At 36.7% G+C, this 112,584-nt stretch overlaps 1 protein-coding gene, 1 long non-coding RNA gene and 1 other non-coding gene across 5 annotated transcripts; 2 read left to right on the forward strand and 1 right to left on the reverse strand.

Annotated features, from left to right (window-relative positions):
- The first annotated feature begins 6,290 nt into the window (after positions 1-6,290).
- On the forward strand, positions 6,291-8,544 carry LOC125106461 (uncharacterized). The gene is made up of 2 exons (XR_007129326.1): positions 6,291-8,186; positions 8,321-8,544. It is a non-coding gene; the product is annotated as an uncharacterized LOC125106461 (long non-coding RNA).
- A 33,812-nt stretch (positions 8,545-42,356) lies between these two features.
- TBC1D15 (TBC1 domain family member 15) lies at positions 42,357-108,809 on the forward strand. 3 transcript variants are annotated; one of them, XM_047741060.1, is made up of 19 exons: positions 42,435-42,491; positions 42,927-43,118; positions 56,726-56,824; positions 57,419-57,493; positions 64,294-64,432; positions 70,064-70,274; positions 78,975-79,077; positions 80,220-80,270; positions 80,574-80,771; positions 81,988-82,116; positions 82,678-82,781; positions 83,991-84,085; positions 91,544-91,660; positions 97,286-97,386; positions 101,934-102,033; positions 102,426-102,523; positions 105,549-105,665; positions 106,184-106,270; positions 107,474-108,809. In XM_047741060.1, exons 1-19 carry the CDS (start codon positions 42,462-42,464, stop codon positions 107,690-107,692), a joined length of 2,265 nt encoding a protein of 754 aa, XP_047597016.1. In that variant the 5' UTR covers positions 42,435-42,461; the 3' UTR covers positions 107,693-108,809. The 3 variants fall into 3 exon arrangements, with proteins under 3 accessions (XP_047597018.1, XP_047597016.1, XP_047597017.1); XM_047741062.1 differs by lacking the exon at positions 42,927-43,118 and having other exon boundaries at positions 42,357-42,491; XM_047741061.1 differs by lacking the exon at positions 80,220-80,270 and having other exon boundaries at positions 42,470-42,491.
- LOC125108065 (U6 spliceosomal RNA) lies at positions 68,986-69,091 on the reverse strand. The gene has a single exon (XR_007129755.1). It is a non-coding gene; the product is annotated as a U6 spliceosomal RNA (small nuclear RNA).
- Positions 108,810-112,584: the final 3,775 nt, after the last annotated feature.

A 112,584-nucleotide genomic window follows, 5' to 3' on the forward strand; every position in this document is an offset into this window, starting at 1 on the left:
AATACATTATCAAGTCATTATTTAGTCATTTCTAAAGACAAGTTATGCATTGTGCCAAATATTTAGAACATATAAAAAATGAATTGTGATACTATGTCTTTTAATATAATTTGCAATTTTCTATATTATAAATGCTACAAGGAGTCTAGATCATTGATGTTATCTCCAGATAATAGAATTTACCCTTATAAATTACCACTTATATTATCTCCAGAAGTGGTTTGATCTGTGCCTTTAACTTTTGAAATTCACCTTTTTTTGACTTCTGTTTGCCATTGTAGTCTTCTTTATAGATGCAGTTTGGCAAAGAGGGAATGCATACTCTTGACGATTGAAGATGTTGAGCTCTTCTAGAAAAGTGTATGGATGGTTGCAATCATTAGGAGCCTTACAATAATGTCTGGAGATACAGAGACTAAGTAGATCTTTTTTCTAAATTACAAAATGTATTACCTAGATTTTAATAACTAAAAGCTGAATATATATATTTACTTGACTTCACGATAGGTATTGATTCTAGTATGTTGCTGTTCTGTAATTTTCAGTTAACAAAAACAATAATATATTTGGTGTTTGTGGACCAAAATTCATGTTACACATATGTTTGGCTTTGATGGCGTTTCCCTTTTCAAAGGAAACAAATTAGAATTCTGGGCAAATTTCCTAAATGAAAGTATTTTAGCATTAATCATACATAATGAAAAAAATCTAGAAATACTCTTAATAAGAGTTTCCAATTTCAAGTAACAATGCTTTTGCTTCTAAACAAATACCACTTTAATTTGATAGACTTTTAGCACTGCTTGTGCTCTTTGGGATTTATATATCATCTCTTTTCTGAGAAGTTGAGTGTGCTTTTTATGTTAACTTTGCTACCACAACTTTTTCTCTGTAGTAGATAAATGAACACAGCAAGTTGATGTTACACAGCACTCCCAGTAAGAAACTTACTCTTAAAGCATCTTGTCCTCTTCAGAGGCCTGCTCATACTTCCAAATATATCACATTAAAGCCAAAAAATGAAACTGCCTACCTTTATTCTCACTGTATCAGTTCTCAAATACTCAAGAAAAAGCTAAAATTGACTTCCTTAAATTTGAGCTTGTGTAGAGCAATGAGAGGAAAGGTGAGGGACCGCAGGGATAATGTATGGTAATACTGAAATGTAGACAACAATGGTATTTGCCAAACTGTATCTTCAGTAGCAAACTATTTTAAGGAGATCATCATATGTGGTACTTCTAGAAATATAAAAGTTCTTCACTTTGTGTTTAATTATCTGAGAATATACTCTAGGAAAAAGAATAAAAAGTACTCCCCTCCCAGATGGAAAATAATTGCTCTGTTGTATATACTCTTCAATTACCTTTTTGCTGTGCATTTATATAAATATATTTACCTAGAGAAATGCATAGTTTTATGGGTTTAAAATTTTTACATAAATGCTGTCTTACTATGCATATGTTTTGTAACTTGCTTTTTCTCTTACCAACATGTCTAGGAGCTGTTGTGTCAGTATATGCAGACTTTCTTTTTATCTTCTCCCACGCGTTTGGAGTGTTTGCCTTTCAGAATAACTTCTGACTCTCTATGAAACCTTCCCAAAAGGAATCTTGTCAATTAGATGGATTTCATGAGAATCAGAATTTAAGTGCAAGCCAGTGATTAAACAGAATCAGGGTCTCCCTTAAACATGTGAATCAGGATATTAGAAAGACATCTGCTTATAATTCATTTGAAGTACATTACTTTTGGCCTACTGGTGACTGATTAACATATAAAATTTAAGAATTTAGCAGGTTGTTTATTTAGAATAGGTTTTTATTTGAGGGAAGTAGAAAAAAGGGGAGGAATAGCTGATAGAGAAAGAGTACAGATAAACTAAAGTCTTCCTAGAACTCCCAAGTAGTTACATAACATAGGACTTTGTGTGGCCAAAAATTAAAACTTCTGTTTGGCTGGTGCCTTTAATGAAAAAATGAAAAGTCCCTTTTTAGATTTCCCTTCCCCCAACATCCCACATCCCTATCCTTCTTAAGAGATATGGTTAACAGTGTGTGTCTCTGTCTCTCATTTTTACTTATATTTGGCCTTTATGAATTTTTAGTGTTCCCTGATACCAACTTCTACCCTATGTCAAATTCCATCTTCAGTCAACTGATAAATTTACCAAGAGCAAACCAGAATCATACTTCTTTAAAGAAAGTTACATCAGTGGTGACAGTTCTTGAACTGGAAATTAACTACTTGATTCTTAATATGTTTTATGTTTATCATAAATTAAAGAGTAACCATCATTCTGTGAAAGTCAAATCATTGGTTTCTATACCCTGTGGAAATAGGGTAGGGAAAGAGAAGTGTGCTAGTACCTGTGTAATTCTGAGTTGGGCTCATTCTCGGCATATTCTCTTACTTGAGCGTTGCAGTTGTCCCCCAGTTACTTTACAGGTATTTCTCACTGTTCAGGCTATAGCTTAGCGTGAGAGTGCCTTGACACAGAGTTAGCTGTATATGCCCCAGAACAACAAATTTGTTCTTATCAGAGGCGGAAATTAAGCACAAGCGTGCATGATTTTGTTAATTGTTTCTGGATGGTCTTTTAAAAAATTTAAAACACATTCCGCTCATCATGACTGTTTATCAGTTTCCCTCATTTATTGAGTACCTGCTCTGTGCCCAGTGAACATATAGCAGGGGAATCAGCTTCCTTTGTAGTTAGAACTTGGAGATGGGGAACAGATGACCATTGCCTATAGTCAAGGGTGTAAGTAGTTTATCTGTATATATGAGGTTGACTGAGCACATGTGTTCACATTCTGTATTTGATCAGATACATACACGTCAGTTTTTGAGGTGAGGTAATTAGAATGATAGGAGTTGGAACTGATCGTGAATTTGAGGTAAAGATGGACAGTTTGATTTTTGAGTTTTGCAAATAATACATTTTTAGCCAAATTAAAATAGAATAACTTGTTTTCTAGCTTCGGAGGGACAATTAAATGATCCGTAAGTCCAAACTGCTTTTCCAGGTTTTGTAGTAGCAGTGAAGAAATATGTGCTTTTTGCTTATTTCGACAGCTGTTTTTTTTAAACCTAGAAAAAAAGTGCATTTTAAAAAGCAGTGGTATTATTTTCTTTGTTTTTGACAGCTGTTATCTTGTCACCAGATAATAACCCAGGACTCAATCCAATCCTAAGTCATAGGCCCATTTGGAGAGTGTATCATAGTATAATTTGTATATATGTATACATTTTCTTTTTTTTTTTTTTTAAGATTTTATTTATTTATTTGACAGAGATCACAAGTAGGCGGAGAGGCAGGCAGAGAGAGAGAGAGGAGGAAGCAGGCTCCCTGCTGAGCAGAGAGCTGGATGTGGGACTCAATCCCAGGACCCTGGGATCATGACCTGAGCTGAAGGCAGAGGCTTTAACCCACTGAGCCACCCAGGCGCCCTATACATTTTCTTTTTAAGTAGGCTCTACACGGGCTTGAACTCAACCCCAAGACCACGTGTCACATACTCTACTGACTGGGCCAGCCAGGGCCCCTAATTTATGTATTTCTAAAAACATTTTTCAAATGGGAAGTAAGTCCCTGTTTTTCTACATGAAGTTGAAGACATAGACCAGAAGGATTAAGCCAGAAAGCTTAATGAATATCTGAATTTTCTGATAATTTTCCCAGTGCCCTTTAAGAATATTTTTGATATTACAGTGTATTGTTAAAATTAACTCAAATTATCAGGTCCCTTCTTGGCCTTTTTGGGAAAAAACAGTGAAATCAGTTTTGTTTTGTTTTTTAAAGATTTTATTTATTTGACAGAGATCACAAGTAGGCAGAGAGAGGAGGAAGCAGGCCCCCAGCCAAGCAGAGAGCCCAATGCGGGGCTCGATCCCAGAACCCTGGGATCATGACCTAAGCCGAAGGCAGAGGCTTTAACCCACTGAGCCACCCAGGCGCCCCGTGAAATCAGTTTTTTTTTTTTTAAAGATTTTATTTATTTATTTGAGAGAGAGACAGTGAGAGAGAGCATGAGCAAGGAGAAGGTCAGAGAGAGAAGCAGACTCCCCATGGAGCTGGGAGCCCGATGTGGGACTCGATCCCGGGACTCCGGGATCATGACCTGAGCCGAAGGCAGTCGTCCAACCAACTGAGCCACCTAGGCGTCCCGTGAAATCAGTTTTTAAATAACTATTTCATAGGCCAGTTATCAAGAAGTAATTACATTCAGGGGGCACCTGCGTGGCTCAGTTGGCTAAGTGACTGCCTTTGGCTCAGGTCATGATCCCAGGGTCCCGGGATCGAGTTCTGCATCAGGCTCCCTGCTCAGCTGGGAACCTGCTTCTCCCTCAGACCCTCTCCTCTCTCATGGTCTCTCACACACTCTCTCAAATAAAGAAGTAACATTCATCTGTATTAATTCATCTGCACTGACTTGCAAAAGATGAATTATTTTTCCAAGTTTTTATTTATTCATTTGTCAGCACAAGCCGCAGAGGAGCGGCAGGCAGGTGTCCCAAAAGATGAACAATTTTAATGACCTAGTGACAGTTCTTCAAAATGTAAAGTCCCATGAAAGAAAAACTATATAGCAAGGACAAGATACTTTGAGGACTTTCTACAAAATTATTCATCTTGTCCAAAGCTATCTAATAGTAGCTCCCCCCACCCCAACTGAATCCTGTATTAGTATTTTTAAACCTGAAAAGTTTAAATGAAGAAGTGACATGGGTGGTTTCTCCCCTTCAAAGATTTTAAAGCCAACATTAGTGACACAGGGAATTTATTTAAGAAGGATGTAATTTTGGAGGAACCTTATTGAGGATGGTCAGGGTGCTATTAATTCACTGATTATTTATCTTTGGTGTGTCATTTTGGGGCTGACATTTGGCAGTCCTAATTCCCCCAAAATTTGTCTACTGCTTTGCCAGAACTAAGGCTGTCCTGCTGCCTCTAACAATCAAACATTTAAAAGATTATTATTTTTTTTTAAAAGATTTTATTTATTTATTTGACAGAGAGAGATCACAAGTAGAGAGAGAGGCAGGTGGAGAGAGAGGAGGGAGCAGGCTCCCTGCTGAGCAGAGAGCCCGATGCGGGACTCGATCCCAGGACCCTGAGATCATGACCTGAGCCGAAGGCAGCGGCTTAACCCACTGAGCCACCCAGGCGCCCCCATTTAAAAGATTATTAACTGGTTATGGAATGATCTGCCAAATAATCACCATGTATAAGAAACTTTCACCTGTGGAATGTTTGACAAAGATAGGATTCTAAAAAATGAGGAATTTCCTTAAATGCAGAATGAAGAGCTAAAGCTTAAGCGTGGTGTTGATTGAGAGCTTCATTAAATCTGGTAAGTGACTTATTTGTCCCTTTCTATTGACTGAATCATAGGGCTATGGGTGGCTTTAAGTAGAGAAAATTTGGCAAAATTTGTGATTCAGAATATTAAATGCCAAGAATCCAAAAACAGCCTTTTAAAAATATATTGTCAGGTCGGTGGGAGGCTCCTGGGTGGCTGAGTCAGTTAAGCATCTGCCTTCGGCTCAGGTCATGATCCCAGAGTCCTGGGATTGAGTCCCAAATGATCCCAGAGTCCTGGGATTGAGTCCCGGATTGGGCTTCTTGATCAGTGGGGAGCCTACTTCTCCCTCTGCCTGCCACTCCCCCTGCTTGTGCGCTTGCTCACTCTCGCTCGCTCTCTTGCAAGTGAATGGATAAAATCTTAAAAAATTATATATATATATACATATGTATATATGTATATATATATATATATCCATATATGTAGAGAGAGAGAATGAGAGTGTCAGGGTGTCTGGGTGGCTCAGTCAGTTGAGCATCTGACTTTTTAAAGATTTTATTTATTTATTTGACAGAGAGAAATCACAAGTAGGCAGAGAGGCAGGCAGAGAGAGAGGAGGAAGCAGGCTCCCTGCTGAGCAGAAAGCCCGATGTGGGGCTCGAACCCAGGACCTGGGATCATGACCTGAGCCAAAGGCAGCGGCTTAACCCACTGAGCCACCCAGGCGCCCCTAGCATCTGACTTTTTAAAAAAAGATTTTATTTATTTGACAGAGATCACAAGTAGGAAGAGAGGCAGGCAGAGAAAGAGGGGGAAGCAGGTCCCCCGCCGAGTAGGGAGCCCCATGTGGGTCTCAATGCAGGGCTCAATCCTAGGACCCTGGGATCATGACCGGAGCCAAAGGCAGAAGTTTTAACCCACTGAGCTACCCAAGCGCCTTGAGCATCTGACTCTTGATTTTGGCTCAGGTTATGATCTCAGGTTATGGGATCAAGGACGTGTCAGGCTCTGCACTCAGCATGGAGTCTGCTTGAGATTCTCTCCCTCTCCCTCTGCCTCTACCATCTCTCAAATAAATAAATCTTTCCAAAAGACACTCTAGAAAATATATATTGCCAAAGGATCACAGTATTTTTAGTGGTGTTTAAAAAGAAGAAGGAAAGGAAGTGAGGAAGGAAGGAGGAACAGAAGGAAAAAGAAAACAAAAGAAGCTTTAAGCTAAGCACTGCTTTAAAAAAATGTATTTAATGATTATAAAGAAATTTGGGGATATCCCTAGCCTAATAATGACTTATGCTGATGTTTTAAGTGAAGGTTTTTAAATTTTATTTATTTTTAATTGAATGTATTTAACATATGTCATTAGTATCTAAGGTCAGTTTTAACATCACTAGGGAAGATTGAGATAGGTTCTACAACTTTTATTCACTAAGGTTAACTAATAGCTTGTAGACCTCACCCTAAATTCTGCCTTTCTTTGTGATTAGTAAATTACACAGAATCTCCCAGATACTTGACATTTGTATGACGAATTCTAAATTTTTCATATGCCACAATTTTTGCTAAAGCTGTTCTTGAATTCCCTTACCATCTTTGCTCTTTATTTTCAATCTGACTCGGGCACTGCCTGTTATCTTCTAAAACTTGAACCAGAAAGCTTGAGCTGTTCACCATTTTGGGCTTAGTGTTGAAAACAATTTAAGTTACTGTCCCCAAATTCTTAATCTCTAATAGAAATTTTTAAAATATATAAAGATTTTAGCTTCAGTTTTTCCAAGATGATTTTGGCTGTTTTGTTTTCTGGCTATTTTGCAATGAAAAATTACATGTGCCAGTTATTTATTAATTCACTATATTGAATGGGATATTCAAAGTAAATCATTACACTTACCGTATTAAGTCACGTGAATTTTTATGCCATCTTTAGTTACATGCTCACTAAGAAATGCTAAAAGGAGCCTCTGCATGTCCTTAATGGGGCACCCCAGGTGAGAACTAAGCAGTGAATGGACAGGAAAAAAGAAAAAATGTAAAATAACCTTGAGTCATGATCTCAGGTTATCACACTGATTAGCCTTGTAGGTAGACATTTATTTATCTGAATAAGAAATAATTGAAACTAATTGCACTTATTTAAGTATTGTGGTCAGGATTCACGTGCTGGTGTTACAAAGTCATTGGTTAGATCTTTAATCTCTGCCTTTGATGGTCTTTGATGGTAGTCTTAAAAACTAGCACAATTTATGCCTCGGTTTTTGAAAATTGGGGTGCGGCAAATACAGTCAACAAAAGATTCAGGAGATATGAGGTCCAATATAAGGTATGAGGAAGATTTAGTTACTAGAGAAAGAACCTCATCATGATGTTTGAGAAAAGCTTTAGAGTTAGGCTGAGGGAGAGTGTCTGATAGCCCTGTGAGGAAAATCTACAAATATTTATCCATTTTGCTAGGTAGTTTTAAGAGCTACTATTTACCTGTACTTTCCTGAATTTTCATCTTAATTCACTGTATCACACAGTTGTTTTCTGTACCTTATAAAAATTTAATTTAGAACTTTGAATTTTTACCACACTTGAAAATGGCCTAGGGAAAACATTTGTTTTATCAAGTGAAAGTTCTGGTTCTTTTTCTTTTCATTTTTTAAGATTTTATTTGTTTATTAGAGAGCAGTGTGAGGAGCAAAGAGAGAGGGACAAGCAGACTCCATGCTGAGGTCAGAGCCCAGAACAGGGCTCAATCTCACGACCCTGAGGTCATAACCTAAACCAAAATCAAAAGTCAGATGTTTAACCAACTGAGCCACCCAGGAGCCTCAGGAACTTCTATTCTGATGTAGTATTTTTAAGATGCACACATGAATGATTTACCCTTTCTATGTAAGTAACTAGTATAGTTTGGAAATATTTTAACATAAGATTCCTAGCTATAAAATAAGAAGACTAATTTTCTTTCTTTCTTTCCCTTTCTTTCTCTTCCTTCCTTCCTACCTTCCTTTCTTTCTTTTTTTTAGATTATTCAAGAGAGAGACAGACCGAGACCACGGGGAGGAGCAGAGGGAGATGGATAAACAGACTCTGTGCTGAGTGCAAAGCCTAACGCAGGGCTTGATTCCAGGACCCCAAGGTGATGACCTGACCCTAAGCCAAGAGCCAGCTGCTTTACTGACTGAGCCACCCAGGCACCGGAAGACTGATTTTCTTGTGTAGTGTATAGAATAAAATCTTCTGTTCCATGCGTTTGCTTTTAAGCCTTAATGTCCATGCTACCCCTCCTCACATTTCACCTAATATGTGTAGTTTTTTTTTAAAGAAGATTTTATTTATTTATTAATTTGAGTCAGAGAGAGTAGGAGTAGGGGGAAGGGCCAGGAAGGAGGGAGAGGAAGAGGGAGAGAATCTCAAGCAAACTCCCACAGAGCATGGAGCCCATGCAGGGCTCAATCCCACCACCCTGAGACGATCTGAGTGGAAACCAAGAGTGGGATGCTTAACCAACTGAGCCGCCCAAGGGCCCCTAATATATGTAGTTTTTAAGTGAAATTATGCATGGCTTTAGGAAAACTGCTATAGACAATGTATAAATTCTTAATGTTTAATGTTTAAGCAAAACTGAGACTAAACATTTTAGATTTTGCCTGCAATTTCATACCTAAATCCAATTTAAAAAAAAAAAGACTTGTAGCTAAAAGGCCTACTTTGTTGCAAAACACTTCAAAAGGTTTTCAGTTTTGGGTTCATTTGGGAGTGGGACCTGACAAAAGGATATGAATAAATAAACAGTCAGAATTTAGCAGGCACTATGTGTTTCTGTTTTCCTACTGGTCTCTGAAAGATAAAATGTACTACTATAACTCATGTCCTCAAGGAACTTAAAAACCTGGGGGAGAATTAACTAACAAATGGGAGAGAATTTAAGAGACATTAAAGATGGAGGAAGTAAAATTAGTACTTGTAGAAGATAGTGCAAAGCTTAAGAGTCAACCGAAAATATCTTAAAATTAATAAAGTCACAGGGTATAAAATTAGTCATACAAATCAAAAGCTTTTATTTATATAAACAATAGCCAATTAGAAGATACAATGGAAGACAAAGCTCCTTTTAAAGCAAGAACAAAGGGGATGCCTGGGTGACTGAGTTGATTAAGAGTCTGCTTTTGGCTCAGGTCATGATCCCAGAATTCTGGGATTGAGTCCCATACGGAGCTCCTTGCTCAGCGGGGATTCTGCTTCTCCCTCTGTTGCTCTCCCTGCTTGTGCTCTCTCTCTCTCTCTGACAAATAAATAAAATCCTTTTTTTTTTTTAAGTACAAGAAGAACAAAGCAGGGGCACCTGGGTGGCTCAGGTGGTTAAGTGGTTTCACCTCAGGTTGATGATCTCAGGGTCATGGGATCAAGTCCAGCGTGGGGCTCCATGCTCTGTACAGAGTCTTTTGAGATTCTCTTTCCCTCTGCCCCTCCCCCTGCTTGCTCTCCTTTCTCTCTCTCAAATTAAATAAATAAGATCTTTTAAAAAAATGAAAAGCAAAGGAGAAAAGAATACCTAGGAATAGGCAGTATGCAAGATCACCAAAAAAAAGCTTTGTTTCTCCTGAAAAGAAAGCACAAACACATAGAGAGGCACATCATATTCTTGGATAGGAAGACTTACCAATATCTACATGCCAGTTCTTTTTAAGTTAATCTATGAATTTAATGCAATCTCAATAAAAATACCAGGATTTTCTAAGACTAGAAAGCTGATTGCAAAGTTCCTATGGAAAAAAGACTAGCTAGGAAAGTTCTGAAAAAAGCAGTGAGGACAGACTAGTCTTATAAAATACTAAAAATAGAAAACCACAGTAATTAAAACAGTTTGTACTGGCATATGACTAGAGATACCATTGGAATAAAGTAGGTCTAAAACTGACTCAGATATGGGAATCTAGCACAAGACAAAGAGGACATTTAATTCAGTGAGGAAAATATGGCTTGTTCATTAAAAGGTGTTAGGACACCTGGGTAGCTATTTGCAGGAAAAAAAAAGTTGGATTCATACCTCATACCAAAATAAAATCCAGTTTTGTTTTTTTTTTAAGATTTTTATTTATTTATTTATTTGTCAGAGAGAGAGAGAGGGAGAGAGAGCGAGCGAGCACAGGCAGAGTGGCAGGCAGAGGCAGAGGGAGAAGCAAGCTCCCCGCCAAGTAAGGAGCCTGATGTGGGACCCGAGCCGAAGACAGCCGCCCAACCAACTGAGCCACCCAGGCATCCCTAAAATCCAGTTTTAAATGTGAAAACTGAAATGTTTAAAGTACTTGAAGAAATCATAAGAGAATCTTAAAAGATTTTAATGTGGTGAAGACTTTTCTAAATTTGTTATAAAATCCAGAAACAATAAAAAAGTTATTCAGTATAAATTTATAATAATGTATGATATATATAACGATGATAATATAATTATATATGTGTGTATATATGTGTATATATAATAAATTCTTCATCTCAAAAACCACCATAAGCAAAGAGAAATTACAGATTTGGAAAAAAATTTGCAAATCATATCATGCATTGCTTAATGTATAAAGAAGTCCTAGAATTTAATAAGAAAAAAAATTCAACAATCCAAAAGGAAAAGGATCCTAAACTATAAGAGTTTTCACAGAAAAGGATATAAATGACACAAATTGAAAATAAAATTCAATTTCACTATTAAGTACAAAATAAAAACTATCCTGAGATACAAGTTTTTAACCTATTTGATCAGGAAGGATTTTTTTAAAAATTTTATAAAACATTGTGTTACATCCTAGATATTTTTGATAAGAATTGGAGAACAGGTATTTTTGCTTGTAGAGGGGTAAATTAGAACAACCACTGAAAATGGTGTGCTATCTATTCTAGATTTACTCTTGCACTTACCAGTTTTCCTTCCTAGTCAGGTTGGAAAATACATACATTTCCCAGATTTGTTTGTACAGCTACTGTTATGGAAGCTAATTAGATTTTCCCAATTATTTGTTCCCTGCATGATCTGAAAACAGACATGAGGCAGAGGCCATCTTTTTGGGATTCTTGAATGTTGCAAGATTTTGAGAAACATGTTCCCATGCAGCAGTGATCAAAGGTCTATCCTCCAACTTCCTGGATATGGAGAAGCAATGATGGTGGCAGCAGCTCCTTAAAATGATATTTTAATCCCTGGATTGTGGTATCAGATCTTCTTTCTCTAGTTTCCCAGGAGTGGGGAGAAAGCGATGGTAGTCCTGGCTTCCAGCATGGCTTTGCAATGACTCCAGAGGTAGTAGACCCCAGTTCGTGATAAGTCAGTTCTGTATCACGTTGGGATTCATTCTGGGAGGTTCAGCCCTATGACAAGTGCCTTCCTGTTCAAAATCTCTAGAATGGCTTCTGTTTCCTGCATTGAAAACTGACTGTTCCATTCGGCAATGGCAATCAGAACTGTAAATGTATTTCCTTTTGACCTCACAATTTTACTTATAAGAATATATTCTACAGGGGCACCTGGTTGGCTCAGTGGGTTGAGCCTCTGCCTTCGGCTCGGGTCATGATCTCAGGGTCCTGGGATCAAATCCCGCATTGGGCTCTCTGCTCAGCGGAGAGCCTGCTTCCTCCTCTATCTCTCTCTCTGCCTGCCTCTCTGCCTACTTGTGATCTCTCTCTGAAAAAAAAAAAAAAAAAAAAAAAGACTATATTCTACAGATATGCTTGTATCTGAAAGTAAAGAAGGTTTTTCAATGGATTGTAAACTGACATCAGTAGGGGACTCATAAAATGGATTATAGTACATGTATATAATAGAATCCTAAGTAGGTAAAAAAAGAATGAGAAAGCTTTGTATATTTAAAAGAAACAAAAAGGGGCGCCTGGGTGGCTCAGTGGGTTAAGCCGCTGCCTTCGGCTCAGGTTGTGATCTCAGAGTCCTGGGAACGAGCCCCGCATCGGGCTCTCTGCTCAGCGGGGAGCCTGCTTCCTCCTCTCTCTCTGCCTGCCTCTCTGCCTGCTTGTGATCTCTCTGTCAAATAAATAAATAAAATCTTAAAAAAAATAATAAAATAAAATAAAAATAAAAGAAACAAAAAACAAGGCATATCAAGTTAAAAAAAAGAAAAGAAAAGAAAAGAAAAAGGCCAGGGAGCAGAACTGTGTATACGCTTTAAAAGAAATTAATTAGGGGCACCTGGGTGGCTCAGTGGGTTAAAGCCTCTGCCTTCAGCTCAGGTCATGATTCCAGGGTCCTGGGATTGAGTCCCGTATCAGGCTGTCTGCTCAGTGGGGAGCCTGCTTCCTCCTCTCTCTCTCTCTGCCTGCCTCTCCACCTACTTGTGATCTCTCTCTCTCTGTCAATAAATAAATAAAATCTTTTAAAAAAATTAGCTTTGTTGAAGTATAATAGACATAAAATAAAACACATATTTAAAGTGTGCAGTTTGACAAATTTGACCCACAAAACTATCATCACAGTCAAAATAGTGAATATATTCTTCACCCCCAAAAGTCTTCTATTGCTTCTTTGTAATCCCTTCCTCCCATTCCCTCTCTCCTTTACAGTAGTAGTTTGAATTATCTAGAATTTTACATAAATGGACTCAGACAGTGTATATACTTTTGAGTCTGGCTTCTTTCATTCTACCTAATTATATTAAGATTCTTCCAATGTTGTGTTTATTAATAGTTCACTCCTTCTTATTCTATCCCTTTGTATGGATATACTTTTTTGTTTATTCATTCACTTGTTGGTGGACATTTGAGTTGTTTTCCATTTGTGGCTATTACAAATAAAGCTTCTGTAGATGTGGCTGGCTGACTCAGTAGGTGGAGAGTGCAACTCTTGATCTTGGGGTTGTGAGTTTGAGCCTCACGTTGGGTGTGGAGATTACTTAAAAATAATATCTTTAAAAACAAAAAACAAAGCTTTTGTGAACATTTGTATACAACTTTTTGTAAAGACAGATGCTTTTATTTCTCTTCCATTGGGTAGCTACCTAGGAGTAAAATGGTTGAACTATTTGGTAGGTGTATGTTTAACTTTTCAAGAAACTGCCAAGATGTTTTCCAAACTAGTTGTACCACTTTATATTTCCACCAGTATCAGTTCTTCCACATTCTGGCCAACACTTGATATGGGCATTTTTTAAAGTTATAGCCATCCTAATAGATGTATATACCATTGTGTGTTTTTTTAATCATTGTGGTTTTAATTTGTATTTCCCTAAAAACAAATGATATTGAGCATTTTTTCATGTCTTATTTGACTTCTGTATATCTTCTTAGTGATATGTCCGTTCAAATCATTTGTCCATATTTGTTGACTTTTTTGTTATTTAGTTTTGAGACTTTTTATATATTTTGGATACAGGCTCTTTATCAGATATGTAATTTGGAAATATTTCCTCCTGATTTGACTTCTCTTTCCATTCTCTAATATCTTTAAAAGAGAAATTTTAAATTCTGATGAAATCTGAGAGCTTTTCCTTTATGGATTGTGTTTTGGTGTTGTTTCTAAGAACTCTTTGCTTAGCTCATGGTCACAACAATTTTCTTCTATGTATTCTACCAAAAATTTTACAGTTTTAGGTCCATGACTCATTTGGAGTTACTTTTTTATATGATACAAGGTAAATATTGAAGTTAATTTTTTTCTTTTTGTTGTAGCACCATTTGTTTAAAAGACTATTTTCTCTTTATTGCTTTGTGTTTGCTTCTTTGTTGAAAATCAGTTGTCTACAGATGAGTGGTTCTACTTTTTTTAAAAAAAGATTTTACTTATTTATTAGAGAGCGAGTGAGAGAGCAGGAGCAGGGGAGCAGAGGAAGAGGGAGAAGCAAGCTCCCCACTGAGCAGGGAGCACAGCTCGGGTCTTGATCCCAGGACCCTGAGATCTTGACTGAGCCAAAGGCAGACGCTTAACCGACTAAGGCACCCAGGTGCCCCAGAAAAGTGCTTCTATTTCTAAACACCATTCTATTCCATTGATTTGTCTACCTTGATACAATACCATACTTTACTGATTAGTGCAGTTGTATAGTTGGTGTTGATGTGTTGGTCCTTCACCTCTGTTTTTTTCCAAAATTGTTTTTGGCTATTTTAGACTCATTTGTATATGAATTTTAGAATCAGCTTGTTATGTCCATAAAAATAATTTTTAAAAACTTTTCTAGAATGCTGATTGCAATTTCATTGAATCTATAGGTCAATTTGGGAAGAGTTGACTAAACTATTGAATCTTTCAACCAATAAAGATAATATAGCTGTCCATTTACTTAGGTCTTCTTTATTTCTTTCAGCAGTGTTTTACAGTGTTTAGTGTACAGGTCTTTTGCCAGATGTTTTTCTAATTATTTCATGTGTTTGATGTTATTTTAAATGATGTTTTTAATTTAAGTTTCTAATTATTTATTGCTAGCATATAGAAACAAATTATTTCTCTATAACTTTGCTGAACTCACTTATCAGTTCTAATACCTTCTTTGTAGATTATGTAAATTTTTTTTACATTATTACATCATCAGTCAGTAAAGACAGATTTCTTTCTTTCTAATTTGGATGTGTTTTTCTTTTTCTTGCCTTCTTGCACTGGCTATAACTCCCAGTACGATGTTGAATAGAAGTGGTTAGAATTGACATCTTTGCCTTCTTCCTGATCTTTTTTGTTGTTGAAAAAGAAAAAAAAAAAAAAAAGAGGGCACCTGGTTGGCTCAGTTGGTTAGGCATCTGCCTTTGGCTCAGGTCATGATCCCCCCGGGCATCCTGGGATTAAGCCCCACATTGGGCTCCCTGTTCAGTGGGGAGTCTGCTTCTGCTGCTCCCCCTGCTTCTGCTTTCTTTCTCTCTCTCTGTCATATAAATAAAGATAAAAAGAGTAACCATACACATATTTGTCTCCATAGGCCTTGAATATCTCAAAAAAGATACGTATTGGTTGCCTTTGGAGAGAGAAATAGGGTTGGATTGGAAAAGGGACAAGAAGCATACTTTTTGTTGTTGTTGTTAAGAACAGGGAGCAGGGACACCGATGCATAGCTCCATTCCCGGACCCTGGGATCATGACCTCGCCATTCTGAGGTACTTACCTGACTGAGCCACCCAGGCACCCCTGAGAAGCATACTTCTTACTGGATACCTTTTGGTATATATTTTTTTAAAGTAGTAGTCATGTAAATATATTGCCTATTCCAGAAAATAAATAAAGCTTAAGAAAGAAAAATTAAGTGTATAAACAGAGAATTTGCTAAAAAAAAAAAAATGACTTTTTTGCAAAGAAACATCTTAAGAATGTGACACAAGGGATCATAAAGTTAAAAATTAACAAATGTAGATTTAATAATTTACGAATACTTGAGAGTAGATAAGTAATTTTTGCAGCAGACTTTGAAAGAGAGACATGAACAGAGGGTGAAGTAGACATTTTAAGAGGAAGATATATGCAATGGCATGAAAATGGGAAGTGGCAAGTTTTAGCAAACAAATTGACTTGGCTGGGGGTGGGGAGGGCATGGGGCCTGGTACAAGAAATAGGAAGGAAAAGGTAAGTGCTTTGCAGAAGAATTAAGACTAATATAAATGGTAATTTTGTAACATTCAACCCAATACCAACCTAACCAAGGCACATATTTAACGTCATTATCTTAATTCAGCTAACAGAAATTTTAATAAGTTATTATTCACTGGGTCCAGAGCTAGGTGTTGCATAGACATGATCCCTGTTCTAATAGAGCTTAGTCTAGTGGGCACCTCTGGGCTTCAACAGAGTAAGCAACCTCCATGGTCCCCAAAATTCTGGCTATGTATTTAGTCTAACATTCTCTGAACACCCCTAACCCTTTGTCCATCCTTAGACATCTCCATCTCTGTAACAATTTAAGTCATTACTCCAATTGCTTGACCCTCCCTCCTCCTTTCCACACTTATCAGTATAGGATAAGGATTGAGACTGAAGACTGAGGCCAGATGCCTAGATTTGAAATTTTATGTTGCATTTCCTGGTGAGACTTGGGCAATTTACTTAACTTTCTTTGCCCAGCTTCTTCATTTACAAAATAGAGGTGATAATAATAGTATGTACCTCATACGGATGCTGAGAATGTTAAATGAGTCATTACATATAAAGTGCTTAGAACACCCCCATGATGGTAAATTATTAATAAATATTAGCAGTTATTACTATTAGCAAAAGGTTTTGCTTGTGTCATTTCACCCAAGTGTGTCATTTCACTAATACTTCCCACCAACTCTTTCCCACCTCCTCCCACCTGGTGATCTTTTAATAGATTATCTCATTTTTCCCACAGCATATTGAACAACATTCTCTCTACTCACCATTCTTCTAGAATTATAAACATGATCAAGAACCTCCCATTTAAAATCTATCCTTAATTGTGAGCATCTCTTTTTCTTTTTTATTTTATAATCAAATTTATTAAAAGTCCACACTGGAACCTCCATGTTCTTCTATTTTCCCTTCATTCCTTAAACTACTACAGTCTTCTGCTTGACCCTAACATGTCACAAAATTGCTTTTACCAAGTTCAATTATTTTCAAAATGCCTCTCCTATGTTTTTCCATTGTATCCTAAGTTCTCCTGACTACCTTAAAATTATAACTTTTTCAACTTCGTATCCCCTCTAACACAGTATAATTTTTACTTCTTTATTTGGTTTATATCTGTTTTCCCTGGTTAGAATGTAAAATCAGGGAGAACAGGAATTTTGTCTCCTTTGTTTATTGTTATATCCACAACACCTAAAATAATGCTGGAACATCATAGGCACTCACTAAATATGCATTGAATGAATGAACACTAAATTGTGATTATTTATTTTTCTGTCTTCTACTTTAGGTCAGGAGCTACTTTGAAGACTGGAACTGTTCCTCCTACCTCTTTACTGGCCATTAACTCAGAGCCTGACCCAAATGAGAGTATGAATATGATGGGTTCATGGGGAGTCACTATGGTTCCAGTATTTTTGGCAAATGCTTTTGGAGGATACTCCAAGGCCTGAGAAAGTGTTTTTAAAAATCTTTTCTGCAATCCTCAGCTCCAATGAGCTAGTATGAAGATTTTGCAAATAATGGAGATTTAAGTTGCCTAAAGAAACTGTATTAGTCAGTGGTCTCCAGAAAGACAGGATCAATAGGAGATTATCTATTTATCGATCTATTTATCTATCATCTGTCTAGAGATTTATTAAGACGAATTGGCTCATGTGATTATAGAAACTGAGAAGACTCACAATCTGGATAAGACAAACAAAAAACCACACAGTAGAGAGAACAAATAGATGGTAACCAGAGGAGAGGTCGGTGGGAGGAATGGGTGAAATAGGTAAAGGCATTAAGAGTGCACTTACTATCTGAGCACTGAGTATTGTATGGAACTGTTGAATCACTATCTTATATACCTGAAGCTAACATAACATTGTATATTAACTACACTGGAATTAAAATAAAAGCTTAATAAAAAAATAGTTCTCCTGCTAAAATAAGTTTGAAAATGATAAGTTTAAACCAAAGACAGAGGAAGGAGAGGCACCTGGCTCAGTCGTTTGTTCTTCCAACTCTTGATTTCTGCCTCAGTAATGATCTCAGGGTCATAAGATGGAGCCCTACATTGGGCTTCATGCTGGCCATGGAACCTGCTCTCTCTGCCCCTACCCCTCTACTCTCTCTCTCTAAAAACAACAACAACAACAACAACAACAACAACAACAAACAGAGGAAGAAAGGAAGTACAAAGAAAGAAAAGAGGACATAGAGCTCTCAGAGCACATTCAGATCACTTGGGGAATTTCCAAACTGATACCTGGGCCCCATTCCCAGAAGTGTCAGTCAAGGCTAAGGATTGCGCATAGACAGTTTTAAAATTCTTCAGGTGATTCTAATTATCAGCCAGGGCTGAGAACCACTGGAATAGGTCATCCTTGAGAAATGGAACAAGGCTACAAGGGAAGATGAAGGTTAGTCTGTTGAGAGAGACAACATGTCCCCAGTGGCTGCTTAAAGTCCTCTTTAGTAATACTGATCCATAGACAGTCCTGTTACTGGCATTTTATAGGGATCACTAGTAATTGGATCCAGACACTCGAAGGGACATAAGAGCAAAACTAAATAAGTACTTAATGGTTACTTTATGGGATACTAATAAGAGCTAAAAAATCAAAAAAGCCATCCTTCTTCCTTGAAGCTTTCTAAAAGGTTAATTATCAACCAGTTCTTTCAACCCTTAAATTACTTTCTGAAAGTGAATTAGAGAGAGGAGCCTGAATTCTATTAGGAGATTGTGGTACTACTATAGATTAATTCTTCTTATTAAATGGTACTCTGTTTTTCATTTGTCACCATGAAGAAGCTAACTTAATCCTTGTTTTGAGCTTGCATATTGAACAATTCTGGATAATTGCATGTAGAATGATAACCTTTCTAATAGGCACAATCCAATACAGAGGAAAATTCATTCTTGGAATGCAATTTCAAATTCATAAAATGAAATTTAACATCTTAGAAAGAGGTATATGAGTTTTATGTTGTAGTAGTATTATTCCCAAGGGAAATTTCCAATATTCTGTGATTCAGTATAGATTCAGGATAAACATATGCTACTCACACTGCCTGAGGCATTCTAACAACCACATTTGATTTATTAGCAGATAAGTATTATTAATTAAAGTTTACACAATGTTGATCACAGGTGCCTGTTTTTGTTATTATCCTCTTTATGAAATACATTTCAATAATAGAAAAACTCTCCATATAAAGAAGGACATATTATAATCCAGTTCTTTGTAAAGAATATTTTCATAGAATATATTGGACTTTTTTTCCTTTCAAATTAACAGGTTCTTGTGAGCAAATCTGATGAAATGGTTTACCACGGGAATTGCCTTTTAAATTCCAAAACAAAAGCATTAAACAAGTTGACTTCAACAGAAATGGATATTGCATTTTTTCTTCCACAAGTGCCAGTACTTTTTAATTCTGCAATGGTTTGTGTTCCCTGATATGCTTTATCTCTTCCTTGACTGATTACAAGTGTGAAGGAGGGTTAAATGTATTTGCTATTGGCAATTTAGCATTAATTGTAATACGCTGTAATCCAAATTACAATCTGTCATTTCCAGTCAAATTGTGAAGCACTGTAATTGTATTTTAGAGTTCCACCACCATTGATTATAGCTACCTCATTTGTGTTTTAATATACCATGACGAATTTGCGAATGGAAATACAATCTTGTAACAAGCCAGGAAACAAGTATTGTTCTTCCTATTATAACAGCTAGAAAATTATTTCTTAACAAATGAAAAGAGAAGGAGATGGTAAGACAGTAAAGAGAATTCATTTAAGGATGAAAAAGACACAAAACTACTTCAGTTTTCTAGCAGTGCAAAAAAATAAGTGAGCCATAGATTTTTTGAAAAATTTTTTTTAACAAAACACTACAAAATTATTTTTAAATTTTTTAAATCTACCCATACTAATACAGATTGCTCTAGTTTATTGATTTGAATTGGTGTATAGTATTCCACAGCTTATACAATATTCTTTTCTTGGTGATCATTCATATTGTTTTTACTATTACAAATAATGTTGCCATGAGCATTCTTATATATGACTCTTCATAACATGGGAAAGATTCACTAGGGAATATACTTAGGAGTGGGATCTCTGGGTTGTAGAGTATGCTTATCTTCTATTTCACTTAAAAAAAAAATTCTGGTAAGGGGTCCCTGGGTCATTCAGTCAGTAAAGTGTCCAACTCTAGATTTCAGCAAAGGTCATAATTGCAGGGTTGTGAGATCAAGCTCCTTGTCAGACTCCATCTCAGTAGGGAGTCAGCTTGAGATCCTCTCTCTCCTCTTCCCTCTGCCCCTTCCCCCAGTCACAATCTCTCTTTAATGTAAATAAGTAAGTAAGTAAGTAAGTAAGCAAATAAATAAATAAATAAATAAAGTCTTGAAAAAATTCTGATAAGAACACTTAACAAGAGATCTACCCTCTTGACAATTAAAAAAAGATTTATTATTTGAGAGAGAGTATTTTGGGGAGAGGTTGAGGAAGAGGTAGAGAGAATCTTTTTTCCCTTCTCTCTTTAAAATAATTTTTTATTTAAATTCAATTTACTTAACATGTAGTGTATTATCAGTTTCAGGGGTAGAATTTAGTGAGTCATCAGTTGCATAATACCCAGTAGAAGGAGAGAGAATCTTAAGCACACTATGCACTAAGCGAAGAGCCTGACTTGGGGCTTGATGTAACAACCCTGAGATCACTGCCTGAGCCCAAACCAAGAGTCAGATGCTTAACTGGCTGTGGCAACCAGGTACTCCAAATTTTTAAGTATACATTATTGTTGACTAGAAGTATAATTGTACAACTAGATCTCTAGAGCTCATTCATCTTGTTTAGATGAAACTCTATGTATGTTGATTAGCAACTCCCCATTTACCCTTCCTCCCATTTCCTGGTAACCACTGTTTCACTCTTCGGTTCTGTGAAGTTTGACTGTTTTAGATAGCTCATGTAAGTAGAACCATGTAGCAGTTGTTTTTCTGTGACTGGCTTATTTCACTTGGCTTCACTTCACTTATTTTTCTGTTCTTAAAGGTTCACCCATGTTGTCACATATTTCAGATTTCCTTCTTTTTTTAAGGCTGAATAGTATTCTTATAGATATATGCCACATTCTTTATCCATTAATCCATCAATGTACATTGAGCTTGTTTCCACATCTTGGTTATTGTGACTAATGCTGCAATGAACATAACAGTGTTAATATCTACTTAAGATTCTTTTTTTTTTTAAAGATTTTATTTATTTATTTATTTGACAGAGAGAGATCACAAGCAGGCAGAGAGGCAGGCAGAGAGAGAGGAGGAGGCAGGCTCCCCGCTGAGCAGAGAGCCCGATGCGGGGCTCGATCCCAGGACCCTGGGATCATGACCCGAGCCGAAGGCAGCGGCTTAACCCACTGAGCCACCCAGGCGCCCCTCTACTTAAGATTCTGATTGCATTTCTTTGGATAAATACCCAGAGTAGGATTGTTGGATCATATGATAGTTCTATTTTTTAATATTTTGAGGAATCTCCATACAGTTTCCCACGCATTGTTTTGCATTCCCACCAACACTGTGTAAGAGTTCAGTTTCCCCACATCCTCACCAACATTTATTGTGTTTTGTCTTTTTGATAATAGCCATCCTGACAGGTATGAGGTGATAACTCATTGTAGTTTTGATTTGCATTTCCCTGATGATTTGTAACAATGAGCATTTTTTCATATGCCGGTTGGCATTTTGTATGTTTTCTTTGGAGAAATGTCTATTCAAGTTCTTATCCCATTGTTTTGTTTTGGGTTTTTTTGGCTTTTTATGTTTTTATTTATTTATTTATTTTCAAAATTTTATTTATCTGTCAGAGAGAGAGAGAGAGAGAGCATGCACAAGCAGGCAGAGGTGGAGAGAGAAGCAGACTCACCGCCGAGCAAGGAGCCCAATGTGGAACTCGATCCCAGAACCCTGGGATCATGACCTGAGCAGGAGACAGCGGCCTGACTGAGCTACCCAAGACTTCCTAAGTTTTAATTTTTATTCCGATTAATTAACATGCAATGTTATATTAGTTTTAGGTGTACATTATAGTGATTCAACAATTCTATACACCACTCTTCATGACAAGTGCACTTCTTAATCCCTATCACTTATTTAACCCATTACCTCACCCACCTCCCCTCTGGTAGCCATCAGTTTGTTCTCTATGATAGGGACCATTTCTGGATTTCTCACTTTCTCTCTTTTCCCTCTGCTCTTTTGATTTGTTTCTTAAATTCCATATATGATTGAAATCATACAGTATTTCTTAAATTCCATGTATGAGTGAAATCATACAGTATTTGTCTTTCTCTGACTGACTTATTTCACTTAGCATTATCCTCTCTAGCTCCATCCATGTTGTTGCAAACGGCAAGATTTCATTCTTTTTAATGGCTGAATAATATTCCATTGCATATGAATAACACATCTTCTTCATCTATTCATCATTCAATGGATACTTGGGCTGCTTCTATCTTGGATATTGTAAATAAGGCTGCTATAAACATAGGGATCCATGTATCCCTTTGAATTAGTGTTTTTGTATTCTTTGGGTAAATACCTAGCAGTGTGATTGTTAGATCATAGGATAGATCTTTTTTTGTTGTTTTAAAGATTTTATTTGTTTATTTGACATACAGAGATCACAAGTAGGCAGAGAGGCAGGCAGAGAGAGAGAGAAGGAAGCAGGCTCCCCACGGAGCAGAGAGCCCGACGCGGGGCTCGATCCCAGGACCCTGGGATCGTGACCTGAGCCGAAGGCAGAGGCTTTAACCCACTGAGCCACCTAGGAGCCCCAGGATAGATCTTTTTAACTTTTTAAGGAACCTCCACAGTGTTTTCTACAGTGGCTGCACCAGTTTGCATTCCCACCAACAGTAAATAAGGATTCCTTTTTCTCCACATCACCCCAAACTCTTTTTTCTTCAGTTGTTGATTTTAGCCATTCTGACAGGTGTGAGGTGATATCTCATTGTAGTTTTGATATGCATTTCCCTGATGGTCTAAGTGATAATGAACATTTTTTATGTGTCTGTTGGCCATCTTTTTTTTTTTTTTAAAGATTTTATTTATTTATTTGACAGAGATCACAAGTAGGCAGAGAGGCAGGCAGAGAGAGAGGGGAAGCAGGCTCCCCACTGGGCAGAGAGCTCCATGTGGGGCTCAGTCCCAGGACCCTGGATCATGGCTTGAGCTGAAAGCAGAGGCTTAACCCACTGAGCACCCAGGGGCCCTTGTATGTCTTCTTTGGAGAAATGTCTGTTCATGTCTTTTGTCCATTTTTAATTGGTTTATTATTATTATTACTTTTTGGTATTGAGTTGCATAAGTTCTTTATGTATTTTGAATTATTAACCCTTTATCAAATATGTCATTTGGGGGGTATAGCTCAGTGGTAGAGCATTTGACTGCAAATATGTCATTTGCAGATATCTTCTCCTATTCCATAGGTTGCCTTTTAGTTTTGTTGATTATTTCCTTTGCTGTGCAGAAGCTTTTTATTTTGGTGTAGTCTCAATAGTTTGTTTTTGTTTTTGTTTTCCTTGCCTCAAGGGACATATCTTTAAAAAGCTGCTATTGCTGATGTCAAAGAGGTTACTGCCTGTGTTCTCCTCTAAAATTTTTATGGTTTTAGGTCTCATATTTAGGTCTTTAATCCATTTTGAATTTATTTTTGTGTATGATATAAGGAAGTGGTCTAGTTTCATTCTTTTGCTGTCCAGTTTTCCCAACACCATATGTTGAAGAGATTATCTTTTTCCCATTGGATATTCTTTCCTGCTTTATCTAAGACTAATTGGCCATAGAGTTGTGGTCAAGTTCTTAGCCCATTTTTAATTAATAATTAATAGTTCTTCTACTGTTGAGTTCCAGTACTTCTTTGGAGATTTTGGAGATGAGCCCCATTTCAGATATATGATTTGCAAATATTTTCTTCTCTTTCGTAGATTGCCTTTTCACTCTGTTGTTGCTATTGCTGTTCAGAAGCTCTTAGTTTGATGAAGTCCCATTTATTTATTTTTGTTTATATTGCCTGTTCTTTTGATCTCATATCCATAAAAGCCATTTCCAAGACCAATGCCATGAAGATCTTCGGCGATGGGTTCTTCTAGAAATTTTAGTTTGGAGTAGTCTCTAATTCATTTTGAGTTGATTTTTGTGTATGGTGTAAGACAAGAGTCCAAAATGTCATTCTTTTGCATGTGGATATCCAGTTTTCCATCACCATATGTTTAAGAAACTACACTTTCTCAATTTTGTATTCTTGAGGCCCTTGTTGAAGATGAGTTGACCTTATAGGTGGTGATTTGTTTCCAAACTCTCTATTCTGTTCCATTGGTCTATATGACTGTCTTTATTTTAGTATCATACTGTTTTGATTACTGTAGCTTTGCAATACATTTTGAAATCAGAGAGTGTAAAGCCTCCCATTTAAAAAAAAATTTATTTGAGAGACTGACTGAGAGAGAGAGAAAGTATGAATGGGGGTAAGGGGCAGAGACCACCCATGGGGCTCGATCCCAGGACCCTGGTATCATGACCTGAGCCAAAGGCAGATAGATGATTAACTGGCTGAGCCACCCAGGTGCTCCAAGCCTCCAGTTTTGTTGTTCCTTCTCAAGATTGATTTGATTATATGTGATATGGTCTTTTGTGCTTCCATATGAATTTTAGAATTTTCTTCTATTCCTGTAAAAAAAAATGCCAATGAGGCTTTGATAGATATCTTTGGGCTACATGGATGTTTAAAAAATACTACATGTTTTAATCCATGAACACAAGATTTTTTCCCATTTGTTTGTGTCTTGTTTAATTTCTTTCATCAGTGTTTTGTAGTTGTCAGTGTACAAGTTTTTCAGCTCCTTAGTTAAATTTATTGCTAGGTATTTTACTCATTTTGATGCTATTATAAATGAGATTTTCCCCAAATTACCTTTCTAGAAAGTTTATTGTTTGCATATTGAAATGCAACTGATGTTTTTAAAAATTGTTTATTTAAGTAATCTCTGCACCCAATGTGGGGCTCAAACTCATGACCCCAAGATCAAGAGTCACATGCTCTTCTGAGCCAGCTAGGCACCCTAAAATGCAACTGATTTTTGTTGTGTTCAATTTGTATCTCATAATCTTAATGAATTAATTTAATCATTATAAGTTTTTTATGTAGTGTTTAGGGTTTTCTATATATAAGATCATATTGTCTGCAAACAGGGATAATTTTCTTTCTTTCTTTCCAATGTGGGTGCTTTTTATTTCTTTTCTTACCTAATTGCTCTGGCTAGGAGATTTAGTACTATGTCTAATAAAAGTGAGCAGCCTTGCCTTGTTCCTGATCTTAGAGGAAAAGCTTTCAGTTTTTTTGTTTTGTTTTGTTTTGTTTTTTACCACTGAACATATATTTAGTTGTGGCTTTTCATATATGGTCTTTAGTGTGTTAAGGTAATTTCCTTCTATTCCTAGTTTGTTGAAAGTTTTTGTTATGAAAAGGTATTGAATTTTGTTAAATTTTTTTTCTACATCTACTGGGACAATCATGTGCTTTTATTCTTTATTCTGTTTATTGTGGTGTATCACATTAGTTGATTTTCATGTTGAACCATCCTTACACACAAGGGATAAATCCCACTTGATCATGGTATATGATCCTTTTAATGTGCTGTTAGTTTCTGTTGGATAGTATTTCATTGAGGATTTTTTCATATATTTTCATCAGGGATATTGGCCTGTAGTTTTCTTTTCTTGTGGTACTTTGTCTGGCTTTGGTATCAAGGTAATTGTGCCTTGTAAAATGAGTTTGGAAATGCTTCTTCATCTTCTACATTTTGGAATTTTTTGAGATATATTGGCATTAATTCTTCTTTAAATATTATTAGAATATACCAGTGAAGCCATGTAGTCCTGGGCTTTTCTTTCTTGAAAGGTCCTTGATTACTGATTCAATCTTTTTACTAATAATAGGTCTGTTCAGACTTTCTGTTTCTTCATGATTAAATTATGGTATGTTGTATGTTTCTAGGAATTTTTGATTACTTATTCAATCTTCTTACTAATTGCAGGTCTCTTTAGACTTTCTATTTCTTCATGATTTAAAGGGTATGTTGTATGTTTCTATGAATTTATCCATTTCTCCTAGCTTATCCAATTTGTTGGCATGTAATTGTTCATAATTATCTCTGGTGATCATTTTTATTTCTATGCCATCAGTTATAATGTCTCTTACTTTTTATTTTTAGTCTTCTTTCTTTTTTTCTTAGTCTAGCTAAGAGTTTGTGGGTCTTTCCAAAAATTAACTCCCAGTTTTGTTGATTTTTTTTCTATTTTCTGTTTCATATATTTCTGTTCTGATTTATTTCCTTCCTTCTGCTAACTTTGGGCTTAGTTTGCTCTTCTATAAGATTTTGATGAAAGAAATTGAATATGACAAATAAATAGAAAGATATACTATATTTATAGATTAGAAGAATTAATATTGTTAGATTGTCTATACTATTCAAAGCTACCTATAGACTCAATGCAACCCTACCAAAATTTCAATGGCATTTTCTACAGAAATAGAAAAAAGAAATCTTAAAATTTATATGGAACCAAAGAAGACCTTGATTAGCTAAAGTAATTCTGAGAAAAAACAAAGCTAGAAGCACACTTTCCGATTTCAAACTATACTACAAAGCTAGAAGCACACTTTCTGATTTTAAACTATACTACAAAGCTGTTGTAATCAAAATATGATACTGGCATAAAAACTGATACATAAGTTAATGGAACAGAATTGAGAGCCCAGAAATAAACCCATGCATAATACAGTCAACTACTATTTGAAAGGGAGTCAAGAATACTCAATGGGAGAAAAGATAGTCTACTTATTGATTTTTATTTTTTTTAAGATTTTACTTTTTTTTTTTTTTTTAGATTTTACTTATTTATTTATTTGTCAGAGAGAGAGAGAGAGAGAGAGCGCTCACAGCAGGCAGAGAGAGAAGCCGGCTCCCCACCAAGCAAGGGGCCCAATGTGGGACTTGATCCCAGGACCCCAGGATCATGACCTGAGCCCAAGGCAGATGCTTAACCGACTGAGCCACCCAGGTGCCCCAAGACAGTCTATTTAATAAATGATGTTGAGAAAACTGAATAATCATATGCAGAATGACATTGAACCCCTATCTTATACCACTCACAAAAATTAACTTGAAATGGATTAAAGACTTATATGTAAGATCTGAAACTGTAAAACTAGAAGAAAACATAGGAAAAAATTTTCTTTGTGTAGGTCTCAGCAAGGATTTTAGGATATGGTAGCAAAAGAAACTAAATAAAGGAATTTATCAAACTAAAAATCTTCTGTACAGGAAAAGAAATAATCAACAAGATGCCCAACCTATCGAATGGGAGAAAAAAATGTGCAAATCATATATCTCATAAAGGGTTAATATACAAAAGAGAGAGAAACTTATACAATTGTATGGGGGGTGCTCAATCTGATTAAAAGTTTTGGAGGGGAGAGCGTGGGGGTTGGGAGGACCTGATGGTGGGTACTTTTTTTTAAGATTTTATTTATTCATTTGACAGAGATCACAAGTACTCAGAGAGGAAGGCAGAGGTGGGGGGTGGGGGGGAAGCAGGCTCCCCACTGAGAGTAGAGAGTCCAGTGCAGGGCTTGATCCCAGGACCCTGAGATCATGACCTGAGCCGAAGGCAGAGGTTTAACTTACTGAGCCCCTCAGGTGTCCCTTGGTGGTGGGTATTAAGGAGGGCACGTATTGCATGGAGCACTGGGTGTGGTGCATAAACAATGAATCTTGGAACGGTGAAAAAAAAGATAGGCTGAGGAACTGAATAAACATTTTTCCAAAGAAGACATATAGATTGCCAACAGGTACATGAAAAGATATACAACATCACTGATGAAAGATGCTCAACATCACTAATCATTAGGGAAATGCAAATCAAAAGCACAATGTGACATTACCTCACACCTGTTAGAATGGCTATCATCAAAATGATAAGATACCAAGTGTTGGTCAGGATGTGGAGAAAAGGCAACTCTTGTGCACTGCTGGTAGAATATAAATTTGTCCAGTTACTATGGAAAATAGTATAGAGGTTACTCAAAAATTAAACATAGGTCTATTATATGATCCAACAATCTCACTTCTGCATATATATACAAAGGAAAGGAAATGAATACCTTGAAGAGATACATGCTCTCCCATTGGAGCATTATACATAATAGCTAAAATATGGAATCAACCCATGTGTCCATCTACAGATTAGTGGTTAAATAAAATGTAGCATATGTATATATTTATATATGTAACACACAATATAAAATTGTTCAGCCACGATGAAGAAGGAAATGTTGCCATTTATGATAACATGGATGGAACTTGAGGACATTATGCTAAGTGAAATAAGTCAAACAGAGAAAGACAAATACTGTATGATATCACTTATATGTGGAATTTAAAATAGCTAAACTCTTAGAGACATTAGAATGGCAACCTGGCAACCGCCAGGGCCTGGATGTTGGGGGAAATGAGATGTTGGTCAAAGGGTACAAACTTCCAATTATAACTTATAATGAATAAGTTCTGTGAATCTAACGTATAACATGGTAGTTATAGTTAATAATACAATGTTACATACTTAAAGGTTGCTAAGAGGATAGATCTTGAATGATCTCACTATGAATAGAAACGGTAATTATGTGAGTTGATGGAGGTGTTATCTAATGCTACTGTGGTAATCATTTTTTTAAAATATTTTTATCTATTTATTTGACAGATCACAAGTAGTGAGAGAGGCAGGCAGAGAGAGAGGAGGAAGCAGGCTCTCCACAGAGCAGAGAGCCCGATGTGGGGCTCGATCCCAGGACCCTGAGACCATGACCTGAGCCGAAGGCAGAGGCTTTAACCCACTGAGCCACCCAGGCGCCCCTGTGGTAATCATTTTGAATATATATTGTACCAAATCAATATGTTGTACATCTTAAACTTACACAATGTTGTTTGCCAATTATATGTTAGTAGTACTAGAAGGAAGTAAAAATAAAAACAAATAACCCCCCAAGAATATAAAACATTTAAAAACACATATAAAATAGCTTATGGGTCAAAGAAGAAATCATACAGAAAACTAAAAAATACTTAGAATTGAATGATAAGTGAAAATGCTACATACTGTGGGATGCAGAAGAAGTGGTCCTCCTGGCATTTTACAGATTTAAAGTTTGTATTAGAGAAGAAATAAGGCTGAATAATAAGATAAAGAGTTAACTTAAGAAATTAGAAAAGGGGGGCGCCTGGATGGCTCAGTCGTCAAGCAGCTGCCTTTGGCTCAGGTCATGATCCCAGGGTCCTGGGAAAGAGCCCACATATGGCCCCCTGCTCAGTGGGAAGCCTGCTTCTCCCTCTCCAGCTCCCCAGTGCTTGTGTTCCCTTTCTTGCTATCTCTCTCTGCCAAATAAATAAAATCTTTAAAAAAAATGAGAAAAAGAACAAAAGAATAAAATCCAAAGAAAACAGAAGGCAGAAGGAAAGAAATAATAAGAGCAGAATTCAATGAGAGAGAAAGCTGAAATATAACGAAGAGAAAAAATAAGTTCAGAAATTGGTTCTATGAAAATCTTAAAATACAAAACCTTTGGAAAAATTTTCAAGGAAGAGGAAAGCACATCTAAGCAATGTCATGAATGAGAAAGAAAACATAACTATAGTTACATTAGAAATGTACAAGATAACAAGAAAATATTATCAATAATTTTATGCCCATAAAGTTGAAATGCACTAAAAATTGAGAGTATGTGTGACAATATGACTTAAGTAAGACTGTAGACCACTTGGTCAACTTGACTTAGCTGGTTGTTCAAGGAAATTTTGCCTGGAATGGATGTTACTATAAACAGTAATTAGTTTCACTTCTTTAGAAAATTCCCACAGATCAATTTATCTGAGATAGTAGACTATTCACTTCCACAATTAGCTTGCAGGCATCCACAACAATTTATACTTGCAGCAAGTGACAACAAAAGTCACTTCAGGATCCTCTCTCTCTGTCACCAAATTTTAAATAATTATACCACATATTTGCCTGATCCCAATCATTTCCTTGCCTTGAAAGACCCATCTTAAACCAGTTGAACTCAGAACCCAAAACTCAGTAAGTATTCCATTTCTGATTTCTCCTTTCTGATACATTGCTAAGATCTGCCAAGTTGTGTTCTCTCTCACTGAAATAACTTCTAATTAATGGCTTTGCTTTAATAGCAGATCTAGTGATGTTTTGGGGAGTTCAAAAGGATTAATTCCTTCTTTTTAAAAAGTCTCTATGTATTAAAAAATTCTGGTGCTTTTCATCATTTGCCAAAGCCACATCACAGGGATAGCTCAGGTCCACTGGGTAAGGAAATATATTTCACCTTTTGATTTAAGGAAATATAAAGTCACCTTGAGAAGAGGTGGGCATATGGAAAGGATGGGTAATTGTGGCTGTTTTTGCAATCTGCCACAATGATGGAGAAATCATTTACCTCCATTCCTGCATTTTACTAAAATCTCTAATTTAGAGATTGGTTGATTTGTCAACGGTTAAACAACAGCTAAGTGGTAGCACCTTTCTTGAGTCCATTCCTAGATATTCCTCTTCAGGGCTTCTCCCACGTATTCTTGATTCCCATAGTTCTTAGCACAGTGTACTGACACAGTGAGAACTCAGAAAATGTAGAATTAGTGAGGGGCGCCTGGGTGGCTCAGTTGGTTAAGCATCTGCCTTTGGCTCAGGTCATAATCCTGGAGTCCAGCATCGGGCTCCCTGCTCAGCAGGAAATCTGCTTCTCCTTCTCCCTCTCCCTCTCCTCTTCCTCTGCTCATGCTCTCTCTCTTTTGCTCATTCTGTCTCTGAAATAAAAATAAAATCCTGGGGGGGGGCATAGAATTAGTGAATATCTACATTTTTTAAAAGATTTATTTATTCTTCAGAGAGACAGAGAGAGATGAGAGCACAAGCAGGGGGAGGGTCAGACCAAGGGAGAGAGAGAAGCAGGTTCCCCACTGAGCAGAGAGCCCCATGTAGGACTCGAGCCTAGGACCTTGGGATCATGACCTGAGCCAAAGGCAGACGCTTAACTGACTGAGCCATCTAGGTATTCTGAATATTTACATTTTAAAGGAAGAGAACAAACTCAATTTAGAAATTCTTACTGATATCCCACCCTTCAAGTAAAACATTTATATTTATTTGTATAGAATAAATGGAGGGAAGGTTTGTGGCTTGAATTCCTTGGTTTTCCTCATAAAAGATTAGATAGAATTATTAGGCATATCTTCAAAATATTCTTTTTAAAAAAGATTTTATTTATTTGAGAAAGAGAGAACACTAGCAGGGAGAGGGGCAGGAGGAATGGGGGAGAGGGAGAAGCAGACACCCCTCTGAGCAGGGAGCCCAAAGCAGGCTCCATCCCAGGATGCTGGCTGGGGTCATGACCTGAGCCATAGGCAGATGCTTAACCAACTGAGCCACCCTGGTACCCTCTTTAAAATATTCTGATTATAAAATATATAGATATATATTCTGATTATTTGATGATTTTGAAAGTAATATAGAGCCAGTGTTATGGATAGGGGGTGCTTTCTCTGGGTTCTTCCCACCCTCCAACATTATAAGAATCTGGCAGGGTTTCCAGAAGGAAAATTCAGTGGGAAGGTGGGAACACCCCCTACTCCCTGGCCCCAGGGCTATAGCCCCTGGAACTTCATATCTGCAGTTGGTCTATGCCTGGCCTCCAGCAATTCATACAGATTTCTAGTTTGGACTTCCTGCTCGTTTGTGTGGTGCTTGATGACTTTCCCAGTTAAGTTGCCAAAGCTTCTGACACAAAAGAACACAGGTTCAGAACTTGCATGCCATAACATTTAAAGATTAAATCACTGATGGGTTGAGGAGATAAATTTCAGAAGATTAAACCACGTGCCCCATTGTATTGTGGGTAAGGATTCACCCAAGACTGTCTCCAGATACCATATTCTCTACCACTTTCTACTGCCAAAAGGGAATCCAATTTCAGTATAAGAACTTTCTGGCAAGAGGGAGGAAAACCAATATAAAATTTCAGACAATAAAACCTGCCCAAAGTAAAGAATGGAATTCTTCATACAGTCCTAACACTTTGGCATTTGGTATAGAATCTATACTGTAGATCCTTAGGGCTTTTTGTTTTTTCTCTTGTATTCTTTATGCCCTTAATAAATAAGGAAATCCAATAGTTCACTTAAAACATTCACTCTAAAATATTCTTAAATTTTAACAACAGGATTAGAAGATACAATTCTTTTTTTTTTTTTAAAGATTTTATTTATTTATTTGACAGAGAGAGATCACAAGCAGGCAGAGAGGCAGGCAGAGAGACAGGAGGAAGCAGGCTCCCCGCTGAGCAGAGAGCCCGATGCGGGACTCGATCCCAGGACTCTGAGATCATGACCTGAGCCGAAGGCAGCGGCCCAACCCACTGAGCCACCCAGGCGCCCCAGAAGATACAATTCTTGAGTCTATTCGCTAACTGAATTAGGTCCCATGTATACCATATGTCTTAATGTTTAATATTGACTCAAGGTTGGGGGCCTGAAGTAAGAGAAAGTATGCTTACTATGCATGCATATCTGTTATGTAGGTAATGTTCACATATGATGCTTAAAAAGCTTTTACACATAAACATATCTCTCAAATTTTGGATGGAGTAGTTAGATGGCAACAACTGTTACTTTCAAGTGCTCAGTTTATGTAGATATTTGAATTTGCTAGTTTTATTTTCCATTAGCGTCATCAGAGTATGAAAGAGAAATGTTATAGATTCATGCTAATATAATTTTAAATGATTGTTACATTGATAATCCCTTTTCTTCCCAAGTAGCTTATAAATTTCCTGTTTTCTTTCTTCATTTTATAAACAGTAAAAAAAAGCATTTAACATAAAGTTTCATGACATATTAAAGGAGAGAAAAATGTGACTGGATAAGCAATGAAGCTGAGAAGGAAATATGTGATAGTGGGTAATATGTGCCTTGATAGAAGGAAACAAGAATACCTCCTCAGGCTTCAGCAATAACTACATTTCTCAACAGATTCAGAGATAAACAGAATGATACACAGTTTGGGAAGCTATTTGTTATTATTTGCCTGCAGATCTTTTATTTCCAAAGCGCCATAGTGCCAGAGAAGAAATATGGTATATACAGGCTGTCACTGGGTCAATTGTCACAAACAATTGATGATTTTTCAGAAACTCTCTTCATATAGGCATGCCTCAGATTCAGAGTTTTTGTTGGTGTTTCAGTAGCTCTTTGCTTTTCCAGCTCACTCCTGCAATTCTATATAGACTCCTGACTATCACTGCTATCATGAAGAATTGTGGAGAAGACTTCCAGAGATTTAATGTCCAGGCTGATTCTTAAAAGGATGAGGAGTCATTTCCTGTTTGAAATGGGGAAAGCAAGGGCATGCCAGGCTAAAAGGGCTTCATAAGCAAAGGAAGAAATAGCATAGAAGTTCAGAGAACCATAAATGGTTTGGGGTCATGAATGGTAGAAAATAGGCTGAGGAGTTAAGTCAAGGAAGGGGCCTGGCTTTCACCTCATCAGATGTGGATGAAAAATTAGCAAATGATTTTAAGGGGCCAATGACATTGTTATTTGAAAAAGAAAAAGACATTATCGCTGTGTTTCATGGTAAAGAAAGGATTATAAGAGAGCAATACTTTAGGCAGGGAGTACAAAAAAGTTGGTATAGTCATTATGGGTGAAATGATAGTGGCCTTAGATATAAGGATAACTAAAGCTATTACTTTTCTTTTTTATTTTTTTAAGATTTTTATTTATTGATTTGACAGAGAGAGATCACAAGTGGGCAGAGAGGCAGGCAGAGGGAGAAGGCAAAGCAGGCTCCCTGCTGAGCAGAGAGCCTGATGAGGGGCTCGATCCCAGGACCCTGAGATTATGACCTGAGCTGAAGGCAGAGGCTTAAACCACTGAGCCAGCCAGGCACCCAAGCTATTAACTTTTCAATTGCATTAAGGTTGAAGCAAACTTTTCAATTCCACCCCATTTTCCACCATTCTGCAATGGTGTTGCAGACATAGAGGCTGTTGACCCAATAAGCATCTTTCCCTTCTCTGTTAACTGCTCTCTGATATTAAGCAAATATACTTCAGGGCCCTAGTATATTCCCAGAGCCATACTAATCTATGAATGAGAATGAGATGGAATTCTGGCCAGTAAGATTTGAGAAAAAGAATCTTAAGGACTTTTCATTAGTCTTACCAAAGGAACCCATGAAAGCAAGTATCTCTCTTCTGGCCTTTGCATGTTTTTGTAGAAGGATGTGATTAAGGGGGTTGCTGTAGCCGTCCTGAGACCGAGTGAACAATTTTAAGACAAAAGACAACATTCTGCAAATGAACGAGCAGAAATATGGCAAGAAATTTGATCTTTGATGGCTATGTTGAAGTGGTGAATTAATCAGTCCTGAAACTACCCTATCTCTTGAATTTTTATGTAAGACAGATATCTACTAATTACAATTTCATTTGGATGTTCCGTTTCTTGCAGCCAAAGGCAGCCAAACTGACATGTATGTAAAAATATGTAACTGAATTAAGAAATACCCCAAATACAAACTTGGAAATTTGCAAAAGAAGTATGGGTACATCCATATACCTTTCACCCACTTTTCCCTAAAGGTAATGTCTTAGACTAGGAAATTGATATTGGTACAATCCATAGAATCTACTCAGATTTCACATTTTATATGCACTTATTTATAACTGTATGTGCATGGTGTGTATAGTGTGCAACTTTATCATGCGTGGATTCATGTAGCCATCACTATGATCAAGATATAAAACTGTTTCATCACTATCAGCACCTTCACACTCACCCCTTTTCCTTCCTCTCCAATCCCAAACTCCTGGAACCACTAATCTGTTCTCTGTATCTACAATTTTGCTGTCTTGAGAATGTTATGTAAATGGACTCACACAGCATGTAACCATTTGACATTGTTTTCACTCAGCATCAGCATCTTGAGATCCATCCAAGTTGTTGCATATATCAATAGTTCATTCCTTTTTATTGCTATGTAGTATTCCATGGTATAGATGTACCACAGTGTTAAAGGACATTTGGTTTGTTTCCAGCTTTGGCTATTAAAAATAATGCTTCTATGAATACTAGTGTAAAGGTTTCTGTGTGTACATAAATTTTCATTTCTCTGGGTAAATGCTCAAGTGTACAATTAATTGCTGGGTCATATGGTGAGTACATGTTTAGTTTTTTTTTTTTTTTAATTTTACCTTCTCTAATTTTGGTGTGTGTCCAGGTTCTTTTTTTTTTTTTAATTTTATTTATTCATTTGACAGACAGAGATCACAAGTAGGCAGAGAGGCAGGCAGAGAGAGGAGGAAGCAGGCTCACCGCTGAGCAGAGAGCCCGATGCGGGGCTCGATCCCAGGACCCTGAGATCATGACCTGAGCCGAAGGCAGAGGCTTAACCCACTGAGCCACCCAGGTGCCCCCATGTTTAGTTTTAAGAAACTGCCAAACTGTTTTTCCCATAGTGGCTGTACAATTTCATATTCCTGCCAGCAATGTATTAATGATTCCACTTCTCTACATCCTTACAAGGATTTGGTGTTACCACTATTTTTATTTTAGCCACTCTAATAAATATGTTTTGATATCTCATTGTAGATTTAATGTGCATTTTCCTAATGACTAATGAAGTTCAACATCTTTTTTTTTTTTTAAAGAGATTTTATTTATTTATTTGACAGAGAGAGAGAACATGCATAAGCAGCAAAGGGAGAGGAAGCAGCAGACTCTCCACTGAGCAGGGAGCCCAATGTGGGGCTTAATCCCTGGACCCCAGGACCATGACCGGAGTTGAAGGCAGATGCTTAATTGACTCAGCCACCCAGGCCCCCTGATGTTGAACATCTTTTATGTGCTTATTTTGCCAACTTTATGTCCTCTTTAATGAAATATCTGTTTATGTCTGTGAAAGGCAAAATAATGGCCTACCAAAGATACCACGCCATATTCCCCAGAACCTCAAAATATTTATCTCATACAGCTAAGATACTTCGCTGATGTGATTAAGGGTACAGACCTCGAGATGAGGAGACCGTTGTGAATTACCCAAGTGGGACCAATCTAATCCCCTGAGTCTTTAAGTGGAAAAACTTTCAGGGAGAGATGTGACTAAGAAATAAAAATCAGAGGCAAAGATTGCAGAAAGATGGAATATTGCTAGCTTTGAGGAAAGTAGGTGACCTCTAGAAACTCAAATGTCAAGAAAATTGTTTTGTGCTGGTCTCAGCCTATCAATGATCAATGTCGTAGTTGGACTGACCCTGTGGTTCTTATTATGATTGCAAGATGCCCCTTAGCAATAACCATCAGGAAACTTTGAAAAAATAAAAGTTTATTACTTACAAGATCTAGATATTACATAGCACACCTGGGGCCACACAGCATGGATGAAAGGAGAGAGGGAGGAGAGAGTGCATGTCACATGCTAGCAAGAGAGAGCACATGAGTCCCAGGGGTTCACCCCTAGTATCAAGGATGAGAGTCAAGGGTTTTCCAGGCTCACTCTTTAGTAGTAAATTTAAAACAGAACAGTAGGAATTTAAAGTGCAGGAAGAGAAAAAAACAAGTGGCCCAAATTGTCAGTTATTAAATCAACCAAGATCTCTAAAACAAAGGAACATTAGTGCGGGGAGGTAAATGGCTCTTTACCTAGTACTGTGGCTGGCCATGTGTTTATTTGAAATAGCCATCACTGAAGAGGATGTCTCTTTGCAGTGGATGCCTCTGCAGTCAAAGCTTAAGTCAGGCACCTGCATTACAAAAAGAAGAAAGAGAAAAGGAAAAACAACCCAACTGTCAGGGTTTATGCCAAGAAATAGAATGTCCTTGAAAGCCTCTAGAAAGAAATACTGTCCTGCTGACACCCTGATCTTAGGCCAATAAGATCTGTGGTTGACATCTGATGTGTTTTTTTCCAGCAACTAAATTTTTGGTAATTTTTAGAGCAGCAATGGAAAATTAATACACTTTCTTTTACCCATTTTCTAATTGGATTTTTTTTTTAATGCTGAATTTTGAGAGTTCCTTATAAAGGTTAGGTACTAGTCTTTTGTTGGGTTTGTGGTTTGCAAATGTTTTACCCTAGTCTATAGCTTTTTTTCATTCTTTTCAATCTGAAGAGCAAAAGTTTTTAATTTTGATAAAGTCTAATCTTATCCACTATTCCTTTATGGATCAGGATTTTGATGTCAAGTCTCAGAATTCTGCTTAGCCCTACGTTCTGAGTATTTTCCTCTATTTTTCCAATTATTTAAAAATTGTGGTAAAATAATAAAATTTACCATTTCAGCCACTTTTTAAGTATACAATTCAGTGGTATTTATTTATTTTTTAAAATTTTATTTATTTGACAGAGAGCACAAGCAGGGGGATAGTGGCAGGCAGAGCGAAAAGCAGGCTCCCTACTGAGCAGGGGGAGCCCTATGTGGGACTTGATCCAGGACCCCTGGATCATGACCTGAGCCGAAGGCAGTCGCTTAACCAACTGAGCCACCCAGGCACCCTTCAGTGGTATTTATTGTAATTAAAATGTTTCCTTCTCTTCTTTGTACTGTTTGTATCAAATTAGTTTTTGTTTTGTTTTTTTTTTTTTGTTGTTGTTCATTTTGGTCTCTTGTCTTTCAACTTAAAGATTTTCTTCAAATGAGGACTGATCCATGGTTGTCTGTCCATATTTGAGGAACTAAAACCAAAAGCTGATTGGAAGTTGTAGGTATACAGGTGGGGTTTGTTGATTTTTGGTCTTCACCGTAGGATGATATGGTTGGTTATTTCAATGGAGATCACCGACTATCAGTACCTATCAGTCTGATTTCTTCAGCTGCTCAATTTATCCAGAGGGAAATCCTACAGTCATCTGACCGTCAGTTCTCTTCATGGTACTACTTTGTATAGTTAAGCACAAAAAGTTTTTAGTTTGTTCTTTTTTAAAAAATTTTTTTAAAGATTTTATTTATTTATTTGAGAGAGAGTGAAAGCGAGAGAGATCACAGAGCTCTGGAGAGGGAGAAGCAGACTTGCTGCTGAGCAGAGAGCGGGATGTGAGGCTTGACCCCAGGACCCTGGGACCAAGCCACCCAGGATGAGTCAGCCGTTAGTCTGACCTAAGAATTCAGAAAAGGTAGAGGTCAATGACGAGTGGCAAACTTGGGAAGTCTTAACAGATGATGTGTGACATGGGATGAGCCCTGAAAGACAAATAGTTTGGTCAGAATCTGAGGTTAAGAGGGAATCAAACTGAATGGGTAATTCATGTTGTAGTTTACAAGGGGAGTAAACTTTCAGCTGATAGTGTGGCACAGCTGACTAAGACATGTATCAGTAATGAAGTCTAATTCAGCAATAAAGCAGTTTGTGACTTTGGCAAATCATTAATCTCTTAAGAGTTCTAATTTCTTCAAATGAAAACCATAGGGGAGACAAATGCTAAAGTTCTGCCCAGGTCTAGAGTTGTAAGTTCCTGGTTTAGGATTTATTAAGATTCTTTCACATCAGATGACTTTTTGAGTGATAAGTTATAATTAGTGAATGACTATATAGTTCATGCTAGTGAACTCAGGAACTATAGAATTACTCCCATGAAAACAGTAATTATTTTAAGTGATAGAGAGCCCCATAACTTTATTTACATTAAATTTATATCAAACTACACTGAAATCCTGACCTTGTCTCTCCCTTTGCATATAGAGAATATCACTATAAATGGAATATGGTTTCTTTCTTCTTGAATGTAAAGCATAATTATGCCATTTGTAGAGAATTGATTTAATTTGTTAAACAAACCTTTATTTAGTATCTGCTGTGGGTCAGGCATTTGTGCTAGGAGTGATGATTCATAGCAATTAAAAGTATAGTTCCTACTTCCATTAGTTCACAGCCTAGCAGGGAAAGGACGGCAGGCCAGTAAGCCAGGTAGTTTACAGTGTGATACCACAGGAGTGCAAAGATGGATCCTCTGTAATTAATGTCTCCTTTGACCTGCCCAGAAACCACTCCTTCTTTCTAGAATGGTTCCTGAATTTTTCACTTGGAATTACCCCTCCTATCATTCTCTGTACTTTGACTGGGGCTGTAGGCATATGAGTCAAATCTGGCCAATTAGAACATCTATATATTTTGGGTCACAGTGATTAGTTTAGGGATGGTCCCATGACCCAAGCCAATCTGTTACAGTTACAAGGAATCTTGGGACATGGCATGGTATATTCAAGGAAGAAGAGATATTTGGCTATGGTGGGCAACTTGGGTCTGAGTGTGTATGGTTGGGAGATAAAGCTAAAATAGGCAAGAACAGTTTATGAAAGGCCTTGTATGTTATGCTGGGGAATTTGGACTTTTTCCTTGAAGAGATGGAAAGCCATTAAAGGATTTTAAACAGGGAGTTCACCTGATCAGATTTATGCTCTCAGAAGACAAATCTGGGGGCACCTGGGTGGCTCAGTGGGTTAAAGCCTCTGCCTTCGGCTCAGGTCATGATCCCAGGGTCCTGGAATCGAGCCCCGCATCGGGCTCTCTGCTCAGCGGGGAGCCTGCTTCTCCCTCTCTCTCTCTGCCTGCCTCTCTGACTACTTGTAATCTCTGTCTGTCAAATAAATAAATAAATAAAATCTTTAAAAAAAAAAAGAAGACAAATCTGGTGGGGTTATGAATTATTAGGGGGGAGATGAAGCAGAAAGGAGGGGAATGAATTAAGATGCCACAGTAGTTGTCCAAACCAGGGGTAACCAGAGACCTCAACTGTAGGAGTGGTAGTGGGGATAGGAAGGAGAGACACAGTGGGGATGTTTGCCATTTCTCCAGAAGACTCATGCCATGAGTTACCCAGAACTGAGTAACATGATAGCAACACTTTGGGGAAACTGTGCTCTGTCTGTATCTCTAATTCAGCAAATAGTAGTCAATTTCAGAGAACAAAAGCAAAATTTAAGACTGCTTCTCAAAGTTTAATGTGCACAAAAATCACCTGGAGATCTTGTTAAAGTGCAGCTTTTGATTCAGTAGTTCTGGGACTCGAGATTCTGCATTTTTTTTTCTCTTTTAAAAAAATTATTTAAAAAAATTTAAATTCAATTAATTAACATACAATGTATTATTTATTTCATGGGTACAGGTCTGTGATTCATTAGTCTTATAGAATACCCACTGCTCCTTACAACACATACCCTCCCCAGTGTGAGATTCTGCATTTATAACAAGCTTCCAGATGCTACTGGTCTGCAGACTACATTTTGAGGAGCAAAGATTTAGGATGTTTTGGGGTGTGATTGCTCATTTAGGTAAAAAGGTACAGCAGACAACAGGTGTTGGCCCTATATTTTAGGAAAGAGAAGCTTGGGCTGGAGATATTTCAGTCATTAGTACATAGTAGGTAGTGTTGTCAGAATATATACTGTCTAGGAATGTGCTTGGAAAAAAGTAAAAGAAACCCAAGAATAGCCCATGGGTAGTTAGTGCCAGCATTTAAGCGGCATCTGGAGGATGAGGCTTTAAAACATGGAACCAACAGATGAGACTAGGATGCCAAGTTTTCAGTGAGAAACCTTTAATTCCCAAACTTTATATTATATAAATAATAGCTGCCATTTACTGAGCATTTTATTCCAGACAGTGTACTAAGGGCTTCAACTTTTCTCCAAACCACAGGGTGTAAGAAATGTCTGTTAAAAATCCCTCTAACCAGGGGCGCCTGGGTGGCTCAGCGGGTTAAAGCCTCTGCCTTTGGCTCAGGTCATGATCCCAGGGTCCTGGGATCCCGCAGGGAGCCTGCTTCCTCCTCTCTCTCTGCCTGCCTCTCTGCCTACTTGTGATCTGTCTGTCAAATAAATAAGTAAAATCTTTTAAAAAAAAATTCCTCTAACCACACCCAATTACTTTGAGCTGGTGGAGTGTTTAATGTGGGTCACTATTAAGGAGCTACACACCACATTTAGGATTGTATGAAGGTTCTGGGGGTCTTACTCAAACCAGTACTTTTGGGAAAGGTCTCAAGTCTTCACTCAATGCTGGTTACTATATGCTCACTTCTCCAGCTCATTTATCCTTTCAGGGTGACCTGCTTTGCTGATTCAGTGCCAAACTTGGACATGGGGTCTTGGCAGTGATTGGAATCTCTGAAGCCTGGAGCGCAGCCTCCCTTATGGATACTACAAATCTATTCCCTTGGAAGGTCTTGCCACTTCCCTTACCCATTAGGTTCCTGATATTCACAGAACTTTGAACCTTCCTTTTCTGTTACTCCCTTTGGTTGCCACTTAACCAACCTGAGAAGTCTCTAACCTCTCTCCACGAAGTACCTCAGTGGGTACTGAAGTTTTAACACAAAGGGGCCATTTATTCTGCCCCGGGGCAAGGAAAGTCCCAAAGCTATCAGGATGGTATCCAATCATCCTCTGGCATACTGCTCCTCTCTACTCCCCCTCCCCCACGCATTCTTTTACAGCTTTGAGAACAAAACAGTACCTTGGTATCTCAATAACTTATCTTGACACACATGCACACACCCAGGAGATCTCTACAACCAGTCCATGGGTAATCTTCATTTTACATCCTTAAGCTTGGATGAATTTAGAAACTTGTCTCAAGTCACGCAGCTATTAAGTAACTGTGTAGGAGCTGTGAGCTATGTGCTTTGGATTCTGGAGCAATGAGGGCGTGGTATTATCGCAGTTCCTATAGAAATACCTTACTCAAGGTCATGTGTGAGTTGCAGTGATCAGACTCAAATTCAGAAACTTCACATACAGAAGGGGAAAGTCTCCGTGTGGATGCTCAAATAGAGGGCTGGGATTCCTTTAACCTTCTCCATAGACTTTTTTTTTTTAAGATTTTATTTATTTATTTGACAGAGATCACAAGTAGAGAGGACAGGCGGCGGGGGGAGGGGGGCAGGCCCCCTGCTGAGCAGAGAGCCCGATGCGGGACTCGATCCCAGGAGCCTGGGATCATGACCTGAGCCGAAGGCAGCGGCCCAATCCACTGGGCCACCCAGGCGCCCAACCTTCTCCATAGATTTAAACCGATTTTCAGATGAGAAACAGAGGCTGAAGGTGTGACTTACTTATAGCTACAAAGTCAGGACCATGTTTATTGGCTCCCAATATATGTTCTTCCCATCGTACCAAACAGAAAAGGACCGTGAGCGGCTCAAAATCTCGTCTCTAGGAAAACACAACGCAAAAACACTTTAATTCAGCTTCCCTCCACGGGAAAATTTGGCGCATGCGCGGTATGTACCAGAGACTCCGTGGCGCCCTGAGTTCCATTCCACTACGCATGCGTTACGCTACTCCTGTCACCCGCCCCTTCGCTCTGCGCAGTTCCCGCCGCTCCCCGCCCCTTTTCCGCCCGGATGTCCGCCTAGTTTTGGCGGATGTTGTTGTGAATCCGAGAGACACGTGAGGTGCTGCTACGTCATCACAGGCACGCGAAGGAAACATGGCGGCGGCGGGTGTTGTGAGCGGGAAGGTAAGTAACGGCCCCGGCGAACGTACCTGCTTTTCTCTGGGACAGGGGTACTTTTGTTGCTTGGAGGCCGGTCGGGGAGGGACGTGAAGGCCATTCGGAATCACGAACAGCTTGTGGCGGATGTAAGAGAAGAAGACTTGGTCGTGTCACCTGTTCTCTGGAGATTGCCGGCTCAGTCTGGGAATTAAAGACTGGCTCCTGCTCCCAAGACCAGCTAGGCCTCGGCGCTGTTCTGCTCTGCACTGCCCCGCAGTAGGGGGTCTTTATTTTTTATTGCTTTTTCTAAGAGACAGGTTGCCTAGTTCCTTTCCTTTTGTGGTTCACTTTTTCCTGAATTTGGTTCTTTAGATCTACTCTGACTCCAGCGTCTTTTTTTCTTTCCCCTTGAGGCGTTAATCTAACTTGCCTGTCTTTCTCTGCATCACTCTGGTGAAGGTGTCTTTGCCCTCTTTGGAAGGAGCTGAAAACAGGTGCTGTGCAGCTGAACACTTAGAAGAAAAGAGTGTTTTGGATTCATTTTACCAGCCTGCCGAGTTGGCTGGTGCTTGTGAGCAGCAGGGCATGTTTCCACTCAGGGAGCAGGAGATTTACACCATCCCACGCTTGTCTAAGAAGGCGTTAGTTAAGGTATTTATTTCTTAGAGGTTTTTATGAGGTTCTCTTGGGGAGTGTCTGTGATGCTGTCATAACTTCCTCCTAGTTCGTTAGGAACTAGGATTACGTGCAGGGGAGATTTCGTTGTATATTGCCTATATACGTTCCGAGGGCACATCTTAATGCGTGTTACTTGGGACTATCATGACATGCCACAGGCAGCATTTCCTAGTGCGGGAGTGTTTCGTAAACAGTTGGGTCTGGTGATGACTCATGGAAAACTAATGACTACATATTTACTTGTCACTGGTAGCTTCCTCTGTGCCCCAAATTTTGGTCATTTTCTCTATGCTGCTCTCCTTAATGCACTTTGAATTATTTGACGATTGTGGTTTGGTGTATGGACCACTAGACTTGGCGGCAGAATAACACATATGGTCTTGGTTTTGCTGTTACTTTGAAGTGTGACCTTGGGAAACTGAGCAAGTATGACTTCTTTGTCCTTCATAAAATTTTTTCTCCAGAAGAGTGGTGGTGCCAATTATTATTTTTTGTATTGGGGTTATTAGGATTACATGAAATAATAAAAACATTAAGAAAGTTTTCATACTTCTACATATTGGCTGTTTTAAATGATAGATTGGGTATAGTTTTTTGGATTATTCATGCTCTTTGATTGTCTTAGTTTTTAAGTCTTCATAATGGATGCTGATTTTCTGTTTGACTCATTACATATTTGAAAGTTACCCTGCTTGATTTTCTGCCTGGACCCATCCAATTTAGGTCTCTCTAAGGAGGGATCCTTTCCATTTGAGCTACGCTTCCCTCTTTCAGGTGTGGGCTGTTTTTGAGAGAATCCTTGAGATGATGAAACCCAGTTGTGAAATGTAAGACTTTTTTCACTCTTTGCTTCCAGTCACTCTCTTTCATAATCTGACATTTAAAATTTATTTATTTATTTATTTATTTAAGAGAAAGGTAGCATGTGCAGGGGGAGGGGGAGGACGAGAGGGAGAGAGAGAGAATCTCAAACAGGCTCCCGGCTGTGCATAGAGCCCCACACAGGGCTTGATGCCATGACTCAGAGATCAGGACCTGAGTCAGTATCAAGATTTACACGTTTAGCTGAGTGAACCACCCAGGAGCCCCCATAATCTGACTTCTTAAAATTAGTCTTTTATTAGATAACTGTGCTTCATCATTTCATTTATTTCCACTCATTGTAAATTGACACCCGTTACCATCATACCACCTAAACTATTTTCCTATGCCAAAAGCTGCCCCTTTCCCAAATAATACTATCATGATCTGCAAAACTCATTTATTCTTCCCTCAGTGAGTTCAGATCTAGCTTAATGGTATCATCATTCAGTGGTTGTGTGTAAAACAAACTTGGAGACATCCATTTCAATAAAAATTTATCAACAACCAAGTCCTACCAGTTCACCTCAAAGAACTTTCTTAAATTTCTTCATACTTTTCATTCTCTGTGTTTAGTACATTTAGGCTGTCATTAGTCTTGCATTCTTAGCTGATTTTTCTGATTTGTTGCAATTTCTTTGCCCACAGTCCCCTCTCTCACTGCCACTGGAGGGTTTTTGTTTTTTTGGTGATGAACATATCTGATTGTCTCTTCTTTTAAAAAAACAAAATCTGGGGTGCCTGGGTAGCTTGGTTGACTAAGTATCAGATGCTTAATTTTGGCTCCGGTGGTGATCTCAGCATCATGTCATAGAGACCTGCGTTGGCTCTGCACTCAGCATGGAGTCTGCTTACGATTTTTTCTCGCCCCCTGCCCTTTCTCCACTTGTGCATGCTCGCTCTCTTCTCAAAATAAATAAAATTAAAGAAAAAATCTTTATTTTGTTACTGTCACCATTAGAATAATATTATAGGCTGCTTAACATGGCATTAAAGGCCATGTTTCCTTTCTGGCTTTATCTTACTCTTCCCTCCTTTCCAGTTTTGTTTCTTTGGGAAAGGGGAATAGGGAAAAATATACAGATGTGAGAGAGTGAGTGTGTGTATGTGTATGCATGTGTATTTCTTTGTCTCCACACCCTTCCCACCCAAAGGTTCAGCTAAGACCTATCTAGCTTAGAAACCTAGAGCAGTGGATGTTAACCAAGGCTCACAAGAACCACATGTGGTACTTTTAAAAAATGCAGATGTTGGTGTATAGAATCAGTGTTGAGATCTAGGACATAGAGTAATTTTTCTAACAATTGTGTTTTGCTTGCTTTGAACTTTGAGTGTAGGAAGTAATCGAGTTAATCTCTGTCATATGGAGAAGCAGTGTAAGGTAACAGTTAAAAGAGTTTGGATTTGGGATCCAAACCAGTTTCAAAATTAACTTCTCACTTACTGGTGACTTCAAATTACTTAATATTTCTGTGCTTTATTCTCCTCATTTGTGATATGGGGATGATATAGTACCTACTTTATGGGATTGTGAAGAGAATAAGTAAATAGAACAAAGCCTGGCATGTGGTAGATGCTGTGTAGGTGTTACTCGTAATCTCAGTTTCTCTGCAAGTCACTGTTATATGGTTTTGGTATGGGTATAAACTTCATTTGAAGTCAGTTCTAGCTCTAATTCTCATTGTTACTTTAGGAATTGAAAAATATCTTGTTTTAGAAATCACGTAGTTTTGATGAATGAAAAATCATCACAGCTGGGCAGTGGTTAAGGAGATGGAACTTGATGGGTTCAAATTCTGACTCCACTGCTTTATGGCTGTATACTTTGGGCACATTACTTTATTTTATTTTATTTTTATTTTAAAAAATTTTTTTTATAAACATATAATGTATTTTTATCCCCTGGGGTACAGGTCTGTGAATCGCCAGGTTTACACACTTCACAGCACTCACCATAGCACATACCCTCCCCAGTGTCCATAACCCCACCCCCTTCTCCCAACCCCCCTCTCCCGACCCCCCTCCTTCCAGCAACCCTCAGTTTGTTTTGGAGATTAAGAGTCACTTATGGTTTGTCTCCCTCCCGATCCCATCTTGTTTCATTTATTCTTCTCCTACCCCCCAACCCCCCATGTTACATCTCCACTTCCTCATATCAGGGAGATCATATGATAGTTGTCTTTCTCCGATTGACTTATTTCACTAAGCATGATACCCTCTAGTTCCATCCATGTCGTTGCAAATGGCAAGATTTCATTTCTTTTGATGGCTGCATAGTATTCCATTGTGTATATATACCACCTCTTCTTTATCCATTCGTCTGTTGATGGACATCTAGGTTCTTTCCATAGTTTGGCTATTGGAGACATTGCTGCTATAAACGTTCGGGTGTATGTGCCCCTTCGGATCACTACGTTCGTATCTTTAGGGTAAATACCCAGTAGTGCAATTGCTGGGTCATAGGGTAGTTCTATTTTCAACTTTTTGAGGAACCTCCATGCTGTTTTCCAGAGTGGTTGCACCAGCTTGCATTCCCACCAACAGTGTAGGAGGGTTCCCCTTTCTCCGCATCCTCGCCAGCATCTGTCATTTCCTGACTCATTAATTTTAGCCATTCTGACTGGTGTGAGGTGATATCTCATTGTGGTTTTGATTTGTATTTCCCTGATGCCAAGTTATGTGGAGCACTTTTTCATGTGTCTGTTGGCCATCTGGATGTCTTCTTTGCAGAAATGTCTTTTCATGTCTTCTGCCCATTTCTTGATTGGATTATTTGCTCTTTGGGTGTTGAGTTTGCTAAGTTCTTTATAGATTTTGGACACTAGCCCTTTATCTGATATGTCGTTTGCAAATATCTTCTCCTATTCTGTCAGTTGTCTTTTGGTTTTGTTAACTGTTTTTGGGCACATTTCTTAACTTCCTTGTGCCCAGTTTTCTCATTTTAAATGAGGGATAATTAGGGGCGCCTGGGTGGCTCAGTGGGTTAAAGCCTCTGCCTTCGGCTCAGGTCATGATCCCAGGGTCCTGGGATCGAGCCCCACGTCGGGCTCTCTGCTCAACAGGGAGCCTGCTTCCTCCTCTCTCTCTGCCTGCTTCTCTGTCTACTTGTGATCTCCGTCTGTCAAATAAATAAAATCTTTAAAAAAAAAATGAGGGATAATTATATTTCCATCATGGAATTGTAAAGAGGATTTATAAATGAGTTAACTGTAAATGTAAGTTGTAAATGTAAAGTTGTAAATGAGTTAATATTTGCAAAGCATTCAGAACAGTGCCTGGTGTCAACTAAGTGCCCAGTAAATGTTAGCTGCTGCTATTACTAAGGAAAATCTTTCAGACTTCTTAAACATTACAAGATTATTGGTTAATTTAATTTTTGCTACCATTTTCCGCAGATTTAAGCTGCTCACATATATAAAAGCAGTATAGTTATGTAAAATAAATTAGAAAAAAGGTAAAAGGAAAGTAGGGATAAGAAAGGTAAATGGTACTGGAAGTACGTTTATTAAATAAACTGTATGCTTTAATGGGCCACAGTTCAGCTCTAAGTTTTTTACCAGCCTAAGAGGGTAACCTGATCCATTATAAGGATTATAGGACCCACACTCAAATAAAACCCAAAAGCAAAACCCCAGAAAACTAGTTCCTGAAGGGTAGACCAGAGAATAAAGTCTTCTGTAGGTTCTTTGTACTATATAATACAATGTACTTATGTGGCATAGTGCATCTTTTTTTTTTTTTTAAAGAGATTTATTTATTTGAGGAAGAGGGGAAAGTGTGAGAGTGTTTTAGGGAGGGGCAGAGGGAGAGAGAATCTCAAGCACACGCCATGATGAATGCACAGCCTGACGTGGGACTCCATTCCATGGCCCCTGAGATGATGACCTGAGCGGAAACCAGAAGTTGGATGCTCAACCAACTGCACCATTAGGTGCCCCTGTATCCTTTTGGTAAGAAAAAGGACCCTCTAATACCTCTAGTATGCTGTTCGTTTTATGCCAGCGGGTAGTTCAGTAAATACAGGGTACCAATTTGATGCCCTCAGTTCTCTGATGATTTGACTTAATGAAGAGTAGGTTTTTGTTAGCATGAGTGGGCGAATTCAGTTTTGCATAAATACTGTTCTTAGCAGTGCTTTTGAAAGTAGATTTGAATTTGATTATAAACCCTGATTAGTTCTTAAGTTCAGCATTTTTTTTTTTTTAACTGTCTGTAGAACAATGTTTTAACAGTCAACCAAACAGAGAAAGTGACATTCTGTTGTGAATATTGTGGGGAGTTATAGGGACACTGCCTGTATGGACGATCTTTTGTCTTCTATAATTGGTGGACAGATTTGAGTTGAATTACGTTAATAATTTAACAGAATGAGTTGAATTTACCTATCACAGAAAAGGCAGGAAAAAGGAGATAGCCTGAAGTAGGTTTTGGCCTTAGATCCACTGCCCTGATTGTTAGTTTACTTTCATTCATTTATTCACCAAATACTTATTAAGCATCTGATTTGTTCCAGGCACTATAGTAGGCTTTGGCTGTATATTAGATAGCCCTTACCTTCTATCTTAAAGACTTAAGTTCTTTAGAGGGAAAATACTCAGTAGCATCCACTTCTTTGCCTTGTCTAAATAAGAAATGCAAAATGAATTTCAAGTCCTTGAAGTAGGTGCTATTTTTCCTGACTGTATTCTGAAGACCAGTAAACTGACTCATTATGAGGGCAGGGCCTGACGTGTTTCACCTGCATCTAGCCAAAATTCTGGCACATAGTATGTATTCAGTGAGTACGAATGAGCAAGAACGTTGTTTGATTTCGAGAAATTGAACCACACAGGAATCATGGTCCTAAAACCAAAACCTCAAACCACCCAAATCCTGATTTTGACAACCATATGTCCTGTTGTGTACAGTTTTCATACTTCGTTTTCCCTGCCAAATAAATTGGAAGAGGAAGTGAAAACACCATTTATATCTTCACTAAAGATGTATTGCAGATATATTTTTGCCATATAATTTGTTCTGTTGTAGAATATCATAAATTGGTAAGTTATTAAGCTTGGAGACTCTGATACAGACTTTTTATAGTATCTCAGATATGTGTGCTAGAGAAATGATTAGGCTTTTATATTTTTACATTCAGTGCCTGTGTCCCTTGGGTAGCAATCATGGGATGTCTTTACTGCCTGTGCATTGTGTTCCTATTAGGAATGCTTGGTGCAGGTAACTGAGAATTTCTCTTTGAAAGGAGTCTTAAACATGCTGTGCATGTCTAGTAGCCCAGACTTTTGTCTCAGTCTTTTTCTTCTCCTGGCTTTCCATTTGCCGGCTTCCCGTGCTTGCTTTGGCAGCACATATACCGTTAGTTTTCATTACCTTTTACTTCATTGGAATATGATTTTTTTCTTGTTTTTCTTTCTGACTTAAGTTTGTTTTCCTATAAAGTGTAGAAATTCTTCATCTTCTTTCAAGTCTTAAGTAGTAGAAAGAGAGGCATTGCTGGTGTCCTTTCTTTACTTTCTGTAGCACAGAGGACCTACTCATGTTCACAGTATTGGAATTGCTGACTTCTTCAGATTGGAGTATGAGCATTTAGTATACTAGAATAATTTTGTCGATGTCTTTATATTATGCACCTTATGCTGATTGGCTTGTTATTGTATATCCTTTGATCAAATAAAACTTGTCAGAGCGGATCTTTGGATCTCAGCCCCAGACTAGTGTAAGAACCTTGATCAAATCACTTAACGTCCCTTGCATTTTTTTCTCCGTTACAAAGTGGGGATGGTAACACATACCTAATTGTGTTACAGCATCAAATGTGATAACATACAAATGCTGTGTAAGGTAATGCTTAATGGAAACATTATGTGCTGATAATAGAATTTTAACTTTTCTTTTTATTTGGCACTAGAGATTATGAGGAAAACCCGAGGAAGCCTGTTTGGAAGCCTGTTTTACTAAATGTATTGCTTCAGATGAAATGCCTGATATCATAATTATCCCCCGTAGCAAAATAATTTTTCATATCAAACAAGCTTGGAGATAGCTTTTCAAATTCTAATTATTACTATTGATGGAGAAAGGAAGCAGAATGTTCTATGGCAGAGATACTCCTCAGGAATCAATTCATTTATAGAGTCTAAGGAAGAAGAAATAACTGTTTTTTATATTGTGTAAGATCCGAATTTTAGTTGGCCTTCTGTTTTTGTGTTTTGAGCTATTGAAGGTAGTTGATAGCCATAGAGTAGTGTTTTATTAGGCACATATACCCAGAAGTTGGAGTGATGAGCAGATATATGCTGTAAAAAAAAAAAAAAAAAAGTAAAATCACTCCCACAAAAGTAGAGTGAAGTACTATATTAAAATGAGTGATTCAAACCAAGACGATATAAAGGGAAGTACTAAGCTTTTTATGTTTAATATTTAGAAGTTCAGATGGGAGAAAACCAAAGATTTTTGTTTGAAGACCATATTATTAAATAGTTAGCTGCTGCATTGGTTTATAAATTAAAGACATTTAAAAATTGTTTTTAGGGGACGCCTGGGTGGCTCAGTTGGTTAAGCAGCTGCCTTCGGCTCAGGTCATGATCCCAGCGTCCTGGGATCGAGTCCCACATTGGGCTCCTTGTTTGGCGGGGAGCCTGCTTCTCCCTCTGCCTGCCATTCTGTCTGCCTGTGCTCGCTCGCTCTCCTCTCTCTCTGACAAATAAATAAAATCTTTAAAAAAAAAAATTGTTTTTAGTCCTAAGCAGCATTATTTTCTACATCTGTGTCTGATTTCAGAAACTGCTTTCCTCTAGAGAAGCCATGTGGAGTTTTTTTTTTTAGTAGGTTCTTGAGGCAGTAACAGTTGAAATTTAATGGATAAAGGCATTGGGAAATCTCCACTCCTTCCTTTGGTATGCATATGGTCTTGAGTCAAGTCACTGAACAGCTTTGTGTCACAGTTTATTCTTCTGTAAGATAGAGATGGAAATAAGGTCTATTTCTGACACATTCAATTTGGGTCTGAGGATTAAATGAGATGGAAATGCTTTGAAAACAATAAATAGTTAAAACTGTTATTCAGTTGTTTCCTATTTGAAATAAATTATGTACTGATACAACTAGTTTGGTCCCTTTAAATCTCATAAGACTTCATAAGGTTTAGGAGCTCAGGAAGGTAAGTTTATTAATTTCATTCTATTTCTGGCGGAATTAGTAATTTGTATTGGTTAACATCACACCCTTCAAATTAGAAAGCTGAACATGACTGCTTTCTAAAGACAGTACCTAAGTCTGGGTTTGGAGTGGTGGATTTTTAGGCATGTAATTTGTGCTGAAGAGTTAAGGAACACAGAACCCAGAATGAGTGCAGCTTGGATTTTTTTGTAAGATGCCTGGTACTTAAATGCTTTTAAAATATTTTCTCAGCTGAATTACTTAGGAAGCTCAACTTTTTCTTAAATGAAAAAGAGAATAAGTAACACTTGACCAATATATGCATGGGAAAGAAAGAACTTTAATGTGCTTCAGTTAGGTAAAGTGTTTTATTTGGTTCTTTAGTATTCACTAACTTTATTAAAGTTCCAGAATCTGTTTAGTGTTAATAGTATCACAGAATCTTAGGTTCCATTGTTAATGATACCAAGCTTTTCTGGGCGAATGAGTCTCCCTCTTTCTGCTATGAGAACTTTGAAGCTCCTTTTTTAAAAAAAAATATTTATTTTTTTTTATTTGAGAGAGAGTGTGTGTGTGTTGGGGGGAAGGGGTAGAGGGAGAGAATTTCAAGCAGACTCCCCACTGAGCGGGGAGCATGATGTGGGGCTTGATCCCATGACCCATGAGATCATGATCTGAGCTGAAACCAAGAATGGTGGCTTAACCAACTGAGCCACTCAGGAGACCTGAAAACTATGAAGCTTTTAACTACTGTTTTAGCTGAGACTTAGGTGGAAAATATGCTAACCTGTGCTTTCCAGATATGTCTTTGATCTGTTTCTCTTTCAAGCTTGAGATTTTAACGGATTTCTTTCCCTTAACCTTTCCATACTTCCATATTGTGGTCCCAGATATAATTATCTAGTTTAACCTCTTGTTTTAGAAATTGATAAAGTGAAGTCTGCAAAGGTTATAGTTTATACTGCTGCAATTTCCTTTTTTACTTATTAAAATTACCTTTTTTTTTCAAAAATTTTTAATGATTTTATTTATTTGAGAGAGAGAGAGAGAGAGCATGAGAGGATTGAGGTCAGCGGGAGAAGCAGACTCCTGGCTGAGCAGGGAGCCCGATGTGGGACTCAGTCCCAGGACTCCAGGATCATGACCTGAGCCAAAGGCAGTCGCTTAACCAACTGAGCCACCCAGGCGCCCCTAAAATTATTTTTTATTACTAAGCAATGTGTAACTGTATTTTAACTTCGAAATATTCAAGTAGGTTAGAGGCATTAACATAGACAATTACAGTTTTCTTTCAGTCTTTCAGTATCCCATTCTCTTTTACAAGTAATCTGTTAACATCTTAAAGTGTGTCCTTCCAGAACTTGTTCTGGGTATTTTACAGTAATTTAGAGAAGCTTTAAAAAAAAAATAAAAATGTCATCATACTATATATAACTGGCAGTTTTTTTCCATGTTTGATCATTTGATCTGTCATTTCCTTTATTGATTTCCGAATAGTATTCCCCATAGAATGACTGTCCTAGGATATATCTGATCATTTCACTCTGTGGATTTTTAGATTCCTCACTTTCCTTTTTTCCTCCCTCCCTCACCCAACCTGATGCTATAAATAATAGTATTGTGAATAGTCTTAAGCATATCTTTATGCACATTTGTGAATAAATCTGTGTACTTTAAAGGTTTTTATCTTTATGCAAAATATACAGAATTGTCTCTCACTGCTTCCCAACTCATACCGTCCCCAGTCTTTGTCTTCTGCTTAATGTTGGTCTGGTTCTTAACAACTATTTCATTGAAGGCTATCTTGGGTTTTTGAAATCAGAACTTCTCTGGTGGGGGCTGCCTGGGTGGCTCAGTGGGTTAAGCCTCTGCCTTCAGCTCAGGTCATGATCTCAGGGTCCTGGGATCGAGTCCCGTATCAGGCTCTCTGCTAGGCAGGGAGCCTGCTTCCTCCTCCCTCTCTCTCTCTCTCTCTTCCTCTCTGCCTACTTGTGATCTCTATCTGTTAAATAAAATCTTTAAAAAAAAAAAAAAAAAAAAAAAAAAAAAAAAAGAACTTCTCTGGTGATCTTGTTTACTAGAAGGACTCTTTTCCTGACATATAACTTCATATCACAAGTGATAACATAACATGGGAATAACAGTAAAAGTAATGTACTTTATAACGTAGTAGCAGAGTTCTTTGGTACGAGATTGCCTGGATTTTAACCTCCACTCATTAACAGTCCCTTACTATTTGCATCAGTGATCTGAGGCATTTAACCTCTCTTTCAGTTTTCTCATTAACGCAAATGGGCTTTCCATTCTAATGATAAAGTAGGATACAGTTATAGAGCCTGTGGTCTAGGGTTTTGGGAATTAAACTATAACCTGTGGAGTTCCTTGTGCATAAGTATTTCATAAATGTTGGTTAAAAACAGGAAGATGCATACCCATTTACATTGATAACTAGGGCATGATGGTGATGGGTTGTGATAGTGCTTGTCTTGCATGTTGGTCTCCATGGTATACTGAATAGTGATGTGGTAAACATAAAATGTCCACACTACCCAAAGCAGTCTACAGATTTAATACAATCCCTGTCAAAATACCAACAGCATTTTTCATAGAACTAAAATAAATAATCCTAAAATTTGTATGGAACCACAAAAGACCCTGACTGGCCAAAGCAGTCTTGAAAAAGAACGGAATTGGAGATATAACTGTCCCAGGTTTCAAGATATACTGCAGGGACGCCTGGGTGGCTCAGTGGGTTAAGCCGCTGCCTTCGGCTCAGGTCATGATCTCAGGGTCCTGGGATCGAGTCCCATGTCGGGCTCTCTGCTCAGTGGGGAGCCTGCTTTCCTCTCTCTCTCTCTCTGTGTGCCTCTCTGCCTACTTGTGATCTCTCTCTGTCAAATAAATAAATAAAATCTTAAAAAAAAAAAGATATACTGCAAAGCTGTTGTAATCAAAACTGTATGTTACTGGCACAAAAATAGACACACAGCTGGGTGGAACAGAACAGAAACCCCAGAAATAAACCCATGTCAATTAATTTTCAACAGAGGAGGCAAGAGTATGCATTGGGGGAAATACAGTCTCTTCAACAAGTGGTGTTGGGAAAACTGGACAGCTGTATGTAGAAGAATGAAACTGGAGCATTTTCTTATACCATACACAAAAATAAGCCCCAAATGGATTCAAGACCTAAAGATGAGTCCTGAAACCATATAAGTCCTAGAAGAAAGCATAGGTAATAATTTCTTTGACATCATTTATAACAACATTTTTCTAGATATGTCTCCTCAGGCAAGGAAAACAAAAGCAAAAATAAACTATTGGAACTGCATCAGGATAAAATCCCCTTCACCTATTTCACCCATCCCCCACCAGGAAACAATCAATAAAACTTAAAGGCAGCCTATAGAATGGGAGAAGATCTTTGCAAATGACATATCTGATAAAGGGTTAGTACCCAAAATATATAAAGAACTTATGCAGCTCAATACCAAAGCAACCAAATAATCCAATTAAATGGGCAGAAGACAAGAACAGACATTTCTCCTAAGAAGATACACAGATGGCCAAAAGACACATGAAAAGATCCTCATCATCACTTATCATCAGGGAAATGCAAATCAGAACCATGATGAGATACCACCTCATGCCTGTCAGAATGACTAATCAATACAAGAAACAACTGTTGGCAAGGATGTGGAGAAAAAGAACCCTTGTGCACTGTTGTTGGAAATACAAACTGGTGCAGCCATCGTGGAAAACAGTATGGCGATTTCTCAAAACATTAAAGGAATTACCATAAGATCCAGTAATTCCACTACTGGGTATTTACCGAAAGAATACAGAAACACTAATTCAGAGGGATACATGCATCTCTATGTTTATAACAGCATTATTTACAATAGCTAAAATATGAAAGCATCCCAAGTATCCATTTACAGATGAATGGATAAAGAAGATGTGATATACACCCCCCCACACACAATGCAAATATTACTCAGCTATAAAAAGATGAAGTTTTGTCATTTGCAACAACATGCATGGATCTAGAGCGTGTAATGCTAAGTGAAATAAGTCATTCAGGGAAAGACACCATATGATTTAACTTATATGTGGAATTTGACAAACCAATGAACACAGAAAAAGAGACAAGAAAACAAGGACCTTAAATATAGAAAACAAACTGGTGGCTACTAAAGAGCAGGTGGGTGGGGGATGGGTGAAATCGGTGAAGGGGATTAAGAGAGGGTATGTGTTGTAATGGGCACTGGGTATTACATAAGACTGATGAATCACAGACCTGTACCCCTGAAACAAATAAGATATTACATGTTAATTGAATTAATTAAAAAAAAGTACACTTATGATGAGCACTGAGTAATGTATAGAATTGTTGAATCACTATGTTGTACACCTAAAACTAATATAATTGTATGTTCATTATACTGGAATTAAGGAAAAAAGAAAAAGGTTAACATAAACAGAAGTTTACACTCTATTCCAAACTTGTATATGTCAAAAGTACTTAGGTCTCAAAGTGATGATTTTATTTCTCTTATTTCTGTCATGAAAAAAAGTTAATTTTTGAAGTAGGTCCCAGTACTGGAATCTTAATTTATAATATTATGCTAATAGAGGATAAGTCTTAACTTGACATGGTTCAGTTTACTCAGGAGTTAACTTCAGTCTCCCTTATATTCTCATAGGATATTATTGTTCAGGACCATGTTTTAATTATATCTAACTGTAGTCTTTCGCATGATTTTACATATACACGCACTCAGTAAATATTTGTGTGGATGAATACTTTAATCATTCCTAGAAGTCCTCATCATTACTCTTGAAAACTCCCATATTATTCCCTGAGTTTCTATGCTACTGTGCTACAAAACTCATTGAAATGGTTTTAGTGTAAAACGTGCTGTTCTGGGAATGGTTAGAAAGCATTGATTCCTGGGGCGCCTGGGTGGCTCAGTGGGTTAAGCCGCTGCCTTCGGCTCAGGTCATGATCTCAGGGTCCTGGGATCGAGTCCCGCATCGGGCTCTCTGCTCAGCAAGAGGCCTGCTTCCCTCTCTCTCTCTCTCTCTCTGCCTTCCTCTCCATCTACTTGTGATCTCTCTCTGTCAAATAAATAAATAAAATCTTTAAAAAAAAAAAAAAAAAAAAAAGCATTGATTCCTTATTGTATTTCATCTGTTCTTATTTTTGAATATTTTCATGGCCTTTTTCAGTTTGAAACCAGTATCTTGCTTAACATTAAGAATATATTTTAAGTGGAATTCACTTGAGACATGTATTAATTAATGTGACATCTTTGTTTATGGGGATGATCAAGATTGTGATTACTGCTAAACCAACAAACTTCTATACAGCAAACTTCCTTCCAATTTATCTTAGTTTAAAGTGCTCTTAAGCCCGAGTGGTATTTTTAAAATAATATGTTTGTATATGAAATAATCAGAATGTGGCTTTGTATGAAAACATCTAATTTTTTTTTAAACAAATGTCAAAATATTACTGTATAATAATGGTGTGATTTTTTTTGTTGTTGTTGTTCCAGATTATATATGAACAGGAAGGGGTCTATATTCACTCACCTTGTGGAAAAACCAATGACCAAGACAGCTTGATTTCAGGAATATTACGTGTGTTAGAAAAGGTATGTTTTTAGTAAATGATTTTATTTAATAATTGTTTATGCAGTGGTTTATCTCCGAGGCATTATCAGTAAGTTTGAATTTCATGTGTAAGGTAAATTATGTAATTGAACAGTGATGAAAATGAAACATGAAAATATTTGTTAAAATGAAAATGATGTTAATGTAGAAATGATGTTAAAAGATGCTTTATTTAAAAAAATTTTTATAAGGTTTTATTTTTAAGTAATTTCTACAATCAGTGTGGGGCTTGAACTCACAAGCCTGTTATTAAGAGTCCCGTCCTTCACTGACTGAGCCAGCCAGGCACCCAAGGAAAAAAATATTTCCAATAGACCCATAAAGTGGCATGGAATATTAAAAACTTATGTAAAAGTTTCAGTATGATAAATTTTTTGTCATGAAAAATAAACAGAATTTAAAAATGTACATAAAATTTATTGTCAAGTAGTGGTTTACTTATGATATTGCATATTTAAAATGCTAATATTTAAGGGTTTAATAATTTCATTTTGGGTTCAGGGAATTAAATATAGGTAACTGAGAATGTAAGATGCTGCTGAATAGTAAATATAGTCCATAATTTCTTTTTCTAGGATGCTGAAGTAATAGTGGACTGGAGACCATTGGATGATGCTTTAGATTCTTCTAGTATTCTCTATGCTGGAAAGGTACTTAATGGGAGTGGCTAAAGGAAGTACCACTTTTATTTTTATTTTTTTGTTTTTGTGTTCATTCATCATTCACATATTCATTTATTCATTCCAGTGTAAGGAATGCCATTTTTATTCTTATTTTTATTTTTATTATTATTATTTTTAAAGATTTTATTTATTTATTTGACAGAAATCACAAGTAGGCAGAGTAGCAGGCAGAGAGAAAGGGGGAAGCAGGCTCCCCGCTGAGCAGAGAGCCCGATGTGGGTCTTGATCCCAGGGTCCTGAGACCATGACCTGAGCTGAAGGCAGAGGCTCAACCCACTTAGCCACCTAGGCACCCCAGGAATGCCATTTTTTAAACAACTTTTTTGAACTGTAATTCATATGCCATAGTATTTCTCTTTTAAAGTGTGTAAATCACTGGTGTTAATACATATAGAGTTGTGTAACCATTACTAATATCTAATTTTAGAACACTTCCATTACTCCTTAAAAAAGAAACTGTACCTTTTAGTAGTATACCCCTCATTCCCACTTAACTCCAGCCTCTTGCAACCAGTAATCTACTTTTTGTTTCTGCAAATTTGCCTATTGTGGACATTTCATCTAGATGGAATCATACAGTATGTGATCTTTCATGACTGGCTTCTTTCTCTTAGCCTGTTGTTTTCAGGGTTTATCCATGTTATAGCATATCTCAGTTCGTTCTTTTCCTTTTCCTTTTTCTTTTTCTTTTTCCTTTCTTTCTTTCTCTTTCTCTTTCACTCTCTCTCTTTCTTGCTTTCTTGCCTGCCTGCCGAACAGCATTGCAATTATGGAAATATAGTAGTCTCCCCTTATCCATTGGGTTACATTCCAAGACCCCCCCCCCCATTGGATGCCTGAGACCACAGATAGTATTGAACCCTATACATACTGTCTTTTTTCCTGTGCATACCTATAATAAAGTTTATAAGTTAGGCAAATGACATAGGCATTGTGACGTGGTGTTAGGCTACTAAATGTATGTACCTACTGTCAGAAGGTAGATCATCTGCTTCTAGATGGACCTTTGCTGACCACAGGTAACTCTTTGTGGAAGAGAGAAACCATGGATATGTGGTAGGAAGGACTACTATACCACATCTTGTACATTCATCAGTTGATGGATTTTTGGTGGTTTTTTTTTTAGTTTAAATAATGCTGACATGAACATTCACATACAAGTTTCTGTGTGGACATCTATTTTTCTCTTAAAAACCTAGTAGTGGAATTGTCAGGTTATATGATAGCAGTGAGTTTACCATTTGTATTGTATATTGACTTACTGTGGAATGTAGAGATTTCTGTTTTATCTCTAATTCACCCTGAAACTCAGGTTCAGTTCTCTGCATATCTTCTCAAAAATATCTATTTACTTATTTTTAAAAGATTTTATTTATTTATTTGTGAGAAAGGAAGAGAGCGAGGACAGGCAGGCGGATTCCCAGGCAGAGGGAGAAGCAGGCTCCCTGCTGAGCAAGGAGTCCCATGCAGGACTCTGATCCCAGGACCCTGAGATCATGACCCGAGCCGAAGGCATTGCTCGGCTGACTGAGCCACCCAGACAACCCTCTTCTCAAAATATTTCAACATGTATATGATCTTTGGATTTCATCTTTTTTTTTTTTAAGGATTAATTTATTTATTTGAGAGAGAGGAAGAGAGCCATTCACATGGGTGGAGGGAGATGGTGACAGACTGAGAGAGGGAGAGAGAGAATCCCAAGCAGACTCCTTGCTGAGTACAGAGCCTGACTGGCCCTGAGATCCATGACCTGAACCGAAATCAAGAGCTGGATGCTCAGCCAGCCGAGCCACCCAGGTGCCTCCAGTTTTCACCTTCTAGAGACATTTCTTCCAGAGCTGCCTTACAAGCTTGTTCTGAACTGGCTGCCCTTTTGGTTTGCTGTATAGCAGTTGTCTTGAAGATTCTTTTTGCCTCTTCCTCATAGTTTTATCCCCATTTCTTATATCCTGTGCTGTTTTTTATTTTGGTTTACTCCTTTGTTTTCATGCAGCTCTGGTGCTTCTGAAAAAAAGGATGTATGGGAGCAAAGAAATTACTTTCTTTAGACTTTTCTATCCTAATTCTGAATTGATAGCTTGGCTCACATAGAATTAGTTAAAAAGAAATTTTCCCACGTATTTTTTAACATTATTGCTCTACATTTGTCTAATTTCCTTTATTAATATTAAGTCTAATACATTCTAACTCCTGATCCATTTTATGTTTTTTTTTCACTTTAGAAGCTTTCATGATTGTCTCTTTGTTTCTTGTATTCTAGATGTCCTCATAGTAGCCTTTGTGGTCCTTTTTTTTTTTTAAAGATTTTATTTATTTATTTATTTATTTGACAGAGAGAAAGAGCGATCACAAGTAGGCAGAGAGGCAGGCAGAGAGAGAGAGGGAAGCAGACTCCCCGTTCAGCAGAGAGCCCGATGTGGGGCTCGACCCCAGGACCCTGAGATCATGACCTGAGCTGAAGGCAGAGGCTTAACCTACTGAGCCACCCAGGCGCCCCTTTGTGGTCCTTTTTATCCATTGTTCTGGGCACTTGATGGGCTCTTTTAATATGGAAACTTGTGTTCTTTAGTTAGTAAGAAATGTCGAATTATTTCCGTGATGATTTTTTTCTTCTGCTCCATTTTCTATTTTCTTTCTTTCTTGCACTCTTTAGACCTGGATTGGTCCTCTACTTTTTTAATCCTTTCTTTCCTGTTTTTAATTCTGTGTGTGTATGTGTGTGTATTTTTTCTAGGAAGTTCCTTCCATTTTTTTCTAATCATTCCTCATTTTCTTTTTTTTTTTTTTAACTTTTTTTTCCTGTTAACATATAATGTATTTTTAGCCCCAGGGGTACAGGTCTGTGAATTGTCAGGCTTACACACTTCACAGCACTCACCATAGCACATACCCTCTCCAATGTCCATAACCCAAACACCCTCTCCCCACCCGCTGGCAACCCTCCAGTTTGTTTTGTGAGATTAAGAATCTCTCATGGGGGGAAAAAAGTCTCTCTTATGGTTTGTTTCTCTCCCGATCCCATCTTGTTTCATTTTTTCTTTCCCTATCCCCCACCTTCCCACTTTGCCTCTCAAATTCCTCATATCAGGGAGAGCATATGACAGTTTCTTTCTCTGATTGACTTATTTCACTCAGCATAATACCCTCTAGTTCCATCCACATTGTTGCAAATGGCAAGATTTCATTTCTTTTGATTGCTGCATAGTACTCCATTATATAAAAAATATATATATATATATACACACATACACACACACACACACACACACACACACACATACTGCATCTTCTTTATCCATTCATCCGTTGATGGACATCTAGGTTCTTTTCATAGTTTGGCTATTGTGGAAATTGCTGCTATAAACATTCGGGTGCATGTGCCCCTTCGGGTCACAGTGTTTGTATCTTTAGGGTAAATACCCAGTAGTGCGATTGCCGGGTTGTAGGGTAGCTCTATTTTCAACCTTTGAGAAATCTCCATGCTGTGTTCTAGAATGGTTGCACCAGCTTGCATTCCCACTAATGGTGTAGGATAGGAGGGTTCCCCTTTCTCCACATCCTCGCCAACATCTGTCGTTTCCTGACTTGTTAATTTTAGCCATTTTGACTGGTGTGAGGTGGTACAATTTTCTTTTTTTTTAAGATGTTATTTGTTTGTCAGAGAGAGTATAAGCAGGGGGAGTAGCAGGTAGAGGGAGAAGCAGTCTCCCTGCTGAGCAAGGAGCCTGAAATGGGACTCAATCCCAGAACCCTGGAATTAGGACCTGAGCCAGAGGCAGATGATTAACCAACTGAGCCACCCAAACATCCCAGGTTTCTTCAGTTTTTTTTTTTTTTTTTAAGATTTTATTTATTTATTTGTGAGGGAGAGGGAGCACAGGCAGGGGGAGTGGCAGGCAGAGGGAGAAGTAGACTCCCCGCTGAACAGGGACCCCAATGTGGGACTTGATCCCAGGACCCTGGGATTATAACCTGAGCTGAAGGCTCACTTAAGTTAACTTAACTCACTTAACACTTAACTGACTGAGCCACCCAGGAATCCCTTAAGTTTCTTTAATTTTATTTTTCAGTTCTTCTGTTGCCTTTTTCATTTTTGCTATAGTTTTAATTTCTAAGACATTTTATTGTAAGTGTCCTTTTTCCAGTCCTTTGTAAAATAGCATCCTGATCTTTATGGATATATCTTTCCTTATTTCTAAAGAGTTTAAAGGTAGTTTTAAGATGTTTTTATCTCTATATAATCTGTTTCTTCTAATTGACTTTTTTCTCCTTGTTTCATTTGGACTTTTTTTTGTGTAGACTCTTGCCTTTGATGTTTGGTGATCTTTGTGGTGTGGTGCTTATTATTTAACAGCAGACACAAAAAAAAGTGATCGACTATCCTCTGTAGGTATAGGTAGGTATGGGTAGGCTTGGTAATCCCTTGGGGGAATCCCTAATGTTAAAATTAGATCCTTTCTCTTGGGCTAGTCATTTGCCTGAGATTCCTGCAGATTCCCTCCTGGAGAGCGTATGCCTGGATGCCAGTGTTCTGGGAACTGAGTGGAGAAAGAGAGCTGGAATTTCACTTATTCATTATATAGATGGACTTTTAATTAATTCTTATTTTCAGTGTGTTATCCCTTTGCTCAGTGTGCTTGGTTTCTCCTAATCCAGAAATAATCTGTTTTATTTTCTTTAACAAGTAACCCTCCAGCCTTCTGGACTTTTGTTAGTACTCTTTTTAGCTTGACCTCTACCCTAATTTCCAGAAGTACTTGATCGACCAGTTCCAAGTCTTTGGGCTGATGGCTCTCTGTAGATGTTTCTTAAGTCTTCCCCATTGATTTCATTCATTCAGTTTTCCTCTCTGTTTTTTCAGTCTACTTCTTCATTTTCTTGTGCCTTTATAATATCTTTCTGTTCCTACAGATTTTCCATTTTTTCTTTTTGAAAAATTACAGTAGCAGTACATGAGTACATTCTTGTAAAAATATTCAAGTAATACAAACAATAGAAATCGAAGTCCTGCTTTACTAGAATCCTGTTCTTTATCTGTCCCTGTTTAGTGTATCTTGCCAGACTTTTATCTGTATACATTTCATTATTGGTCTGTCGAGACCTAGTTTTTTTTTTTTCTATGTCTTTACACTGTCCTATTTTTATTTTTTACTTAAATGGGACAAAAAATTGAAATTCATCTTAACTTGCTTTTCTGATTTTTTTTTTTTTCTTTTAAAGATTTTATTTATTTGAGAGAGAAAGAGAGAGAACAAGCAGGGGAAGGGGTAGAGGGAGAAGGAGAAGCAGACTCCCTGGCAAGGGGAGAGCCTGTTGGCAGGGCTTGAGGGCTTCCACCTGAGTGGAAGGCAGACACTTAACTGACTGAGCCACTCAGGCATCCCAAGTTTCTTTAGTTTTTTTTTGTTTTGTTTTGTTTTTTAAGATTTTATTTATTTCTGAGAGAGAGTGTGCATGTGCAGGGGGAGGGGCGGAGGAGGAAGGAGAGGGACTAGAGAGAGAGAATCTTGAGCAGATTCCACGCTGAGTGTGAACCCAATGTGTGGCTCCATCTCAGGTCCTGAGATCCTGACCTGAGCTGAAACCAAGAGTCAGACACAACAAGCCAAGCCACCCAGGTGCCCCTTAACTTCTTTTTTTTCTTTCTTTCTTTCTTTCTTTTCTTTTTTTTGAAGATTTTATTTATTTATTTGCCAGAGAGAGAAACTGCGAAAGAGGGAACACAAGCAAGCCTGGAGTGGGAGAGGGAGAAGCAGGCTCCCTACTGAGCAGGGAGCCCAATGTGGGGCTCCATCCCAGGACCCTGGGATCATGACCTGAGCCGAAGGCAGACGCTTAACCCTCTGAGCCACCCAGGCACTCCTTAACTTATTTTTCTTTGATTGTTTCTATAGTTGGATGTCTTCTATATGCTTGTTCCTTCATATTTCTTCTTGACTTGCTTGTGCATACCATTTGTTTTTCTGTTTTGATATTTGCCTATTTCTAAATAATTTGGTAGGTGTTGTTTTTGTTGTCTGGATGTTTTTCTTTTGTCTGCTGTACATTTTGAAAACATTTTCACCCAGTCTTGTTTATTTTTAACATACCTGTGCTACCTTTTATTGTATAGGAATTAAATATTTTTATTTAAATTATTAATATTGAATTTTAGACTTTTAGTTTTATTCTCTTTTAAAATGTTAAGTTCTGTAGAACTATACATGTAGTATGTTATTTGTAGCTCTTAGCAAATTTTGAGAAATATGCAACCAGTGGTGGTTTAAATAAAATTGCTATCTTGGTTATTTTTCTCAAATAACTACAGATCTACAGGTTTGGAGTGATTCTCCTGTTTTTTCTCTTGCAGTCATAACATGGCTGCCATATTTTTACGCATCATAGCTACATTCAAAGTAGGGGAAAGTGGAAAAGGGATGAGGCTTTTTTATTAGGAAAGCAAAAGCATTTCCAAAAGCCCTGCAGTTGACCTCTGCTTTTATTTCATTGGCAACACTAACTGCATGGGCAAGCTTTTCTTTCTTGGCAGGGGCGGGGTGTGGGTGGGGGGGATGATCACATGGTATGGGGTTGGGGGGTGTGGAGAAGTGGTGGGGATGGAGTGGGTGGTAGGTGAAGATAGAAAAGGATAGGAAATAGTGGTTGGTCCTCCCACCAGTGATGTCTGTCATAATCTCCAAACTTTATGGAGAAGTTGAGAATATGTTGTTAAATGAAATTAATTCTAGTTTTAGTACCTAAATATTTTATATGTATATTTTTTTTAGGACTCCAGTTCAGTTGTAGAGTGGACGCAGGTCCCAAAGGAAAGAGGTCATCGGGGATCGGAACATCTGAACAGTTACGAAGCAGAGTGGGACATGGTCAATACAGTTCCATCTAAAAAGAAACCACATACCACTGGAGGTATGAAGTAAATCTTTTGAAATCTTAAACTGATCTGCTACAATATAATAAAAATAAAAGTGCAGAGAAAATTCTTTAATGTTTCTCTATCACAAGGATGATTTGGTGCTTTAATACATTGAACTCCTATTTTAGTTATATTCCCTCTTCATCTCTTTTTGTTGGCTGTTAACTTTGTAAAAAAAAAAAAAAAGTCCTTAAAAATACATATTCTGTTTTGTAGTTATTCATGGCAATTTAAAAAATTGCTTTAGATTTCTCTCATGCATGTTTTTCTAGCCTTAAAAAAAAAAAAATGTTATTTCATCCTAAAGCACCAGGGGGAGATGGAGTATACCACTAAATCATACTGTTCTAATTTCAGTGCTTACTGAGACCTTCACAGCTCATTATAGTCTCCCATTTATGTATGTCCAGGAACTGTTCTCCTTTATGTATTACATGTGTATATTTAAATCTGTGCTGCTTTGTGGTGATAATCTACATGTAGATAACAAAAAAGAGCCAAGCTAACAGCCTGATAGAACATATATACTACACCAAATATGATTTAGGTAGCCCATTTAATGATGTAGTCACGTCTATTTGTGATTCCTTTAAAAATAGTAAATACTCATACAGAGTTAAAATGTTTTTTTTTCCTTATTGATTAATTTGTGTTTTATAACTAAAAGGACATTTAATTTCTTGCTGATTTTAGTCTGAGTTTATGATTTATCCACATTTCCCAATTCAGAAAACCTGGCCAAAATTGGCTAGAATGTGTAATGCTACATTTCTACATCATTGTTACCCAGTGAATCTGATTTTCATGTATGGCCTGGGGAATCACTCTCATATACAGTAGTTACACTTTGTACTGTATCATTTCTTGGAAACAGTGGCAATTAAGAAGTTAATAGTAACTCATAAGCTTTTGGTGAATTAAAATCAGATCATGCCGGTGTGTTGTTTTTGGTTTTTGTTTTTTTCCTTTCTGGCATTCTTTTTCTATTGAAAATGAAGGTTCTTACCAGAGCAATACAAAGTGTTAAGATAAGACCACAGGGTTTTAGTATATTTAGCATGTGAAGTGGTTTTTAACTGCTCTAGATTAGATCTTCAGGATTAAGTTATGTGAATTGTTCTTTTTTTTTTTTTTTTTAAAGATTTTATTTATTTATTTGACAGAGAGAGATCACAAGTAGACAGAGAGGCAGGCAGAGAGAGAGAGAGAGAGAGAGGGAAGCAGGCTCCCTGCCGAGCAGAGAGCCCGATGCGGGACTCGATCCCAGGACCCTGAGATCATGACCTGAGCCGAAGGCAGCGGCTTAACCCACTGAGCCACCCAGGCGCCCTGTTCTTTTTTTCTTTGTTGTTGCCTAATATTGTTGATTTCTTGAAAATGAAAATGTCAGGCAATTGGAAAGAGCAAGGGAGTGAGTTTTCAGAATTCCATAAAAGAAAGAAGCATTACGTGTATGAGAAGAGCATAATCTGACAATAAACATCTTTTTAGATTAGCAGTTTTCAGCTTTGGCTGCACATTGAAATAACCTGGGGAGGTTAATATTTTTTAAAAAGTACTAATGCCTGTGTTTCATCCCAATGAATTAAATCAGACTCTAGGGATGGAAACTAGGCATTTGTATTTTTTAAATGCTGTCCTGTTGATTTTAATGTACAGAACTGAGAACCTGTGTGTAACTGTGTAGTTTAGCAAAAAACCACAGATGTAAATACTGCTTATATGGCTTGGCCATGCACTATGACTTATAAAGAGCCTTTATCAATTATTATAAAAGTTAAGGAGACATTTTCTTTTTTTTCTTAGTATTTAAAAAAATTTATGAGTGTATACAGTAGTAGAAAATGGTATTGAACACAATATGACCCAGTATGCATACACATGCATGTATTTGGCAGGAGTTACGAAGTATAGTACATTCTATCCCATGCCATCCCTTCTTCTCCCAGACTATCTCATCCAATTATATCTCATCAAAAATTCTTCCTAAAGGAGATACTTTCTGAGCTTGATGTTTCAGAGTTCAAATTTATGCCATTATGAAACATTTTTATATGTTTAAAAAGCATTTTTTCTAATTTTATTCATCATTGTATAGTTTTCCTATTTTATACTTTTTACTTTTTGTGTGACAAAGGAAATTGGGACAAAACTTAGAAAATTGACTATTAAAGACTTAACTTTCTTTATATTTTTTAAGAGTTTCTATTACAAAGTCTTTGTTTTCATATACCAGATTAAATATTTTAAAAATGTTTCTTCCCAGAACAACAGATTCCCATCATATTCTGTACACCCATCCAAATAAAATGTCATGTCCTTGGTGTTAATTCTGTTCAAGACATAGAGGGACTTACTGAACTGTTTTAGTTTTACTCTTCTTCTGTTATGGTTAGTTGTCCCATGTCATTGTGTTGGGGATACTTCTTACATGTATTTGGTAACATCATTCATCAAAATAATTCATTTTTTTAAAGATTTTTATTAATTTGAGAGAGAGAGTATGCATGCAGGCACATGGGAGGGAGAAGCAGACTCCCTGCTGAGCAGGGAGCCTGATGTGGGACTTGATCCCAGGACTCCAGGATTAGAAGCATGACCAAAGGTAGATGCTTAACCAACTGAGCCACCCAGGTGCCGCAGAACTAATTAGTTTTATTTACCTTTAAGAGAGAAAAGGAAATTTTGAGTTAATTCGAATTTGTTAGTTTTCTTTTTGTAACCCTATTTCTGGTTAGCTATTGGTGGTAGACTAAATTGCAGGTTTCTTTTATGTTGACTTGGTACCAGGTTATTCATTTATTCAGTGCATCTTTGAGTACCTGCTATGTGCTAGTTACTCTTCTAGGCATTGAGATTATAATTATGAACAAAATAAAGTTCTTATTCTCATGAAGCTTATTATGTTCAAGTAAAGGGGCTTCCAGAATTGACCTGTAATGTTTCTTTCATTGTTTATCAGAGCTTCAAGTGAGGAAATGTATAAGGCATTTTCTATTTCATATGTGATGTGTTTCTTCAATTAACATGGGAAAAATCTGTGTAAAAGTTTTATTTTTGAATATGCACAAACTCCTGATAATTCATATAGCTTGCATGTATTTATATTTTTCATATGATTTTCTTGCATTAATTTATAGTCTTTCTATGTAATTTAAGAACTTAATTTTTAAAATTGTCTATATCTAGGGCGCCTGGGTGGCTCAGTGGGTTAAGCTGCTGCCTTCGGCTCAGGTCATGATCTCAGGGTCCTGGGATCGAGTCCCACATCGGGCTCTCTGCTCAGCAGGAAGCCTGCTTCCCTCTCTCTCTCTCTCTGCCTGCCTCTCCGTCTACTTGTGATCTCTCTCTGTCAAATAAATAAATAAAATCTTTAAAAAAAAAAATGAAATTGTCTATATCTAGTTTTTCATTGCTCTGAAAGTATTTTTAGTCTTTGCAAATAATCTAGTAGTCCTAAATACATTCGCATGTAAATGATTCAGGAAGACATTGGAATTCTAGAATTGTTTTCACTTTGGTATTAACTTGTAGTGGTGTTATGAGCTCTGATATAAATTCCAGTGAAATATGATGTAGTCAAGTGGGCACATGGGGCTTAATGTAGTATCAGACTTAGGTGTGAGTGCATCATCTGAACTGGTATGGAACCTAGGCAGGACACTGTAGAGATAAATCACTTTATAGTCTTTCTGGACTTCTTTCAAATGATACTTAAGTGTCCATGAAATAGTGATGATGCCTGTATTTTTTGTAGGTAGAGTTTCTGTAAGCTGTAGATTTCTTTGTGTCATATTAGGAGATCTGTTTGTTGGAGCTGATGGAGCTATGGTGTTCCCGACTATTATAGGAAGGTGACATATATGCAGGTCAACACTGATCTACCCTTTTATTAAGTTCTGTAAGCACATTATCTTCTATGCAGTTTTTGTTTGTGGAGCTGATAGTGTGGAGTTGAGTTAAGATCTTGAATAACAGGATAGTGTAACTGTTCTTAGGAAATAACATTAGAGAAATGGATTTTTAAAATTTCGGAGATATGCCTATGTCCAAGTTAAAATAGGTAAAAATGGCATTTTTGGATAAAAATTATAAGTAGTAGTGGGAAAGTAACATTTTTCCCCTTGTTCTTTAAAGTTTTATTTATGTATTTTTTAAGCTGCTTGTTATCAGGTATGCTATTGTTCACAAACCTAAGATTTTTTTTTTTTTTAAAGATTTTATTTATTTATTTGACAGAGAGAGAGAGATCACAAGTAGGCAGAGAGGCAGGCAGAGAGAGAGAGAGACGGAAGCAGGCTCCCCCTGAGCAGAGAGCCCGACGCGGGGCTCGATCCCAGAACCCTGGGATCATGACCTGAGCCGAAGGCAGAGGCTTTAACCCACTGAGCCACCCAGGCGCCCCAAACCTAAGATTTTTTTAAGCTTCTATAACTAGCCCTCAAACTCAGAAAATAATTTATGTTACTATAGTTTGGATTGAACTGAGGTCTTACTTTAGTAGATTGAATTTGTGGAAGATTGAATATATTCATTCTTTTTTCTTAAAAATATGGAATGCTTCACAAATTCATGTGTCATCCTTGCATAGGAGCCATGCTAATCTTCTCTGTATCGTGCCAATTTTATATATGTGCTGCTGAAGCAAGCACTGTATTCATTCTCTTTGAAGCACTCACAACTTAGTTATATTTTCATCCTCAACTCCCCACTGCTCTTTGGGTTTTTGCAAATAAAATGTCTGTTGGTATATTTACTCCAGTGTTATTATTTTTTTTTAAAGATTTTATTTATTCATTTGACAGACAGAGATCAAAAGTAGGCAGAGAGGCAGGCCGAGAGAGAGGAGGAAGCAGACTCCCTGCTGAGCAGAGAGCCTGATGTGAGGCTCCATCCCAGGCCCTGGGACCATGACCTGAGCTGAAGGCAGAGGCTTTAATCCACTGAGCCACCCAGGCACCCTCCAGTGTTACTTTTTTATACCAGTGTATTTACCTTCACTCAGTGTAGTCTAGTAAAAATAATTGTAAAAGGAAGTGAGGAAGTAAAGGGTTTTTGTTTTATTTTTAATGACTCACCGGGAGCATCATGCAATTTGTATTTGGCAGGGGATGGGGGGAGTGGGCAGTGGAAAAGAGTAACATTTATTGAATATTTGCTATATAATTGGCACTATACTAATTAGTGAAAAGTATGATCTCTTTTAATTCTTAGAATAACATTGGGAGGTAAGTATAATTATCTCCATTTTTACAGATGAAGAAACCAAGGCTCAGAGATTTTAACTTATTTGCCCCAGATCATTCAGTTAGTAAGATGGTGGTGCTGTAATTTGAATCCAGCCTGCATACTTCCAAAGCCATAGTCATTTTTGGACAAGCTTTTACTTGAAATAGGGATAACATTTTTTTCACTTTGTATTGCAGTAAGATGATTATTTTCAGAACTATTCTTTTAAGAAAATGTATGTTGCCATTTCTAATACAGGTAGAAGCCATAGTAATGTGAATGCTATAGTCATTCTCTAGGTTCAACAAGTATCTGTTAGGCAGTCATGAAGAGCGCTGTCAGTACCTTTTGAAAGGGTGAACAAAAATATTTTGCCCCACTTTCTTGTTTTTAAGATGCTCCAAGTCATAGAAATGGGAAAAGCAAATGGTCATTCCTGTTCAGTTTGACAGACCTGAAATCAATCAAGCAAAACAAAGAGGGTATGGGCTGGTCGTATTTGGTATTCTGTCTAAAGGATGACGTCGTTCTCCCTGCTCTGCACTTTCATCAAGGAGATAGCAAACTACTGATTGACTCTCTTGAAAAATATGTGGTATTGTGTGAGTAAGTATCAAATTATTTTCTACTTATTGAAACTGGATTGTTGTATTGGTCCCAAGACAAACAATTTTTACTTGTCATTGGGCATCAGTGACCTGTGTGCAGACAAGGGCACAAGCAGCATTGTTCTTTCTTGGATATTGACTGCTTTGAATGAGTGGTTGAATAAAATTTTGCCATTTTGGTACTTTGGATCTGAAACTTATCACCTTATTACTGTTCTAAAGAAAAGAGTGGTCCCATATTTTTTATACACATTTAAATGAATGATGATGCATCAGTAACTTATGGATTATATATTTAGGCAATTAACCTTTTATTACATATTGTCTGTTAAAGGTAGAATTTTATTTGTAATGTTGTATATTTAAATATAGCAAGTCTAAGGCCTTTATAAAATTTTTATAGGTGTGGAAGATAGAGCTTTCTCACTTTCCAAAAATCTGGAATATATTTATATATATTTTATATATATTTTGTGTGTGTGTGTGTGCATATATATATATTCATTCATTCATTCATTCATTCATTCACCTGTGTGCATTTGTACTCTCATATTCTTTCTTGCTTTCACTTCCTACAAATATATTTTGAGTATCAAAGTTCTGAGCACTGTGCTAGTTGCTTGATAGTTAGTAGTGAACATAACAGGCTGTTCCTGGATATCTGAGAGTTTATGGTTTTGTGAAGGATGCCAACCAGTAAATGGCAGTAAAACTCAAGATGAAGTACAAGGTGCTTTGGGAGATCCTAGGAAGTGAAGAAGGTCCCTCATTCAGACTAGGGTTTGGGTGGGATTTAGGGAAGACTTTCTGGAGGAAGTAGTATCTGTATTAGACCTGACAAATGAGTAAATGTTAGCACAAAAGAGAAGGAAATTAATTTAGAGGAAGAGATGTTTTAGATAGAGGGAAGAATATAAAACATGATGTAATCATAGAACAGAGTAATTGAATAACACAGGTCTGCATACTGGGGGACAGAGGGTACCAAATTTAAAGATGAAGCTGGAGAGCTGAGTAAATGTCAGAGCATGAGGATCTTGTAAATCATTTTAGCTGTTTGTTCCAGTCATCTAGATGAGATTATAGCGGCATGAATTAGGGGAGTGACAGGAAAGATAGAAGTATTGGAGAAAAATATTTAGGGTTTGATTTTGTGATTGAGTGGTATGTGGACGTGAGAAGAAGGGAGAAGTTGAGATTTTTAGCTTGGGGGACTGTAGGGATGAGTGTTAACCTTATTAATAATGTCACTTTATAATAGTGTAATATATCTAAATTTAGATTATATAAATATAGTAGTCATCCAAAAGTCGGAAAATATTGGCTGTGTTTTCTGATATGAAATTCTCCCTCCTGCCATGTTGAACATCTCTGGCTGGCACTAGGCATAGATTAGTACCAATATCCGTAAGAAAGTTAGGCCTGGTTGGCAGTATGTGGGTCTTAAATCTTGAAGTGGGAAGCTTTGAATAGGTTACCACCTGGGGGTGGGAGTAGGGAGTTTAAGTAGATTTCAGGAGGGACATGATTAGAATAAAAGGTTTGGTTGTTGAATAGCAGGTGTTAAAGACTTGGGGGTTTTAGTACTATAGCAAGTTCTGTATCGGTCAGTGTTGTGATGTAACTGTCAGAAAAGAGTTCATTCAATTTGAGACCATTGAGGAAAGCATAATGTTGAGGATGAAGTGGTAGTTCCTCTCTACCCTTTACTGGTGTTTACCTTGGAGAACCAGGGTTGTGTTAAATGTACTAGACTGTACTGTATAGAAAAGGTGACCAGTGTGTGTTGAGAGGGATCAGAGTGGTATGAAGAACATTAGAAGGATGTGGAGGTTTAATTTACAGAGTAGGAGTTTTGGTGCAACATTAAATAAAATCCAAACTTACTAGGGTTGATGGAGTCCTGCACTGCCTTATTAACTCTGTTTACATCTCTTAAGCCTCACCTCATGCTGTTCTCTTTTATATTCTAGCCATATAGTTTTCTTTCCGTTCCTGAAACATACCAGACTCTTGAGTTAGGGTCCTGTGTGTATGCTGTGTTTTTTTGTTTCTTTGTTTTGTTTGTTGCCTGGACTATTTTTCTCCCTTTCTGATCCTAACATCTCAGTTTAATGTCACTTACTCAGAGAGGCATATCTGGATACCCCTCCCAAGTAATGTAGGTTCCCACCCCAATTTCTTTTTCATTGTCTCATTTCCTTCTTTGCATCATAATTCTTAATAGAATAATGTTAACTCTTTACTTTTTAAGTATTCTACTCTAGAATGTATGCCCACAAAAGCAGAGATTACATCTCTTTTGTTTACATTTTAGGTTCCTAGCCACAGTACCTGGCACATAATATCTGCACAATAATTTCAGTGGAATGAATAAATGGCATAGTACTTAACCAGTTCTACAAATAATTTTGAAAGAGTTGTTATAAGAACTATATCATAGATTTGTTTTGTATGACTCCAAAGAGCAATTAGAAGAAACAGGTTGTAGCTCAGGAATTAGAGAGTTTTGTATCCTGGATGGACTCAGCAATCACTTAGGTGTTTTGAGAGTATGTGTACCTTGAATGTGTGTTGGTGGTGTTTTAATGAGGGTTGTATGTGAAACTTCTTTACAAATGCAGAAAAGGAAACAAAAGTAAGGAGCAAATATAGGAATCAGATGATGGTAAAAATATCATTATTGGTGAGGCTTAGATGTGCAGCATCATAATAATTGACTCCATCGTAATTTTGAAGTCACCCAGTTACCATTGTTGAACAACTACAGGTCTTCCTATTGAGGATAGACTGATAGACGTGAATGAAAGCAGACTGGAAAGCCCCTTCTATGTTGGTAGGTAAATCCGAGAGAGAGAGAGAGAGAGAGAGAGGTGTGTGCACACCTGGAAAGGATAGTTTATGCCAAGCACGCACCTTACTCTTTGCTGATCTCAGTATCAGATATGTCCTAGCGAAAAGGAGAGTTTAATAGAAGTTTATTTTCCATTTAAAAACAGGAAGCCATGGGAATGGTGTTCCTCCATATATATATAAATATTACATATATACATTTAATTTTTTATTCAACAGGTTTATTTTTGAGGACCTCTTATGTTCTAGACACTCTGTGCTAACTTGCTGGAAAAAGTAATAAAAAAAAAAAACGGGCTCTGCCTTCATGAAGTTTGTACTATTGTGGGAGAAACAGACATTACTTATGCAAATAAAGGTAGCATTTTAGCTGTAATAAATACTCCAAATAAGAGATGTGTAGAACTGTAACAGCATAGAATAGGATATTTTTAAAGTTGTTTTGTGTGTCAGTAGTAATTGAAGCTCTGAGAGACAATGAAATTAAGGAGAGGATAAAATGGGACATGATGTGCGCATCAGTGATTAACTGCAACCTTTAATGACCTGGTCAAAGAGAAGAACTAACAAAGGAGAATAACCTCCCTCCCTATACTTGTTGTTTTGTCTTTTCCTTTTGGGCTTTGTCGTTCAATTTATGGTCAACCAGGGTTATGGCCATTCTTGGTGGGTGGCGGGGGGGGGGGCGGTTGTCGGGGTGGTGGTAGAAAGAGATGGCCTAAAGTGAGTTCTTCAAAAACCACTGCTAATACCAGCCACTTTTCCACTGTGTATTTTTCTTTGATACTGGGGGCTAATTTATTCTTTGCCCCCTAGATGGTCTGAAATATATAAAAATAATTTATCAGATATTTTATCTCCAAGGCCCCTCTGTACCCTAAGCTGAAAACAAACTCTTCCTCTTCTCTTTCCCATCAAATTATACCCAATTATATTGCACAGTAGAACTCACCAGAGATTATATGTTGAGCCTAAGTGGTAGAATATAGATACTCCAAATAAATTCTCATTGACATTAAGAAAATTCCATATTTGTGTAAGCCATCTCTGTCAAATTCTTAGGGAAATATTAAAGATCCTTATTCTTTATTTCCTTAGTTGTGATCTAAATAAATGGAATTCTCAATTAAGTTGAACTCCAAAGAAATGAAAATTCCCAAGTATTCTTGGTTTTTCACTCTACTAGGTGTCAGCCATGGCAGTCTCATTTCCTGTTCCCAGAGCAGTTATTTCAAGCAAAATCATGTTTCCAGAGTCACATTCCTGAGGCCAGAGATTGTTGTAGAGACTAGAAGGAAGAAGAATAGTTCCAGAAAACCTTGGTTTCTGTAGCCTGACTGGGGTGCCAAGCAGTCTAAGCCAGGGTCACCCTTCTTGTCTTCTTTTCAACTCAGAACCAACAGAGAGAGTCAGACCATATTCTCGTTTTTCTCTGGTTAACTTAGATTGCATAATGCAGTTTGCATTTGTGACCATCTTCTCTTCCTAATACTGCCCTAACGAATTAAGGGCCTAAGCATACAGATGAACAGAAGTCATGAATGTCCTAGGGATGTGCAGCCTTATAAAAGAATGAGGCTGGGCCAGCTGTGCACACATAGTTCCTTCTTTCATTCTCATCAGCTGGATCAGGGAGTGCAAAATAGGCTAGCTTCTTGAGACCTGTTATTTCTCAAATGGTTCTTTTATCTCCTGGGAAAAACATGTTGTCCTTTTCATTCATGTTTGTTAATGTTCTTTGATTTATCACCATTTAAAACATGATACTTGGGTAAAGAATGAATCATAAATTTATGTTACCTTTCTGGAACCAAGTTGGTTGCTAGGATATGAATGAAGGTTGTGATATGAAGGTTCCATTAAAATTATTTTATATATTGGGCTATTTTTACGTTAATGTATAAATAAGCAGTAGGATATTTCCTAAAAAGCCAAATTGGTTGTAACACCATTTATAAGATTAGGTTATAAACCTCATTTATTCCCTTTGAATTATATGGATAAAATGAGTAAGAATATATATATAGTTTTGTTGTGAATATTCTGTACTTTTTAATTTTATCATCTTTTTTGATTGATACAGCCTTTGCAGTGATATTTTTATTTCTTTAGTTTTCCATATTGGTCATTCTCAGTAGCAATGGAAAATAGTTACCACTACATCTCAGCACACAAAACATTCTTCAGCTGTTATCATTCCTGAATTTATTCTGAGGTCTTTGAGAGAGGCTCACTCCAGAGTCTGGGAAATACTTCTCAGTTTTCAGTAGATATACTTCTATAGTTGTGAAATTAGACAATGGTTTTCTTTAAGCTCTTTAGTAGGCTCTAATAGAATTACTGATGTTAACATCATTAAAAGTTCTGTCTTGCTGCTGTGATGAGTTTGAAAGTCTTGAATAATGTCATAAGATATCAACTTCCAGAATCCATTATATTTCCAGAATATGTACATATAAATCCATAATTGTGATCTTTCCAAATTAAATCAATGTGATACCCTGGCAGGTGGAAACGTAACAATATTCTGAAATATTTGAATATTGGAATATTGCTCCTTTTGATGAGCTGTGCAATTGCCTAGCAATATACAGCTTGTCCTTTGACTCATGTACTTTTTTTTTTAAGATTTTATTTATTTATTTGACAGAGAGCGATCACAAGTAGGCAGAGAGGCAGGTAGAGAGGAAGGGAAGCAGGCTCCCGGCTGAACAGGGAGCCCGACGCGGAGCTCCATCCCAGGACCCTGAGACTATGACCAGAGCCAAAGGCAGAGGCCTAACCCACTGAGCCACCCAGGTGCCCCGACTCATGTACTTTTTAAAAACGTTTTTGTTGATTTCCTTAGCTAAGGGCAACTGAGTCTTAAATTTCTTATATCTTTTTCTCCTAGAGCTTTCCCCAGCCCCTCATTACAGAGCATTAGGTATAAAAAGTGAAATACTTTCTTTTTATTAATTTTTAATTTAAAAAAATATATACTTTTTATTTATTTGAGAGATAGCATGAGCAGGGGGAGGGGCAGAAGGAAAAGGAGGAGAAGGACAAGCAGATTCCCTGCTGAGTGCAGAGCCCAATGCAGGGCTTGATCCCAGGATCCCAAGATCATGACCTGAGCCGAAATTGGACACTTAATCAGATGAGCCACCCAGGCATCCCTAAATACTTTCTTCTTAAAAGAGTATCTGTGAGAAGATGTAGTATATATACATATACAATGGAATACTATGCAGCCATCAAAAGAAATGAAATCTTGCCATTTGCAACAATGTGGATAGAACTAGAGGGTATTATGCTGAGCGAAATAAGTCAACAGAGAAAGATAATTATCATAAGATCTCCCTAATAGGAGGAATTTGAGAGGCAAAGTGGGGAGTTTGGGGAGTAGGGAAGGAAAAAATGAAACAAGATGGGATTGGGAGGGAGACAAACCGTAAGAGACTCTTAATCTCACAAAAACAACTGAGGGTTGCTGGTGTGGGGGGCGGGGAGTAGGGTTGGGTTATGGACATGGGGAGGGTATGTGCTATGGTGAGTGCTGTGAAGTGTGTAAGCCTGACAATTCACAGACCTGTACCCCTGGGGCTAATAATACATTATATGTTAATAAAAAAAAAAAAAAACTAAAAAGCAACGCATGGAATGGGAGAAGATATTTGCAAATGACAGATTAGATAAAGGGCCAGTATTCAAGATCCATAAAGAAAGTATCAGACTCAACATCCAAAAAACAAATAATCCAGTCAAAAAATGGACAGGAGACATGAACAAACATTTCTCCAAAGAAAACATACAAATGGCTAACAGACACATGAGAAGAATGCTGAACATCATTCAGCATCAGGGAAATAAAAGTCAAAACAGGGAAATGTATGGAACTGTTGAAATACTATCTTGTGGGGGCACCTGGGTGGCTCAGTGGGTTAAAGCTTCTGCCTTCAGCTCAGGTCATGATCCCAGCATCCTGGAATCTAGCCCCACATCTGGCTCTCTGCTCAGCAGGAAGCCTGCTTCCCTTTGTCTCTCTCTCTCTGCCTACCTCTCTGCCTGCTTGTGATCTCTGTCTGTCAAATAAATAAATAAATAAAATCTTAAAAAAAAAACTATCTTGTACACCTGAAACTAATATAACACTGTTAACCAGATGGAATTTAAAACTTTTATTTAAAAAAAAAAAAGAGTATCTGTGGTTGCTTATTGGTTGGGCAGTCATTTCTTCTTGCATCGCTAGTTTGTTTGATGACTACAGTTTTAAATCTGGAGCCATAATAACTATCTGAGCCCAGATTGCTGAAGGTTACATATTTGTTCCCTTCCTTTTCTTTTCCTTTCCTTTCCTTTCCTTTTCTTTCTTTCTTTCTAAAGATTTTATTTATTTGACAGAGAGTACAAGCAGGGGGAGTGGCAGGGAGAGAGAGAAGCAGGCTCCTGAAGATCAGGAAGCCTGATGTGGGGCTTGATCCCAGGACCCTGGGATCAGGACCTGAGCTAAAGACAGGTGTTTAACTGACTGAGCCACCTAGGCACCCCATTTGTTCCCCTTCTCTATGCATAGCTAGTGTTTTGACTTTGATGACCAATTTTTATTTGGATTTTAAAGAAATAATTTGACTTAATTTATTGTTGGAAATAAAATAATAACCATAGTGCCAGCTGTACTGTGCTAGGAAAATGTATCTTGCTATATTAGTTACTTTTTCTGGTGCTATATTTAAAGGATTAATTAAAAAATGCCTTGTGGAACCATAAAAGTCTTCATATTAAGCACAACCCCACTATCCAGTGTTGATAAAAATGACATTTGATGAAAATTGAACATTTTAAAAGTCATTATTTTTTTCTTACCTCAAATGACTCAACCTCATCTCCTTTTAAAAAGCCAAGGGGCTTAGTAAGCTACCGTTGTCTCTGAAGATCAAGCGTTGTTTCTGAATGTATAAGAGTAAGATCCTGCTTTGGAGTTCATATCCCCTCCAGCATTGCTGTTGCATCCTGTTATGCTAGAATTGAGAAGAGATAACTGTTATTAAAGTTCTTATCTCAAACATTTATAATAAACTAGAAGTAGATAGCCACAACATAACACATTTAAGCTCTATTTTAAACACAGAAAAGTTGTGTGAACTTACTAAGTTATAAAACTTATTGAATAGAAAAAAGACTGGATAATTCATCTGATTACTTGAAATTCAGTGTCTATTTAGAAAACATTTATTCTGCAGTTATTAAGAAATGTGAAGAAAAACTTGCTTCTAGAGCTTAGTAAGCAAGAACTAAAAACATAGTTACCTTAACAGCATTTATAATTTATAACCTTGTTAAATATGTTCATGTGTGTGTGTGTTTATAATTATGGTTAGCATAACTAATGATCTTTAAAAAATATCTATTTTATCTTGTGGTTTTAAAATATGTTATATTGCAGTACTATCAAGCTGTGGAATGAGGTTGGAAACCCTTTCAAAATAGGACATTAAAGTGTGCTTTATGTTTCTTTAATTTTTACGATAATAAAGATAATGATTATAAGGTTTTCCTACTATAAGTATAAACAAAAACTTGGGTTCGTTACAATTTAGTCCTCTTGGCTTTACCTAGAATAAAATTACACTTCAACCCTTTTATATTTAATTTAATATTTCATGTTTCATGTAGTTTTAGAACTTCTTTAAGGTAGTTACTAAGTATTTGCTAATATTGTATTAATGGGAAACAGTTCTAGAATTGGACATTTGAGTTTTGGGATTTTCATTGTTAAGGAAAAGTAACTAGGCATTAATAATTCTTCAGGTAGTAATTAATGCAGTGTGCTAGTATTTTCTACAGATCCCTTCTTTTATTACAGATCTCCACAGGATAAAAGAACACTTCTTGTGAATTGTCAGAGTAAAAGTCTTTCACAGTCTTTTGAAAATCTTCTTGATGAACCTGCATATGGTTTAATACAAGTATGTTTCTTAATCTGTTTTGTATTTATCTGTTAATCTGACACCATTATTTCATATACCTCCTACTTCTCACTTTCTCAGAGATTATACAGAACAACGCGAGTGTCTGTGTGTAACGTTTATGGAAATATTCTCTTAATTTTTATAGAAATAATGTGCTTTATAAAGCAATTTCCCTCCTTACTGTAATACTGTAATTGGACATTAGTAGATTTTTATTATCATAGCTTTTATTGACTAGGTGCAACGTCACTGGGTAAGCCACTTTGAATTCATTAATGATAAACTTGGTAAAAAATATGGTTTGAATTTTTATTTTCCAATTTAAATAGGTTCATTTGGGGTGATGATAAACTAATTCCCCCTAAAGTATTTGAGTATATTCTTTTTTTTTTTTTTTAAAGATTTTATTTATTTATTTGACAGAAATCACAAGTAAGCAGAGAGGCAGGCAGAGAGAGAGGAGGAAGCAGGCTCCCTGCTGAGCAGAAAGCCCGATGTGGGGCTTGAACCCAGGACCTGGGATCATGACCTGAGCCGAAGGCAGCGGCTTAACCCACTGAGCCACCCAGGCGCCCCTATTTGAGTATATTCTTACATTTGGCTAAAAATATGCACTTAACACAGACAGAAATAAAGTTAATTTATTTTTCACTCAAATTTTTATGTAAACTAATGAAATGGTTGTTTATTTATTCACTTATTCACTCAACAATGTTTGAGTGCTTACTCTGTCCCAGGTATCTTCTTCTTGCTTCTGAAGATAATAGGATGAAAGGGGAACTTTTGAGGAAGGAGGACAAGATAGATAAACTCTGTTTAAAGTAAAAAATTAGGGAACAGTTTTTGTTGTGAAAATAATCATTAAAAGACCTTTAAAAAGTAGCTGTTTTTGCTAAATATGAATAAATAGGCAGTTTGGGATTTAGAAGGAACCCTAGCAACAGAAAAATCTTTTGCTGCTTTCCAGGGCAGCACTGTCCAGAACAGATTACACTCATTGGCATGATTTATTAATCATATCATTAGATTAAAATGTCAGCTAATATTTAAATATTGTGAACTTTAAAACTTAGCTGTTGAATATTTTCTGGTGGACTAGGTTGGTTCTGCACACTTTAAGAAATATTTTTTTTGTAAAGGCAGGACTACTAGACAGAAGAAAGCTGTTGTGGGCCATTCATCAATGGAAAGTAAGCACTGCATATTTGTGATGTATGCAGATTGAATAAAGCCTGCAAATCATTTGTTCATCTGCAATTCGATCAGTAGCATTACCTTGCTGTGTAATATTCTGTTTTAACCAAATGAGAAGATGGGCTTAGAAAATATAAATTCTTCCCAGAAAAAAAATAAAATTTTAAAATAATCCTAGAACACTCTGTTTTAGTTCTGATTTTCCCCCTTTTAAAAAATGTGGCCTTTTTGCCTACTGTAAGATATTTTTATTCTTCATTTGAATTAATGGTGCTAATATTTTTCTTCTTACTACATAGAAAATTAAAAAGGATCCTTATACAGCAACTATGGTAGGATTTTCCAAAGTCACAAACTACATTTTTGATAGTTTGAGAGGCAGTGATCCCTCCACACATCAACGACCGCCTTCAGAAATGGCAGATTTTCTTAGTGATGCTATTCCAGGTTTGAAGATAAATCAACAAGAAGAACCAGGATTTGAAGTCATCACAAGAGTGAGTGAAGATTTTTATTAATATATTCATATATTAATATAATAATATAACTCTTAGATTTTAACAGGAGAAATGCTTTTTATTTTTTTTATTTTTATTTTAAAGATTTTATTTATTTGACAGAGATCGCAAGTAGGCAGAGAGGCAGGCAGAGAGGCAGGCAGAGAGGAAGGCAGAGGCTTAACCCAATGAGCCACCCAGGCGCCCCAAGAAATGCTTTTTAAACATGTACTGAATGTGATAGGAATAGAAAACTCAATTTTGGTTGTATCTGCCTCTTGTAATCCTTATAACTTTTTTGCTAACTGATATATGTAACAACTAACACTTTTTCTGCCACCAAATTCTTGGGTTGTTCTTCATTGATTACTGCTTATACTTTCTGTTTGTTAAGTTGGATCTTTTCTTTGATTACTTTTTGATAATAGTGAGCAGATTGTTTCATTGAGTGCATAGCAGTGAGTGAATAGTGAGCATTACATATTGTTCCTAGTTCTGTTCCTAATTTATGTTTTCTCAGTAGGGATCGGCAACAGATAGGACACTATTCTAGGGCTTTTATGCTCAAGTGAATCTTTTCTTTTTTTAAGTAAGATGAATCTTGGCCCTGAATTATGGCAAACCTTTATATATGCTCAACAAAACTTTTGTATTTGCTACAATTCTAGGCTGTACATAGTTAGAACATTATAAATATCTAAATTGTAATATTTAAAGGGCTTATCTTGCAAATGGCATTTTAAATTACCAACATCTGTTAATTGAGTTAAAAAAACTATAGAAAATACCAAGTGGAGCTAATGGACCATGACTCAGTTCTGAGAGCTACAAATTTTAGTTTGGAAGAAAAGCTAATTTTAGAATATTATTAGTGGAATAATACTGTCTTTTTAAATAATACAGCATAGCATTTAATTTGAAGGGTCTCTTATGGAATTTACATGTTGAACGTTTTGTACTTAAATAATTGAAACTCAAAATAGCAAATGTATTCTGGTCCCTGAATTTATAACCCTGTTATTTGTATGTTTAGTAGGAAGGAAAATGTATGAAATGCTATTAAAGTTCTTAAACTAGGCATTGGAAAATAAGGGAAGATACTAGAATGTTAGGACTTATGCCTGAGTAATAAATAGTATTTTAGTCATGGTTTCCATGTACCTTGATATAATTTCACTGTTTAAAACTGTACTCCTTATTGCTTATCTTCTTTTAGATTGATTTGGGAGAACGACCTGTTGTTCAAAGGAGAGAGCCAGTATCACTGGAAGAATGGTCCAAGAACATTGATTCTGAAGGAAGAATTTTAAATGTAGATAATATGAAGCAGATGATATTCAGAGGGGTAAGTACCTTAGTGAGGATATTTGAAACTGCTTATATTTAACCTTTCTTTTTTTATGGGAAGTGTGGAGGTAGTCAAGGAATGAACTCCCTTTTTTGGGAATGAACTCCTTTTTGATGAGTGATGCCTTAAAATCCCTGTAGGACAGTGTGAGATCCTTGTGATGCCCCTTAAAGGTTGGGTGGGGAGGTGGGGACGAGATACCATTAAGCCTTAGGGAAGAAGAGTCTTCCTTACTTGAAGTTCTGTGGGTAATATGAAAAAGGCATGTATGTACCCAGTGGTCATTCATTGCTTGATCTAGTAAGTATAGGATTTAGAAAGACTAATCAGTGCTGCCGCCTTCTGGATAATCTGTGTACTCTGCAAAGCTTTCCGGCAACTGCTTACATCTTCAGAGTCTAGAGGTGAGAAACAAGTTAGTATTCACTGAATTGAGCTATTTATTTGTAAAACGCTCTCTCAAATATTAGTCTCCCTGTGTATTTATATGCAGGTTTTATGAACTTAAAGTATTGCATTCTTTTTTACAAATGTGCTTAATATGCATGTTTTCTTTAGGGACTTAGTCATGCGTTGAGAAAGCAAGCATGGAAATTTCTTTTGGGTTATTTTCCTTGGGACAGTACCAAGGAGGAAAGAATTCAGTTACAAAAACAAAAAACGTAAGTAAGATCTTTTGTGTGTTCATCAAAGAAATTCAGATAACTCACCCATAAAATTAGTATAGAGCTTCTAGATGATTATTTTAAACAGATGAGGGTATGGGAAAATAATTTTATTTGAAAAATCATGAGCTCTGTACTTACTCAATCTAGTCATTTCAAACACTCACTGCAGTTGTGTTGGTGAATATATAGAAAGATGGTAAAAAAAATTCCATTTCCCTTGTGAAAACATTTTGCATGCTAGAAAAATAATTAGATAGGGATTTTTAAATGTCATTCTTATTCATTTTTATAATTTATTATGAAATTATAAAAATGTTCCATAAGAAGTATGTTTACTATTTAGGTTAACTAGCTGTAAATTATTTTCCTGGTGCTCTTGGAGCATAAACTAGTCTTTCATTTTTTTGGGGAAGACTTTTTCTATTTTCACGTAATTTCTCATTCTTGAAAAGAAACTTGGACAAACTTCCCATGTTTTAATTCCCAGTTCATTAGTCTAGCCTATGATTTAAAGCACAGCCTGAATCATTATATGCATATTTAAACTTTCAGACAGTCCTTTCTCTTTCAGCACTTTTGCCAATTCTTTTTTATTTATATGAGAGAAAGAGAGTGAGTGAGAGAGAGAGCACCGACCAGGGGGGAGAGACAGAGGGAGAAGCAGACTCCCCGCTGAGCAGGGAGCTGGCCTCGATCCCAGGACCCTGAGACTGTGATCTGAGCTGAAGGCAGACGCTTAATTGACTGAGCCACCCAGTTGCCCCAATTGCCAGTTCTAAGACATTTCATATTAACAAGCTTGTGAATAAACTGGCTAGAAAATGGAAATCTTATGGCACATTAAAAAACCCCAGCAATTTGTAGATTTGTATTTGTAATTATTCAGAAACTTTAGTGGTTAAAATACTTAATAACTAGAATATTTTAGGTATCATTTTAAGGACTGAGGTAAATGCTTTCTTAAAATCATATCCAAATTATTCTGGTAGTTTAAGCAAAGTTTATAGTATGTATAAGGTTATTTAATTTTTCCTTTGTTTTCACATACATATTGTAACTTTAAACATTTCACTATCATATTTATAACCTCACAGCTCACTAGCATCATAAATGCTTTGATATATTGTTAATAGGAAAACCCAGTCAGAATTTTTAAAAATACCGTGTTCATAGCTTTTTTTGGTATAAAATTGTTTTCTGTAGTGATGAATACTTCAGGATGAAACTACAGTGGAAATCTGTCAGCGAAGAACAAGAGAAGAGAAATTCGAGGTTAAGAGATTATAGAAGTCTTATCGGTAATTTTTTCATATTTTTAGAAATGCCCGAGGGGGTTTATAATGAAGTCTTGTTAAGATTTAAGAAGTGAAGATATATGTGGAGATAGGGCTCAAAAGAGATATTGCCATTGGAGAGTACATTAGAATGTGTGTTGGATGTTCTTAGTTGTTCATTTTCCAATAGGAATATGAAGTCGGTCAGTGTAAGTGCGGATATATTTCATTTCCGGTTCCAAATGTGAATTATAAAAGGTTTATTTGCTTATGGAATTTCATTAAAAACATTATTATCTCCTGTATTACAATAAGTTTGTGTTTATTGATTGAAAAATTAGGAACTATAGACCACCAAAAAGAAGAAAATAAAGTTTAGTTTTGATTCTGTCATCCAGAGATAACTATAGTTAATAGACATTGGTTTATATCCCTCCAAACCATCTCTAAATATGCATATATTTCATTTTTTTAATAAATGACTTCAGATAACAAATTTTTGTTAGTGTTTGAGAATTGTATAACTATTATATGGGAGTAACTATTTCATAAAAAAGAGATGCTTGACAGAATTTTACATTAAACGAATTAGACTTATTTCCTAAGAGTGAGTACTGGGTTACCTAGCTGTTATGATAAAGGCCAGGTTGGTATAAGTTATTTAGAGAATGTATATTTCCTGCTGTACATGTCTCTAAGTTTTTGTCGATAATCTCCCATTTTACAAAAGAAAACTGAACCATTGAAAGCATAAATGCCTTGTTCAAGATCATATAGTTAAGGGCAGTACCCAGTTTTAATACCCTTAACTATCTTGTTAGCTAGCCTCTATATAGTTTTAGGATAACTTTGGATAGTAGTGGAACTTATTTTTAAAATTCTGATAATTGCTTTTGGATTTATTTATAGCTTCATAAATAAAAATGGGGGATGTTTTTACCACCATGGTCAATACCACCTTCCCATGGAAGAAGAAAAATTTCTGAATTATGGTTAGAAAGTGCAACAGGGACGCCTGGGTGGCTCAGTTGGTTAAGCAGCTGCCTTCGGCTCAGGTCATGATCCCAGCGTCCTGGGATCGAGTCCCACATCGGGCTCCTTGTTCTGTGGGGAGCCTGCTTCTCCCTCTGCCTCTGCCTGCCACTCTGCCTGCCTGTGCTCGCTCTCTCTCTCTCTCTCTCTGACAAATAAATAAATAAAATCTTTAAAAAAAAAAAAAAAAAAAAAAGAAAGTGCAACATAACCAGTTTGGTAGCTGTTTTTTTCTGTTTTTTAAAGATTTTACTTAGGGGCGCCTGGGTGGCTCAGTCATTAGGCATCTGCCTTTAGCTTAGGTCATGATCCCAGAGTCCTGTGGTCGAGCCCGTATCAGGCTTCCTGCTCAACGGGGATCCTGCTTTTCCCTCTCCCCCAACTTGTGTTCCCTCTCTGTTCCCTCTCTCACTGTCTCTTTCTTTGTCAACTAAATAAAATCTTTAAAAAGAATATTTTATTTATTATAAAGTTGGGGGGGTGGGGGAAGAGGCAGAGGGAGAAGCAGACTCCCCACTGAGTAGGGAGCCCAATGATGAGCTCAGTCCCAGGACCCTGGGATCATGACCTGAGCTGAAGGCAGACACTTAACTGATTGAGCCATGCAGGCACACACACCCCCTTTTAAAAATGATTATTTATTTTAGAATATGAACAGGTGAGAGGAAGGGCAGGGGGAGAGAGAGAATCCTGAAGCAGATTCCCTGCTGAGCTCAGGGCCATTGTGGGGCTTGTCCCAGGACGCTGAGATCATGACCTAAGCCAAAATCAAGAGTCAGCTGGTTAACTGACTGAGCCATCCAGGCACCCCAATTTGGTTGCATTTGTAAACATAAAGACAAATGATGAGTTTTTTCAACTTAAATTCAATTAATTAACATACAGTATATTAGTTTCAGAGGTAGAATTCAGTGATTCATCTGTCTTTATAACACCCAGTGCTCATTATATCATTTGCCCTCCTTAATGCCCATCAGCCAGTTAGTTACCCATCCCTCTGCGTCCCTCCCCTCCAGCAACCCTCAGTTCGTTTCCTATGATTAAGAGTCTCTGATGGTTTGTCTCCCCTTCTGATGTCTTGTTTTTTTCCCCCTCCCAATGAGTTCTTTTTGGTGATAGTACTTTTGAATGTAAAGTTTTTATCTATTCGTGTAAGTAATCTCTACACCCAGTGTGAGGCTTGAACTCATAACCTTGAGATCAAGAGTTGGATGATCCTCTTACTGAGCCTGCCAGGTGCCCCAGTACTTTTGATTGTAAAATAACTTTATTTTTCTAAAAAATAAATTATACCAGAATAAACTGTGTCTTTCCTCGGGTTAAGGCAAAAGATTGGGAGTCTTGAGGCATGGGGCTATATGAAGTTTCCAGTTGAAGTCTCCTGCTGTTTTCACTTTTAGTAGGGAAAATGGTAACTGTTATTTCCTGTTTGAACATAAAATATTTGAACTGGAAGGGATCATACAGATTAAGTAATTCAATATTTTAAGCCTTTCTTTTTCCTTTTTTTAAAGTTTTAATTTATTTATTCATTTAAGTAATCTCTACACCCAGCAGGGGGCTCGAACTCATGACCCAGAGATCAAGAGTTGCATGCTTCCGCTGACTGTGAGCCAGCCAGGCATCCCTCAAGCCTTTTCTTCCCACATGTCATATCATCTTCCCTTTTTAATCAGGCCGCAGTGATAATGGCTCTGATATTCTCTATCTGTCTTGTGTCTTATTCTCACTTTTACAGGAACTTGGAAGAAAAATGTAGATGTTTTAAATCCCCATAGTATAATTTAAATTGAGCCATACATTAGTCCAATTCTTTCATTTTTAGCAGATAACAAAACTGAAGCCCAGAAAAGGTTAGTAAATTGTCATCTGTAGAGTTAGTTTCATTGCCCAGACTCATTCATAATCAGGTCTAATTCCTAATTCAGTAGCCTTTCAACTGTACCGTGCTTTTCTACCAGTAGAAGTGTATATAATAAGTTGGTTTTAAAGCATTCTTTTTCTAAAATGAAACAAGATGGGATCGGGAGGGAGACAAACTGTTTGAGACTCTTAATCTCACAAAACAGATGGAGGGTTGCTGGGGGAAGAGGAGGTATGGAGAGGGTGGTTAGGTTATGGACATAGGGGAGGGTATGTGATATGGTGAGTGCTGTGAAATGTGTAAGCCTGATGAGTCACAGACCTGTACCCCTGGGGCACATAATACATTATATACGTTAGTAAAAATAATAATAAAAATTTTTTTAAAAAACTACTAGAGTAGTTTTTCTCAAAAGTATTTTTTAGGAAAGATTACCAAAAGCTTTTTTCTGTTCGTTTTCTTTGGTATAAATTTGCTTTATTAGAAAATACACAGGTAAACTGTAGATTTTGCGGTTAGTGCCAAGAAGGTGGATTTTATTTTAAGTGTGAAGAGAAACTATTGGAGCATTTTAAATAAGACCATTTTATTTATATTTTAAAATCATTATTTCTGCTGTATGGAAAATGGGTTGAATCAAGGTAAGAATAGGAACAAGGAGACCAGTAAGTGGGAACAACTATAAGCAATAGGTGATAGTAATGGAGATGTAGAGAAATAAATGCATTCCGCTTATATTTTGGTGACAAAATTGATAAGACTTTCTGATGTATTGAATCTAGGATATGAAGAGGAAAGAGAGAATTTAGGATTGGACTATATTTCTTGACTTGAGAAATTGGCCATTTGGTGGTTCCACTAATGGAGATGAGGAGATTGGGGTATGGTGAAATTGAATTAGGTGTTACTTACATATTGCTTAAGGTGAGACATAGTAATGTAAAGTCAAGTGGCTAGTTGAATAATCTGGAGTAATCTAGTTAGGAGATAGAAATTTGGGTATTATCAGTATAAGTATCGATGGGAATAGATAATGTCACCTGGGGGAGAAAAAGAGGCAGATAAGAAGGCTCGGGAATCCTGGTCTTTATCCCTAACTTCGGCTGTATGCTAGAATCACCAGGAATTTTTTGAAAATCATGTTCATTATTTTAAACATTCGTACATTCATTTAATAAATATTTACTTATTGCCTCTTATGTGGCATTTATATGGCTCTCCCCTAGGCTCTGGGGATTTATTAGTGAACAAAACAGACAAAATACTTACCTTCAAGGACCTTCTATTCTTGTGGGGAAGAACAAACAGTAAATAAGATAAGTAACATATGTGGTATGTTAGTGATAAGTGCTAAATAGAAAATGAGGCAGCCAAAATGGTTAGGAAGTTTATGTGTGATATTGCAGTTTTAACTTGGGTGACCCAAGAATGCTTTTACTGAAAAGGTGATATTTGAGTAGAAACCTAAAGGGGGAAGGGTGAGATGCCAATATCTAAGTGAAGGGCATTCCAAGTAGAAAAGAACAACATATGTTAGACTTATTTTTCACCCCAGGCTCTCTGCATGTTGAAGTAATTTTGCTCTAGGGGCGCCTGAGTGGCTCAGTGGGTTAAGCCTCTGCCTTCGGCTCAGGTCATGGTCTCAGGGTTCTGGGTTCGAGCCCTTCATGGAGCGCTCTGCTCAACGGGGAGCCTGTTTCCCCCTCTCTCTCTGCCTGCCTCTCTGTCTACTTGTCATCTCTCTGTCAAATAAATAAAATCTTAAAAAAAAAAAAAAGTTTTGCTCTAAACAGATGGAGACAAAATGGGCTGCCATTAGAGGGGAAAGTGAGGTTAAGTAAGGCTTTGATGAAGATGAGAGAAATAACAGTATGGTTGAAAGCTAGGTGAGAATGGACCAGGTAGGAAGAAAAACTGAAACTAGAGAGGGAGACAAGAATTAACGAGGGCATTATCTTTGGGTAGCCACTAAAGGGTGGATTTCATGCAGTAGAGGAGGGATTGGACTTGACCACCATCCTGGAAGCTCCTTTAGAATGATAGGAGAGGAGACTGAATACAAATGCAGTTATGTGGTTAAAATAGCAGGATTCTGTGGATGTTCTCTTTGGATAACTTCAGTTTTCTCAGAAATAGGAAGCAAGGGCCTCATCTGAGAGCTTGAGTTGGGAGGAGATAACATGTTGGAGTCTTCTTTAGCTATAGCAAGTTAGATGAACAGTTGGATTTAATGAGAGCCCTTTTTTCCCCCCTAAATTTAAGTACTAATTTTCTTTCTAGAAATAGTTTCTAGAAGTACTTTCTTTACAAAATATTTTTATATATCATTTTGATCCCTTTTTGTTTTCTGCCTGGCATGTCACTTCTAAATATACAAGAGGAAAGAAATGCAGATAGTTCATGAGGGTACAAATAATTTTTACCATGTTTAAGAACCCCTGTTAAGGCAGATATTCTGTATTATCATGACTGTGTAAATTGTGCTTGAGTTAATAAAACATAAACTTATGTACCCATTTATCAACACTGATTTGAGAGCAAAACATTTTGATGTTTTTTATTTTTTTATTTTTATTTTTTAAAGATCTTATTTGAGAGAGAGCACGAGTGGGAGGAGGGAGAATGGGGGGAGGGGGGGAAGCCAACTCCTCACTGAGCAGGGAGCCCTACACCAGCCTCTATCCTAGGACCCTGAGATCATGACCTGAGCAGAAGGCAGATGTTTAACTGACTGAGCCACCCAGGTGCTGCCATTTTGATGTTTTTATTTTTTATTTATTTTTTTTAATTTTTTTTTTAAAGATTTTATTTATTCATTTGACAGAAAGAGAGAGAGAGATTACAAGTAGGCAGAGGCAGGCAGAGAGAGGAGGAAGCAGGCTCACCGCTGAGCAGAGAGCCTGATGCGGGCCTCGATCCCAGGACCCTGAGATCATGACCTGAGCCGAAGGCAGAGGCTTAACCCACTGAACCACCCAGGCGCCCCATTTTGATGTTTTTAAATGAAATTTTACATTCATTATGCCTTTTTTTGGTATTGCTTTTCTTTGAAAAATGTATCCACAATTCCATAGATATGTACTTGCTTTTATTAAATCTAATATAGTGTATTTTAATAGAAAGCTATGATATGTGTCTCATATTTTCTTAAAATGCCCTTATAGAATCTAAACTCATGTCATCTTCTATTGTTAGATTCTACTCTGTTGTAAAATACCTCCCCATTTCTTCACAAGTATAGATTTACCCTGCTACCTGAAAGTAGAGTGTTCCTGTGAGACCTTTCATAAGTCTGAATGGTATGAAGCAGAAAAATAATTATTATTAACTTATATGGAAGATTTTTTAAGCATTCCCAGACCAAAAAAATAACGTCTTTTAGGCTCTTTGCTGACAGATACACAAAATCAATCAAGATACAGCACAGATGCCCACAGACACAGTTCAGAGCTGTGGTGGCTTGACGCTGAGATGTTGAGTGTAGGTCCTGGGGAAGGAGTGTGGTGGGGCCACTCTTGCTACCCAGGGCAGGGGCTGCCTCAGTAGCCAGTTTGCTGCAAAACAAATCCTGAAAGTTATTTTCACTTTTTGTTGTTTTTTTGTAAAAGTAAAAATCTTTGGATTTCTTTTGGTTAGTGAAAACAGGTACTAATGTAGGTCTTTTGTAAAAGTGAAGTGGTGTAATGCAAACTTTTGAAAAACAGCAGGAGTACCTATATTGAGAATGTTTTCAATTTATTCATTTTAAGGGAGTGGGGGTGGAGGTCAGTTATAACTTTTAAACAGAATTGATTATAGAGTAGTTAATTAAACACTGCGTTTCTGTAAATTATTTCTTCCTAATTTACTAAGGGATTCGTTTGGGGAATACCTTTTAGTTGTAAAGCCTTCCACAATAAGCTGCATCTAATAGTTATCAGTGTTTGTGAATTGAATTGTCAGTACAACTTGGGGATACACTCATGGTGATGTTTCCAAATCTGTTTTTAATGTCATGAAATCATTGCTAGCACAATGTGAGTTTTCATTTTCTCAAAATAAAAATAAATTGTTTATACTAATATGTAAACTGAATAATGTATATATGAGAAATAATTTGTCCTGAAGATGTTTGTGGAACATGATAAAGAAGTTGATAATGAATGAAGCAAATATGAATGAAACAAATCTCTTTGACTATAGTTGATTGCATAGTAGCTTTTTTAATTACTGTTTTCAAGTAATCCTGCCTATCACCTGCATCCATGACTGGCATTTTTATTGCTAACTAATATGAATTATTGGTGTTCCTTTTAATTAATTAAAATTGTTTTCTGCTATTGAAAAATTTCTGTGTTTAGATAAGAATTGAAAAATATTTGAAAATATACCCATGAGGAAGTGGACTGATTTTTTGGAAAATATTTTAGAATCTTACTTTATTGCATGCCTGAAATGGAATTTGATGAATTTTTTCATTAAGTAAAAGGTCAGCAAGAGAGTGAAATTTATAGCAAGAAAAATAATTTTGTTCTTATAAGATAATAAGCTTTATAAAAATCTGTTTTTTGAAAAGTTTTCAAATATATGATGATTTTCATCCTCAGAAAAAGATGTTAACAGAACAGATCGAACAAACAAGTTTTATGAAGGCCAAGATAATCCAGGGTTGATTTTGCTTCATGACATTTTGATGACCTACTGTATGTATGATTTTGATTTAGGTAAGTTCTCTTCTAATATCCTAATTTTAAAAGATTTATATATGCTTATTTTAGAATTTAAAGTTATGCCTGTTAGACATATGCAACAGCTCTGTGTGTTAGTTTCTAAAGGGATTGTTCTGTTGGACTGGAAACTTGGAAGGCAGTGATTCCCAGATTTTGCATGAAGAGCACTGAGTTGGCACAGCATACTCATGGGGCAATATGGGATATTTTAAATTTTTGAGGAAGATAGTGACATCTGTAAGGATACTGCTCTGAGTCCTCGCTGATGTAGTTCAGAGTTTCAACATTCGATTTCCACATTCCTCCTAATGAAGTTACAGTTTTGCAAAGCAGGGCTTTTGGCCTTGTTATGATAAGCAAGTATTGTGTGAAAATAGATGAAGGACAGGAAATGAGGATGGTGGTATCCAGTTGGATTCCAAGGTTTGAGAAGTATTACAGTGCCCGACAGGTGCTAAGTTCATAGGACATAAATAGTTATTAAGTTGTTTGGATCTAAGTACTTAATAAATAGAAATGTTAGTTACTTCTTTGAACCTAGGGGTGCCTTGGAAAAAATTACTAAGACATTATGGCATCTGAACTGAGCAAGTTTGGTAAACTTTGTATGAAATGCTTTCCTCCCTTGTGAAGGAAAATACTGATGTGATGATACATTTTTGGACAAGCCAGGCAGATAAAATTCTCCAGGCCATGTAGAACTTTACTCTGTTTTCTTGGTATGTGCATTTCCTACGAAAATGGGTTAGCAAGATGGGCTGGTAGGGGTAGTAGCGGATTGTATGAGGAAGGGTTAAGGGGGAAGAAAATATAAGGTATTAATATTTTAAGGAGTACGAACTTGAGCTGTTTCTTTAAAAATCAACCTTTAGGTAAGTATAAGTAATGGAAAAGTCTCTGAGTTATCTACCATGTGAGTGATTCCCAAGTAGAGAATAATGGAAGTAGATGTTTTCCAGATTTTTTTTTTAAGATTTTATTTATTTATTAGAGAGAGAGAGAGAGAGAGTACAAACAGGCAGAGAAGCAGGCAGAGAGAGATGAAGGGAAGCAGGCTCCCTGCTGAGCAGAGAGCCTGATGTGGGGCTCGATCCCAGGATCCTGGGATCATGACCTGAGCCAAAGACAGAGGCTTTAACCCACTGAGCCACCCAGGCGCCCCTTCCAGATTATTTTAATAGAGCTTGATATAGCTTTTGGAGAAGGTAATTGGATATTTAGCATATTAAACCTAAATGAACCTTGAATTATGGTACATTTTCCTCACCTTATGTGAATTCCTCTTCTTTTATATGTTAGGGGAGGATGTAAACTCTTTTGTGGATCTTGAGGCATTAGCCTCTTTGGTGACTGAAAACCACAGATTTCTCTTTAAAATGTAAAATTTAGCCAGTGCTATCTATCACACCTCATATTGGATCATTGAAAACATATTGGTAGAGTGCTTTTCAGGTTAAAATGTTGTCATGCTTGGTTTTGACTCCTTACCAAGAGCAGCCTTTTGAAGAAGTGGGGAAATAATCCCAATAATATGAGTCAGGCTTTATTGTTTGAGAGAGTGACTCAAGGTTGCAGAAGTAGTAAATATTGGACTGGGGGTAGAGACGCAGTTCTTTATTCTCAGGCTGGCATTTTTACCTCTGCTCATCTACCACGCTGACCCATTGCCATTTTACTATAGGGACTGGGACTGTTGTCTTAGGGAACAGGAGGCATCGTCTTGTACTTTCAGGTGATAATTTTGAAATAGGAATTCGTGCATTTTCTTAGGAGTTCCTGAATGCTCAATTTTTTCAGGGTGTAGTCCCAGACCAGCTAACTGGGTAGATTGCTGTCTTCATTTGTCTGTATCAATCCCTCATTCTTTCTAGTCAAATACTTAAGTTATCTGAAACATAGCCAAGGTTCCTGTTAAGAACTCTGGCTTTGTGAGGAGCCAAGGTAGTTTTCATAAAGCAGTGCACCTAATTTCTCATCTTTTACCGTGGCAAAGTAACCTTGGCTGTAAATTTACTCTCGTAGGTAATTCTATCATATTGAGTTCTTTGGCTTCATAGACCAACTAAATGAGGTATAGGTGTATTTACACTGAATACAGTCTCATTAATAGTGAGGAAGGAGACAGAAATTACCAAAAGCAGATGGAAGAACTCAAGGAAGAATAATTCTTAGCTAGTGCAAAGACACTATGCTTAGGATGTTTCTATGGGAGGTAATCTTTTTAAATGGTGTGTGTACATAATGATGATCCTAAATAACCACTAAAATATTAAATTTTACTCAAAATACTGTATGTAAGAAGGCAGAGTGTCTAATTAAAAAAAATTATTTCCAGCTCCTAAGATTAATATTTTTTATTTGATGCTCTAAGGGCTAAGCTTCAGTTAATCTGAAAATTGACCTATATGTGTGAAATTTTTCTTTTCAGTGGAAGAAAGTGTACACTAGGATGATAAGAAGTTCATTTCTCATACCTCCCTACTGAAACAAATTTGCTCTGAAAATAATTTTAGGGAACTCCTTGAGAAATTGTAGTAGTGCTGGTTAAGATGTGCATCAGTCAGCACTGCCGCAGGATCTTAGTGTCACCGAATGCTAATTTAAACAGCTTTAATCTTTCTTTAATTAAAAGGAATTTGTACATTAATTCCACCCCCGCAACTCATGACATACCCCAAAGAACATCATGTGTAAAATAAAATAGATTAAAAGCAACTAGAGTATGAAGATTAATTTGACTACTTGCTTCAGCTAAGACTTGTATAAGAAATATGGTAGTGATCCCATATGAAAGCTGAAGACTTAAATGATTAAATTAGCTTCTTAGAAATTTTTATTCATTATAACTTTATAATAAAGCACTTTTATTCCCAGATGAAAGATGCTTTGTAAATCTTTTGAATAGCACACTTTGAAATATTTTTATTATAGACTGTATGCAGTCAGACCCAGTAAAGTAGTACTCCTTTGCACTCTGTTGAATTCAGATCAAGTTTCTCTCATGCTTTAATTGGTTTAGGCTTTATATGTCTTTGCTTTCTCTGTGTCATTGCCATGTAGAAAAGTGCTGATAACAATTTAGTCTTCCTTCCAACGTATTTATTCTTTTTTAAAGGATTTTATTTATATATTTGAGAGAGAGAGAGAGAGAGAGAGATCACAGAGGGAGAGAGAGAAGCAGAGAAGCCAACATAGGGCTCCATCCCAGGACCCTGGGATCATGACCTGAACCTAAGGCAGATCGCTCAACCAACTGAGCCTCTCAGGCGCCCCTATTCTTTTTTTCAAAGTGTTGTGGTTTTTTTTTTTTTTTTTTTTTAATTACGGTTCTCCAGGGGAACAGAACCATTAAGGTTATGTATGTTTATATATTTTCATTTCTGTTTGCATATATTTATTATATACTTTGACATATATACACAGAGAAAGAAAAAGGTTCTTTTAAGGTATTGGCTGACACGATTTTGGAGACTGAGAAGTCTCGCAATCTGTTACCTGCAAATTGGAGACCCAGGAAAACCCAAAAGCAGGAGAACCAGTGGTGTAGATGCCAGTTCAGGTCTGTAGGCATGAGAACCATGGTAGAAGATCAGTGCCCCAGCGCAGAAAGCCGGGCAGAGCACATTCAACCTTCCTCCATCTTTTTATTCTGTTCAGGGCTTCCATGGACTGTGTGGTGCCCACCATATCTGGGAGGGCCATCTGCTTTCATCATTTCATCATTCAAATACTAATCTCATCTAGAAACACCTTCAGGACACTCACAGAAGTAATGCTTAATCAGGCCTCTGAGCATCCTGAGGCCTTCTCAAGTTGACAAATCTAATCATCACAAGCGTGCATGATTTTTTAAAAAGTCTGTGATAAATTTATAGAAATACTTGTATTTAGCTATTGTGTCATACACCACTTTTTTCTGGCATTGTCTCCAAATGTTATTCCTGGTTCTGTAATAATTGGATACCCACCATGGCAACCCAAGTGTTTTTTCATGCTAATGTGAGTAGAGCCATACTTTTTCACAGGGTGTACTATAGACATAGGTTGATAGGAACATAGCAGTAGATGTTGGGAAGTTCAGAACAGATAGAGAGAAACTTATTTGTAGGGAGATCCTGAGGTGATCTGAATTGTCTCTGTGTTATACCTCTAATCTGAGGTTTCTCAAGAAACTGGCCTGCATGCTTCCTGAGGTTGTTTGTTAATGCTTTATGCCAAAATAGGAAGAGAGATGTAGAATTGTATATCATTTCTTGCAGAAATATCCTCTTCCCCTTTAAAATATATACTCTTTTAATGGCTTCAGTGCACATCAATTTTCGTGAATGAGAAGAATGTAAGCTTTAGACTTAGACATGAAAGACTGTATTTTCTGTGACTTCAAGCTGCCTTGGAATTAAAAAAAAAAAATCTCTGTGTAACTTTAACGCATGTATAAAAGTTACCAAAGTTGAATAATAATTTGTGTGTGAAATGGCATACTATGAACTTCTGCCCCTTTGTTGGTTCAAGAATGTTTGTCTTAAATCTGAAATCAGTTGTTAAAGAGTTAAAAGAATTGATAGTTTTATAAGCTGGAACTAAAAAATACGGGAGTGTTAAGCATCTGCCTTTGGCTCAGGTTACGATATCAGTGGGATTGCCCACATCAGGCAGGCTCCCTGTTCAGCGGGAGGCCTGCTTCTCCCTCTCCCACTCCCCCTGCTTTTATTCCCTCTCTCACTGTCAAATAAATAAAATCTTAAAAAAGAAGAAGAAGAAGAAGCAGCTTGACATGTTCAGATGGAAAGCAAAACCAAGACTTTTTGTATAAGTGAGGGGCCTGATTCTTTAACTTTCGAGTTTTTCTTTTTAATCATGGCCTATAATTGTCATGACTGAGAAATTACAGCAGCGTCAAGAGAAAGATCACCTTTCTTTTGTGATGGTTTCAGGTACAGAGTATTAATTAGATTAAACGCAGTTGCTAGCATTAGTTATCCATAGAGTAACAAGAAAAGAAAAACAAGAACATAGATATGAGTACTTAAAAGAAGTACATAATTTTGTTATGACTTCTTTTGGTTTAGATTACCAATGACCTGATGGCTAAAGCAGTTTAGCCACTTTTTTCATTCTTGTTTGGCTTGTTCATGGCACTTAGTGCTGTTGGCTGCTTGGGTCCTGAAATTTTTTTCCCCTTGACTTTTATAACACTTTCTCCCTTGACTTTTTTCCCTCCTCTTTACTTCTAACTACTCCTTCTCAAATGTCCTTTGAGTAGATACTCTTTTATCTTTGATGTTCTTCTGGGTTTTCTCTTCACCCCTCCTCTTTATCATAATAATTTTACATATTGTTTTTTTAATAACATTATAACTCTCTTGATAATGATATCTACACCAAGACGTATAATAGTAGCTATCTGTCTGCTTGACATCTCAGTCTAAACTCATTTTTCTTACTCATTGCTAGACTTCTGCCTTGTTTATTTTCTTTTCTTGGTAAATGCCATTATCTACCAGTTTCTGAAAGCAAAGAACAGATGAAATTTTAAGTGAAATCATGGTGATATGCACAGAAGGATACATAAAGCTTAGGTTTTCAGAGACATGATTTTTTTTTTTTCTCTATTCTTAGGGTATGTTCAGGGAATGAGTGACTTACTTTCCCCTCTTTTATATGTGATGGAAAATGAAGTGGATGCCTTTTGGTGCTTTGCCTCCTATATGGACCAAATGGTAAGAATAGGGGCTCCTTACTTTAATCAAACTAATTTTGAAAATTTTAGTTGTATAATCTTATTATATAAGATTGATGTTTATATTTAGACAATTATGGTGGAACTTAAAAGAATTACTCCTTGTTATTTGTTTCTTTTTAAAATAAGCCTTTCCAAGGGACTTGAAAATATGGACATTGCTTTTAATACAAAAAGTAGATAGTAAATGCCTATAGCATAGTAACAGTCAGGGTTTAGTATCAGTAAATGCTTGTGTTCTGCAGAAGAGCTATGAGTCATAGAATATTGATGGAATAAATGAATTCAGTGCTTGTGAGGTAATTGAACTTTCATATTATCTGCTTTGGAGATAAAGCTTAGTCATGCCTAGTAATATCCTTACTTTTTCTGAACATTTTGGATTTTGTTATTATAGTATCTGATTTTTCTTCTAGATCTGTTTGAACTATTTGTAACAGTGACACTTTTATAGTGATTCACTGTTACTTTCTCAGAAGCATGTGATTATTAGAGTTGAACTGTGTTTATATATACATATTACTACAAAGAATATTGTATCTATTGATAATAGCTTGGAGACAGAATTCTGGGACAATAGCACAGAGAGTATTAATAGGGAAACAAAATAGGTTTCTCAAGTAATCTATTAGAAAAAACAGCAGAGAGCTAAGAATAGATAAAGGCATATGAAATCCAAAGACCTGACTACATAGGTCACTGTAGTGTTTAGAGAAAAACTAATATACTTGATGCTGGACTTTGATGTTGGGTATTCTAATGACTTGCTTGCAAGGGGATAAAGATTTTGAATATGTAGTCATATACAGTGTTTCCTTATAATATAAGGTTTAATTCATTTTCTGGGATACAAACGTGGAGTTTAGAAGTACCCTTCTCTTTTTTCCATACTTCTGTTCTTCCCCCTCTTGCTTGCCAATTTTTCTTTCCCCTTCCAGTTTCTCCCATTTGTATCTATTTTCTCAAGTCTCTTATATCCATGGTTGCATCTCATCCTCACTTCTCCTACTTCTTTTCAAATGCATATTTGATAAGATTTGATAGTTTTTAAAATACTTTTTACTCTTAAATTAATAAGGATTCAAAGTACCTAGTCATGAACGTGAATTAAGGTTTTGGATTATTTGGAAAGATTATTAATTGCAGTAATCTGCTAATATCATAGTTTGTCTTCCTTACCTTTTTGATTGATTGATTTTACCTGCCTTCTTAGTTCCAATTACTCCCAAGTGCTCTAGAAACCTGAGGCATTTGTTATAAAGGTCTGTACAACTGATACTAATTGTATAAAAACTGTTGTCTGCCTTTCTTGTGTTTTTGTTGTTTATCCTCTTTTTGCTAGAGCTAGTATGTTCCTTGATAAAAGGGTCATGTCTTTATTTAACTAGTTTCCTGGTATGCTTCCAGAATTTTCCTAATGCCAACATGAGGTTTTTGTAGAATAAACACATGAATATTTCCCCAGTGCTTAGTTTAGACCTTTACTTAAATAGTAAGTATTCCAAAAATATTAACATGAACATACGGTTTAGATTTTTACTGTAATAACTTTGATAAAATTGATACAGTATTGACATGTTCAAAAAATTGGTTTATGATGCCATATATATATATATATATATACACACACACACATACATGCATGTGTATGTACATACATGCATGTATCTAGGTCTCAAATGTAAAGACTTTTCTGAACATCTGTAATACGTACTTTACAGTCTTTGTCATTTTTGTGTATGAAGGTTCAAATTCTTTCTTCTTTTTCATAGTAAATGTTTTCTGTGTTTGCCTTTTCCATTGAGGATGGTCTGGGGATTTTTCTAGTCTTTATTCTAAAAAAAATCTCTTAATATATTGTCTACTAACATTTTTTTTTCTATTTGAATAAAAGGGTAATATTTTGCAATCAAAATAATCTGCATGATTATTTTTTACTGCATTGCTATTGGTTTGATGTCCTTAAATCCATACCACCATTTGACTCCTTCTTTTTGTTTTACAGCTTTATTTCATGTAAGTTTTTATTTCTTTTGTGATGGCTGAACCTTATGTCCATAGATTTATTATATTTACTCATATCTAATGTAGGTGTAGGCGTAGGCTATGTGTCTATTATAGAAATATTATGGAAAGATTAGCAAAATGATCTAATGAACTTTCTTATACCCACCATTCATTTTGCCCTTCAGTTTAGTTCTTCCCTTCTTCTCCTTACCTCCCTCCCCATATATATGTGTGTGTATATATGTAGACATATGTATACACATATATACCCACATGTGTACATATATGTATAGATATACAGATATATATAAAGATATATAGATAGATATACAGATCTACATACATGTGTATGGGTATGTGTACACATACATATGTATTTATATGCACACATGTATATATTTTACAGATTCAGTTAAAGCCATTTGTATATCCATTGTTGATCTCATTTTCTCTTCTCCCAGAGTAGCTACTTTTCCAAAGTAGCTGTCATTTTGGGAGTGGTCTTTTTTTAGAGCAGATTTGCCATGTTGGTACTACCAGACCAACTCTGGCCTTTGGCTGTCATAATAAAAATGATGCTACTAATCAAGAGTTGATTCTGTCTTTCCCTTACAGGTCCGTGTGGTAAATGTGAAGAAATAATATCCCAAAGGCTTGTGTCAGTCTAGTAAACTAGTTCTTTAAGCATAAAGGAGAAATCAGTTTTTTAATTTTTTTATTTTTTTAAAGATTTTATTTATTTATTTGACAGAGAGAGATCACAAGTAGGCAGAGAGGCAGGCAGAGAGAGAGGAAGGGAAGCAAAGCAGGCTCCCTGCTGAGCAGAGAGCCCGATGCGGGACTCGATCCCAGGACCCCGAGATCATGACCTGAGCCGAAGGCAGCGGCTTAACCCACTGAGCCACCCAGGCGCCCCGAAATCAGTTTTTTTTTTAGAAAGATTTATTTATTTTAGAGCAAGTGTGTGTGCAGGGGGAGGGGCACAGGGAGAGGGAAGAGCAAATCTCAAGCATATGCCCTCCTGTGCTGGGCTTGATCCCATGACCCTGAGACCATGACCTAAACTGAAATCAAGAGTCAGGTGCTTAACCGACTAAGCCTCCTAGGTGCCCCAAGAAATCAGTTTTTTGAGAATCAGTAGCTTTAAAATTTTACTTTACTTTATCTTTACCAAGAATGATGCTTTGTCCCCAAAACTTAAATAGAACTTTGAGGGAAGAGAGGTTGTCTTTAGGCTTTTTCTAAGCATTAGGACAATAGGTCACCATAGAAGGGTTGGGACACATGGATAAAAGAAATTTGAATGATCTAGGGAGACTTCCAGTTATTTTGGTCTTCCTTCCCAGCTTCCAAACCTTGACTAAAGTTTTGGTGAGGAGTGTACTCAGCTTTGCAGAGTGTTTAAAATTATATAAACCATAGCAGTTCTCATACTTCATGGTCTCAGGACCCCTTCACACTCTTAGATACTACTGAGGACTCTGAGAGCATTTGTTTATGTAGGTTATATTTCTTAATATTTATCTATATGAAAAATCAATACTGAGAAGTGTATATTTATTAGTTATTTAAAAAACAATAAACCTTTTATACTTTAACATACGTAATACTATTTTTTAATGAAAAGTAACTTTTCCAGAACAATTTACTGAGAAGAGGGATTGTTTACCCAGTGGATGTCTAGTTTAATGAAAATCTGAATTTTCATATCTGATCCTGTATTCAGTCTACTGCGATATCACTCCTCATATAGCCTTTACCCTTGTGGGAGAATTTAAAATGCAAAATGCATGTAGGATTTTAGAATTGTCATGAAAATGGTTTTGACTTCACAGATTACCTAATGTCATCAAATTTAAGAAACAATTAAAATGATTAGTTCTTCAAAATAAGTTATATGTTACAGCTAAAATTTATTTTATTTTATATGACAGTTTGAAGAAATATTTAACAATGCAAGTGATTTGATAAAAGTTTATTGCCCAGGTGTGTGTTTCTTTCACCAAGTTTCTTTCTTTCTTTCTTTCTTTTTTTTTTTTTTAAAGATTTTATTTATTGATTTGACATAGAGAGCACAAGCAAGGGAAGAGGCAGAGGGAGAGGGAGAAGCAGGCTCCCCACAGAGCAGGGGAAGCCCGATATGGAACTCGATCCCAGAACTCCGGGATCATGAACTGACCTGAAGGCAGTGGCTTAACCCACTGAGCCACTCAGGCACCCTCTTTCACCAAGTTTCTTATTTGATGTAAAAAATAGGTGTATCAGTCTATAGCTCTGCATTTTTATTTATCTAAGTGAAATGAATAGAGGAAAAGAAATAATCCTTAGTTTGAGACCAAGGAGTCTCTTTCCCTCCTTTTTAATGTTGTGTTAGTTTTTTAATTTGTTGTGATTTTTAAAGATATAACCAGTGTGGTATAAATCCAGCATTTGTCCTTAAACTCATGATTTAGTTATCAGTGATTTTGTAACATATTTATTAAGTATTATTTATGTGGTGACATTTATTTCCCTTTAAAGCATCAGAATTTTGAAGAACAAATGCAAGGCATGAAGACCCAGCTAATTCAACTAAGTACCTTACTTCGATTGTTGGACAGTGGATTTTGCAGTTACTTAGGTAAGCTTAGTGAATCAAATTATATACCCAGCAAACTGTAGAGTAATATACAGAGAGGAAAAAAGTAAAGAACTGTCTTAAAGATACCTATACCCTGTCACTGTTGCCTGAGTTCCTTTGACAAATGAAAGCGTGGGACCAAACTTTCTTTGTATAATTATGCCTTAAGACAGTTTATTCATAAAATGAATTATTTGTTATTTTATGGTTTTCTTTTAAACAGATTTGAACTGTTTCCTTGAATTAGTAGAAGGCAATTAAATTTTAGGATTTCTAATAGCTTAAGCTGCATAGAAAAATTTGAGGTTGGAATAGGTTACTGTATTGTGAGATAATTAGCATAAGAAGTCATATATATATATATATATATGTTTTTTTTTCTTTCTGTGTAGAATCTCAGGACTCTGGATACCTTTATTTTTGCTTCAGATGGCTTTTAATCAGATTTAAAAGGGAATTTAGCTTTCTAGATATTCTTCGATTATGGGAGGTAAGTTCTTAAATAATTATACAAATGTAATACTTGTTATGGAAGGAAACACTTTATTCTGTAGAGTATAAATGGATTATAATAGCCTAACTGAAAGTTCTAAAGCATGTATCTTATGTAATTCTGATAGTTTTTGTGGTCTTTCCTTAATGATCTTGAATTGAATACCTGGTCTTTGGAGCATTTTTTCTTTTTTTTAAAGATTTTATTTATTTATTTGACAGAGAGAAATCACAAGTAGGCAGAGAGGCAGGCAGAGAGAGAGGAGGAAGCAGGCTCCCTGCTGAGCAGAAAGCCCGATGTGGGGCTCGAACCCAGGACCTGGGATCATGACCTGAGCCGAAGGCAGCGGCTTAACCCACTGAGCCACCCAGGCGCCCATGGAGCATTTTTTATAAATCACAATCCTCATGAGATTTGAGGCCATTAGATTTCCTAAAAACACTTTTCTAGACTGTTGGCAATTGTGTTCTTTCCTTGAGAGGCTTGACTTTATGTGTGGCTCTTCCACATTCTGGTATAGATTTGTGTAGAGTTCAGGGAAGTTTTGACAGGCAGGCAGTTGAGACGGAACTTTGTAGTCTGAAGTATTGGGAGGGAGCTGATCTGTGTTTTGCTTTTTTAAAGAACTTTAAGGTAAAGGAAAATACTAAGAATAATACAGCAAACATCCTGTGAATATACAGCCATTTACTTAGTTTCTACCTGGTAGATATTTTGCTTGATTGCACCAATAGTGTTGCAATGAACATCATATTTAACACTAGGGCACATATCTTAATATCAAATTTTCATGTGTACCTCTGAATATATCCTTAGAATAAATTTCTAGATACCTCTGAATCAAAGACCTAGTCAGTTTTTAAGGCTGTTGATAGATTTTGCCATATTACTCTCAAGAAGAGGTGAAAGATGATTATTTTTCAGAATGGGCAACCAAAGGTAGGAAAGGCCACTTTTAATCACTCGCGGTCAGCTTGAACTCTGACCTAATTACCTTAGCTAATTACTCGAGGTTGAGAAGGTGGGATGTAATGGTGGATTAAAAAACATCCCACCATCCATATTTAACATATGTAAACATTTTGCCATATTTAGTTCTAGTTTTTCTCCTTTTCTCCAAGAAAAAGAACTAAAGATATAGCTAACATCTTCTTTAATCTCTACCCCAAGTCCCATTTCCCTGCCCCCGACTCTAGACAGTATTGATGAGTGTATATCCTTTTATTTATTTTGGACCCAGGGTAACTTGAAAAATAAAATTATTATTTTCTTCTAAGGTATATTCATTATTAACAGGTCAGTATATTTTTAAAATAGAATGTTGGTGTAATGACTAATTGCTACCTTATCTTTATAAAGACAAGGGATTACAGAAATTCTCCCAAGGAAGGGATGGGGGAAATAATCCATTGGGATAATAAATAGGTGTATATATAGTGGAACCCCTGTGTCCTCTGAGGCTTTTATAGCTGGAAATTGGTTCCTATACTTTTGGCCACCATGCTACCATTAGAGAAGGGGATGTGCTAATTGAAAGGATCATTGCTTTGTGTGGGATGACTTCTTCTGTTTGAAATTAGAAGTAAAACTTACATGTTCTTGAGCTGGAATTGTATTTAATTTAATATAATTAATTTATTTTTGAGGGTCATTATGGAATTTAATCTCAGTGGTTTGATAATTAAGCAAAAAAACACAATAATTATCACATCCTAATTTTCCAGTAAATATGTTGCTGACATTTTTTTTAAAGTTTATTTATAAACTGGAGTTTGGTTGACATATAGTATTATGAGTTTGATGTACAACATAGTGATTTAACACTTATATACATCATGAAATGCTCTCCATTTAAATGTAATTACCATCTGTCACCATACAAAGTTAATGACAATACTATTGACCATATTCCCTCTGTTGTATTTTACATCCCATGACTTCTTTATTTTACAACTGGGATTTTGTACCTTTTAATCCCTTTCAGTTTTCCTTCCTTCCTGCTCCCCTTCTCCCTTTGACAACCACTAGTTTGTTCTCTGTATGGAATCACAGTTTAAAGTTACCAGTTTGGTTAAATAAGTATCTCAACTTCTTTTTTAAAGGATGACCTGAGAATATTATTACTGTATAGATAGAATAATCCAAAAAAAAAAAAAAAGAGTTAGATAGAATAATCCTCTGTTTACCAAATAAATTGAACCTTTAATGAAAATTTTGAGGTTAATTGCTTTGTAAATTAAACTTCTAAAAATGGGATTTAATCTGCAAATTATTCAGTTTGATTTATTCTTGATGAAATAAGTAAAAACATTTTAGGTGTGCTTTAGTAGTAGTATTTGTGTGGTCTTTTTCACTTTCCAGATAAGATACTGTTATGTACATTAATAGGAAATTAAGGCTTTAAATTTGAGGCCATTATCTATATTTAAGAAGTACGGCTATTGATCAAATGTTTTACACATTTGGGTATAAATTTCGGCTAGTTGATTCGGTTTTTGTCACAATCAGAGTGTTATGTGTTATGTAATATAATGTAGAGCTGTCTCTGGGAGGTTTTGATCCCATGCACTATTTCACTGAATTTTTTTTCTTTTTTATCCACGATTTAGCTTTTTTTTTTTTTTTTCCCCTCCAGAGATTGAAGGTGATTTATAAGTGAGAAACTAAAGGGTCAGAAAAGTACTGAAGAGGCTTCTACCTTATACCTTAGACTTATATTCATGGATGTAGCTTCTTAATTAATATCATTTATCATATAAATTAGGTTCAGTGATATGCTTATTATAGTTACCTAAAGGGCCACATTGGGAATTCATCATATTCAAATAATGTTAAACCTGATGTTACTATGTAGGTGAAGGTAAGACTTCTCCACTCCTCATTTCCTAACTAGAAAAACAGTGGTCTGTCCTCTCTATGCAACTTCTGCTTTGCATAGAAGTCATTCAGAGTTCAACATTGTTTCTGTGAGGAAAATATTTTAGAATTGATACAGTTTACTAAATAGTTCTATTTTTTGTAGGTAATGTGGACTGAACTGCCATGTAAAAATTTTCATCTTCTTCTCTGCTGTGCTATTCTGGAATCAGAAAAGCAGCAAATAATGGAAAAGCATTATGGCTTTAATGAAATACTAAAGGTAGTTATTCCTTTAATTTAGATTTTAATATTTTGGCACTTTCCTTTGTTTGGTGGTACCAGTATACAAAACATTTCCCTGGAGCTTTATTGAATCCCTTGAGTAAAACTTAAATTATATCAATAACACTTAATATGAAACTGACTCTGAGAATGACAGTTCACTGAATACATACTGGCCAGTTATTTTTACCTGGCTAATTAGGAAGAAAAGGAAATTCAGCAAATGCTCTTTTATGTAGTTTAGTTTTCTTAAAAGAAAAAAATGTCTTTTGCTTATAACTTTAAGATAACAGACTTGGGACAGCTGCTGGATTTAATGTTCCATAAGCTTATTAGCTATTCTTTAACTTTAAAACTGAAATATATATTGAATTTCCTGCTTATTTGTAGTATGTGAATACTTTTATTTTAAGGTTTTTGTATCTGCAATGAAATATAACTGGTAATTGTTTAAATAGTAGAATATAATAGTGCTTTTAGTTTCAATTATCATTTTATTTTATGGATTCATTTTAGCATATCAATGAATTGTCCATGAAAATTGATGTGGAAGATGTACTATGCAAGGCAGAAGCAATTTCTCTACAGATGGTAAAATGCAAGGTATGCAGTGTTTTCAGTAATTCTGAGGTTTTTTATTTGTATGCTTTTGGTCAAGCTGAGGTCAAGAAAGAATTTTTCTTTGTAGAAGTAAGATAAATGGCAGTTTTAGCAAGTTGAAGGCAGGCATCAGGCATTAGCTAGGATTTTACCATTATGGATTTATCACACTTAATTGAAAACAGTCGATTAATTATGCTAGATAAGAAACATAGTACAGCAAAATGGCAAAAATAATGAAAACATTTCTGCAACAACTAAAGAGGCTGTAGAATTTAAGTATTGATGATGTATTATCCAGTCTGAATACAGACTAGGACCTTATATTAAATGTGGTATCCCCAATAAAGAGAGATGCTAATCAGAAATAATTAAATGAGTAGTATTTAGTCCGTGTCTTTACAACTGTATCAGGCTCTTAGTACTTTCTAAAAACAAGGCAAATTTGGTGTATTATGATCTGAATTCAAACCAAATCATTCTTCTGATTTGGCTTTTGCATTTTTATGAGCTTTCCTATTTGGTCTTTGTGTCTTTTTTTTTTTTTTTAAAGATTTTATTTATTTATTTGTCAGAGAGAGAGAGAAAGCACACAAGCAGGCAGAGAGGCAGGCAGAGGTCGAGAGAGAGGCAGGCTCCCTGCTGAGCAAGGAGCCCGATGTGGGACTCGATCCCAGAACCCTGGGATCATGACCTGAGCCGAAGGCAGTGGCTTAACCCACTGAGCCACCCAGGCGTCTTTGTGTCATTTGTTCATGGTTCCAAATACTTCTTTTGGTTCACTTCTACAAACATTTATTTGATAGCTAATCTGTTCAAAATAGGTCAGTGAAACATTTCTTTAAGGAACCTTGTGCATTAAGGGAGAAAGATGGTGTAAATAAGATCTCATTTAATAGCTAAGATTCTATAATAACAGGGAGAATGAAATAAATGCTAAATATTAGAAAAACTATGTTTGTGGGAGTGGTAGGGTGGGGTGGAGAGTGACTGACTTGGGAAAGAAGATCACAGAACTGCTTATGAAAAAAGGGTTAGGATTGCATTTGGAGTGGAGAAGGAAGTTGTGAGAAGATATATAAAATCATACTGTTAGAATAAATGTTCAGACTCTGGAATCAGTGTTGTCTTAAGGAGAAGTGTTATTTCGTGATTACTTTTCCTCAATAGTGAAGGATGGTGTTGTGTTTCATTTTGCATATTCAGGAATTACCACAGGCAGTTTCTGAGATCCTGGGACTTCAGGACAGTGAAGTTACAACACCAGATTCAGACACTGGTGAAGATGAAAATGTTGGCATGACTAGTCCTACATCTACATTTCAGAGTGACTCCTTGCCTGTACTTGCTACCAGTGGAGCCAGAGATGACAACCCAACACAGACATCAGTGTCCCCAAATGTTAGCAGATTAACACCTGCATGATCATTCTTCTTGCTTAGTTTTCGAAGAGACATTCTTTTGCAACATTTTTCAAGTACTTGAAAGGTGGAAATTTAAAATCTTGGTATTGATCATGCTTTAAGGTTTGTGGAAAGAAAGTGTACTGATGTTCTTGCATTAAAGCTTTACAAAGATTTAAACTAATTATTTTTGTAGTTACTTCTACCAAATAGCCTTTCCTTTTCAATAACATTCCTTAGTATTTTTATAGCCAAGTACATTTTATTTTCTTGCTGATGAACTGGAATTGGATAAATATTAGAAGTGGATGAGTTGGAAATTATGCACTTTGAAAAACATTCACTTTGTTTACTCTCAGTTTAGTGGGTTTTGGATTTGATTAAATTAAATGTTGGGCCTTTCTATAGCATTCTAAGCTGAGATGTAGATTGTGTTACCCAAGTGATAAGATAAAAGAATTTGTTTTTCTCTATTGTTTACAACAATACTCAGCTTAAATATTTATGCTGGTTGAATGTGATTTAAATTGGATATTTTCATCAATGCAATTTAATGTGTAGATAAAAAGAGCTATTTCAACCATAATAAGTGGATTGGCAGTATATTTTTTACATCAACGTTTTCTTCACTTGTATATAAAAACTATATAAGTACTTATTTATGAGTATAAGAAAGGATAGGCATATTTTCGTTAACTGAATAAACTTGACTATTGATTTGTATAACCTGATTTGACAAAAGTAATGCATAGCTTCAGTATGAGATCTTTTTCAAAACTATTTTCTTAATCAACATTTATTTCATTGGACTACATTCAACCCTGTATCTGGTATAATTTTAAAATTAATTGCTTGTAATCCTCACTTTACTAATAATGTGTTTATTATCTTTCCTAATAATGCATTAACTGATTAATCAGGTCTTTAAATTTTTATAAAATGCTCTTTGCAAAAAGCTTATGTCAGAAATTTCAGTATACTATCACGAGTCTCAAAATAATACTTTTTTGTATATGAATGAAGCTGTTTTTACCATGCAGTGTTGCATGATTTTAAGTTATGTGGAATTAACATAACTGATTCCGTTTTAATTGTAATTTGTTAACTCCTGTACATATCATTAAAATAAATTTGAAGTTAAAGTAGTGTTTTCAGTTAAATTATACTTAGAAGTAGTCTGATAGTTCTTCATTAGAAGAAAAAAATCCAAGATGGTCCCCAGCACATTTTTTATTTTTATATGATTGAAACAATCACTGGAATGAGTTATGGACATGAGAAAGAAACACGACCCTTTTATAACCAAAAGCAAATTTTCATCACCGTGGGCTTGGGCATAGTGTTGTCTTGGAGGATGTAATTGTCTGACTTCGGAAAGCAACTTCCTATAATTGATGTTAATAATATAAAATAAAAGTTACGCAGTTCTGAAATGGTCCAGGAGACAGATTTTTTTTTCCTCCAGAAAACTGGGGAACCAAATGAACTTTTTTCCTACTTGAGAAGGAATCTGACAATCATGACCGTCGAACCATTAGATTTTAGTTTTTTAATATCATATGTGTGTTATCTTTCATCAGTTAATAATGAGTAAGCCTGTTTAGACAAAAACGTAAACTGATCAGACACTCGGCATCTCCAGTCTTTCATTTCCTGCTGTTCAGGAAATTGCTTAGAACATCTTGATGTCCTTCTTGTTCTTCCTGGACAGGGGCTTTGGAGTTTTTTCCCCACTATGTAATGTCGTATCTACTTCAGAGTTTAAAAAAATCTTAACACATTTAGTAACTTGAACTTTTGTCAAGTTTTATTATAAAACTACTTGTTAAAACATACTGAAGAGTCTGAATTTCTAGCTCATTTTTGATGGGGAAGTAATAATACAGCACAGTGCTAGATAAAGTCTTAATGAGAGTCTACAAAATCCAGTTAGCAAATTCTATATAAACTTGAGTTACTGAGATTGCTAAAACAGGTAAGTCAGGTAAATTGGTTAGCCTAACTTCTTAAAGATTTATTTATTTTAGTTTTCACAAGATGTTCTGTTCGTACCCTGATAACATGTATAATATATGCTTTATAATGTGATATTTAATGTTAAAATTTAAGTAATTCCTAATTTAACTGAGAGTCTGTGGGAAGCCTCTTTGCATTTAAGAACCCCTATCTTGATTGTCTCATGCGCCTAGGACTCTTCTATCTCTTTGTATGTTAGGAACTTTAGTCTTGGTGATGACTAGAGCTTTTTTTGAATAAGGAAAAGAGCATTTTGGAATACATAGTTATTCTTGCTGAACCTGACCTTTCCAAAGATTTTATAGATGCGAACTAATTCTTATGGGATATTCATGTAATTATGTCCATCACTAAAGGTAGTTTATATAAAGTAACCCAGAACGTTTGTTGAAGAACTTAAAACTTAACCCGACTTGTGTGTTACTTTGTAACCAGGTAATATCCTTCTAGCTTGGATTTCTTTACTTTCAGAGGATGTATGAACCTCTTACTATATTTGAAGTTTTGTATGCATATTTTTGCAGACAGGTCACATAGTTTTCTCCCAAGCATCCAGATGGTTCCTGAGCCTGCCTGAAGTTAGAGAACTTCCATTATATATGGTATTTCATAGGGTAACATTTTGACTTACTGTCAGGTAGACCAGTCCCTGAGTTTTAAAAAAGTAGTTTCTTGATTTTCTAAGGTGGATCTACCCTGGTTTGGGCCACCATTTTTAGTATAAAGTGATGATAGTTGTCATGGCCTATTTTAGGTAGACTTCCTTTTCCATTGTACGTTTTGAAGAGAAACGTCCAGTATTACTTCGTTTCTAAACATGAAACAGGATTAAATTTAAAATGAAATCTGAGGTTTCCATCAGTATCTAATGTCATTACCTGATACCAAACATCTGTTCTTATCTGTACTTTTAATGTGAATATACTGCCATATGAATAATGCAATGTCTGTGACCTGTTCTCCTCTTGAGTTCTTATAATATGGGGATTTTAACTTGTAGATATTTGAGTATTGTTCTGATTACAAATATTTTTCTGTCTTGTAAACAGAGTCCTGTTTTTTAGGTTATCCATCTTGACATAGAGAAAAACATTGTGTTGCTCTTAGCAAAGGTAGGGTGGGGTAGGGCAATTAGACTGGACATACTTCTATAACTTTTTCGATGTCCAAAGCACTTTTACACTATTTACAAACTCACTGTAAAGAAAAGCTGATTACAATCACAATCTTCTTCTCTAACAACTATCAGGAATCAGAAATATCATATTTGCTTAAATTAAGAATTGGAATGTTAGAATAGTAGGGGGCCAGCTATTATTCCTTCCCAAATATCTCTATGGTATATTGCTTCTTATCTATGTGGGAAAGAAAACAGAATGAAAGAACATTCCAGTAAGCTTAGCTGTGATCAATGACCAATCCGTTTGTGGTTCAGCTTTTTTAATTAAGAAGATGTATTAACCTCAGAGATGGGCTTTTGCTGTGATAGTCAATAAATAGATGTTTCCAACACCACACTAGTCCGATTTGCGCATATACAAGGGTTAATAGACTGCCTTAAAAACACAAATAGGGCTGTTTGTAGATTGTTTTAAATGTTGTATGGCCTGATTGTACAAGGGACTAGAATCTCTTTGATGAGTGTTACAGGCTCACTTTGTAAAGAAAATTGCTCTCCAGTGGAGAAGCCATCAAGGTACTTCTCAGTGCTCAGCAATTACACTGTATGCTGCTGTCACTGTTGGGCACAACTATGCAGGATACACCCAGAGGAAATTTGGGCCACATGCTTTTTGTTAGCTGAGTCAAGTGTTAAATGAGCCAAATGGAGTATTTGCTGACTAGGAAGTCATTAGCAGTTAGCAGCATCTAACCCAAATAGACAACATGAAGACCAAATTGTTACATTTTCTGAGTGAAATTGTTTAAGTACTTTTACTTTTTGTGCTCGTAATAGACAAGCTCTTAGAAACACATAGATGCTCCTATATCCTCTTCCAGAAAAAGGAAAAAATTCAAGATACATTCTTTTACACCTATCAGGGTGTAAAGAAGTCTAAGAACTGAATTTTGTTAAATTGCTCAATTCAACTTCTGAATAACTTTGGGACAAATCCTTATTTCCTTTTGGTTTACAGAGCTCTTAAGGATTCTATATAAAGGCTAATGGACTTCCTAAAGGAGGGGAAATCCAGTCTTCTGGCTCTTGGTAGCTTCCTTCACGTCCTGTTACCTGGTTTTCCAATTAGCCTTTAAATTTTGGTGTTTAGTATGACTCATGCCAAAATGTTACTGATGGGTGAGAATAGAGGGGAGCAGAATCCTTTTCCATAGATATTTCATAACTAAGAAGGGTGACAAAAGAAACCCTAGCTTCATAAACTAGGACTTACAGAATGGGTAGGTTAGCCTTGGCATAGGAACATCTTTTCTTAGGGAATAATGCATAAGCCTTTAGCCAGCAGATTGAATTCAAGTGATGGGATGTTAGGGCCATCACAGCCTCAGCAGGGTACTTTCCCTAATCTATTCCCTTGGTCCTAACAGGGACCAAGGGAATGTCTCATTCCAGACATGAGACCCTAGTTCCCTTCTTTCTCTTTTCAAAGAACTTATGGAAAAGGAGAATTTTTTTTAAGTCTATTTAATTTTTTCCCTTTTTTCCTCAAAGATTTTATTTATTTGACACAGAGAGAAAGAACATAAGCAGGAATAGCAGGCAAAGGGAGAGGGAGAAGCAGGCTTCCCAAGGAGCAGGAAGCCCGATGCAGGACTTGATCCCAGGACTCTGGGATCATGACCTGAGGTGAAGGCAGTTGCCCAACCAACTGAGCCACCCAGGTGCCCCTATTTTATTTAATTTTTAAATCGCTTTATTTCATCATGATTAGAATACTC

Source organism: Lutra lutra, chromosome 8 (genome assembly GCF_902655055.1).
Source record: "Lutra lutra chromosome 8, mLutLut1.2, whole genome shotgun sequence".
In the NCBI taxonomy this organism is placed as follows: domain Eukaryota; kingdom Metazoa; phylum Chordata; class Mammalia; order Carnivora; family Mustelidae; genus Lutra; species Lutra lutra.

What these genes read in the sequence shown, in the direction of transcription:
- TBC1D15 (XM_047741060.1), top strand. Translation starts at nt 42,462, where the DNA reads ATGGCGGCGGCGGGTGTTGTGAGCGGGAAG. An exon ending in AAATATGTGGTATTGTGTGA is followed by an intron (nt 70,275 to 78,974) that starts GTAAGTATCAAA and finishes CTTTTATTACAG; the next exon opens with ATCTCCACAGGATAAAAGAA. An exon ending in ATATTCTTCGATTATGGGAG is followed by an intron (nt 102,524 to 105,548) that starts GTAAGTTCTTAA and finishes TATTTTTTGTAG; the next exon opens with GTAATGTGGACTGAACTGCC.